Source organism: Rutidosis leptorrhynchoides, unplaced genomic scaffold (genome assembly GCF_046630445.1).
Source record: "Rutidosis leptorrhynchoides isolate AG116_Rl617_1_P2 unplaced genomic scaffold, CSIRO_AGI_Rlap_v1 contig6, whole genome shotgun sequence".
Lineage (NCBI taxonomy): Eukaryota > Viridiplantae > Streptophyta > Magnoliopsida > Asterales > Asteraceae > Rutidosis > Rutidosis leptorrhynchoides.
In genome coordinates this window covers 1,543-145,220 of record NW_027266820.1, presented here as the reverse complement: position 1 = coordinate 145,220, position 143,678 = coordinate 1,543, and the positions used below count along the sequence as shown (strand labels likewise).

The 143,678-nt window shown below is 35.2% G+C and overlaps 12 protein-coding genes and 3 pseudogenes across 12 annotated transcripts; 9 read left to right on the top strand and 6 right to left on the bottom strand.

Annotated features, from left to right (window-relative positions):
• Positions 1–21,335: 21,335 nt before the first annotated feature.
• On the bottom strand, positions 21,336–26,820 carry LOC139884770 (rhomboid-like protein 15). Its single transcript, XM_071868754.1, has 13 exons — positions 26,797–26,820; positions 26,036–26,201; positions 25,508–25,811; positions 25,359–25,391; positions 25,161–25,252; positions 24,971–25,044; positions 24,794–24,888; positions 24,630–24,699; positions 24,363–24,517; positions 23,828–23,912; positions 23,661–23,732; positions 22,004–22,108; positions 21,336–21,518 (listed from the first exon to the last, which is right to left on the bottom strand). Exons 1-13 carry the CDS (start codon positions 26,818–26,820, stop codon positions 21,336–21,338), a joined length of 1,458 nt encoding a protein of 485 aa, XP_071724855.1.
• An 11,320-nt stretch (positions 26,821–38,140) lies between these two features.
• On the top strand, positions 38,141–43,373 carry LOC139884769 (small ribosomal subunit protein uS7-like). Its single transcript, XM_071868752.1, has 7 exons — positions 38,141–38,213; positions 38,814–38,932; positions 40,244–40,321; positions 41,986–42,111; positions 42,595–42,866; positions 43,021–43,224; positions 43,319–43,373. The coding sequence occupies exons 1-7, from the start codon at positions 38,141–38,143 to the stop codon at positions 43,371–43,373; spliced, it is 927 nt and encodes a 308-aa protein (XP_071724853.1).
• Positions 43,374–44,763: 1,390 nt separating this feature from the next.
• LOC139884768 (homogentisate solanesyltransferase, chloroplastic) lies at positions 44,764–48,011 on the top strand. The gene is made up of 10 exons (XM_071868751.1): positions 44,764–44,994; positions 45,745–45,866; positions 45,953–46,099; positions 46,254–46,479; positions 46,624–46,697; positions 46,965–47,057; positions 47,283–47,400; positions 47,580–47,642; positions 47,811–47,843; positions 47,937–48,011. Exons 1-10 carry the CDS (start codon positions 44,764–44,766, stop codon positions 48,009–48,011), a joined length of 1,182 nt encoding a protein of 393 aa, XP_071724852.1.
• Positions 48,012–48,830: 819 nt separating this feature from the next.
• LOC139884767 (uncharacterized) lies at positions 48,831–50,956 on the bottom strand. Its single transcript, XM_071868750.1, has 3 exons — positions 50,027–50,956; positions 48,925–49,791; positions 48,831–48,869 (listed from the first exon to the last, which is right to left on the bottom strand). Exons 1-3 carry the CDS (start codon positions 50,954–50,956, stop codon positions 48,831–48,833), a joined length of 1,836 nt encoding a protein of 611 aa, XP_071724851.1.
• A 1,545-nt stretch (positions 50,957–52,501) lies between these two features.
• Positions 52,502–59,425, top strand: LOC139884771 (uncharacterized). Its single transcript, XM_071868755.1, has 15 exons — positions 52,502–52,690; positions 52,913–53,047; positions 53,170–53,249; positions 53,355–53,438; positions 53,968–54,055; positions 54,202–54,362; positions 54,497–56,450; positions 56,799–57,109; positions 57,379–57,694; positions 57,799–57,954; positions 58,086–58,227; positions 58,358–58,434; positions 58,518–58,657; positions 58,815–58,923; positions 59,225–59,425. The coding sequence occupies exons 1-15, from the start codon at positions 52,502–52,504 to the stop codon at positions 59,423–59,425; spliced, it is 4,143 nt and encodes a 1,380-aa protein (XP_071724856.1).
• Positions 59,426–60,792: 1,367 nt separating this feature from the next.
• LOC139884765 (strigolactone esterase D14-like) lies at positions 60,793–61,889 on the top strand (annotated as a pseudogene).
• A 2,476-nt stretch (positions 61,890–64,365) lies between these two features.
• On the bottom strand, positions 64,366–64,902 carry LOC139884764 (uncharacterized). Its single transcript, XM_071868749.1, has one exon. It carries the CDS (start codon positions 64,900–64,902, stop codon positions 64,366–64,368), a length of 537 nt encoding a protein of 178 aa, XP_071724850.1.
• An 8,737-nt stretch (positions 64,903–73,639) lies between these two features.
• LOC139884763 (serine/arginine-rich SC35-like splicing factor SCL30A) lies at positions 73,640–75,467 on the top strand. Its single transcript, XM_071868748.1, has 5 exons — positions 73,640–73,776; positions 74,257–74,334; positions 74,881–75,045; positions 75,164–75,275; positions 75,357–75,467. The coding sequence occupies exons 1-5, from the start codon at positions 73,640–73,642 to the stop codon at positions 75,465–75,467; spliced, it is 603 nt and encodes a 200-aa protein (XP_071724849.1).
• A 3,608-nt stretch (positions 75,468–79,075) lies between these two features.
• On the bottom strand, positions 79,076–81,318 carry LOC139884758 (syntaxin-81-like). The gene is made up of 7 exons (XM_071868743.1): positions 81,241–81,318; positions 80,733–80,816; positions 80,434–80,538; positions 79,907–80,050; positions 79,560–79,802; positions 79,325–79,456; positions 79,076–79,219 (listed from the first exon to the last, which is right to left on the bottom strand). The coding sequence occupies exons 1-7, from the start codon at positions 81,316–81,318 to the stop codon at positions 79,076–79,078; spliced, it is 930 nt and encodes a 309-aa protein (XP_071724844.1).
• Positions 81,319–84,054: 2,736 nt separating this feature from the next.
• LOC139884762 (histone-lysine N-methyltransferase ATXR4-like) lies at positions 84,055–89,426 on the top strand. Its single transcript, XM_071868747.1, has 11 exons — positions 84,055–84,360; positions 84,756–85,097; positions 85,852–85,968; positions 86,028–86,077; positions 86,977–87,271; positions 87,751–87,806; positions 87,919–88,042; positions 88,583–88,655; positions 88,743–88,922; positions 89,041–89,112; positions 89,308–89,426. Exons 1-11 carry the CDS (start codon positions 84,055–84,057, stop codon positions 89,424–89,426), a joined length of 1,734 nt encoding a protein of 577 aa, XP_071724848.1.
• A 367-nt stretch (positions 89,427–89,793) lies between these two features.
• On the bottom strand, positions 89,794–92,948 carry LOC139884761 (fatty acyl-CoA reductase 2, chloroplastic). Its single transcript, XM_071868746.1, has 9 exons — positions 92,555–92,948; positions 92,175–92,278; positions 91,839–92,038; positions 91,576–91,676; positions 91,283–91,481; positions 90,993–91,154; positions 90,780–90,861; positions 90,274–90,671; positions 89,794–89,971 (listed from the first exon to the last, which is right to left on the bottom strand). Exons 1-9 carry the CDS (start codon positions 92,946–92,948, stop codon positions 89,794–89,796), a joined length of 1,818 nt encoding a protein of 605 aa, XP_071724847.1.
• Positions 92,949–100,130: 7,182 nt separating this feature from the next.
• On the bottom strand, positions 100,131–102,156 carry LOC139884760 (protein kinase PINOID-like). Its single transcript, XM_071868745.1, is given in 3 exon segments — positions 100,131–100,935; positions 101,518–101,861; positions 101,863–102,156. Coding segments are annotated over 3 exon segments (1,443 nt in total).
• A 12,661-nt stretch (positions 102,157–114,817) lies between these two features.
• Positions 114,818–116,651, top strand: LOC139884759 (photosystem I reaction center subunit psaK, chloroplastic-like; annotated as a pseudogene).
• Positions 116,652–118,577: 1,926 nt separating this feature from the next.
• LOC139884757 (DNA damage-binding protein 1a-like) lies at positions 118,578–126,452 on the top strand. Its single transcript, XM_071868742.1, is given in 21 exon segments — positions 118,578–118,681; positions 119,322–119,370; positions 119,714–119,773; positions 119,878–119,969; positions 120,473–120,524; positions 120,637–120,699; positions 121,303–121,352; positions 121,491–121,566; positions 121,823–122,032; positions 122,236–122,342; positions 122,467–122,575; positions 122,709–122,909; positions 123,019–123,234; positions 123,382–123,492; positions 124,119–124,394; positions 124,680–124,953; positions 125,034–125,173; positions 125,175–125,384; positions 125,504–125,788; positions 125,872–126,142; positions 126,145–126,452. Coding segments are annotated over 21 exon segments (3,264 nt in total).
• Positions 126,453–130,916: 4,464 nt separating this feature from the next.
• Positions 130,917–140,005, top strand: LOC139884755 (ABC transporter C family member 2-like; annotated as a pseudogene).
• The last annotated feature ends 3,673 nt before the right edge of the window (positions 140,006–143,678 follow it).

Genomic DNA, 143,678 nt, shown 5'->3' with positions numbered 1-143,678 from the left:
TCTAGCCACCGTCCTCCTTGAAAATAATTGCTCTTTCCTTTTTCTCTTTTAATAAAATAATGGCGAGGGAATTCAATATTTCACCCTTTCTTTCTTTCTTTATTTCGTTCATCATTGATAACATGTAATTATGTTGTCAATTCCTTATCAATTTTATAGTAACTTTGTTCAACCTCGGGTAAATCGGTTGTGTTTTTAGTTAATTTCTTTTTTATTCGTAGATTTTATATTTGGTATGTTTTTTGTATTGTCAATACATGTATTAGAGTACTTTTTGATGTTTTGAAGTGCTTATGGAATAAGCCGAAGAGTCGAAGTCAAAAGGATAGGAGTTTATGCACATGTTCCGATTTCATCGTGATTTTCGAACATCATCTAGTGTGAATCAGCGAATATATTCAGCATAAAAGTTGTATCCTTATGTCTTATATTTCCAACGCATAAAAAATCAGGCCATTTGGATATTGGGAGCTCAAGATATGATGAAATTACGAAAACTAGATGAAGGCTGATGCTCCCGACGCGGACTTTGATGCGGACAACGTCGGAACACTCAAAGTCAGCGTCACTAGACCAGAGAGTTCACGTTGACCATGTGAGACGATGATAAAAAGTCCTAAATTGACTAGGATTTCCATTTTAAAGCTTCAAGACTTGATCCTATATAAGATTAAAAACCCTATTCATTAATGAGACATCCAAGAACACAAGATTACATAGAACGACAAGACGAACGAGGAGAAAGACGAATCAACACCTGGAGATTCAACTTCTTCGACAATCTTCAGTTTATAATCATGTTAAACTCTTATTTCATTATTTATTCTTGCATCAGGTGTAACTAAATCATACGATTCTAGGGCTAGATGAACCTTTAATCAAGTCGATGTTGAATTCTATTTTCGTACTTGGTTAATTGAATGAATTAGTTTCTCTTGTCGAATCATTAATGCTTTGAATTTCTTAGCTACCAATTTAATTGATAGATTATCCAATACAAGATCTTGAAAAAGTGCATTTAGGATTAGAACCTGAATAAAAGATCATATGATAATGAATTCGTTAGGTCGATGACGTTATTTGCCTAGAGGATATGAATACACCGATAGGTCGTATGAACCTAGCTTGATCATTGATTGTTAATGCTTTTATTATGCCTTCTGAGACCATGGGAACATAGGGTTGAAGTATAATAAAAAGGATTAATCGACATAAGAATATGCTTTTAACTAATTGTGAGTATTAGGTAACTATGAAATTCAACAAAACGAGTACGATAATGTTATTGACATTAGTGATGATTAAAGAATTGTTCTAAAGCCCAGGAATCCTCTCAAATTATGAATCGTCCATACCGTGTTTGTTTACTTATTTACTTTTAGTCATTGCGTTGGTTACTTTTCAACCATCATCTATCAACATTGTTGTTTAGACAAATAGAAATAGAATTGATCCAAGTACTTAGTGACACTTTAACCCAACTCCTCGTGGGTACGTCACTCTCTTATCACTTAATTACTTGTGGCGACATGTACACTTGCGTGCGGGCAAAATAAACAAACAAGCTTTCGGCGCTGTTGTCGGGGAGTTGCAGCTAAGTTTTAATCACTAATATTAGGAAAAGTTCTTTTTAGTTGATTCATGCATTTTATTTTTTGTTGCCAACCTGTTTTGCTTTTGTCTTAGTTGATAGATGGCTTATGATTTTAATCATTGGCCTATTGGTAGTTATGATTATTTAATTGGTAAGATCGAATGAGTTGGTGATATGTGATTTCTATGGTGGCAATCATCAAACTCATGAATGTCCAAATAATAGTTAGATTTTATTTTGCACGTAATACTATTGTTGGTTGCGAAGGTTATGAGTCTTATTTTTACAGGGATAATTATGTCGACAATGCTAATTACAATCACGGTTGGGAGAGTCATGAGAACCATTCATATTACAACAATTACTCACCAACCAAATTTGAATCCTTGATAGAGGAAGCAGGTCTACGTGAACGTTTTGCTGAGTTCATGAACACAGTTGACAAGTGCATTAGCACGAATAAAATGTGAACTATCAAGACTGACACTATGCTTCAAGAGGCTGAAGACATGAGACGGAGGATTGATTCCATCAATATATTGATATAAAATGGGATTGTAAGAATTGGAAGTGAAAAACAAGAATCTTTACCAAAAGAAATTATGTGTGAGGAAGATTATTTGAAAAATCTTGCTATGAACGAAGAACCTCAAACACAAGGAGAAGAAAATGAGCTAGAAGAATATCCTTTTTACTTTAATTCTTTTTCTTATTTCTTTGTTGATGATGACTACAGGCCTGAAGTCTCTCAAGAAATTTCTTTGGGAGAAGATGTATTAGACGTTGATAAAAAGGATGCTCGTTTGTTAACACTGGAAATACCTCTAATATCTATCTCAATAGAGGACTTACAACCTCAAGTTGCAGAAGAAGAAGTAGAACTAGAATAATGCATTAAGGAAATAGTTACATATGGTCAAGGGGTTTAAGCACAAACCATAGCTGCACCGGTAATGTATTCTTTTGGTAAGTGGTTCAATTTTTTTGTTTTTTCTGTATGCTCAACATGAAAAGCGGAGTTGGTATTGGAGGTTGACTTGTTTAAAGTAAGAACATGGTCCAATGTGCAATACACGGTGCTGAGAAAGCGTGAAACGTGCAAAATGTTGTGTGTCCCTAAGAAAAAGCGACAAAAAAACCACTGAGGGACGTCAACACCGCCACCACCACCAAGACTTAAGTCCCTTCATTGTAACGTATTCCTTTATTTTTGTCTTTATTTTGTCATTTGTTATTTGCATTAATGTTTTAGTTTTAGTTATTGTGAGTCTCTCGGAAATAGGTTAACAACTCTTTGATGCTACAGCTGTGAATTGAATGTTTAAGCTAGTGTTATGTTATGTTGCAACAATTTGATGAGATACTATTTAAAATGTGTTATTTTGCAGCTAGGATATAGGAATGCTTTTGTTAACTAGTTTGCGTCTGCCACTTTTATTGCTTCGGGATGCCTGAACTTCCATTCTCACAATGTGTGCATGTTAATTGAGACGATGATTTATTTGCTCTTTAAATGTTTTCCCAATGATGCTAGTATTTATAAAATAAATTTCTAAAAAAAAGCATCAATTAATCATTTATTAGGATCAATTGATTGTGTTTGTCAAGTCCAAATCTGGAGTGGCGCTTTAAAAAATTGAGCACATGGAGTTTCATGATTTTCATGACTGCTAAATTATGTGCTCGTTATGATGTACTTGGATTGGTGAGCAGGACGTCCGCTTTGAAAATTGAGCACTTGGAGTTTTATGGTCTCCATGACTGCAAAAATAAGTGCTCGGACAAGTCTTGCTTCCACGATAAACATAGTTCAAAACCGCAAAAAGGTACTGAAGAATTTCCATATACTATAAATCTATTTCCATAAATTTTCTATCCGCCCATCAGTATTTCCTAAAGACTTGCCGTAATAAGACGTGTGTGTTGTATTACACTAGCAGATTTGGGAGAACACAAATACTTTCATCTTGACCATCGTCTCTCCGTAGCATTATTGATGGCAATTGCAGATTAATAAACCATAGCATTCGTACATCCTAGCGTTAAAGTGGTATAGTTTCTCTAGTATGTGTGGAATTGTTGCTCCATAATATGAACAATGTCTATCTTCATTTTACTTATGAAAGTTGATTTCGATTGTGGTTGATTTATGAGCTTGTGTCTACATTTTAGGTAATTTTTGCATGAGTCACTTTTATGACATGGGGTTCTTAATGATTTATCTTTGATAGTTTTTTTCCCACATTGAGGTTTTTATCGATGCCGACCCTTATTTCGTATTTGCATGTTATTTTTTCTTTGTTTTGTGTGCACTATTTGCTCGAGGGCGAGCAAAGTTCGAGGTATTTGATAACATGTAATTATATTGTCAATTCATTATCGATTTTATAGTAACTTTGTTCAACCCCAGGTAAATCGGTTGTATTTTTTGTTAATTTCCCTTTTATTCGTAGATTTTATGTTTGGTACGTTTCTTGTGTTGTCAGTATAGATATTAGGATACTTTTTGATGTTTTGAAGTGTTTATTGAATAAGTCGAAGAGTCGAAGTCAAAAGGATATGAGTTTATGCACACGTTCCGACTTCAAAGTGATTTTCGAACGCCATTGTAACGACCCATTTTTTCGATTTTCTACGTTGAGTTTAATTTTGAAAATTACGTTATATGTTATTACTTTTACGACAAGTAACGTTAGATTCAAATTGAGACTTATAGTTTTGTGTAGCTAATATACATTATTAGATTTTCCTTTCTACACTAAGTAATGCTACAAGAAAGTTATACAAGTCCATTTCAAGTGAGTATCCAAATACATAAATATATACAAGAATACTACTCACTACTACTACATGTACTACTTACTTCCTAATACTACCTACAAATTACACAAGTCTACCTATCACAACTTCCTTTCAAACCGGCAGCCAGCTTGCAATCAACAACAAGCAGCCCTCATTTTTGTTTTCCTGTGCAAGACAACAATCGACACAAGCCTTTCTTCTTTTGAAATTCCCTACACAAAACAAAACAAGTCAAGGTAATTATTTTTTTTCATTTATGATAGCCTACAATAATGGACATGCATTGCATACTCAACCGACAGCTTTCACCACTGTCAAAAATACTAGCCGGCAGCAAGTCTTGCATAGCCTAGCCTTTTTGACAAAAACAGAAACAGGCCAAACCAAGTGCCAAGATTTTCAAAAGCCTACTGAATTTTTCACACACCTACTGCCCATTTTTCTAAGCCTAGCAGTTCTCTATCACGTTATAAACAACACTCACACTCATATTCATTCACGCAACAATCAAGCATCACCAGAATCATCAAACAAATCATCACAGAGCCAATCGGCCAAAAAGCAGAACCATCAGAAAAATAAATTCCCAGAAATAGAAAAACTTACCTAAGGCGAGTTCACCATCGTTCACTGATCACCATTATCAACGCCGACGAGCCAGCAACTGATGGGAAGACACCAGGTTGATGGCGAGTTGTTCCTGAACCAGTGACAGAACAATTGATTCCAGCCAAAACCGAGCCCAATTCGACGTACCCGACCTTATACAAAACCATTCGACACCAAAACAATTCAATTTAGTTAAAAAGCAGTAAGAATTCGAAACTCCCAATTTCAATTCAGGTTAAATTAGAACGTTATTTAAGTCAATTTTTATATAGAAACGTAGTATAGAGATAGTAGAATAACATATATGAACATTAGGCAAAAACCCCAATTTCACCGAAGAACCCTAATTTACTAAAATCAAAATTAAAACTTACCTAGACGGATTTAGAGGAAATTGATTTTATAATTAGGTTCCTTGCGTTGAGATGAGTATTTTTATATATGGTTTGGACGCTGACGTCGCCGGAATCGTCAAGGGCAACGTCGAACAGAGAGAGTCGACGGAGGGAGATTCGGGGAAGAAGAGAGGAAGAAGAAGAAGAAGAAACGGTCCAGTCCTTTTTATAGTAAATCAAATAAAATCGATTTTATGGTTAAAAGACTAAAATGTCCCTCAAAGTTTAATGTATTTACAAACATGTTAACGGGATATCCGTCGGTCATAGAAAAGTCAAAGGTTAAATAGTCATTTTACAGTATAAAATCGGTTCTTTTGGTTTAACTCGATTTGATTCGGTTTGATTTTACCTGATCAGTTCGGTTTGATTTTAATTCTTCCGCACCAGTATTAAAAGTCAATTGTAACCTTCTGTTTTAAAAGTATATACAAAAATACAAACGCGTCATTTTTAAGTTAAAAGATTATTCTGGTCATTTTACAAAAACCGAACCTATTTTATTTTCCAAACCAAATAAAATCATTTATACTGTTCCAAAAATTATGAAATTTTTACAGAAAACTAAAAATATTATTTTCTACAAAATATCCAAAAATTCAGAATTTTTAGAAGTCATATTTAATTTATTTTAATTTCTGATTTAAATAAAGTTTTAAAAAATGATTAAATTATAACTAAGTACTTCCAAAATTATTTAAAGTCATATTTCAACTTAGAAAATTATTTAAAAATATAAAAATACTATTTTCAATCATTGGAAATATTTTGTAAATTTTATAATATTATTTTCATCATATAATGGTTAAATTAAATAATTAAACCAAATAAATGACCTTAAGATAATTATCAAAAATTAAATTAAAATGGAAGAATAACTAATATTAAAAATTAGGGTTACTGCGACGAGTGTGACGCATAGGATTCAATTCAAGTAATTTTCCATTTAGCGTTAGTACTTACGAAATTAATAATCGATAATCGATAGGTCACTAAACGGACGGATCGATTCGAGGAGCAATATAATGTGAGTGTTACTTTCTTTTTCATTATGCAAATATGTTGATGCTTTATGAAATATATATATATATATATACTACTATGCCGTAATCTATGATTATATCGAGGTTTATGAGTTATTTAAAATATACGGCGTAGTTATGTATTATACTTAGAAAACTGAAGAGAACCTTCAAAACCCTTAAAGCAATGTTTTAAATTGCTTCTTAACGACGAGGTTTAAAGCAAGTGTTGCTTTACTATATATATACGCGAACCCAATACAAACGTTTTCTTCACAGAGGATTCGGTCGACTTCGTGGCGACCCAATCCGCCCACAGAGTACTTGGTCCTTGCGACCCCATGGTGACGGTCTGATCAGAGGGTACGACCTTCCTAGTTGGAGCTTGATTATTTACACCCATGGTGATGGGTATCGAGGTTATTGGGAAACTATAGTAGGTCGCTCCTGTTGTAGTTCCTAATGTTTTTTACAGAAAGGGTTTGATGAGTTTCCACAGATGTTTTCAAGAAATTATTAATGACAAGTGTTTTATAATGATTATGAATTCTAAGATTTTCTTAAAAATATTTCAAGAAATGTTTTCAATAAAACCTCACTAAGCATTATAGCTTACGTTTTCAAAAATCTATATTCTTTCTCTTCAGGTTGAGTTGGGAAATTTCTGAAAGATAAGTTAGCGGCATCCAGCGTTGTACGATAGCGAATAAGGTGGGCTCTGCGGCATTAGGACTCTTTCTCAATATTTTATAAGTATTGTGTTATTTTAAATAATTATGTAATTTATTTTTCGCAAAAACTTAATTTGTATAATTATGTTTATGATCGACTTAACGTTATGTTTTAAGTAATGAATAAATGAAGTTAAGCTAAGTTAACGAACGTATAGTAGGCACTGTTTCCGATCGGTTGAGGCGGTCGGAAGCGGGGCCCACAGCCATCCAGTGTGAATCAAAAAATGCATTCAACATAAAAGTTATGCCTTATGCCTTAACCGGACAAAGTGTCACGACCCAAACCCACGTCATGACCGGCGTCGTAATCCACTCAACCTCGGGACTACGACCAGCCTAAAAAATACAAACCACGTCCAAATATAACCAACAACAAGGTTCAACAATTACCAATCGACTTCTGACTTAAACAAAAATCGGCATTATAACATCAAGCCCATAGCCATCCCACAAGCCAAAAATCGTAAGTCATACAACCAAGTTCACTAACATGGAATTTAACTAGATTAGAATTTACATTGATAGTTTACAAGTCCAAACGGCTAATGTACATGGGAGATATACCAAAAAGGAAGATCGTAAGCTCCCGGAGTAAGTCCTCGAGTAGCCAAGGCTAGATTATCGAACCTAGTCCTGCAAAATCTGAAAAGAAATATATATTTTGGGATGAGTGGGGGTCACTCAGTAAGTACCGAATATAATATACTAAACAATATACCCATATTCTAATAAATTATAATCCCAAATAATTTCCAAAACAGTTATAAAAATCGTTTTGAAACCATATGTGTAATCACAAATCGATTTATCAAATAATTAAAAGAATATTGAATACTCCCAAGATATCAATTTCACAAAGTGTAACTCATCAAAATACGATCCGATGATAAGTTAACTAAAACACAATATAAATTCGATTTCAAATCTCAATTGCCTATCATGGGTTAATCTTCATGGCACGTGCTCCCTAGAACATGTCTAGGTATGAGTAATGACACGCCACCACGTCTTTTGGCTTAGGTGCGTAACTTTTGGACTCACCGTGGGCGTGTCATCATTATGAATCAGTCACTCTACCCTCAATGATAGCAAGTGACAGGACCCAAAACTAGATAGTCCTATAATCGGTATACGGCCGTATCCTACACATATGCCAGTCCAATCAAGTCTCGAATTTCTCAAAATAATCATTTTTAAGTCAAATCACAGTTCAAAAATCAATGTGAACTCAAATTTAGTTTCCAACATATCTAGATATTATACATATAGAATATCACAAATCATGGTGAATCAAATCAGATTTCCAAATATATTTCGACAATAACATAGAGAAATAACGCATTTCCTCCAATAACAATTAAATTCAAGTTTTTTAAATCAAATCATATATTATAGTATTACCATTAAGGAAATACTTTAGATAACGGTTTATTAGAAAACCGTTATATTACGCAGTATCTTATATACGGTACTTACTTCTCCATAATGCACTACAACTGAGACCACTCAAGTCTGGTCACTCGCTCGATCTCTGACACCTATAATATTAATATTATAATAGAATTTCGGATAATTAATATCGACTCATAGTTATATATGAAATGTCGTGAATGCATGAAATGCATCCTAATATCGTTCTCAATGCACGGAACTAATATATCAAGATCAACACATACATGTTACTCAAAATTGAATCAACTTAATATGTATAGAATCTTATCACCAAATCTTTTATCCTAATTATTCAAATTATTTTAACAATTTCTCACACAAATCATTACATATACATTTCATAACATATATAAAAAAAAATTTAATATAAATCAAGAATACTTATCAAACTCTATGCATAATTTAAGCTAAGATTAGTTTCTTAGCCTTCGATGCTTTCAATTGATCTCTTAAATTAATTAATTCCCCTCTTCGTCTCTTATTCTGTATCACGTTTTTTCTTTTCTCCACTCACTCAAAAATTTATCTCCCTCTTTATATATATATATATATATATTTTATTAAGACATGATAGACACAGATATATAGAATAGTAGTATGTATACTCTTTTCTCTCCGCTCGATCTGATATGATCCTTCTTTTTTTTTTTTTTTCTCTTTCACTTCCTCACCATTTCTCTCAATTCTCTCTTTATGTTCTCTTAGTGTTTTAATTAACTAATGGCTTTTTTTTATACATGTAAGTACAGCTTCTACCTACTCGGTAGAAGTTTGTAGAAACAATAGTTTCTACTAATTATAAAAACAATCTTATATTTTAATTATTTTGTCAGTTATACTTTCAAATTTCATAAATGTCAATTTAATCCTTATATCTATTTAATTTTTAATATAATGCTATAACAATTCACGTAATGTCACATTATCATTTTAATTTTAATCGTACGTCTTATTATATGATGAATGCATGTATGCATGATAGTATACTAAAATTCTATATCTAACGAATTATTATTTGGGGTGTAACATAAAGGTTGTTGCCCCCGACGCGAAGTTCGACACGGAAACCCCCCCCCCCGGCAACCTGCTGGCTCGATGATGCGAAACTCTCTAGTCGCAGCTATTTGAAACAGAAGAGGAGAGAGCATGATGTATAGTTTGACATGGTTGCTCACATCTGACATCTTTAATGAGGTTTTCTTCTTCCTGGAATGAGTGTGAGAGATTATATATGCCTTGCCATGCCAATATTAATTTAATAATAGTCTTTAGTCTTCCGTTCATAAGCAAATTAATCCATATATGAAGCATGTTTATGATCTCAAAAAAAGTAAAATCTCTCGATGTAACATTGAATTTCTTATGCGTGATGTAGCAAATTGTATTTATGGAAAATGGATGTACTTAAAAACAAGCAAGGATTACAACTAACATGTAGTATAAACTTATCTAGTAGTAGCTCGAAAGGAAAAGGTAGTTGAGCATTAAGCAATATAGGAAAATTTTCGCTCTTAATGTCAACAATGAATCAAAATGAAGTCCCCCAAACATATTTTTATTTTCATCCTACCAAAAAGCAGAATGGGCTCATCTACTAAGATAACATCGTAAATTAAAGCACATCGGAATCTCTATAAGCAAGTATCATTCTTTATTTAACACGGGTAGCTTCTTCCTCGGGACCATCTTGAACGGACATACATTTTTTTTGGCGGCTTCCTCACCAATATGACTTCCTTTTTCTTTTTTGGCTTGCAAACTCCATTTTATTCTATATTTTCAACTTTCTTCTTCTTATTTGGTTGTGTAATTCCAGTCCCAGATACTTTTGCGGTGTTTTTCTTTTTGGGTGTCTTATTAGACCTAATCACTTTTAATCTTTCCTCTCCATCATCAAGTTTATTGATCTCATCATCAACTAAAACTCTTCCCTCTCCTTCTCTCGCTCAAATTATGTATACCTGCACTTACAAGGCAACAAATGAATTATTTCATCTTTTGGTATTTTATTTTCAAACAAAATCATTACAAACCTTTATTCTTGTCGGCTGAAACAATTTAAAGACTAATGCATCACCATAAACTAATTTATGGTTTAGTGCAATTTTTCTCCAGCCACCACTCAGTCCAACTTTTTCGGCTATATAAACAACTTTAAATTCCTTCCCACTTTCATCTTCTAATATCATTTCCGCTTTATCGGTAAGTTTCAGATGATTCTTGCAGAAAATACTGTTATACCATAATTTTCAATTGACATAGTATTGTCGGATACATTGTCCACAATTCAAATACCATCTTATTTTACGAAACCTTATCCCATTCAAATAATTACTCCGTAATTAAATTAATAGGAACTATGTTCTAAATAAATTAAAAGATAAAAGTATCCAGCTATATACTTACCAGCCAGAAGCCTCTATAAACATGAGATTGAGTCATTGACATGATAAAAGATGGTTTTGATGGCGGTAAGGTATTTTGGATTCTCTTTCCCTTTTCTATAGCTTTATCCTTTTGTTCTGAACAAAAGATCCCGCTCACCGACCTTGTAGATATTGAAAAGTAACATAGATTAGTATTATATTATTAAAAATTGAAATGACAATTAATATACTCCTAAAGAATAATTGCAACTTCTCAGAGACGATGTAATTCTCGTAGGCCTTCTCCTCCTCTTCGAAGATAATTCTATTTCAATCTGCAATTTGAAGTATGAACATCGTTATTTTCAACATAAAATATTTATTTAGTCCAATATGTTAAATGTTAAGGACTAATAAAGCAATTTAGTTTAGAATATTCTAATAATTATTGGTGTATGTGACAGCCGGTAACTCTCTAAATAGAAATATATATGTGATGAATTGACTGTGACACTTACATCATAGTGATACGAAACATATTTACATGGACGAGAAGAACGTCTTGACTTCATATTCTCTTTTGGTTCTTGATTTTGAACCTGTCGTAAAATCCACATTCAAAAAGAATCATCTTTAATATTCTCAAAAGGATATGATAAATAAAAACTAACAACAAATAGCAATTACAAAGTCGAAAAATAACTACAACCCATGTTTATATAATAATAATATAATAATTAAGTGTATATATATTACCTTATTAGACTTCTTCACGATTTGATAAACCTCTGAGATTGTGAGATTATTCGCCAATTTTGAGAGTCCAAGTTCCTTCAAAATGAAAAAAAAAAAAGTTTTATTAATTAATTATAAGTTAAACTAAACTAAAATACCTCTAGTTTTTTCTTCAGAATAATATGATTCCGAACTTCTTCGTATAGCTGGGACAAAGTTTTATCTTCCATTATTCCGACTGACTGATTTAAAAAATGGAGAATCAAAGTTTATCCCGTTTACGGACTTTCCGTTATTAGTGTATATATATTACCTTATTAGGCTTCTTCACGGTTTGATAAACCTCTGAGATTGCGAGATTATTCGCCAATTTTGAGAGTCCAAGTTCCTTCAAAATGAAAAAAAAAAGTTTTGTTGTTCAGTCGGAATAGTGGAAGATAAAAGCTTGTCCCGGCTATACAAAGAAGTTCGGAGTCATATTATTCTGAAGAAGAAACTAGAAGTATTTTATTTTAGTTTAACTTATAATTAATTACAATATTTTAGAATAAAACTTTTTTTTTCATTTTGAAGGAACTTGGACTCTCAAAATTGTATACACTTAATTATTATATTATTATTATTATATAAACATGGGTTGTAGTTATTTTTGGGCTTTGTAATTGTTTTTGGTTGTTGCTTTTTATTTATCATATCTTTTTGAGACTATTAAAGATGATTCTTTTTGGAGGTGGCTTTTACGACAGGTTCTTGAACCGAAAGAAAATGTGAAGCCAAGACGTTCTTCTTGTCCACGCAAAGATGTTTCGTATCACAATGATGTAAGTTTCATAGTCAGTTAATCACCTACAGGTTTCTATTTAGAGAGTTATTGGCAGTCACATATGCTAATGATTATTGGAATATTCTAAACTAAATCGCGTTATTGGTCCCTAACATTTAACATATTGGACTAAATAAACATTTTATGTTGAAAATAACCATGTTCATACTTCAATTACAGTTAGACATAGAATTATCTTCGAAGAGGAGGTTAAAGCCTGCGAGAATTACACCGTCTGTGAGAAGTTGCGATTATTCTTTAAGAATTTGTAATAGTACATTAATTGTCATTTCATTTTTTTATGATGTACTACTAATCTACCTTACTTTTCAATATCTACGAAGTTATTGAGAAGAATCTTTTGTTCAGAACAAAAGAATAAAGATATGGAGGAGGCAAAGAGAATCCAAAATAACTTACCGCCATTAAATCCATCTTTCATCAAATCAATGACTCAATTTCTAGTTGGTAAGTATATAGTTGGATAATTTTATCTTTTAATTTACTAAGAACAAAGTTCCTATTAAATTAATTATGGAGTAATATTTGAATCGGATAAGATTTCATAAAATAATATGGTATTTGAATTGTGGATGATGTATCCGACAATACACTTTTATTCGAGGGTCAATTTGATATGATTCAACTTGGTAATCTTAATTAATTAATCAAATATAATACCTACTTTATCAAAAAAAAAGTTTGATTCTATTTGATTGTAATATATATACACTAATTACATATATACTATGTCAATTGAAAACTAGGGCATACCAAGTATTTTCTGCAAGAATCATCTAAAACTTACCGATAAAGCGAAGATGATCTTAGAAGATGAAAGTAGGAAGGAATTTAAAGTTGTTTATATAGTCGAAAAAGCTGGACTGACTGGAGAAAATTTGCATTAAACCATAAATTAGTTGATGGTGATGCATTAGTCTTTATATTATTTAAGCCGACAAATATAAAGGTTTGTAATGATTTTTCTTTGAAATAAAATACCAAAAGATGAAATAATTCATTTGTTGCCTTGTAAGTGCAGGTATACATAATTCGAGCGAGAGAGAGAGAGAGAAGAGTTTTATTTGATGATTAGATCAATAAACTTGATGATGGAGAGGAAAGATTACAAGTGATTAGGTCTAATAAGACACGCAAATGAAAAAAACACCGCAAAAGTATCTGGGGCTGCAATTACACAACCAAATAAGAAGAAGAAAATTGAAAATACATAACAAAATGAAGTTTGCAAGCCAAAAAAGAGAAAGAAGTCTTATTGGTGAGGAAGCCGCAAAAAAAAAAATGTATGTTTGTTCAAGGTGGTCTCGAGGAAGAAGCCACACGTGCTAAATAAAGAATGATACTTGCTTATAAAGATTCTGATGTACTTTAATTTATGGTGTTATCTAGGTAGATGAGGGCATTCTACTTTTTGGTAGGATGAAAATAAAAATATGTATGGTGAAGTGTGCTTTTAGGGTAAAGTCAGCGAAGTTCCTCGGCCTCATGGTCTCTCAAAGAAGAAGTGGAGCCAATCCTGACAAGATAATACAGTAATGGACATGGCAGAGCCGACCTCCATCAAAGAAGTGCAAAGGCTCCTCAGAAGCCACGTGTCCCTGGCGCGGGACATGAATCGACCAAAGGTAATGAGGAAGCCACGTGTCCCTGGCGCGGGACATGAATCGACCAAAGGTAATGACCCTTTCGGTGAGCCTTTGCACTTCTTTGATGGAGGTCGGCTTTGCCATGCCATGTCCATTACTATCTTATTTTGTCAGGATTGGCTTCACATCCTCTTTGAGAGACCATGATTGTCTCTTAGCTTTCAATTTTAAATAATGATGTATATGCTCAGCTTAATTGATTAACCTAAATGTCTCAGCCGCTGTTTTGATAAGATGTTAGTGCCAAGTAGTTCAATGGCTCTCCCGTCTCTCTGGAAGCTTTTTTTGATGCGGATTGGGCTGGAGACAAGGATCACTATCACTAGACTGGTAGGTTTATTGTCTTTCTCGACAAAAATCTGATTTCATGGAGCTCCAAGAAGCAGCGCTCGATCGCGCACTCGACCACTGAAGCCGAGTACAAGGCCGTCGCCAAAGCCACCGCTGAACTGGATCTGCAACCTCCTCGCCAAACTTCAGGTTGTCGTTCCTCACACTAGTAATCTATTGCGACAATATCGGCGCCACCCAGCTCAGCTCGAACCCAGTGTTCCTCTCGAGGATGAAGCATATTGCAATAGACTTCCATTTCATCAGAGAGCACGTTCAATCCAAAGCTTTAAGAGTTGCGCTCGCACACATCGCCGTCGTCGATCAAACGGAGGACACGCTCATCAAGCCATCGTCTCGGCAATCATTCCACCAGATGAAGTTCAAGCTTGGGCTTCGTACCCAAGGCCCATCTTGAGGGGGAGTATTAGAGTAACTTAGGCTTGGCCCATTACCAAACATCATCATATACAAATGTGCAAACACTCAAAGGAAACAAATCCTTCTTCCCGCTAGAATTTATACACATATATCCGTTAGAATGGACACAAGCAATTAGTCTAAGTTAGTACACATACCAATTATATCTAGGATTCAACTCAATTTGTACTATATGTGGAAGTGTATTCTGACCTAATTTGACAGATTAGTGCAGCTGTGCTAACGGTGACAAGTTAACACAGAATAATAAACACATTGCAGTAAGTAAATAACATAAGATATGTTCACGCAGTTCGGTTTCCCTACTCTGCGGGGCCTCGCCCAGTGGTAAACGGCATTCCACTATTCTTGTAACAATAGGACAGTACAATGATTACAATTCGCAAATATATAATCTACTTCCTATTTCACTAAGTGTACTCTTCGTTCTACCTTAACAGTCTAATCAAAACGGACTAGGACTTACACAGATGCCTTACCAAACGGGTAAGGACTTTCTCGCAACCTCTGCACGGATCACGAGCGCCAATGCCTTGTCAAACAGACAAGGACTTCCTTGCAATTCCCTAACGAATTACAAGTGCCACCAAACAATGCACTGCAAATAACAACTCTGAATAGTTTGATAAGTGCTCACGGTAATCACACACACCCTCTCAACAGTTCACAGACACACAAGTCAAACAGATCGTGAACAGTATGGTGTAAAAAGAAAAACGTCTTCTTCTCTAATAAGCTATTCAATCTGACTTGATAGCAAAGACGTGTTCTTGAGGTTGTAGAGTCTTCATCCTTTTGTACTTGCAACCCATAATCTTGGAGAATCAGAGTTCTTCACAGAATAGGAAACACTTCCCTTTTAAAATAGAAATTGTATTCCATGAGAATCCTTGCATCAATATAATTCCTTCCATTAAGGAATTAATTAGGATTCCTTTAGAGAATAGGAAATCCATATTTAAAACAATATCAGAATCCTTTCATCAATATAATTCCTTCCATTAAGAAATTAATTAGGATTTCTTTAAAGAATAGGAAATCCATATTTAAATCAATATCAAAACGGATCCATGATCAAATCAAATCGGATCACTGTAAGGATTCTTCAGTTACTAGTTTCCATAAAACTTGTACTGCAAGATCAAATCAAATCTTCTGTATAAAAACGGTTTTGACGAAAATAGCCAACTCACATTAACTGCCATGACACTGTGTAAACTGTATCTGGTTAACACTGGTTTGCACCACAGGCAGTTTGTCTCAACAATCTCCCACTTTGGCATTTTTGACAAAACCCTCCGTTATAATCTTCAAATCTTCATAAGGCAATGGAGTAACGGAAACAACAAGTCTTCACAACAATGGAACAAATAGAAACTAGTAAAGTGTAAATAATATCGGACTGTGTTAACACACTTAAGGTAACACTCCAAAAAACCCTGTGTGCACAGACGCCAGATAACACAGGTTCGATTTACACATATCTGACTGCTAGATTTTGAACGATTAGCCATATCTCCCCCTTTTTGTCAACAAATTGCCAAGGCACCAATCAGAGAGAACAAACTAGCAGAAATGTTAGATCATCATAAAATAGTCAAGCAAAGTAGTGCAAAGTTATTACAGACCGAGAAAAAGATCCAAAATAGTCTGAAAAATAACAAAAGTTGTCCAGCCTTTAATCAGAAAGCTCCCCCTGAGTTTTAGCGCTGAGCAACCTGAGCCTCCAACTGCAGCCTGTGTTTCCTGAGCCTATACTCTTGCTTCTTCAGAAATTTTATCATCGCTTCGGTCAAGGCTAAGGCTTCCGGGGTCAGGGGCTCTTCTGCTTCAGCTGGAGCAGAATCCACAGCTCTGTCTTCATCCTCACCGTCAGAAATATCCATTATGTGCACGCCATGGGTGAGACGAGCCATCAGCTTGAAGGTCTCTGGCTGTGTGAAGTCCTCATGCTCCTCAATGGTTAAGCCCTGGTTGAGCAGAAGAGCAAAGATGGCTATTGGATAGACGAAATTTTCGTACTTCTTGGATTGCCAGGCAAAGGAGACAATCCGGTCAGGTCAAATCCAACCCTGGTGCCGATCTTGAAGAGCAGAAGTTCAAGCTTATGGCTGACAGTGTTTGTGTGACGGCAAGGCATCCAGTTTGCCACAGCAACCTTGTGGAGAGCAGAGTAGAAAGCTGTAAGCTCAGCTGGCTTTACTGATGATCCACCTCCATGCCAGGTCCTCTTTTGACCCCCGGTCAGCTCAGTGGCGATCAAGTCATAGTCTTCATTACATTTCTCTTCTGGATTCCAGCATTCGAAGACTTCAGCCAACAACTGAGGAGAGATTTGGTAGAATTTACCCCTAACGTAGACCCTCTGGTAGTTCGGAGAGTCGAACTGATCAACATCCCGAGGCATATTGCAGTAAAATTCTCTCACCACCTTCTCCATGTACTGAAAGTTTCTGGTTGTGCTAGCCCACAGATTTTCTTCAATCAACAGCTCCTTTATATGAAACTCCTCTGCCTGGTCAGTTTCAAGAACCTTCTCAGCAATTATTTTCTTCCTAGAGGCGTAGGGCCAGAAATCCCTAACAGCAGTATTTACAAACAGGCCTACAATGGCTGGCTCCGTTGGCTCTGCCTCCTGAACCCTGGAAGTAGAGGCTAGCACGGTTTTGCACGATTTCCGCGCGGACCTCTTTCTCTTCTTTCCTCCTGTATTAACAAGGATCTCAGCAGCAGGTTCTTCTATAGATACTTCAGCCTGACCTTCTTTACTTTGCACAGACTGGGAGACATTAGAAAGCTCCCCCTCAACTGCTGCAGCCTCAGCATCATCAGACTCCCCCTCGGCACGAGCCACCTCCTCGGCCGGAGTCTCCCCCTCACAATGAGGGTTCTCAGCAACATCATCATCAATATTCTCTCGATTCTCTGTGTAAGCAGGATCCTCAGTAATATCAACATCAATATCAGCATGATCCTCTGTGTGAGCAGGATCCTTGGTAACATCAGGCACACATGTGCCTTATTCTTCAGCAGTTTCTTCAGCAACAGGGCTTGAACCCCTTTCATGATCGTCCGACTTCTCAGACCCCAGATTCTCATCAACCTCAGCAATACCAATAATTACAGATCTAACCCTACCAGGAATGGAATGAGAGCTACTTACTGGAAAACGTGGATGAACAATCATCGCTCTTTTTGAGTTTTCCACCACCATTATCTCTTCACTATCGTCATCTGAGTAGTACCTAGAGAGATCTTCAGGTGTTTGCCGTGAGTACAACCCTACGCGGCGGCGACGGCGAGGTCTCAGGAGATGAGATCACAATCGGCCGCGACGAACTCGGCGTGAGTCGCGACGAGCGTCTGGTTCCTCGTTGCTTTCCTCCTCTGGTGCGTGCCATTTTTGCTGATTTTGTGCTTTAGGGTTTGCAAAAGGATTGTGAAGTACTGAGAGTGAACGCTTAGGGTTTTAGGACCGGTGTAGCACAGAAACGGAAAGAGTTTGCAGTTATTACTCTGAATTTGCTTTTGCTTCAACTCTGCAACTTCTTTTTTAATTTTTTAAAATTTCGTGGGAAGATCATCTGCTACACGCCAAAAATCACGGGCCAATCAACAAGGTTTCGTTTCCAATGGGCCGAATAAACATAGCTTTGTGTTGTAGTGGGCTAAATAAACTTGTCCGGCCCAACTCCTTTTCGTTCATCATCCAGCTAAAACACTGGCCCATCATCACCTTTTGTCTCATCTCAGCCCATCTCTTCTGTTTGCTATATCCGGCTGACATTGGGCTTCAGTCCAATTCTTCTTCTTTTTGTAGAGCAAAACAACACTCTACACTTTACACCTCTTTTTGTATTTTTCTTTTTGTATTTTTTTGTTGTTTTTAAATAGAATGACACAGAAATAAAATGATTTTTATAGGGAAGGAAGCACTTATCTCAATTTTTCACGTCGTGGAGCAAAGTCCGAGAGCTCCTCTCAAGAACTCAAAGCGACTTGCATCTAGACTTTTTGTGAAGAACTCTGCCAATTGTTTTTCAGTTGAGACATATTCCAAGGCCACTTTCTTCTCTTCTACAAGCTCTCTAATAAAGTGATGACGAACTTGGATGTGCTTCGTTTTGGAGTGTTGCACAGGATTCTTTGATATGCTTATTGTACTGGTGTTGTCACAGTAGATAGTCAACACACCTTGCTCCAAGCCATATTCTTCCATCATTTGTTTCATCTAAAGTAACTTTGCACAACAGCTGCTGGCTGAAATATGCTTCAACCGTGGATAATGACACTGAATTCTGCTTTTTGCTAAACCAAGACACTAGATTGCTTCCAAGATAGAAACAACCTCATGATGTACTTCTTCGGTCATCTACACAGCCTTCCATATCAGCATCACTATAACCAGCTAACACTCCATTTGTATCTTTAGAATACCAATGCCCCAAACCTGTTGTTCCAGAAATATAGCGCACGATTCTTTTCACAGCTTTAACATGTGACTATTTTGGATTTGCTTGGTATCTTACACACACTCCTACACTGTAGCTCAAATCAGGTCTGCTGGCACATAGATATAGCAGACTTCCAATCATACTTCTATAAAGTGTAGGGTCGGCATCTTCCCCTTCAACGTCTTTGGACAAATGCTCATTTATTCCCATCGGGATTCTCATGGGTTTGAAAGATTCTAACCCGAACTTCTTCACCAGATTTTTTTGAACTCGTATGGAGGGGTACACATTTTGGTTTGTGACAGCAGGTATGGATTCCTGGGAGTTCCTAGAATCTGTGCTAACAGGTGATGCCTCCACACTAAGTGTGTTTTCATTCCTGTTAACATCTTCCGAACCTAATGTCCCTACACTAGGTGTGTTATCATTAGACAGAAATTGACCGATTCCAGGTTCACCATACCAATCAGCTGCCCTTTTTGATGAAACTTTGCACATAAGACTCTTCAATTCTTTCTTCTTCACCCAAATATGTCGTTGGGAGTGATTGACAATATCAACCTTCTTCTTTGGCTGCTTTCTTGGCATTGAAGTAATGAGTCTTCGAATATCATCATGTCGTGCATAACACCTAGGTCTTATATGTCCAGATTTGTTGCAGTAGTGATATATGATTCTGTTTCTACTCCCTCTGTTTTTGTACCCTGAACTGCTTCCTCTTTCAGTTCTTGATGGTTTGTGGCCTACCCCAAAGAGATTATTCTTCGAAGATGTTTTATCCAGAATCTCATCAAGATTTTCTTTTTCTTTATTGAACTTCTCAATGGCACGGTTGGCTTGTTCTAGCTTCTTCTCAGATTTTGACAATTCAGATTTCAATTGATCAATCTCAATTTCGTATTTTTCAATCACCTTGTCGAAATCCTTCCTTTCAGCTGACAGTTGCTTTACTTCGTCAGCAAGTCCGTGATTGATTCTAAGGGATTCAGCCATTTTTTCAACTAGATCTTTGAAGGCAAGATGTATGTCTTCAACTTCACTATTTGAGCTCTCATCAGAACTTGAGTCATCCTCTATTTTACCTGTGCTAATATTTTTTGTGTGCATAGATGTACGGGCAGCAAATGCATTATGAGCAGGAAACTCAATCTCACTTCCACTATCACTGAACTCAGATGGGTCTTCGGATGTCTCTTCATCATTCCATGTGGATATGAAAGATTTCTTCTATTTTTCAAGAGTGTTGGCACACTTGGCAGCAATGTGACCAAAATCTTGACATTCATGGCATTATATCATTTCTTTCTTGAACCTGGTTCTTCTTTCATTGGATTCTCCCTTTTTAAATCTTTGACTACCACCTCCTGACTCATTCTTTGATTGGAAGTTTCGGTTACTCTTCTGGGGATTGGATGAAGAATAATCCTTGAATTTTGCCTTGTTGAACTTCCTATATATCTTTCCCATATTCTCCGTTAATAGTGCCAGCTGCTCAAGGAATGAGTGTTGCTCACCTGTGCTTATAGATATATCTTCCATTCCAGTTTTAAAAGCAACAGATTTCGATTTGGACTTATCTCTTTTCCTCATAGCCAAAGTCATCTCATGGGTTCTGAGCTTTCCCATTAAATCATCAAACCGCAAGTTCTCGAAATCAGTAGATTCACTGATTGCATCCATCTTCTAGCTAAATTTCTCCGGTAGTGAGATCGGCACCTTTCTCACCAGTTTGAATTCCGGAATTACCTCGCCAAGAGCAATGGATTCATTAGCAATGTAACGAAGATTTTTTTCAAAAGCAGCAATAGTTTCATCATCTTTCATGGTTAGAGATTCAAACCTGGTAGAGATGAGATGTAGCTTTAATTGTCTGACTGATTTTGTTCCTTCGTACGTGAGTTGAAGTGCATCTCATGATTCCTTGACAGTCTCAAAATTCTGAATAATCTTGAATAAACTGGGACGTACGGCACATTGAATGATGCAGGTAATTGATTCAGCTGCTGTCCATTGGTCTTCACTCTTGACTGCTTCAACACCATCAACAGTGGCAATAGGACTGTGTAAACTGTATCTGGTTAACACTGGTTTGCACTTTGTCTCAACAGTATGTATATCACAAACATCGACTATGAATAAAATCATTCAATTAAAAAACCTATCAACTGTTTTACTTTTATCATCTATACACATTCCTCGCAAAAAGACCAATTTTTGTAGATGAGGCAAGTCTACATGATCGAAGGATGGCAACAACAACCATCCTTGTAACTTCAATACTCGTATTGTTTTCGCATTGAAGACATTTAAGGATGGCAATCTAGAGCACAGTTCCTTAATTTTCCGGATAATGGTAAAAAGAAAGATCCAACTCCCTAATACTACCCTTAATTGCATTATTAACAAAGTCTTGCACTACATTAGCACACGAATGTAAACTGAGCCTATCTACACTACGATTCTGTTGGATGCACTTTTGCAATCTGTTTCTTATAATACTTATTGATGAAAAGTAAGTCATTTGATCATCATAATGGACATGAAAGTTTGTAATATGAAAACCAAGTTAGGTTCCATACCTTAGACAACACGCAAGTTTTGGCAGCTTCTTTCATATCTAGACGACTCATAATTCTACGAATAAGTTCTTCAGGCATTCTGAGATCAAATCCATCTTCCTCTTCCTAATTTAATTCTGGCATTATTTCGCAATTAACAGACAAATTAAGGAAACGATATTTTCCGTCGCTGTGTGTTTAACGTAAGGAATCATGAGTTGAATGAGATGGTAAGCAAAGTGTAATTGCAATATACCAGGCTTAGAATCCTAAGCGAGCACGAGTTTTAAATCAAACAGGAAATAAATTTTATAAGAATGCGTATATGGTTGACCTTGGTCCTTGGACGGTAAGTAATAATCACCACAATAATTAGGAATATATTATTATACAAATATTTAGGAGGAAATCAGGAAAAAAGAAATATAATGATTTGGTTCGTTCAGAATTCAGATTGATTTGGATCTCAGTTCACAATGGTTATCTTCTTATAGCCGATATATAGGAACAACTTTTGATACGCTTCAATGCTAGATTTTATTGTGAAATCGAAATTTGACACGAAATTTTTTATTGAAAAATTGAAATTTAATATATAAATTTTTTTTTATTTATTATTTAAAAGTTTATTATTAATCAAATCAAATTAAAAAATATCTATTTAAATAAAATTTTAAAACGTATAAATTCATGTATGGCTTATAAAATAAATAGATCTATGTATCAAGTCTATATAAATATTTTGAGTTATTCCTACTACAGATTGTGTTGTCAAATCGAAATTAAACACATAACTTCCTATTGACGAATTAAAATTTAACGAATGGTTTTTTTTTTCCTCTTTATCATTTAAAAAAAAAATTATTTCTAATTATTATAATGGATAAAAATATTTTTTGCGTGCAGTACAGGCAAATGAAGCTCCTCAATCGAATATTAGAGCATCTCTATTGGCGAGACCAACTTTGAAAAAGCAACTTTTGTCACAGGACACACCTAAATAGAAATAGAAAGAGAATAAATTATGATTTTATAAATATTTGGGTTCTATCCCTCCATCACATAATCTCAACATTACATCTGAACTTTAAATATTTAGAAATATACAGTAATTGATTTGGATAAAAACATACTATTAGTGATCAGAGGATTATCTTTGTAAGAGGGATCAGAGCAGCTGTGACAGGAGTTGATGGAAAATCATTGAATCCGAATTGTCAAGTGAAAATGTTCAGGGGTTACTTTCTATGCCATTTCCTATGAAATTCCATGAAAATTAGTATAAAAAAGGGGTATAGACATGGAAGAAAACTTGCTCACTTTCCAAAAGACAATCATGTACAATACTGCTTCACAAACAGAAAACGTAAACTACAAGTACGACGATAGATAGCTTGGTACGTTGTTTACATCATCATGCGTTCATTTAGTTATAACAGAGGTTAGCAATTCTGTCTGAGAAGAATCCATCCTTCCTTCTGTAGTGTAGAACTTGAAGTTGGAAACCAACTCTGACATGTTTCGAAATTTGTCAGTAGGATAAGCTAAACTGCAGATTACCCCTGTTTAAGAGAAGACCAGAAGCTCTCGATCATTGTTTCGTTTATTTAAGAGATCAAGACGGCCTGTCGACCAGAAAACAAGTTTTTGACCGGAAAACAAGTTTTCAGTCACGCACCTGTTGGCTCAAGATTTCAGCGGCCACATTGAGATCCCCATCAGCAGCAGCTATCGCAACTTCTACCTGAGTCTGAGAAAAATTCGATATTAGAAACTTTTTCAAAAGACATTGATACGAGTTTTTGAGAATTCGCAATATAATAAAGCTATAATCTACAGAATTACTTTTTCAAATCCCATTGCTATGAGTTTTTGGATATCCTCATCGGAACCGACTGAGCCCTGTATTACAAAAACAAAGAAGGAAAGCACGTAATTAAGTCAAAAAGAAACTAAGGGGAAAAACTGTATAGTCAATGAATGACAGAGCTAAACCTGGTAGTGCACTGGAATTGGATTATCTACTGGTACCTGCCTGAGGACAACAAATATGAGGGATGAAATCAATTGAAATAGTCAAAATAGGAAATATAACTATGTCTGAAAACATGATTGACCGAATAGGAAATGTTGGCCGAGGTTGATTTTCAAATCAAACATAGAGTTTCATTGATTGACCAACCTTTGCCTGAGACAAATGATGTAAATTTCATGTATTTAAGGGCTCATTCAATTCAGAGAGAATACTCAGTCAAATTGTTTGGACACTAGGTTAAATGAAATGTCAACCAGAAGCGAAAAAAAGATAGAGCCAAGTTGGAAGCGTTGGATTTTCGAATTTGATTAAACTAGATGTCAAGAAATGGCTTGCATTCAGTACCTTCCATGCTCTCCAGTACCAACAAATGTTGTACTTCCAGGATGTGTCGGGCTGCTATTATCCAAAAGCCTAGCCTGTAGGTTCGAATCAGGGTTTCCCAGTGGTGAAGCGGCAAGAGTTCTTCCTCTCCCCGGAAATCTGCCGTCTTCTGTTGGCTGCACTCAGCAACCATATAAATTAATGTTGTGAATTATACGACTGGTGTATCATTGATTCCAAGAGTTATCATAAACAGCATAACTACACTGAGGGGATTCGTTTAAATACCTGAGAAGATGTTTCCCTTTGCGGCATCCATGATGACAAGTTCCTCCAAAGATTTCCAGAAAGTAGGCCGCTCCTTGAAAAAAAAATAAAAAAAAATAAAATTGGTTAGACATCATTCTTTATCTTTTAAAGATGGAGAACGGGTTGTCGGTGATCAGGTTTACCTGGGAGTTGTATTTTGGCCTGAGTAGGTGGGTATATGTCCGGAAGGGTTCCCACCAGAGCACAAAATAAATTTAGGCCTCCTCACGCAAAAGGACTGGAAATGATCATGCAGAAGGTCATGCTTAATAGTTCAAGAATTTCAAGATAGAACCCAATTAGTTCATTTTAATACTTACCAGCCAAGAAGAGCCCTCAATAGCAGAATAAAAGGACGATGCAGGCATTAGGAAGTTGAATAAACCATATGTATCTGTAGATATAAAGTGTGAAACATCATCAAACTTCTCGCATGCAATTGGCATATTTAATATACAAAAGTGGAAGGTAAAGGAAATCCAATTTATTGAAGAAAGTAGAATTACATACATGCAAATCCAGAGAGGATGCCGCATAGGTGTCCAAGTAATGAGACATTTGTCATTATAAGCTGAAACACAACTAATAAAATCCATGCGTACCTAAAAACATATCGAAAATATACACCATCACAAATCTAGTTGCAAGAAAGTACTTTACTACCAACATCTGACCAAACAGATAAACATAAAAATGACATTTCATTACCACTTCGCAGGAACGTTAAAGAGGCCAAATACACTGCAGAATAAAAGAAACGCCATAATCAGTCAAAGCACACGCTGACAGAAGATAAAAAACATGCACATCTTTATATGCCAATACACACACAAAAAAAATAAAAAATAAAATCCTACCTTCTTGATTGGACCCCACTTAGACTTGTCTCTATAACGATCATAGAGAATAAGATTCCTGAGAAGCCGATTGCACATTCATCTATGAGATATGGAAATGGGCGAATTGGATTATAGGCCACGAGAAGTGCAATCATGAGGTGCAATATCGCATTGCTTGTAGCGAATAAAACTGTCATGAACAATAAGCGGATGGATCCCATGATTCTCTCCAGCTCCGAGCCCAAAGGAACCAAAGCCAACATGTTGAACATGACATGTAGTAGTGAACCATGAAAGATAACAGAAGTGTAAATCCTGTAAACTTCAAAAAACACGGAAGAAGGTTATCGGCCAAAGAGTGCAGACAAATTTTGAAGATAAGAGATCAATCTAAGTAATGCCAAGAGAGATAATACAATGCTCTAATTGTCCCATTGGTTGGAACAAGTCTCTAGCAGATGACAGCTGAGCAATATTAAGTTATGTGAATGAAAAAAGACGATGATCAATTTCCACGTAGTTATTATAAATTTTTAGCATATTTACCTTGGAATCGTGATAAAACTGCAGAAGGCAAGAAGCATATTTCATAAAATGAAACATATCCAACTAAGAGGCAAGCCAAGTATATAGTTGCACAAACAATCACAATTGATGAGGTGAGAAATGGAATGCCTTCCCACCATTGCCCCACCCTAGTAGACAAGCTTGCCTGCACACCAGATAATTCCCAATTTTAATTAACGGTAACAAACACAAAAGGTAAAAAACTTTATGGAGCAGCTATTTTATAATATAATCCCTTTGAAACAAAACAGTGATACAAAACTACACAAACTTGAGCAGAAATTACCACTCGGTGATTGAACCTTATCAATTCTAAGGACTCAACGTAATCCAAATGTAGCTAAAGGTTCGTTTTCCAATAAAGGGCTTGATACGAGTACTAAACTTTCATCAAGGGCTGTAATTTGCATCTTTAAGTGATCAAACGTTTAAGCCGATCTGCTTTAGCAATGCTAATAAGTAGAGAGCAACTGAACTTCATACAGAAAACCATGTAAACTAAATCAAAACTTTTCTCATTCACTAGGAGATGTCACAAAACAAACTGTCAACAGTTCTCTACAAAAAAAAAAAAAAAAAAAAAAAAATGCGAATTTCTTAAACCTCGCAGTATAAAACACGAAAACCACTGTGTAGAATCGAGACTGCGCTAAACCCATTTAAGATTATCAAAAAGAACAAATTTTCATTGCCAAGGAAACAACTGAAAAGAAAGTGAAGATCTGGGATTTAAACTTTACCTCCGTGACAATGTTGGGTCGCATGATTTAAGAGTGGATTTTATCTGGATTGGAAGAGTAGTCTCGTCTGACTTAGCTTTGAAATAGGAGGCGTCTCTCTCTAATTATGTTATGTTTCTTCAGTTTATAAGCAACAAAAGAGAAAAGAAAGAAGCACGATTAAATGTTTCCTCCCAGTCCCTAATGTTAAGACACCTGACGTAATTGTCCTTAAAAAGTATTATTCATCTAGTTTCGTCCTTCACGTGACGATTGTTAATAGCTGGCGATATTTGAGGTAATTTTATGTAACGTTTGAGGAAATTAAATTATTTTTTATTCCCGGCTAAAAGTACTAATAATACATTCTATTTATAATTTTAAAAGTTAAAATTTTAGTAGTGGAATACAAAATAAAAATAATTGACGAAGCAACCACCAAGAACACAGCTGAACTTGGGCATGATTGATATCCGATTCTGATCTAGAGTATAGCCTCAAACGGAGATATCCAATTCATCAACCGAGGCATTCGGCTCGTTTATGTAATTCAGCAATTTCTGTTGAACGTCGGCATAGACGATATCCTTTTCTCCCATTAGTTTCACCAATTCTTCAGCTCCCTTTAAGTCGCCTTCTTTTATCAAGTAATCCAGGCATATGGCAAGTGTTTTCTTCTTGGAACCTTCCACCCAGGCCGACAGAGCTTCATTGCTTCTTTCATTGCTTCCACAGCCTTGTTAAAAGTATCTTTATTTAGAAGATACCCTGTGGCCATGTAAAACCATGTTATTTCACTTGGCTTTCCACCTTTCTCTATGACTCGGTTTAGAATTTTTTCTAGCATTCTCCATCAGACCCTTCTTTGAATAAGCTCCAATCAAGCAATTCGGCAACCAGATATCGTAACTTAAAGATGTCCTGGATTCACACTCTTCGAAAATCTTCTCGGCGCCTTCAAAGTCGTTGAGATTCAACAATGAGCTTACCATTTTATTGTAACCTTTCTTGTAAATCGTCTCTTCCTTGTAGAGGTCCCAAATTCTTAAAACTTCGTTTCGATTCCCGCACGCTGCATATTGTGTGAGAAAGTAATCATATGCTGTTCTCCTTGAACTGTTAGGTACCAAAGCTTCAGATTTCTTCAGCATAGCCATGGCCTTGTCCGAAAAGCCTAACTTCGTATAAAAATTCGCAACAGAAGAATATGTAACCCAGTCTGGAGTAACCCGTGTATCGGATTCCATACCGTTGAGAATCTTCTCCACTCTATCGACATCGGAATTTGCGGTATATGCATCCATGCCGATGACGTATGTGAATTTATCAAAGCAAATGTTGTTAGCTTCCATTTCATGCAACAGATTTTCGAGTTTTCGTAGTTTCCAATCTGCTTATAGAGGTTAAGCATAAAATTGTAAGGAAGTGAACTCATAGTCAGACCCAAATCCCTCATTTTCTGGAAGACAGCCTCGGCTTTCTCTAAAGCATTCACATTGTTGTAGCATTTGAGAAGACTAGGATAGATCCTAGGTTTCAACTTTGCCGCGATAGTATCGAAGTAACTCTCAGCTTGTTCTATTCCATGGATTTTTGCTATCAACTCGAGCCGGATAGCCGTGTCCCTGCCGGTTAAGTCGAAGTACCTTTTCTCAGTCATCCACTTGGACATCTGGGGAAAAAAAAAAAAGACACGAGCCTTTCAAAGTACAAACTTCACTTTTATGAAATCAGCCAGTAACACTTTCATTTGCCAATTGATCATACTCTGTCTTGACTTTTTAATTGTAGAAATAAACAAAACATATCGGTTCATCAGCAGGAGTCGAAATAAGATGGATGTTGCTGACATTCTATCGCAAACCGAAGATTCACATTTCCTAAAGACAATTTCAAATAATCCGGATTTGATGAAACACGTTTAAAAATGTACTTTCAGCTATGGACGTTGCCGACACTCTTAACAAATTTCCAGAATAAGATTCCGAACATTTTTTATTAATAAAAACACAAGTCACTGTCATACTAATAATCTCTGTCACAAGCAGCTTCAATATTGCAGATGAAAGTTATATCTCCCGGAACATTTCCACTAAGTACTAACATGACCAGGGGCGGACTTACATATCAACTAGAGGACCAGGGTCCCATGGGAAATTTTTTTTATATTGATATATTCTGTCTGTGTTCAACTTGTGTTACAAAATGAAGTGGTGGCATAGTGGTTAGTGATTTTGCTCTCATCCTTCGATTCCCAGCATGCATTTTTTTTCTATACGAATTTTACACTCTTTCGTTTCAAATTTTTTTGCTTCTCAATATTATTCAAATTAAATCTCATACTACTTGATATATTTTATATTTACTTCTCCACATATCTTTTCATGACATTTCTTATTTTTATTTGTGTTTAATATATAATAGTAATTCTTTACATGGAGAATAAAGTGTATTGTTTTTCTTACATTCAATTCACATGGTTTGCATGTAATAGATGATTGATTATTTGTTAGCTCTTAGATTTATTGGAAGATATTTTGCAATAGTTATAGACTTATGTGCTATTTCAAATAATATTTAGTACTACAATAATAAAATAGGGAAAATAAGTTTTAAATTAATAAATCGATTTGTGGTGAAAATTTAGGAGCGTATGTATGTGTATGGTGAAAATTGAGATCCTACCTATTTCAAAGAAAAAAAAAATCTAAAATTTCATATATAATTTGTATTGCAACTTTTATATACAAACATTAAAGTTTTATGATGATACAATTTTTATTAGATTATGAAACATATGATCTTCGGTTGCAAACCCATTAGTTGATGAGAATAATAATTTCATTACTAATTGTACCTCAATTCTTATATTTTCACAAATTTTTACCTCGATTCTTATACTTTCTCCATTGTAAAGATTTTTTTTCTATTTTTCGGTCCTACCCGATACTCCATCCTGGTCCGCCCCTGAACATTACAACATAAATAGCAATACTGAGACACATAAGAATAGAAACGAAACGAAGTTAAGGTCGAATTAAAACAGATATCCGTTGTAGTACCTCGAGTGCATGTTTGTAGCGTTTGTAAGATTTCAACTCTTTGATCATCAAAAAGAGGTCATCCTTTTCAATAGATTTACCTTCCTCAATCCATTTATCGAGAATCGGAACAATGGAGACCTTCGGATCTCCGACGGGCGAGATCTTACGGTAGAGAGGGTGGTTCTTGCCTGAAAACCTATTCCATGGTTTTGTAGCAGCTAATGTCGAGTAGAGAGGAACACCCAGTTGTTCATTTTGGTGTTGAAGCCGTAGAAACGGAGAATCGAAGTACGCAATTGACATATTTTCATTCTCCCGACTGCAATTGAACAAATGTGCGAATGCAGGGTTTAAGGTTTACGATATGTTAGGGGCTTTGCCGGGTTTGGTTTTTTTTCAGGTCTCTGTGTGACTGTGTCCATGAAAAATAAATCTGTGGATCCCTATATCTAAAATAAAATAAAGGGTCGGAGGTTCTGTATTAAAAAAAAATTGATTTAATTTTGAAGTTAAATTTTATTGAGATATTATTGAATTTTTATTTTTTTGAAATTATTTAAAGAAAGTTGAAATTAAATTGTTCGCGTTGCAATTTTTCATATAAAACGATACATATCATTATTTTTATTGATCATGATAACACATGTCAGTAATATTGATGATATTTTAATAAAAATTAACTAAAAAAGAACACCGTGATTTTTGACTCAACTTTTTTTTAAAACAGTGACCTCCAACCATTTTTTTGTGATTTCATTTTTATACATTTTCCATTATATTTTAGTTTTAGTAATCCTTTTTGACACAAACTTCTGGTAATCATGGTTTGGAATCGAATAAATATAATATTATCAGATAAATAATAATGTCTCAAAATTAAAAAAGATAATTTTATTCCAGTACAGAATTCAGTAATATATATAAGTTCAATCATGTTAATAATTTTTTTTTTCTTTGAGTTTTAAAAATATTTTCTTCTTCTTGAAATCATAAAGGCATCCTCAACATTCGATTCAGCCGCAGGTACGACACTATCGGAGTTCCTAGCAATGCAGCCATATCGAAATTTTGATTATAGCAAGACGCATATGCACAAAACTTATTTTAATTATCAAAATTTTGTTGTATTTTTTGGATTATATATATGGTATATATTGTTTAAAGCCAAACTTTCTTTTTTTTTTTGTTGATAATAAAGCCAAACTTAATTGATCTGAAAATAAGAAGTAAATAATATCCTAAATTTAAGCACTCATAAAGAGTACCATCCTATATAATATATGTACTTATGTAGTACTTGAAGAATATGTACCATCTGATATATGGACTATATCCAGCAAATCTTCACCAGACAGTTATGTTTCTGGCAATACAGTACTAGAAATCAGTAACACAGTATTCAGAATAACTCAACAAAGCCTATCTAATCCTAGTTCTATTTTACAGTAAGAAAGACTTAATACTTGATAACTTCAACTATGAACAATTCCTAACACCATTATCAAACATTAAATTTGTGAGGGAGAAGATGAAAGGAAAAGAAAGCATAAACACAGAGAAACACACAATTTTGAATGAAAAATAGTGCATTTCTGCTTTCCATTAAAAAAATTCGGCTGCTTACAATATTATCTTATATACTATTCTTACATGAAACCCTATTGTTGTTTTGTCCTAACATGCCAACAGCTGGCATTTTTCCATTTGACAGGTGCTCCAACGGCTCGGAAAATAAAAAGAAAACAAAGCATAAAGCATATTGCAGCTTTTCAGTCACAAGCCGACAGAATTTACTTCCAATCTGCCTAGAATAAAAACAATACATTAAATGCTAACTTGTAACTGCACTTCTCTTGATTTGAGCTTGATTTTCCATTGATCTCTTCTTTTGCAGGATTTGAGCATGATTCCTTTGACAATGATCTCTTCAGTTGAGCACACCTCAGTTTCACTAACTATCTTCTTTGCCAAGTTATCGATTTTACTCTGTGAATATCGGTCATTCCTTGATAGCAGCAGTCAAGACAACTCTCATTCAAGAGTTTTCTGATTATTCTCACAAAATAGGACACTTCTAATCGAGCTTTCATCATTGGACTATGACGAGCTCTTGACACAGTTGAATGAAAGAGCCACAGACCGACTGTTTCATTCAACGTTTACCCAAAAAAAACTTACTCAACCTTAACTAAAACTCAGTGCAAGAACGATTTCATCAGCATACTCAAGACAAAGAAATCCCAAATTGATTACGAATTGAAGAACAAAACATAATTAAACATTCGTTATCAGTTCACAGTAGCATTGCAAGTAAAACCCATACCAGTTTATGTATTGCCGAAACACTCTAATTTGCTTCAAAAGACAAGTAAACCCAGCTAACCCTAATCTATCTGAGTTGTAATACTTACCGATTCACTAGCTGATATGGGTATATCAGACGATCGTGAGGGAAACCTCCATGGTTCTATTGTCCGACGAGTCAAAATCGATGCTTAATTTTCCAGTGGATGCTCGTCTTCTCTCTCTGCTCTGCAAGTGTTAACCTTTTGTAGTTCTAATACTTGAACACTGAACCAATCAATTGATTCTATGTATTTTAATTGATTTGGTTCGATTTCACCAATCAAACCTGCCATTAGATCTGTGCAGTTTAATTGATTCGGTTCAACTCCATCAGTCAAACCTTTAATTAAATCTGTGCAGTTTAATTGGTTCGGTTCAGCTCCATCAGTCAAACTTTTAATTAAATCTGTGTACTTTAATTGGTTCGGTCAGCTCCATCAGTCAAACCTGTAATTGAATCTGTGCATTCTAATATGTTCGGTTCAACTTCATTAGTCGAGCCTGAACCGATTTGATCTTCAATTTCTTGAATTGTCACACTGGGATGAGTTTCAGTTTTCAAATCTACTTCTGTCCCAACCGGTTCAATGCCACCATTGATCCCAGCTCCGTCAAACGCATTGATTAAATTAGTTTCTTGAAACAGTTTCAATCTACGATGAGTTTTTACACAAATGTCAACTTCTTTCCCAATTAACTCATCGTGTTGATCAATCACACAATGAATTTCGTCAATTTCGTTTAAGTTAGACCTGGGATGAGTTTTGTTAATCATATTAACAACTTCTTTCCCTGTCAAACCGTCGGTCCAATGAATCAGAAATCGATTTGCACCAATTTCCGATACAGGATTAATGGTTTTTCGAGTTTCAGTACTGGGATGAGTTTTGTCGTTTAAGACATCTTCTTTACCGATCAATTCATGTAGTTGATCTCCTTCAATTACTTGTTGTTTACCAAAAACTTGATTATTCTAAATCGAGACCATGATTTGGTATGCATAGTATTCTTCATTCAGCACCTCACGTTTTTCTTTGTTTCCACTACACTCCCTGAACTTAAGACTGTTTCTAATTTTATCCTCGTCAACTACTAGATTCAAAGCTGAAACTTTCTCCCACCTTTCATCAAGGTCCTTGAGTTTTCCTCTTGGCACTTTTGGGACCTTGATCAGTTCCGTTTCCAGGACACTCTCCAACTTCATCATCATTCTATCTGCCACTGCTTCGACGAATTGGAGCTTTAGATGTGCCTTTCTCTTTCTCAGTTTCTTCTTCCTTTTCACAAATGCCATCAAAATTTCAATGACTTCCATGGTGATAGAGTTTGCAAAACAATTATAGTCTATAGCTCCTCCTTTGTTTTGCAAACTTTGAACTCCTATCATACTCCTTAAAGTTTCAAACCTCCATCTTTGCAGTGGTTTAGTGAAAATATCAGCTAGCTGATAGTTTGTTCTACAGTAAGCCAATCTGACTTCCTTTACAGATACTAAATCTCTCACATAGTTATATTTGACTTCTATGTGCTTACTCCTTGTATGATCAATTGGATTTTCTGTCATGGCAATGGCTTCACTTGAATCACAGTATATTGCAACACATCTGTTCTTCAGTTCTTTAAGATCAACTAGAAGCTTCTTTATCCTCTGTATCCTTCTCGGTTCTTCTCAATGGTCAAAGAGGTCCCTCTTTCATGTCGAGGAGGAGAATTAGCTAGAGAGGGAGACCCACAATCTCATTTATTTATGTATTTTCTTACTGTGCCCAGGGTCTCTCTAAGTTAAATGAAAGGGTATAGACAATGATCAATTCTTTGGCATTCGAGTTTTGCAGGGGGGGCTCCGATCATTTTCCATCTATTCGTAGATGATTCAATTTTCTTTAGCAAGACGGATGACATCCAAATTGCCAATACTTTCAAAAATATCTTTTCACATTATGAAAGATTATCAGGATAACTAGTCAACTTCGACAAATCGAGCATCTTTTCCATCAAAAATACCGCTGCATCGACCAAAGAATCAATCATAACCCTTCTAGTGTTCAAGAGATGTTAAAAGATTGCGCATACCTAAAAGTTCCCCTTATCATATGTAAAGACAATGTGAATGTCTTTAAGACTTAATAGAGAGAATGTGGTGATAATTTGAAAGATGTGGGTTGGATGAGATAAAATTTGAAAAAAAAAAATATTGTGTTATAATATTTTTTATGATTGGATAATAAAATGGGTTTAAGAAGAACAAGAATAGAGGACCCTTGAAGATGGCCTAATACATATTTCATTTGCCCAAAAAAAAATGAAAAATAGAGCATAGTTTTGTTCTAATGGCTGGCTTTAGTTGCCAACTTCTTCTTTATTATAATTTCATCCCAATTTATATATCATCCCTCACATCTTAAGTAGAATAGTTGAAATTTATCCATTTTAGTTCTGATTAAGGAATCCGTTTGGTATGATTTTTTTTGTTAAGTATTTTTTTATTTTATAAAAAAATATTTTATACTAATAAAATAAATTGATATTAAACAAATATAATAAAAATTATTTTTTAATTAAATTTATGTTTGCTAAAATTATTTTACTTTATACAAACTCACTTTTATAATTTAAATAAGTGAATAAATACATATATTATTTTAATACTCACTTTTATAATTTAAATAAGTGAATAAATACATATATTATTTTAATACTCACTTTTATAATTTAAATAAGTGAATAAATACATATATTACTTTAATATACAATAAGTAAGAGTAAAAAAAACTATACCAAACACACCCTAATTCTCAGCGCAGCAATAGAAAGCTTTAAACAATACCGAGTGATTGGAGAGATAATTGAGTTAATCCTATTTCCAAAGTAGAATAGTTGAAATTATCCGTTTAGCTTACATATAATAGAAATAACTATGGCTATCCGGAAAGATTACTTGCATTTCCATTGCAAACAAACCTTTTCGAAATAAACTTCTTATTTGCAAGTAATTTAATTATTGCTAAGGTTAATTCTATATATACATAACATCAAAAACATCTATCGATGGGACGTAAAATATTCTTGTCTACGATGACATGAAAACTTTCGAACACTACAAATATGTTAAAATAAAGTAATTAATATAAAATAGAACTTAAAACTTAACAATCTAAAAATTAATAAGCTGAGATTAAGATAGGTATATGAATGTCAATAAAAATAATATATAGTTTTGAAAATACATTTATGGTTGAATTTTATACATTTACATATTGATCTTTTCTCTACATTTATATGATTGGATGATAAGATCATTCTATTAGAAGTAAAAAAATAGAAAAATCTTCGGAAAGACCTAACTTGAAGTTGTCTGTGAATAATATTCTCTCCATCATTATAGCTATATAAGGATTAAAGTTTCATTCTTCGAATGGAGATTACCTTATATTTACCATCTCGACCATATTTTAATTTAATTAATAAAATTCAGCCTTTACCAGTTTTTTTTAAAAAAAAAGAAAAAACCACTTTTCTACTAAAACACATGAGCTTAGTAAAGTATTGTTTCCCGCTCGTTGAAATCCAGAAGTCTAATTTTCTTCGAAAGGTAGGGGTGTAAAAAAAACTCACCCACCACTATCCAACTATATATCCAATTCAACCCAATTTTAATGGATTTCGTAAAATTGGACTCCAATCCAACTTTTTCCAACTGAACTAAACCCATTCCAAACCCACCATTAATGGGTTGGATATTGGGCTTCCAACTTCTTCCAATTCATATATATTATATAGTCCTCATAGTTTTATTTTTAATATTTTAAGTCCGAAATATATTTTTAATTTTTTTTAAGTCTCTCTTTGAGTTAGATATGTTCTCAAGCTGGCCGGAAACCGGCGACCTCCACGGTGGTCTGACCACAGTTCACGGCGGCGACCGCCTGCAGTGGCGTCGGATTCCGGCGAGTTTCACATGGATGGATTCGTCTCGACGCAAGGATCTCGATTACAAGGTTAGTTTTCTGATATCTCACTCCGTTTAGCCTAAAAATCCGGTCAAAGTCTCGATTTCAATTTTTAAAAAGTTCAGATCCGGTCTTCTCCTTCATATATGTTATACTAGACTCCCTCCTCATCCTTTCTATGTGTTTTTCGCAAAACAGAGAGGTCCGCAACCTACAATGTTTACTAAGTACATGCAACATTCACTAGTAAATTATGAAAACAATGCCAAGGAGAAAGAGAGACTAAATTTTTAGGCTGCATTTGTTAGTCACTATTAGTATTCCTCAATCAAAATCATAGATTTGCAGAGTAAATAAACATGGATAGCAGAGTAATTATAAATAGCTACAAGAGAAGCATAGCATAAACTCAATACGATGGATGACTGATGAAGCATTCCTTTGCCAATGATGTAAAATGGCCAGTATGACAAAGTAACAGTATGTTTTGGTATAAAATTATAAGAGAGGGTACTGCAAACAAGAACACTTACATCATCGGACTCTTCTTTCTCCTCCACTTTTTCCTCTTTCTTCGCCTCAGCTGGAGCAGCTGCTCCACCACCACCGCCGGTAGCAGAAACAGCAGCGGATGATATGATTTTTTTCAGATCACCGGCGGCAGGTGCGGCGTTGCCTCCCAAAACGGCCAACAAATATACACATATTGGCCGATTGCGGCGGAACATGCTGTCTCCGATTGCGTCCCCCTCTACTCCGATCAATCAATTGACGATTCATCCCGATCTGTCTCCAATTGACAATCAATCAAATTTGACCTGATCAATCCTACATAATCCGCTTGTCACGACGGCGTATGGCGGGACCTCATCGTAGCAACGGCGGCAAAAAAAGCCAGAGAAGTAGCCGAAGAAGGTGAGAAGACGGGTGGAAGCTTTCTTACTTTTTTTTTTTTTTCCTTTTCTACTTATTTGATGAATTAAAAATGGGTGGGTTTTTAATGAGGTTGGATTATCCATGTAAAATCACCAACCCAATCCAATATTGATGGGTTAAAATTAAAACCCAACTTTCATTTTCATATTTATAAAAAAATCCAATTTTATGGGTTGGAATGGATTGGGGTTGGAATGGAACTTGGATATTGGTTTTTTCTTACACCCCTATCGAAAGGGAATGTATGTGGCACTAATTAATTCTATTCGAGATATATATACACGTAAACGTTAAGCTTCAAGTCTTCACCAGCCAAGAGAAAAATGCAATGATCTCTTAAATTCAAGTATTCTTTTCCAACACTTCATTAATTCATTCTTTAAATAGCCAACAACTTTCAATTCCATCCTATATATAAATTCCGAAAGAACTGTGAAATTCATTAAAAATATCTCTTCGATCAATATTGTCTAATAATCTAACTAGTTAGGAAGAGATATATATGGAGTACTACTCAACAATGAATAATAATAATAATAATAATGGCAATCAGCATTGTTGTCTATGTGGAAGTTTGCAAGCTTTCATCATAAGATAGACTGGTTTTTATTGTATTGTGGCGTTGCTCCGCCAAATCTACGGTCCTAGTATTGGAAAAGGGAAGGTGGAATTGATTTAAGCTTCTTCTCTTGTGATTCTTACACTTAATTGATGTGAAATTTTACCTTTTTCCTTTTATCTGTTGCTTCGTTTTCTTTGATTTTTCTTTAGTAATTATCTTTTTCAGCTGGTTAGACACTTTAGGGTATATTATTGAATGCAAAACTTAGAAGCTTTTGAAATCGCTTATAAAGCGTTGGGTACTGATTTTCGAAAGACATCATTTTACGCTATAGGTTCAGCACTTATGTTGAATTTATCAAACATAAGAGTAGAGAAACTGAGAGAAAGTTCTTTCTTCAATCACTAAGTTAAGTTTTACAAAGCTAAAGTACTTCTATTTATACAAGTGTTGGAAAATCTAATCTAGATTTGATTGTACATTCAATAGTTATTAACATCTATCATCTATCCAAGTTGTAGAAGAGTATGGTGGAGTATGGTGGCTGGCAGGCGGAATGGCCTGCGGATTTCCAATGGAGTGGAGTGAAAGAAAAGTCTGGTAGAAGCATGATGACGATTTGACCAGGTTGGGCTGAGAAAAATACTTCAGGCCCAAAATAAGAGAAATGGACAGGGAGCCCAAAAGCAAGAGAAATGGCTGAGCTCAAAAGTTCGCTTGCATGAACATATACCAAACATAATGACGGGATTGATTTTAACTTGGTCATCTTCTTCTTCTATTAGACATAACATTTCAACAACTTATGTAATGAGCAATCATATACATATGTTTTCTTGACTTTTTGTTTTAATTCTTTATTTTTTTTTAATGCTTCTCTCATAAGGTGGAAGTAGAACTACTGAACTGGAGCTGACATCATTATCAACACTAACCTTGTGGAGCTGACTCCCAGTGATGCAGTGTTTCAGGAAAGTTATGTAGTTCAAGAGGTTATCAAAGAAATGGCTAATAATCAACCAATTGATCCAAGGAAAAAAAAAAAGTATAAAAAGGTAATGTTTTCTCCGCCTATATTCCAACACATTTTCTATTAAACCAGTTGTCCAAACTTTGCTTGAAATTGATGAAGCGCTTAGATAATTGTAGGGGGTACTGGATAAGTTTGTTTTTTGAACCTGTGAGCTTATGGAATTTCAGAATTAGTGCTCAACGTGGTCGATAAACTCTCAAAGGAAGCGCATTATTCTCTCCGAAGGACTATGAAGAAATATAGTTCTTCTTGTCGGCTAATTTTATGCTGCAACAGTTCTTCAAAGGTTACTGAAGCAATAAATCATTTTATAATTGGCAATATCAATCTCAGATTAGATCACTTACTGGTGACATGTATTTTCCATCTTTGTTTTCTAGAGATTGAGAGAGTTGGAATAAAACATTCTTTTCTTTAATCAAAGAACCTTGGGATGTAGTCGGAGACAAGGTTGCTTTTGTAATTTAAGAGGTCATTTTATCATTGGCAATATCAATCTCAAATTAGATCAGTCTTCCTTTACCATTACCAGTTTATCAATATATATCTATTACGATGTTTGGTGTGCCGTTTTCAAAAACAACTTTATATATTGAATATTGATCACATAGTGAACTTGCACACAGATGGTAATGGTTGCTTTATATGATGGTTTTGTCCTGATTATCATTAAAGAATGGGTTTTGCGTGCATAATCTCTGTTGTTGGGTTCCCTGCTTTGGTTCCTGGTATTCATGTGTCTATTCAATCCACTAAAGCTGCCTCTGTCGGCAAATCCACTAGAAAACATGGATGAGAACGATCGGGGAGCAAGAGAAGCAGAAAGTAAGATGTCGATGTTTATATCATCATCTTCAGTCTTCACCAGTTGAATCTCTGCAACTCAAGACTAAGAAATGCAAAGGATCAAGGACAAGGATGCAACATTATTACTCCAAGTTTAAACTTGGCCGGACTATCTCAGTTTTTCTTTAGGCTTTGAGATGCAACATTGTTATATTTTGCTTTCTCTGTTCTAGCATGTGAGAAATGAGCTATCATATCATATAACTAGAAAGCATCATCTTTTAGTTCGCCCGCAAGAAAATTGCTTATTTCATTAAAGAAATGTGCATACCATTACTTCCAGTGTCCCATTTTTAGTGTATTCAAGATGTACAGCATGCTTATAATTGCAGGTTGGGCAAATTTATTCATCTGGGTTTAGCCATTGGATCCTTAAGTATCCAACTTCATGAGGGAAAAAAAACACACTAGAGGCAAACGTTAATCGTATGGACGTCTACCTCCAAAATCAAAAGATGCAGGTTGTGCAAACTGCAAAGCATTAGCTTTTCAATCTCTTGCTGGCGAGAGAACTATGGCTATCATTGGAACTACCAATACATTCCTGGCATGTCTAATTAGCTGAGTCCCTATTTGATCATTTTCATATTCAAAGTGTACATGGAAAGATTTATATTTCAGTACTCAGTTCATATTCTTAACTATTTCATATCCGAAGAAGTTTCAATCAAACTTATTCTTTTGTTATTATTTGCTCTGTTTTAAATAAAAAATAGATTTGGCTTCTAATTCTTTTTTGTGATGCTTGCAGTTTGGATTTACCGTGAAAAAACGTGCTCGGAAGATAATGCATGTAACTCGTGTATTGAGACCCATTGATGTAATTGGGGTATGCAAAATCTGGATAAAACATGCACTCTTTGAGTTTATTCAATATATTCATGTACACTGAGCAACATGAACCATAGAGAGAAAAATCAATATTAAACTTTTTGTTACAAATTCGAATAATAGTGCTTCTTTCCTACGAGTTCGTTTCAACATCATATACAATCTGCTTTTGCTTCAATTATTCTCCATTATTCTAGATGATATGATAACAACATGACTTTGCATTCCAATCCTTGATTGTCGTTTGAACGTTTTCGCTCGCGCGAGCACACTAATTTAATTATACAAAACAAAACCCATTTCAAGATAAGTTTGTCACATATCAATCACACATTAATTCTAAGAAATTAGATATACTACCCAAAATAAAAAAGAATTTTAACTTCAAATAAAAACACTTAATGGCTAAATGAAAAATTTTAACAAATTAAAATGACCAAATGTACATGACCATAATATAATATTCTATATAAAATCTATTATAATATTAAAATTTAACATTATTTAAAAACTTATACTATTACACCTTATGTTTATCCACACTCTTCTCATTTAAAATCTTAATTAATATGATTTTTTTCTCTATATCATTATTAATCATCAACTATCAACTATATTGCTATAAAAATACTTTATGATCAAAATTTTGATAAAAACATTATTGATACGAATTTGAGTTTCTATTATTCTACGTGATATTATCGTATATGTTTAAAAAAATTATTTGAATTTTCTTTTTATATTAAAAAATAAAGTAAAAAATGTATGTTATTTTCTTATAACAAATTATACTATAATTTATTTGTGTCTTTAATATATATTTTTTTCACCGCCTGAATATATTCAAATCAAATCAAAATTTTTCATTTGAAAGTGATAATCACTGTAATGCAATATATATATAATGTTTACTTTCAAAATATTTGTTTAAATTTATTTTCAAAATATTATTCTATATTTTTGTCATTTTAAAATGTAAACTCACAATAATATATATAATGTATTTTTTTTAAACTTCAGGAAATGAAATAATTTTCATGCATATATGTTTTAGTATTATTCATATTGATGTATAAAAAAAGGTATTATTCATGATTTTTGTCTTTAACCAAGTAGAAATCCCATTCTCTTCATTATATATTTAAAATATTCTAATATTATTTTTTTTAATTTTTTTTATATCTAATATACTCATTATTTTAAAAAATTATATTATGCCGATAAATATTTCAAAAGTTGTATTATATATCTTAATCTCATATGTTATAAAATTTGAAACCATAATATTTTTTAAATTTAAACATAGATAATTAAAGATAAATTTAAAGATATTTATAATAAAAATTTATCTTTTATATGACTCTCCTTTATTTTTGTGGTAGAAAGAGAATTCATCTCTCTTTGGATCAAAGTTTAGTTGTAGTTATGGGCCGACTTTTGGGCTGTGTGCATAACAGTCATAGTTAGACTATCGATAAAACTACGAGTAAAACCCTAATTATTCCTTTACATAGCTTTTCGTTGCTCTCTCTCTCTCACTTGCAGACGCTCGACTCACACAATCCTCTGCGGATTTTTTTAGATCTTCACAGGTTCGAATTTCTACTATCAAATTATACAAAGCTCTCTTAAATTTTATTGTAAATCTCATCGTTTTCACAGTGTGATTGTGTATATTTGCATACAGAAATGGCGGAAGTTGAGACTTTTGAGACTGTGGCGGTAGCCGCCGCTACCAACAACGACGGCGTCAAGCTCTTCAATCGGTGGACCTTCGAGGATGTTCAGGTCTCTCTTTAACCATCCATGTTTGGCTCAGTTAGTTCATTGTAGTGTTGAAATTGTTAGGTTTTGATTCAAGTTTATGTTTAGTTGTTTGTGTTTAGCTTATGTGTGTGTAACATTTACAGTTCATTGATTCAGCGATTGAAATCAGCCTTTTGGTTTTAGGATACGAGTATTATTATTTAGCATACAGTTTGCTTTAGTATTATGTTTTAAGTCATGTAGACCAAGTAGTTTTGTAAAATATGTTTGTTATTGATTGCCAGTGTGATGTATATGCTCAATCCTCGCAAATGTAATAGAAAGTTGATTTTTGGTGTCTAGTAGAGTTGTCTATCTGACATTGCATCAGCTTGTTCCAAACATGTCGAAACATTTATTATAACGATACCTCATTTTATGTATCGGGAGCATTATTCTGGGTGTCTGTATTTTGTTATGGTGGGTGTGTATTTGAACATTTTGGGGTTGTTTTTTGCTTTGTAGGTGACCGATATTTCCCTGCAAGACTACATTGGTATCATGGCAGGGAAGCACGCAACCTATGTGCCCCACACTGCTGGGAGGTACTCTGCGAAACGTTTCAGGAAGGCTCAGTGCCCAATTGTCGAAAGGCTTACGAACTCGCTGATGATGCATGGTCGGAACAATGGAAAGAAGCTGATGGCTGTCAGGATCATTAAGCACGCCATGGAAATCATTCATCTCTTGACCGATCAGAACCCCATTCAAGTTATTGTCGATGCCGTTGTCAACAGGTACATCAACTAGATTATTCTACATAACTCATTACATGTATTATTTATGTGAAAAATGAATGCAGACTCTTTTTAAGGGAAAACAATTTGAAGCTGGTAGTCTTTTGTGTTGTGGAAAATTGTATAACGATCCCTTTTCTTCGTGTTACTGCAGTGGGCCCCGTGAAGATGCTACTCGTATCGGTTCAGCCGGTGTTGTCAGACGTCAGGCTGTTGATATTTCACCTCTCCGTCGTGTGAACCAGGCTATCTATCTCCTCACGACAGGTGCTCGTGAATCTGCTTTTAGGAACATCAAAACTATCGCAGAGTGCCTTGCTGATGAGTTGATCAATGCTGCTAAGGGATCATCAAACAGGTAATTTTCAGAACTACTTATCCCTGTCATCTATAGTTATGTTATTGTTCAGGTTTGCCTATTACTGATTTTTTGTATGGTTGTTGAAATTCAGCTATGCAATTAAAAAGAAAGATGAGATCGAGAGAGTTGCTAAAGCCAATCGTTGATCAAGGATTGCTGGAGACATTCAACATGAATGCAAGATATTTAATTCTTCAATTTTCATGGGAAAATGTTGTATTAGTTTGTGTTTTTTGCTGCTAGATTTTGTTTGTTTAGATCCCTAACGTGGCGTACAAAAGTATTATGTGAACTTAATTTATTTCCGATGGGAGTTTTCATTTCAAATTGACATCAAATATGAGAGTTTTGTCACGAATTGAGCTTATTTACCTTTTTGTCAGCACCAACTGTCCAAGGGATTAAACCAATCGGATCAGCTTGCCGTGTTTATTTCGTTGCTTGATGTATTAATGGTCATTCTAATTCTTTCCGAATGCATTATATTCGAGTTGACATTTACATTCATGAGTGAGCTGGTGCTTTTGAAAGAAAAATGTTGCTGCTACGATGTATGAAGAAATGAATTTATTACTACTTTTTTTTCAAAATAGATGTAAATTTTTTAATACAATTTGTATATAAAAATATGTATTTAGGGATGGAGGGAGTATATTATCCGCGTGAGATTTGTGTTCACCGAAATTAGCTGATCAGCTTTCCAACAAACTGGTAGTGTTGAATCTTGAATGCCGGAAATTTCTTTAATTAGCTACAAACTTAAGAAATATAGATAGATAATTCATACAAGAGATTTGTCTCTTTGCAAAAGCAATCGGTGAAGTACCTGTGGGTTGAAAGTACTTTCCATCAATTCTAGATATGTGATTTCAGACTTCCTTTCATGATGTAATAAGAATGACATCCAATGACAAATGTCTAGTGCTTTAACGATGAACGGTTTTGTACTAGACAATAGTCAACCATCAAGTCAATGCCGCAATTTTTTTATTTTTTTATAAGGGAGGATAAATATAAATAGTATTAATAATAAGAATTAAGTTGATCGAGTTTGATTATACGATAATTTTTGGATGAAAGATTTAGTCTTTTAAATTTGATAAAAATCGAATGGTATTATCGATCAACTTCATTCACAATCACGTTATCAAAATGAATTACATGAAAGAGAAACATAAAATGAAAAAAGAATAACATGCCCCCCATCAAAGCTAGCTACCATGGAATCCTCTTCTTCTTTGATTCCAAATTGGAAATCCTCTTCTTTTTGTCGTTCTCGAGAAAGCATTTATTATTTTGAATTTTGATAGATGCGTAATGGTAACATGGAATGGAATGGGGGAAGGATTCCTTTTAAGTACCTAATGATCTACTCTAAGAAATATAAAGACCCAATTGTACTTTGACCAAAACGTCAAGGGTGATTTATCTATCCAAATTTCAATCCAAATCCGCCATTTTTAACCAACTACAACGAACACAGAACTAGCGATTTTACTTAGACCCACAACCACACATCATTTCTCTCTTAGAATCATGGAGCTTTCAGTCGCTGCTCAGTCGTCTTCTTCTTCGCTCAGAATCTCAGCTATAGCTACACATAACACCAGCTACAGAACTGCTTCCTGTCACCAAAGAATTAGTACCAAACCCACAAATCATTTGCTGCATTTGAATTGCTCGAGAGATTTTCCTTCAGTTCGCTCATATAGGATTGGCAGCTCAAAATTTTTACCTGGAAGTTGCTTCAAGCGAAATCCAATCAGGGTATACTCTATTCAATGTTTCATAGTCATTTATGCTTAAGTTTTTAGTACTACCCATGAATGATGTACATATAATAGCAAATGATTTAGGTTTTGTTATGATTCGATTCGGCTACACGTGTGTGATGGTTTGTGTATAGTAAAAATTCTTTAAATTAATACTCGATAAATTAATAAACTCTCTAAATAATAAATTTGTCCGATCCCGATTTGAGCCAATGTAAAAAATTGAAAAATTCGATAAAATAATAATTTTTCGAGAGATCTTTTTATAATTTTTAGTCCCAAAAAAATCATAAATTAATAATTCATAAAAATTGAAAAAAATATATTACATTTTATTAAAATATGATTCAATAGTTGTTTGTTTTTCTTTAAAGTTTAAGTGTATTTGGAGCCATTGCCACCAAATAAGAACACAGTATAATTATTGAGTCTCAGAGTTCGCTGCAACGTAATTCTAAGAGGCATATACTAATTTGCCTTTTTGTTTGATATGTACAGTATAATTATTTAGTTTATACGGAAATATGAATTATGTTGAATCGGTTAAAAACTCTTTAAATTAATAACTCTTATAGAGTTTTAACTGTATTTGTTAAAAAAATCAAACTTTTTATCTAAATGTAATTCTGCGGGAGTTAAATTCCTGATTGTAGAATGATATGTTGTCGTAGCAAACAATGTAGTACTGTATATGGAATCCATTCGTCTTTCTCAATGGCATTAATTTGAAAGTTGATGCTACCAGGCCTGCAGTCAAGTTGGAGCTGCAGGATCTGAACCAGTTCTAGACAAAATTACAAACTTCAGAGATGCATGTTGGAGATTTCTTAGGCCCCACACTATACGCGGAACAGCTTTAGGTTCTTTGTAAGTAATTACCCCGAGACATGTGAACTGTAACCCCAATCTTTCCTTTCCTTCTGCTCATAGAAGCTCCTTTATTTTGTTGGCAGTGCTTTGGTTTCAAGAGCTCTAATCGAGAATACACACATGATAAAGTGGTCTTTGATTCTTAAAGCATTCTCCGGTCTCTTTGCTCTTATTTGTGGGAATGGTTATATAGTTGGCATCAACCAGATCTATGATATCGGTATTGACAAGTATGCACCAGAAATATGTTCTTTTTTCCCATTTTAAGTCATTTAACCTCCTTTCAAATTTAGAATATCTTTCTCCTACATATTTAAGTCCTGTTCTGATAATGACATGTTTTGATATTTTTCTAATTATAGGAATCAATTCTTTCCATTTCAGGGTCAACAAACCGTATTTACCTATAGCTGCAGGGGATCTCTCTGTTCAAAATGCATGGTTCTTGGTGATATTTTTTGCAGTGGCCGGCCTTTCAATTGTTTCCCTGAACTTCGGTCCTTTCATAACATCTCTATACTCTCTGGGTCTTTTCCTGGGCACCATTTATTCTGTTCCTCCACTTAGAATGAAGAGATTTCCTGTCGCAGCTTTTCTCATTATTGCGACGGTACCGTTTTCTCATCTCACTTATTACCAGCTACTATCCATTTTTTTAGGTTTTAAACTATGGCTCTGGTCAATGAAAATGAAGGAGAATATATGATTGAAAGCATGAGATCAGTAACTAAAATTGATTTTTTAATTGTTATAGGTACGAGGCTTTCTACTTAACTTTGGTGTATATTATGCCACAAGAGCTGCGCTTGGACTTCCTTTTGAATGGAGGTGAGCAATATCGTATTGCACTTAATTTCTTATACTAGTATTATGGAAAGTAGAACCATGTGAAAGGTTATGCATGCATTACTTGAGGTTTCAAAAAGGCAAGCTTCCCACATAATCAACTAGTCGTATTTGGTGAAGGAACATGTGTCAAGATTGCTTATGTTATACTCGAATAAATCATTCAGTAGTCAAGGAGTGCTTGAAATCCCTTCAGGGATCCAACATGGTTATCATTTCACATCTGCGTTTTTATTTTCTAACTTGCAGCTCACCGGTGGCCTTCATCACAAGCTTTGTAACTTTATTTGCTCTTGTGATCGCCATAACAAAAGATCTTCCAGACGTAGAGGGTGATCGCAAGTAAGTCGCGCGACATTCTAACTTTATGGTTTACAACTGAAACTTATGTTGTACTATTTTAAGTTGAAGAGTTGTCGAGTAACATTGTTTTAATTAGTATTTATTTCTATGTCTTCAGTCTTAATTTCTGAATCCTTGATTTACCTAGTCGTTTCATTGGAAACTGTTCATCTTATCTAGACAGTAATTTAAATCTTATTACTATTTTCTGCGATTTTGTTATAGGTATCAAATATCAACATTTGCCACAAAGCTCGGAGTAAGAAACATTGCTTTTCTTGGTTCAGGCCTTTTGTTGGTAAACTATATTGCTGCCGTGCTGGCAGCTATTTACATGCCTCAGGTAAGAAAGAAAAAAAAGTAACTATGACTCACTTTCTGGCACACGCTTGTTTTTTCATGTGTTGCCTTGTTATCCATGTCTGAAAATTGGTGCTCAGGCAAGCATTGGTGTCAGATAATTGATATCTTTCTTTTATTGTCAGAACTTTGAATTTGAATCCTGCCATTGTTATTTGACAGGCTTTTAGGCGTAGCTTAATGATACCATCTCATACAATTCTGGCAGCAGGCTTAATCTTCCAGGTGCTTATCTTATAGTTTATTACCAGCTTTTTGTTTATTCTAAGTCACGACCTGTTGATGGCAATTTGCTTGCACATGAAAATTTACTCGTAAGTGTGCAACTGTTTGCAAACTTTTGTCCTCGCTCCATTTTTGTTTCCTTACTTTTATATTTAAAATTTATTTCAGACATGGTTGTTGGAACAAGCAAATTACACCAAGGTATTGTCTCAACTTATTTTTGATTACATTCAACATTTCCAGGTAATCATTGAATTGTTATTAAAGGCACCTGTGTGTTGTTCTATTTATCAGGATGCAATTGCCAGATATTATCAATTTATATGGAACCTGTTCTACGCAGAGTATATTTTGTTTCCGTTCCTGTAAAGTACATATATAAAGAAATAAATTTGATTTTTTTTTTTGATTTAGTCATGTAGAAAACTGTATGGTGTAACTTTAGACAACCTAAAGAATATAAAGTAAATTTTGTTCATACAAATCTTGCTCTAGAACCCGAGTTTGAAGCTGTAACGAATTTTTCCCTTCTCTTCCTGTTGGGAGATCATATCACTGTGACACTCCAGAAAAGAAAGTACAGTATTATTTGTGTCGGAATCGAAAATTGACTGAAAAATCCTTTTGTTGGCGTATCCCGGTCCTTTGGTCGTATCGAACACAAGACCGAGATATATATTGGACACATAGCTGAAGAAGCTTTTCTGGAGGGGATCTTTCATGATCGACTTCTTTACTGCCATCTCCTATGTCAAGCGTGACTTTGTTTGACAAAAAAGGAAGTCATTTTCTTAAACCCTACCAATAGAAGAAGAAGGGCTGGGAAATTCATAAGCATAAAACAATTTTTCATAACATGCACACACCTCAATAAAGTTTGGGACAATGCTAGACTTCTTGATGTTTGGGAATCAACTTCTACGGACGAAATGATTCCCAGTATGAACTACAACTCAAGTTTTATTGGAAGGTTTTTCCGATAGTCGGAAAGGATATATTGCAACCTGATAGTATGAACTACTAGTGAGAAAGAATTCAAGGAAAACAGTTCATATATTTTAAGTCCTTAAGAATCATTATTACGAAAAATAATAGAATTGCTTTTCAAAAGTTAGTATTGCAAAACCTGATCTGTATGTATCCCACCAGCAAGGCCACAAATAGAACAATGTCACTAAAGCTGAAAATTCAATGATTAACAGTATATGTACCGTTACATTGGCATTCCTGTCATAAGGATAAATAAAAGTTCTTAAAGATAGAAAATCTAATTACTGTATACTTGGCTTTTTGCTTCACTGTGGGGATCAGCTGTTAAGTTTGAAGCCTCTGTCCTGTGTATTTCTTCTTTGTCGTCATCTTTTCCTTCGTCGCTTGAAGACTCTGTTTCTTCCTTTACATGGAGGCGATGCTCCTTTTCATCTTCATCACTAGAACTTTTTGTTTCCTCATTGGCTTTATCATTTTGAGTCTCTGTCGCTTCTCTCTCTTGATTTTCTTCTGTCTTGCTTAAACTAGGTGTCTCGGACAATTCTCTCTCTCTTTCCGATGACCCAAGCTTTGCATCAGCATCCTCGACTTGGTCCTTCTCTGCATCTTTGTTTATAATAAATTCTGATGGGATAAGCTTCGCTCCATGATCATCAACTTGGTCCTTTTCCACCACTTTCTCAGCCTCCTTGTTAGTGGTCCTAATTTCCGACGATGCAACCTTTACTTCAGGACGCTCGGTTTCATCATCCTTGGCCTCTTTCTTGACTAGGTCAGTTTCTTTCCTAGCCTCCTTGGTTTCCAAGCTAATTTCCGATGGCTCTACCGTTGCATCATTATCCTTGACTTGGTTGTTCTCTGCATCTTTTTTAATCTCCTTGTTTTCAGCGCTACTTTCCGATGATGGCTCAAGGTTAGAGTCAAGATCCTTGACTTGCTTGTTCTCTGCATCTTTCTTAATCTCCTTGTTTTCAGCACTACTTTCAGATGATGGCTCAAGGTTAGCATCAAGATCCTTGCCTTGGCCATCCTCTGCGTCTTCCTCGACATCCTTGTTTTTGGTGCTAATTTCCAATGGCCCAAGCTTTGACTCAAGATCCTTGACTGCATTCGTCAGAGATCTGGAATTCCGTGCTTCAGCTAGTCTACCAGGAGATAACTGTTAACAATCAGAACTTTATCAGCAAGTTGAATGAAGCAGACTAGGATCAGCAGTGACTTGCTATGCAAGAAAGTTAAGATACAGGACATATACATACATACACACACATATATATAGCAATAATTTCACTTGCAACAATATGAGATTTAATATTTCGTTACTGACGGAAATTTCTGAGATCCCAAAAGGAAATCAAAAAACTAGTGTAAAACCATGTACGTGCTTTATTTACATCTTCAAGTTGCTGCACCCGGTTCTTCAGATCCTCTAGAGAGACCCCCTTCTGTTTTTTGTGAATTCCCTTAAGAACGTAAATCACGTGAGATCGGAAATCTTCTAACCGGTGTTGTTCGATCTGACAGTAAGGTATACTCGATTCGCACCCAACCGCATAGAACGGACAATTGACGAGTTTCATAGGACATACAGTTATGCAGTGTTTGTCCATCTCCCTCCTCATCAGGCTTTCCGAGCAGTTTTGTTCACATGGAATTATCTTGAAAGGGCAGGCTGAATCGTGCTTCTCCAACTGACTCGCACAAAATATAGCATTGCACCCTTCATTCATGCAATTCAAAGGCCTAAAGCCACACGAAAGAACATGCTCGGCTACTTCTTCTTTACTGTTAAATTTCATGCTGCAGTGGAATTCCTCCTTGAAATCGACATTTTTAAGTAGAAGTCGTGCAATTGCTTCCCTCTTATCCATCAGCCAAAAACCATTCCTTTCCATCTCTTGGACCACGTCGTCTATTTTGTCTTCTCTCTTATCACTCAGCAGCCATCCTGAAACCCGACTGAACAAATTCCTTTTCAAGCTCGCGAAATCGTCGACAAAATCGGAAAGGATGTCGTAAGGATGGTCGGATACTTCTGGCCCGGTTTCGCCTTCTAAAATAACTGATTCGGCAATGAAAGATTCACTTCGCTGTGTAAGATAGTTTACCATTTCTGTTCTGATATCGACGGCTACCGAAGCTGGCGTCTTGAAGATATCGCCACTGGTGTTGTCGACGCAAGCTGTAGCTAGCCCCGGGAGGAACATCTGAGCGATTTTCCGAACTATTTCCTTATCGGAAAGTTCACAATGAAACAAAGGTCCTTTGTCCTTCCCATCTTCAAACTTCTCTACGACTTCTACAGCTTTGGCAGGACTCTCCATTCCTTGATTTGTTGTAGATGTCTAGTCAAATAATTCAACCTACCAAATTTTAACAGAATATATATATATATATATATGAATTCCATCCGTCTCAGGAAAGACTCACGTTTCTGCCATAACCAATTGAATTGAATCAAATAAAGAACGGTTCAAAGCATTTTAGCAAGCACTGAGTGATGTTGTTGGGCAATCAAACACATAATGGCAGAAGAACTAAGAATCCACATATGTGTCCAATGAAAAATGAATCAAAATGAGCACATCTCTTAGAAATGGAGATCGCCAGAATCAAAGATCTTAGAATAATAAACACAATCACATTAAAACCCAGAACTAGTTTATCATAATCATACAATAATTCAATGTCAGAGATGAAAGGAAATTATAAGATTATTTATGTTGTAATGTTACAGAGAAGTCAAAAAGAGGAACGTACCTTACCTTTTATTGAGTTTGATTTATTAGAATTGGGTTTGGATTCATTCGTTTTGACAAAAAACGATGAAGAAGAAGAAGAAAGATGCAGGCTTTTTGCAGGGTGATTTTCTTCTCCTTTGTTTTGTTCCAACGGTCTCTCTCTCGACCATAAAAATGTCTTCTTCTTTCCGAGTTAAATCACTTTTTACAAAATTTTACTATATACTCTTCCTCATTTTACTATACTCGAAATTACTCAAATTAATTAATTATTTTCTTGAAATAACTATTTTTTTCATACCTTTTAAAAAATGCAAAATCAGCTTTTCCTTAGTAGCAAAGCACTAAGTACATAAAGAATGATTGAATCCTGAAAAAAAGAAAAAAAAATTAAAGATTTTTTTGGGGTGTAAATTTGAATTCAACAAGAATTTAATTATTTATTTAAAAGTATAAAAAATTACTAATAAAATAAAATCGCATTATTCAAGTGTCGTTTTGATATAATTTCAAGTATAACGTAATAAAATTTATTTTAGTCTATTTTAAGTGTTGTTTTATAAAATTCATTGATATTTGTATAATAATTTTTAGTCTTACACTTACATTAATTTTATAATTATTTTATTATTTATAAAAAATTAAAAATTTATGTATTTAAAATAATAAATAATGAGATGAAAAATCTATCATTAATGATTTTTTTAAAATTTTAATTACGTGATATTTAAATTGAATGGAAAAAAAAAAATATTGTAAAAAATAAATAAAAAAATTATTGGACAAAACCTTCTTAAAGATATGAAAGAACAAATCTTAAACAAAAATAATGTCGCATCATCGATAGTAAAAAAAACGATAATTAAAGATGTAATTGAAAAATAATTACACGACCATCTAAACTTAAAAAACTGTACAATTCCGCGGTGAATTTCTAAAGAGGCTCTTTGGAAACAAACGCTTCCACATGTAATGTTATGCTTCAAAGTGGGAAAGAAAACACACTCAGTTCTCGATCATTTTACTACTAGAAATCATCCATGTCCAAATTCTTCAACACAATCACACAACTAAATTAAACTTACAAACCCTAATCCTATTGGGAGTTCAATTAACAAACTTTGATCAATGGCGGTTACAGAGGAAGAGTGCTCCACCGCCGCCGCGAAATTGCAATCGCCGTCTTCCTCTTCTTCGTCGGCCTCCGCAGACGGTGTTCACTTCCTCGCTAAGTGCGTCCTCAAGCCTAGCGTTGTCCTTCAACTGGCCTATGGTCACTTCCGCTCCCCTTCTTCACCTGACATCGTTTTCGGCAAGGTTCAATCTTTCTCGACTATACACTTTCCAGGCGATTCAAATTAAATTAAATTAAATTAAATTGCAAGTTAGGATTGTTGTGAATGCTTACTTGTGTTTATTAGTATGGGCTTTCAACTTTGCTGCCCATCTCTTCGTCCTGCTAGAGCAATTTTCTCATCTTGGATTTCGGCTGACATAATTATTAATCTAATGGAAATGCTGGGACACTATTTTTATCAGGAGACGTCTATAGAGCTGGTAATAATTGGCGACGATGGGATTGTACAATCTATTAGCGAGCAGGCAGTGTTTGGAACAATCAAAGATATTGCTGTTATACCTTGGAATGAGAAGCGGCAAGCGCAAAAGTTATCGGTATCCTATTCCAACAACTTGAAATGGACCACTTAGAAAATTAATGCAAAAATAATATAAAATGAAAATGTTTTTATTTTATTAAATGCTATTCATTTGATATCTGGTACTCTCTTTTTCAGATGATTGGAAAAGACATTTTGGCTGTTGTTTCAGATTCTGGAAAGCTCTCATTTCTTACGTTTTGTAACGAAATGCACAGGTTTTTTATTACCCTAAATTTCTCTTCTTTTGATCAACTTGCCTAAATGTCTTTTTTACTCTTGACTTTTCTTATTCTGATTTGGTGTCTATGGGTGGCTGTTAGGTTTTTTCCATTGGCTCATGTCCAACTTTCACCCCCTGGGAACGCGAGGCATCAAGTTGGAAGAATGCTGGCAGTTGATTCGAGGTCTGTTGCTTTTATAATTTGAAAAATCTTGATGCCCAGTATGTTTTTGAGTGAACACATGCAACAAAGCACTCATTTTCTGATTTCAAGAGTTTTATCTTGTACTCTTTTTTTTTCAACCATCCGGTATTAAGTCAAGTGAAAATGATGTTGTTTCTTTCCGGAAAACAGCCAATCACTTGGCCTCTTAAATAAATGTTAGTTAGAAACCCTGGAGTTGGAATAGCAACTACCTACGAATGCATTTTGAGGACCTTGCTTAAGAAAACTGTTAGTTGTTAAATTGTCCAAATATAAGCTCAGGGGCATGAAGTTGATGTAAGGAAATACTGAGGAAATTGAGGGCGTTAATGTGTCGAATTGATTATCTGAAGAATTAACCCGTGCATGTCCAAAAGTTATTATTATAATTCACATTTTCCATTATCTGCCTGTATGATTACCTGGGTACATAATGCTTTTGTATAAATGGTTGCCTGAATTCTGCATATGTTCATTGTTGACAATTTTATATTTTGTGTGTTTACAGTGGCTGTTTCGTTGCTGTTAGTGCATATGAAGAGAAATTGGCTCTATGCTCTCTTTCAATGTCTGATGAAAATGAGATAATCGATAAGGTGATACATCTCTAAATTATCTATATCTGCATTATACAAATAGACTAGGTATGGAATTATAATTTGGCGCTATAACTACGTGACCTAAGCTTGCATTTTTAAGTAATTGCCTTTTCTTTTCTCCAATCTTTCTTGCAACATGCCAGAAAATATGCCATCCCACTGAAAATGAAGGGGAAGCCAGCATTAACCAATGTCTCCAGAAAATTGGTACTAGTGGTGCCATATGGAGCATGTGCTTTATTTCTAATGATTCTAGACAACCAACCAAGAAGCATGATCCTACACTAGCCGTTGTTCATACTAGGTATGGATGTTAGACACGTTTATCTTGCCTCGATTCATTTATTCTTTCTTGTTTAAATCACTGGAAAATGAAATTTATCGTCTATTTTCTAAATATTCTCTTATTAGGGTGCATACTTATTACTTATGTTGTAGGAGGGATGCACAGCAAAATGAGCTATTGTTGCTGAGATGGAACATTGAAGAACATGCTATAAACGTCATTTCGCAATATGTTGAAAATGGCCCATTAGCACATAGTATAGTTGAAGTTCCTCATTCTCCTGGATTTGCCTTTCTCTTTAGGATTGGTGATCTTCTTTTGATGAATCTTACAGATGCCCACAATCCTGTTTGTGTTTATAGAACAAGCTTAACATTTTTAAACTCACCAATAGAGGAACAGAATTTTGTTGAAGATTCATATAAATTGCATGATGTCGATGATGAAGGGCTATCTACTGTTGCTGCATGTGCTTTACTAGAACTAAGGGAGTATGATCCTATGTGTATTGATAGCGACGAACCCTGTGCAAGACCTACCGCTAAATATGCGTGCTGCTGGAGCTGGGAAACTGGTAATGAACAAAATCCAAGGATGATTTTTTGTTTAGACACCGGAGAGTTCATTATGGCTGAAGTGTTGATTGATTCTGATGGCCCCAGAGTCGTTCTTAGTGAATGTGTATACAGAGGCCCACCATGCAAGGAAATTTTATGGGTTGGAGGAGGATTCGTTGCTGCACTTGTAGAGATGGGTGATGGAATGGTTTTGAAAGTTGAAGATGGAAGTCTGTTGATCACCAGTTCCATCCAAAACATTGCTCCCATATTGGATGTTTCTATTTTGGATCACCATGATGAGAAATGCGATCAGATGTTTGCTTGTTGTGGGTTTGCACCAGAGGGATCTCTAAGGGTAATACGCAGTGGTATTAATGTAGAAAAGCTGCTGAAAACTCCCCCAATTTATCAAGGTGTGACTGGTACTTGGACAATTAAAATGAGAGTAAATGATTCTTATCATTCATTCCTCGTGCTATCATTTGTTGAAGAAACTAGGGTTTTGGCTGTTGGGGTCAGCTTTACAGATGTGACTGATTCAGTTGGTTTCCAGCCAGATGTCTGCACCTTGGCATGTGGCCTTGTAGGAGATGGCTTACTTGTTCAGATCCACCTAAAGGGAGTTAGGCTTTGTTTACCTACAGTAACTGCCCATTCCGAAGGTGTTCCTTTGTCCCACCCTGTTTACACATCTTGGTTCCCAGATGACGTAAGTATAAGTTTGGGGGCAGTTCAGCATGATTTGATCATTGTTTCTACTTCCAATCCATGTTTTTTGTCTGTTCTTGGGGTCAGATTCCTAGCTTCATATCAGTATGAAATCTATGAAATGCACCGTTTGACATTGCAACATGAACTATCTTGCATTTCCATATCTCAAAAGGATTTTGGGAAAAGAACAAGATCTACCAATTTACCTAGTCATGGTTGTGCCCCTCTCCTCCCCAGTGGAATTGGTGTTGGTTATACATTTGTTATCGGGACTCATAAACCTTCAGTTGAAGTTTTGTCTTTTGTACATGAGCAAGGTGTAAGAGTTCTTGCCACTGGTGTTATTTCATTGACAAACACCATGGGGACTGCCATCAGTGGTTGCATTCCTCAAGATGTGAGGCTTATATTAGTTGATCAACTTTACGTTCTTTTGGGACTGAGGAACGGGATGTTGCTTCGTTTTGAGTGGCCTTCTGACTCTCCAGGGTCTATATCAGATGTTCCGTTTTCTGATTCCGTTAGGTCCTCCTGGGATAAAGCAGCACCTGCTAATTCTTTCAGCTCAGGAATGCTAATGGATGACCAACCTGCTGATCTTCAGTTGATTGCCACCCGTCGCATTGGTATCACACCTGTATTCTTAGTTCCCTTGAGTGATTCACTTGATGCTGACATAATTGCCCTTAGTGATCGGCCATGGTTGTTGCACACTGCAAGGCACAGTCTCTCTTATACTTCCATCTCATTTCAACCTTCAACACATGCCACTCCTGTATCTTCTGTTGAGTGCCCTAAAGGGATTTTATTTGTGGCAGACAGTAGTCTACATTTGGTAAGTTCTTTGTCTTGTTATGGTTGTTGTTTGCTCTCTCTTTCTTTAGCACTTCAAGAAAGACAGTTGAGCTCCATGTTATATAAGATTAATTGGAGGAAGTTGATTTAATGATGCCTTTAATATGAAGCTTGGTTGTCTAGGTCCAAATATGCATCACTGTACTGGTTTCATTTTCAATTTTTTTTTTTTCTTTATGTTTTGTATGAGATACATTTTAATCGGCACTCTTTTGAGACATTTTCATATGTCATCTAGTGGTTTCTAAAAAATGAATGCAAAATTTAATCGGATATTGTAGTGCTTCAATTAGATAATTAATTCATGTTCAATTCCTTCATCCTCTAGGTGGAGATGGTGCATACTAAAAGGCTTAATGTGCAGAAGTTTCATCTTGGAGGCACCCCACGGCAGATTTTATATCATAGTGAAAGCAAACTATTAGTTGTCTTGAGGACTGAGCTGATCAACAACAGATGTTCCTCAGACATTTGCTGTGTAGATCCCCTTACCGGAACAGTTGTGTCATCTTACAAACTTATTGGTGGAGAGATAGGAAAGTGTATGGAGTTGTTGAAGGTAGGCAATGAAGAACTAGTGGTGGTTGGAACCAGTCTATCTTCTGGACCTGGTATTATGCCCAGTGGTGAAGCGGAAAAGTGTGTTATCTGTCTCAGATATTTTTGTTTCGTAATTCATATCGCTTTGGTTGTTTAATTTTCTTTTGATTGTGAAATTGTTCTGTCATTGATGCAGTCGTAATGGCTTTAATATATGGTAGCTCTTCTGAATCCTGACTGTTTACAGTTGAATTGGTTCGAACTGCTTGAGTTAAAGTGCAATATGTGTCTTACTTAATATTTGTGGTTCTGTGTATTGTTGTGCCAGTTCTACGGTAAATCATTCTAACTTGAGATTTCTGTGACAGTACAAAAGGCCGTCTACTTGTACTCTGCCTTGACCATGTGCAAAATTCAGACAGCGGCTCGATGACGTTTTGCTCTAAGGCTGGGTCATCATGTCAGCGAACTTCGCCACTTCGTGACATTGGCAGTTATGCCATGGAACATATGTCGAGCAGTAGCCTCTGTAGCTCCCCAGATGACAATAGCTGTGATGGAGTGAGACTTGACGAAACTGAAACTTGGGTATTGCGGGTGGCATCTTTTACCACATGGCCAGGAATGGTACTTGCTATCTGTCCTTATCTTGGACGCTACTTCCTGGCATCTGCTGGTAACGCTGTAAGCTGCAAATTTCATACTACTGATTGTTATTGTACCTACACCTTACCTTCTTGGTTGATTGCAATCTCTCGGCTTTTCATTGCATCTTGTTATTTTTCCAGTTTTATGTCTGTGGTTTCCCGATTGAAAATTCCCTAAAGGTCAAAAGGTTTGCTGTTGGGAGGACACGTTTTATGATAACCTCGTTGACGACTAATTTTACAAGAATTTCCGTGGGTGATTGTCGTGATGGCATTCTTTTTTATGCCTACCATGAGGTAAACAGCTTTCTTCTAATTGTATTCTCTAGAATCGAGCAGTTTGGTTGTTTTTATTTTGGTTTCTATTCTCAAGGTCCTTTCTCGATGTATGAGAGCGAAATTTAAGCTCGTTTTCCTATTTATGCCAGGATGCCCGAAAATTGGAGCAGGTTTACTGTGATCCTTCCCAGAGACTAGTTGCTGATTGTCTTCTTATGGATGTTAATACTGCTGTTGTTTCAGACCGTAAGGGAGGGATTGCTGTTCTGTCATGCACTGACTGTTGTGAAGGTGTGTTGGGCACCCTAAAATAAGACAAGGGTGTTATTACTTTGTGAGTTATCATTATTTCCTGTTGTGTACCACCAAGACATCTCTTACTTATGCATATGTGATGTCCACTGCTTCCTATGTGTTCCAGAAAATGCCAGTCCAGAAAGCAACCTAACATTAAATTGTGGGTATTATATGGGTGAAATAGCCATGAGCATCAAGAAGGTAATTGTAATATTCATTTTTGCAGTAGGATTTCTTGTTTCTGTATTTTGTTCATTGTTCACATTGCCGATGATTTGCCACAGGGGTCATTCATATACAAGTTTCCAGCCGATGATGTGTTAAGGGGTTATGAAGGCTTTCATGGAAATTTTGACTCCTCTCATAGCACTATTGTTGCTAGTACTCTCTTAGGCAGCATAATCACATTTATCCCAATATTAAGGTAAATTGGTCATTGATCGTGCATTTTATCACTGCTATTTAGTATTGCCGATATGTATGCTTTTCTCTTAAGAAATTCATTTCTAGATTTACAATCTGAGATTTTGTTGATGTTTATGTTATAAAGTCTATTTTTAACAGTTATTTCATGTCCTTAGGGAAGAATATGAACTCTTGGAAGCTGTTCAAGCTAGGCTTGTTCTTCATCCCTTAACTGCTCCTATTTTAGGAAATGATCATAATGAGTTCCGAAGCCGTGAACTTCCAGTAAGAATTTATTCTTTTGCGCCTTTTCCTTGTACAGAGTTATGGGAATTGCTATGCTTAATTACAACGACACATACGAATTTGTCAACTGTGTAAAATTGCACCAAGTTATTAATAGGCTTTGGATTGGTCATGCAGAATGATAATTTTCCCTTTTAAAACATTTTTTTTTTTTTTTTGTGTTGGATATTCATGACTCTTCAAAATCTTTGTAGATGTGGGGGTGTGAATATAAGGATAAACCTCCCAGAAATTAAAATTCACTCATATGTGCTAAAACTCTTTTCACATTTACTTGCAGATTGGAGTACGTAAGATACTCGATGGTGACATGCTGGCTCAGTTTTTGGAGCTTACTAGTTTGCAACAAGATGCGGTATTGTCATTGCCACTTAGCACCTCCACGGAGACACTGAAATTAGGCTCAAAATTTTCCTCATCACCCATTCCGTTGAATCGTGTTGTCCAACTCCTTGAGAGGGTTCATTATGCTTTAAATTAATTATCAAGGAAATGATATATAGTTAATCTTCCAAGGTGGTCGTCTTCACTTGCCCGTATTTTTCCTTGAGCAAAGTGTGTTTACACTACCCAAGCCAATAGTCATCCTGGCCTAGGTGCCGTTCAGAAATGGAAGATGGCTAGTGCAAATGGAAATTTCAAAGTAAAAGGTAAACCTTTTTGCGACATAATAATAAACTGGCCTTTGTATAGTAATAATAGTATGTTGTTTGCTCTTTTTTATTTATTACTAGTAGACAGTAGTATACAAAAAAGTAGATTGTATTGCAAATTGAAACCGAGAGTGTAACAATCTTTGCAACTTGGAGAATTTTTGTTGCGTTATTCTTGCAAGTTGCTGGGGCCTAAAGAAGCTAGAACAAGGACTCTGGTAAAGGTAACTAGTTAGATTCTAATGAAGATTCTGTTTGGGACCAATTGGTGTACTTATCTGATGTAGAGTGGACGAATGAATGATATATTATTGTCAATCACACATCAGCAGGTTCGGGTTTTGATGGATACCATTTCATTACATCCCACTTCATTGCCATCCCTGTTGCTCTGCTGGTGTCGAGACAATGGAGCAAGGCATTTTTGTGCCAACTCGGATTTGTTGTAACATTTTTAATAGAAGTTGTTGCTTGTTCTCCTTTTTTTATGGTACTAATTATCTCCTAGTGTTTGATATTGAAAGATGAAAATACGACATTAGCAAACTTTAGTATGGACAAGTAGTACGTCCGTCCCTAATTATTTGTCGTTTTTCTCATGCAAATAAGGAATGATTTCCCTTAGTTCTGTTTGTTTAATATTGCAGTCCTCCGAAAGGCATTTCTCAACATCCAAGTATAGTACTACCTCCATCCCTAATTATTCGTCGTTTTCCTATGCAATTAGATTTCTCTTAGTTTTGTTTGTTTAATATTGCAGTCCTCCGAAAGGCATTTTTCAACATCCAAGTAGCCAAGTTGCATAGAGGAAAACATGTAGTAGGACAAAATCTAGTGCATCATAATATATATGCAATCCACATCTTATCAATTTAATTTAACAATGTCTGGAATGGATTATCTTTTTTCAGCACTAGAAACAAAATGCCCCTTTTTTGAATAAGAAAAGTTTACATGATCTTCCTATATATATTGATGAAAAGTACAAAATGAACAAGCTAAAAGGCAAAATGTAGCTTTTTAAAATTAATTAGTTCGTAACTAAAATTTTAAATGTTCATAAATGGTACTCTATAATGTGAAAGAAGAGAATTGTAAAATATCACATATATATAGAAACCATAGAAATCTAACAAAACTCAATTCAATTCACAATTCTATAACACAAGTTAGACACTCCTCTCTAGAGAAAAAAATGAATTCTCAAGTACTATATGGTCATGGAAGTAATTATATTCTTGAAGATCTAAATGTAAATTTGTATGCTCAAGTACTATATGGTCATGGAAGTAATTATATTCTTGAAGATCTAAATGTAAATTTGTATGGAAATGGAAGTCAAACTTTAGTTCTGTCTCATGGGTATGGCACTGACCAGAGTGTATGGCACTTGATTGTGCCCTACCTTGCCTTGTACTTCAAGGTTGTGGTTTTCGATTTTGTTTTCTCTCCAAATGTGGATCCTAAATTGTATCATCAAAACAAGTACTCAGATTATAATGGGTATGCTGATGATTTGGTGAGTGTTCTTGAAAAGCTTGAGCTTAAAAATGTTGTTTTTATGGGCCATTCAATGTCTGCCATGATTGGATGTATAGCTTCTGCTAAGAGACCACAACTTTTTCAACATCTCATCTTGCTTAGTGGCTCACCAAGGTTAGTCTCTCTCTCTCAAGAACCAAGTCGACCACATTCGATTTCGAAAAAATATATAGAATGTGAACTCGACCATCTATTTGATCAACCGCCGGTCGGTTTGCTTCAATTTTGACAAGTTGTTTAAATAATAATAAAAAAATTTACTTTCAATTATTTAATGAATTGCTTTTAATTTTTTAGGTACCTCAATGCAAAAGGGTATCATGGAGGATTTGAGAAGCCACAGATAAATACCATATTCAAACAAATGACTGAAAACTATTCAATTTGGGTTAAAAATTTTGCTCCAATTGTTGTTGGTGTGAGCAACACAAAAGCAATAAAAGAGTTCCAATCAAGCTTGAATAGAATGAACCCTAAAGTTGTGTGAGTGTAGCCAAAACTGTTTTCTTGAGTGACTATAGACATAATCTGTCACAATTTCATGTGCCTTGCCCCATAATTCAGTCAAGTAAAGACGCAACTGTTCCGGAAGAGATTGCATTCTACATGGACAAGAGAATTGGTGGCCCTACTAAAGTCTATCTACTCAAATCTCTAGGTCATTTTCCTCAACTCACAGCTTACCATTCTCTTTTGAAGATTTTGAAGAAAGCTCTTCACAACAAAAGTACATGGGATAATAAACTGTAGATTTATAGATGATTTATGAGATTTGTTACTTTGCTTCATAAGTAATTAGTTATCACTTGTAATATATACTCCATATATCAAGTCTCTCTGGATATACTTCAAATTTTATAGATATTGGCTGGCAGCAACCAAACTAATACACCCGAATTCCTCAAATAACACTAATATTTGGGATCAGTGTGATCATATAAGCCTGAATTTGTGCACGGTACCCGAACTATATATTTTCTTAGAGTATCGCTCGGACGTTGGCCGGATTCTTCAATAATAATTTTAATATTTTTTAAATAAATGATCTTAATTCCATGAATTCATCCGAAATAATGAGTTTGACCTCACTCATTAGTATAATGATAATAGTAAAATTTAGACAACAACTTTCTCATTCATATGAGCATCGATGAGATTAATGACATCATCATGATTCGTGTCTGATACAAAATGAAACTAAATAAACAATCATTGAAATTGTGAATGAGTCTCGGAAAAAAATGTTGAGATCGCGATGACTCGAGTATACTATCAAAATATATTTTTATTAATATTGTCAAATAATTTTAGACAATATAAGACACCAACTTAATTACACACTCACTTAGCACTCCTCACCCACTTTTAGTTTACGTCACTCACACACTCACTTACACCTACTCACAAATTTTTTATTCTTTCTTTTTTTTTTTTCTCTCTTTTCTTTTCCATGTCCTACACCACATGACCATACACATATTTATACTACTCCTAAGTCGGTGGATATCACCGACATCACCATCCCACTCTAGATAATTCTACACTACTCCCTACTTCTAGACTTCTCTTTATTATTATTATATATATCCACCGCCATCACCATTCTACACTAGTCTAGATTTCTAGACTTTTCTATATATATATATATTAATTAATTAATTGATGCTGATTATTTAACACTCCCCCTCAGCATCAATTCTCATGTCAAACTTTTCTTCCGATTCTTGATCATATTCGACGAAATTCGTATCCGTTGGCATTTGTCCAATGCCCATCGTGTCATCCAACTTTTCTGTACTATCATCTTCAATAACCTCACTATGTGTGTCATCTTGTACCTTGAGAGCATTCTCCTCTTCTAATTATTGTCGTTTTGATCCTTCATCGAACACCACGTCACGAGACACGTAACGTCTTCCGGTCGTAAGATCGCAACATCTCCATCCTTTTTTCTTAGTATCGTATCCAATGAAGATGCATTTTATTTTTGCCTTCACATCTTTCACATAACACGTGCTTCTGAATACCTTGAAGTGTTTAACTGAAGGCTTCCTTTTCCACAACTTCTCGAATGGTGAAATGAATTTCATTGTCTTCTTTGGTAGCCTATTGAAAGTATATGTTGCAGTCTTCATAGCTTCATCCCAATATTTTTCTGGCACATTCTTTACTTGAAGCATACTTCTGGAAGTCTCTACCAGATGACGATTAACCCTCTCAGCTACCTTGTCTTGCTGTGGACTGTATCCAAAATTCAGCTGCCTTCGTATCTTGTTATCTCGTAGATAATCGCAAAACTTTTTGGATACAAACGCTCCCCCATCACTCGTACGTAGGCATTTCGTCTTGACACCTAGCTTGCGCTCTACTTCATTTCTAAACTGCTTAAACTTTCCCAACACTTCTGATTTATCTTTCATAAAATATATCCAGACGTACCTGGAGAAGTCGTCAATAAAGCTGATCATATACTTAGCTCCTCTAGCAGATGGTTGCCTCACTGGTCCAAGTATTGCCGAGTGCACAAGCTCCAATAGTCTCCTTGTTTTACTCTTCGGCTCCTTATATGGTATCTCATGTGCCTTTCCTTATTGACATATAGCACACACCGCATCTTCTCGAACATCTAGCTGAGGGAGACCTTTTATCTTTGACTTCTTTGTAATCATTCTGAAGTCATGGTAGTTTATATGCCCAAGTCTCTCGTGCCATAGGTTTGTCGTCTCATCGTTTCGCGTCTTCTTGACGTCTGCTTCAGCTGTCATAGTATAAGTCGAACCCATTTTTCTCTCTTCATAATGGATCCTTTTCGACATACCTTAGCACCGTTTCTTCTTTGATATGAGATGGGAACACCATTCCTCTTATATGGATCTAGATTCTTCTTTTCACCTCCATCTTCTATAGCTAGGGAGGTTATTAGATCACACTCATCTTCACTACTCATATTTTGTTGGGATATTCTCGACATTGCAGCATTTCCTTCTGCACCTTTACGTTTTGACCAACAATCTCTTGCATAATGGCCTCTTTTCCCACAGTTGAAACATTCAATTGTCCTCCGTTGAAGTCCCTTCGATAGCTTCCAATTTCGACCTTTTTTCTCGTGAAGCTCCCCCTACTTTATATTTGTCGCCTTCACTTTCAGGACCTCCTCTATTGGTTTCAGCAACATTTCGCATTTGTCTTATAATCTCTCCTTCTATTGAAGAGAGCTTCCTCCTCTTCAGCCTCGCGGGTCACTCCAGCCATTTGCTTGGCCCAATGTCTCTTGATTGGCTAGCAAACTCTCCAAGATCTCCAAGGATGGGGGTGTTGGCCATCCTTGAACAGCCGTGATAAACCCTCTATATTTCGGCCTTAGTCCATGAATGATTTTTCTTCTCATTCTCTCTTCACTAATTTTAGATGCCGGTTCTAATTCAGAGATTTCCCGGCATAACGATTTAATCTTAGTGAAGTAATCATTTATGGACATATCATTTTGCATAGAGGACATTAACTCATTTTCTAATAACTGGAGCCGCACGTCATTTTTCCTTGAAAATTTAGAGGCCAATATATCCCAAGCTTCTTTAGGTGTGGTGGCGTACCTGATATGCTCCAACATATCCTCCTCAATAGTGGTCTTTATCGCGAACATCGCCTTCCCAGCTTTGATCTTCCATTTCTTCAAAGCTGCAGCATCTTGCTCCGTCGGTGGTGTCGACTCGTTCCCATCCACGATCTCCCACAGATCATGTCCTTGCAAATAGGACTCCATGCACGTACTCCACGTACTATAATTATGGATTATTTAGCTTCTTCGTGCTGCCTGCACTACTGAACTCCATCGTCGTAAATTGATTTTCGATCGACGGACAAAACCTCCAGTTATAAGGGTCACCTCAATTGATAGTTGAACTATCAATAATAATTTCGACAGCGCCTCCGCTAAATAATCGACTTGGCTCTGAGCGTCTGTCAGTTCCTTCGGCTTAGCTTCATCTCCTTCAACTGGATCCCATAGATCCTTCGAGTTGAGGTGATCCTCCATCATTGTCTTCCACAATGAATAATTTGTTGCCGTCAATTTGACCATCGTTCCGGAATAGTTTTCCGCCATGATCTCCTCCACGATCTTCACTTCACAGACTCGGTTCTGATACCAGTTTGTTAGGAAAAAAACGCCTTCCCCCGAACTATAGAGCATACACACTTAACCAACCGATCACCAAGTTACGTTGAGTCTTGCAGCGGAATTATAGTAAAGATCGGAGCGAACCGACAACAATATGTAAGCCCGAAATAATAATGCAAGCAATAATTAAAATAAAGAAGACACGAGATTTAACGTGGTTCACCCTCGAATTAGGGCTACGTCCACGGACAGAGCCAGGCCAGAAAAATCACTAGTAGAAAAATGTTTACAACCTATTTTTTTACTATCTACTCTCTCACTGGAGTATCGTAATTAGCTGTCTAATTACGGAACATATTTTCTGCCTTACTCACTCTTTTCTCTCAAGAGTGTATTACAAAGAGACTCTCTCTCTTTGTTTGCCCTCTACCTCACCTCTCTCGTAGATTTCTCTCGTTGTGGTGTCTCAAATGAGTGAAATCCTTGCCTATTTATAGGCACTTCCACCGCCTCATTCCACCGCCTCATTAAATTTCCAGACTTCTTCACCAACTTCTTTTCTTTCTTTTGTCAAAAGTTTCATGCCACCGACATAATTAATTAAATGCACAACTTCTTTTTATTTTCTTTACTTTCAAAAGTCAAAGCTGGGGCTGCACCTTATCAATCTCCCCCTGCAGCCCTAAGCGAAGGAGATATGTTCGGACGGAATTCAATGAGGCAATGTCATGCCGATCCAATCGGCACATGATTGGTGCTTCTCCCGGGTCACTACTTTCGTAGTCATATCAGCTGCGTTCCTGTCTGTATGAATCTTCTTCAAACAAAACAACTTGTCTTCAATTGCTTGTCTGATCCAATGATATCTCACGTCGATATGCTTTGTTCGCGCATGATACATAGTGTTCTTGCTTAAGTCTAGTGCACTTTGACTATCACAATAAACTATGTATTCCGGTTGAGACATACCCAATTCTTGAAGAAACTTTTTTATCCAGAGCATCTCCTTGCCAGCTTCCGTGACTGCTATGTATTCAGCTTCAGTGGTAGATAGCGCCACACACTTTTGTAACTTAGACTGCCAAGAGATAGCTCTCCCTGCAAATGTAAACACGTAGCCTGAGGTAGACTTTCTACTATCAGTGTCTCCTGCCATATCTGCATCAGTGTATCCTTCAATAATAATTTTAATATTTTTTAAATAAATGATCTTAATTCCATGAATTCATCCGAAATAATGAGTTTGACCTCACTCATTAGTATAATGATAATAGTAAAATTTAGACAACAACTTTCTCATTCATATGAGCATCGATGAGATTAATGACATCATCATGATTCGTGTCTGATACAAAATGAAACTAAATAAACAATCATTGAAATTGTGAATGAGTCTCGGAAAAAAAAGTTGTGAATGAGTAAGTATAATATACATCGAAGTTTTGACACAATAAAAAGATAAATACTTACCGAATCGTGTTGTATTGAAATAACTATGGAATGAACAACAACATGCAAAGAATCTGGATAATGCTTCATATTTATGAAAACGAATGGTCTATTTTAATTATTGCAATCTGCTTATAATAAACTTTAATTGAGTAGAAATATAAATCATCTTAGATAAATCTTCCTTTTTTTTTCTTTTCTTACTCATGAAGGAATAAATCTTCATTTATAAACCAAATGAATTTTTTGTTATTTTTCATAAAAAAAAAAAGTGAGATTTGTGATATTAGGGAGAAACGGTCAATTAAATTATTAGTCATAAAATTTGATTTTCGGCCAAGAATGATACTCAGTATTTGTGTCTACGGAATTAATTAATTACACTAATAATAATTTTTTACAACTTCAAAAAATTTTTTGTTACATCTTCAAAAATAATACTCCGTAGTTTGTTATGAATTATAAAAATGGAAAAAAAAAAAAAAGGCGGTTGGCTTGGCTGTTAAAAACACCTGGATTGGGCCCACATCACTTAACTGTTATTAGTGAGTTATTACTGACAGTGACAGACCGTTAATGAAGTCACTAACTAGTTAAGTAGTAATAGAATGTTTGTTTGTTAGGAGCATCTGCGCTCCAAAAATCCAAATATAGAGTTAAATTTATGCCACGTAGATTGATAGATTAAAAAGGTAAAATTTGTATTTGTTTATTTTATTTTATAAATTTATCTTTTAAATTTAATTTGAATTAAATATTTATAAATTAAAATTATAAAAAATTTGATTACTTTATAAATTATATGTTCCACATATTTAATGATAAACATTAAAATATAGCATCTAAATTATGGAGAAAAGAGCTCTAAAAAAATTTTAAAAAAATATATTTAGATTTTTAATGTCATATCATACAATATGATTTAAAATCAAATTTAACTTTTATATTTGAATTTAACTATGGAGATAAATCATTCCGCACGAACTCATTAAATGCACAAAAGAACTGATCATTAATGGCAAAATCTCTCTATCAATTTAAATTTTTCTTTCCTTTCTCACCAAGGATAAATAAATCTTCATTAGCCGTTAGTTCGTCTATATATAAGTATACAAATCCTGAGTACTGTTAGATTAACCCTAGCTGCTTCTTTAATTTTTTCCTTTCTTCTAATTCATTAATCATGGCTGCTACTAATTCGAGCAAGAGCAAGAGTGCAGCTACTTCTTTCAACAAACGAATTTTCACTTTGAAGAAGAAATCAAAGGAATTAGGTATCTTGTGTGACGTCCCCGTCACCTTGGTTTGTTATGGTCCTTCGGGAGACCTTCATATTTGGCCTGAAAAACAAGACCGATTGCCGAGACGCCATAATGAAGTTCAAACACCGTACCACCGGCCGGGAAAAAGAGACTCGATCTTTCCGACTTGTTGAAAACCAAGAAGAAGAATAAAGTCATCTCTGCTTATAATAATGCTAATGATAAATTGATCGAGAGTTTGGAGAAGAGATTGCGATGTCGGGTGATGACAAAGAAAAGCTTATGAGTCTTGACTGTTTCTTGATGAACAAGTTACTGGCTATTGAAGAGAGGAAGAGAGTTATTCAAACGAAACCCTTGATCAAGAAAAGAAAGTTTGATTCAATCGATCAAGTTGTTTAAAGAGAAAAATTTATTGACATGTACTCATCATCGGCAAGTCGTTTCAACTCCGACAATCGAGAAGCCTGATGTTTCTGTTTCTAACACAAGGGACGGTATTGTTTTGTCTGATTCTTGCAACGCCGCCGCTGAGAAAAGTTTTTTTCCTGATCAGAATTTCGATCCAGCGGAATATAGTTATTTGTTTGAAGATTTTGAGCCGTTCAATGCTGTTTTCGGTTCGATTTTGTCAGATTCCGAAAAGAGCATTTTGTTTAAGAATAATGATGCGAGGAATTTCAGTTATTTGTCGGAAGATTCTAATGCTGACGTGGTTGGAATGCATATGCAAGCTGATTTCGGTTCGATTCATAGTCATGGGTTCGATGATATTCTCATGGGTTCATCTTCATCTCTGCCAATATGGCTTTGATATTCGATAAACTAGAGTTTGATGTTTGAATTGATCACAGTTTAGAAATCGAATCGATCACAGTTTAGATTTTTATTATCACGGGCTTGTATTAAAATAGTCTACTTTGAATTACTATATATCGATTTTGACTTGATATAATCTACTTTGAATTAATGAGATATATATGCGTAGTACTCCTTGAATTCGTTTTCCGTTTGCTTAAATTTTTACTTCAAATAAAAATGTATGCAAAAGTAACTTTACGTGAATCATGGGGACAAAATTTCTCACCTTTTCAGGGCTACACAAGTACTACTTCTATTAAATATTTCAGCTTACAACTCTTTTCTCATGTCTTTGTCCGAACACAAATTTTTGGAGCTTCAATTCCGTCCTCAAGCATCACCGGCACCAATCACCACCGGAGGCTGCCTGACCTTAAATTATCCGACCCTTAAGCAAGGTTAATTACTCTCATTGTATTCGTGAGCTTTCTTCATCACATATTCCATCCGTTCGTCATCCCCATGAGCCCTCTCATACTCCAAGTACTTCTTGAATAAGAACTGTAATTTTTATAAATCGCATGAAATCAGGTCTAACTAAAAAAGGGGTAAGAAAGGAAACGCATAGTGCAAGGAACGTGGTGCTCTACTTACTATCATTTTCTTATGTGGGAGGCTCAAGCTAATTGCCCTCTCGAAGAGAAACCGAATGATGTCGCCATCTCCGAGTCGGATTTCCTGTAAAAGTTTCAGATATGAGAGAAGGCAAGTTGTGAAAATATCAACAAATATTAATATACGCATTTAGTTTGATCGTTGGCAATGAATCAGTTCTTTTATTGTTTATGACTTGTCTCTTTTTCAAGTGTTTTGTCTTTACCAAGAGACTGAATCATGAAATTAGGAAGAAAATGATCGAGGAGAGTAAAACAGGAAGGGTGCCTTTGTTATATGGACGGGACAAGGTGGGACAAAGACACGATAGGGGGATATAATAGTCACGGTCCTCAAAAATATCAAAATATAACAATTATATTGTATTCGCCAATATTTATAGTTAAAACTTATAAAAATAATGACTATTTTTTTAAAAAAAAATTAAAAAATAATTACTATTTTTTCTTATCCCGTCTCGTCGCATCTGGTCACAAGTAACTAACGTGCCTTACGAGCACATATATATTAATTATCCAGAATATCAGTAACACTTCTAATTAGAAAATGAACTTACTTGATCAAGATAAACACTCCACAAGTCGGCTCTCTTTGGATACTCTCGCAACATTAATTCAAACATACTCCTCGCTCTGTCGGGATTTCCACACTTGAACTCGAGAAGTGCTGTCTTTGTGGTAAACTTCATGTGTTCATGACGAGGAATACTCAGCAAAGCACGCTTAATAACAGGCTGAATATCCTGTTCTTGCTTCAAGAGAAATCGTACATTCTCTAACCAAACCTACATTATTCGTGCAAAAGATTAAGTCTACAACACTCAACTAATGATTAACTGAAGATAGAAATTAAAATTACACATATTTATTACCTTGCATGACTTCTTAAATTTCTTGACCATTTTCTTCAAAAGGTCATCTGCCAGTTCATGTTGCTCATCCCTTTCATAAATCCCAAAAAGAGCCAGATGGACCTTTTCTGGATCACAGTACTGCAATGCTCTCTGAAATTTTTTCGCAACAGCCTCCTGTAGGTATGAAATTAAGTTAACAAACTTGGAAACTTAAAATAACAGGAAACGACAGCATAACAAACGATGCTATCAATTTACCAGTGTTGGAATTCCATGTTTATTTTCCAAGTTAAAATTAAGCTTTCCAGATATTCAGCTTCTCGTTTTCTTCCGTGAAAGTTAATGGTTCTCAGGGCCTTCAAATACGAATCAGCAATTTGAGATAAATTAGAATATCATAATGCAATGTAATTTAGAGATGCTAACAATTTTATGAGTTACTGCTGCTTCAAAGATTCTTAATTGGCATTTTTAAAATTTTCCAACTGCCCTTCTATTAACAATTCGATACTTCTTTTTCCACTTCTCACTTGGAATGATTAAGGAATTTATTTAGCACCAAAGATGCAAAAAAAAATATTGTATAAATAGACGTGACAAGGAGAGTTAAATATCCTTTACCTAAAAATGGATTCCAAAAACATCCTCACCAGCAGTCCAGCACTTTGATATTTACTAACGAACAACAATCACTTGCCTCTCAGCAATAGAACGTGCCTTCTCCGCATCAGCCATATTATCCATGAATTCCATATATTTTATCCATGCAAAACTGCTATTCGGAGAAGTAAGAACAAGTTTCTCATATTCATCAGGAGTTCTTGGAGCACCATTCTCCAGAAGTCTTTCCTCGGCAGCTCTGTTTTTCTTGCTCCCTGTATACATAAAATTATAAATCAATATTCTCATCTAGACCAAAAAAACATGTAAACACATAAATGGTTCTTGGATGAACCTTTGCTTCTTTGCGTTTCTCTTCTCATTCTTCTTGTTCTCTTTATAGGCTGCATTATCAGCATGTTCGTCAATCTGACTACCAACTACGTCATCATCAAGACTGACCTCAAGGCTGGAGCAGAGGCTCAGGATTCAACTTCAGCAAGAACCAAATCAACTCCATTTTCTATACCAACGGCAATGTTTTCCAAACCCAGAGAGCCATCGTCTGCAGAAGCATTTTCCTTCGGACTCCTCTTGTGAAAGCATATCATAGTGACTTTCAAGATACGATTTTTTCATTCCAAGAGAAATTTGACGTCTTTCCTCATCCACCTAGAAAGATAGTACACAGAAGTCAAAGACCATTTTGTTGTTCCATAAAGTACATGGTAAAAACTGCCTAGGATAAAAGAAATGATAAATTCTGTCTGCAATTACACTGCCTAGGAATATGTTTCCCAGGAATATTAATAGTAACAAATAGCAAGTACTCCTATACGAAAAAAATATATATATACATATATCCAAATAAGCCGGAAGTAAAGAAAACCTTTAGGGCGATCCTGTTGCAAAACTTAGGTGCTTAGCCACCAAAAAGTGAATCCAAATCATCAGCTGCTATGTCACTTTTCCTTTTAGTCTTCTTTGTCCTTTTACCCTTCTCAGGTGCATGGTCCTTTCTCGAATACTCTGCATCAACTTCGGCCTTGATTGCTCCCCGTTCTCTTCGGCTCAATGAACTACCTCCACCTGACAACATAGCCAAAAAAAAAAAAAAATCAATGCCCAGTTTGCCACACTCATACAACAAAGCTAAAAACTCAATCCCATTTTTATGTAGCACATTTTAATTCTTCTGTGGACATGGTTACGGTTTCCATTCGATTACTTGAAGAAAAATCTACTAAAGCTACAAAAAGAAAAAAAATTAAAAGAAAATTCAATCTCAAACTGTACTGTAGTAAGCTATATACATATGTAAGTTTCACCATTTCACTGAACTTAAGCTCAGTACAAGACATGAAACTCGTATTCATCATTTTCTTACCTCTAGGATAATCAGGGACGTCATCTTCTTTGTCGTTTTAAATGGTTTCTACGAATCCTTATTGAGCTTTGGCGCGTCGACTTTTGATTTCCGGTTCTGGGTCTTTGCAGTCATAGCTTCTTGTGTACAAAATCGCTAACAAAATAATCGAGTTTTGTGTAAGAGTGTCGATTTTATTGCAGAATGAAATAACTAGAAAGAGGGTTTTAGCTATAGAGGGGACAACAACCCGACCGGAAATTTTTATGGGACAGGAAGTTAGCGGTCGGGTTCAAAAATTACATAGTATCAGGACTTCTACCCGTGGATAACGGGTTATGGATCGACCCACTAACAATAAGAAAAACGGGGTAATCAGGTCTTAGCGGGTCCAAAAATTACATATCAGGATTTCTACCCGTGGATAACGGGTTGTGGATCGACCCACTAAAAATAAGAAAAACGGGTTCTAGCGGGTTAACGAGCCGGATCATTCAAAAAAATCGAGTAATCAAGTCCTTTTGATGACAGATCGGAATTGCATTAAACAAGCCTATAGCTCGGAACTGTATTAAACAAGCCTACAACTCCAAATCGTATTAACAACTCGGAATTAATTTTAACAAGCCTGCAACTCGGAATAGACTTAAACAAGCTATAACTCTGAATCGTATTAACAAGCCTACAACTCAGGAATTAATTTAAACAAGCCTATAACTCGAATAGACTTAAACAAGCCTACAAAAGAGTTTGATCTATGGCGCTACGAGTTCACGACGAGTCAAACAACAATAACATTTTTAACGCAACCGAGTCCATATGATCAACTTTGAGCCCAGATTTAACAATTGGTTTCACAAAAGCCCAAATTGTATTTGGAGCTCAGAGCCTATATAAACCAGAATTAGTTGACAATCGAGAACATTCCAGTTCTATCAAAGACATCATCATCAACAACCCAACGAACACGGTGGTAATCTCTCTCTTTCTGGTTCTGATTTGGTACGTTGATCGCTTTCATGATTCGTTAATTTATTTTTTTCCGGTAAATATTTCGATCATCTTAACGTTACAGTTTGGAATCATTTTCTATGGATTTCTGTGTGAGATGATTTTTTTTTTTTTTAATGGAATTTGAAAACAGTGAAAGGGGTATGAATTTGTGGTATCTGATCATGGGATTTGAAAAGAACTGTGAAATGGGTGTTTCTGTATTTTTGATGAATTTCTTTTTCGAAGAATTCTTTTGTTTTTTAATGGAATTCGAAGAACAGTGAAAATGGTGTTTGTATAATATGAAATTAGGGGTGGTAGCTGATGATGGTTTATAAATTTTCTTTTTTGGTTGCAGACTGTTATTCAATATCAGCGATAATGAGGGGAAGAAGTTACAGCTACAGTCCTTCACCATCTAGGGATTACCACCGGAGAAGACGAAGTCCTAGCCCTAGAGGCCGTGCAAGAGATCTTCCAACTAGTCTGCTTGTTCGCAATCTTCGTCGCGATTGCAGGTTTGTTCCTTTCATCAGTACTTAAATGATGCAGAGGTTGTTTCCTTTTTACAATGGATCGGACCCTCATAAAGGATATAGAGCCTTTAAAAGTGGATACCAGTCTATAAAGTTTTCAAGTGACTTATTAAACATGCTGAAATGGTTCACAATTTTGTTTTAGGAATAGATTGAGTTAATATGTGACGGAAAACATTTCTGTGAGTGGTTTATTTATTTCAGATATATGCCGGTTAAGCATTGTTGTTTGATGGGCTACTCGTAATAATATTTTATGCTTTCCTCTTCAGTTGTATAATAATGGCGTTGATGTAAAAGGGTTAATTCCAGCCTTAATGTGGCATGGGTGATGTCTGCACCTTTTAGTTTTAGACTTTTGGTGAGAGTAGTGGCCAAATGTTTGTGCTGGTCTCAATTCTTTTATGAACTGTTTACAGCTAAAACAATGTTGCCTTACACTGAGTTTCTATTGTTTTTCAGGCCAGAAGATCTGCGGCGACCATTTGGCCAGTTTGGTCAGCTCAAGGACATTTACTTGCCGAGAGATTATTATACTGGGTATGTGTATTTCTTTCTTGATATTAATCAATTACCTAGTAAATCGGTGCATTAATGTGAGTGGAGCACTTTTTTTTTTCTTTGAAAATAATGAGTAAAACACTTAACAGACCCTTGGTGCCCTCCCTTTATCTCACTATAATACTTGGAAATGGTAGTAGTCTTTGTTACGAGCTATTGGTTTATATATGTGTTTGGTTGTTTTTATATTGAAAGTGAAGATATCAATAAGAGTAATAAGAGAATGAAGACAACAATCAAGTAAGTAAGGGTACTGTCAAGGTGATCTTAGGGTCCCTCAAGATTGAAAGAAGTGGGGTTTGATTTCATGGTGAAGAATGGTGAAGCTATGAAGAGTATTCACTGAAATTAAACTATGGCTTCTTCAAGGTTAGCTACTGTGTGAATACCTTTACTTGAAGTACATGATGGTTGGTTTGTCCTTACTTCAAGGATCTGTGATTTTCGAGATGGTTATGCCGCTGGGAACTTAATGATTATTAGTATGTGTTAAGAGTCCTGACACGTTTTTCTTGTTTGTTGTAGGGAGCCTCGTGGTTTCGGATTTGTTCAGTTTGTAGATCCTGCTGATGCAGCAGATGCAAAATATCACATGGATGGGTATGTTCTTCTTGGTCGAGAGCTGACTGTTGTGTTTGCTGAAGAAAACAGAAAGAAGCCCTCAGAAATGAGACAGAGAGACCGCATAAGGTAAATATGGATTCTGGATTTCTTCTTTGACCTATTTTCTTGAATGACTCTCTCACATAACTCAGGCTTTTTTATTTTGTCAGGAGTCGATCTAGAACTTGTCACCTCCTTATTCCAGGTCACCTCGTTACCGTCGACGAAGCTATTCTGGATCACTGTCTCCATCACCGCGGCGCTATTCACGCGGTTATTCTCATGATCGATACTATTCACCTTCCCCTAGACGCAGGTGCACAATTAATTGCTTTCGACATTTCTGTTTCTGTTTCTTTGTATGTGCTCTATTGTTTTGTTGATGAATATATTTATGTGTTTGTTCCAGGTCTGCTTCTCCCAGAGATGGCAAGTACAGAGATCGATCTTATTCGAGATCTCCTTATCGTTCTAGGAGCAGGAGCCTCAGTAGGAGCAGGAGTGGTTGATTATTCAAGGTAGAAAGAAAAAAGAAGAAGAAGAAAGAGGGGTGACGCTATTGCATGAACTTTTTGGCTAATGACATGAAATATAAAGTAAATGGACTATTATACCCTATGTTAAACATTCTAATTTGACCTTACTTTGTTACGTTATGTGGACTATTTTTAATTTTCTTTCTAAAGCTAAAACGCACCACTCATCATCTGTTCTCTACTTCTTCAACTTTCCATCTCTTGCCATAAGGATTGGGAAGCTCATAGTAAGTAAAAATGAAAGTTTTATAAAATAAAGGCAGCACAAAATTGTTGTATTGCGAAACCAGGTATGAGATATGGTGTGACTGTTTGGACAACCTTGAAGTCCAGGATAGACAGCCTGGTTAATTTTGTCTTCATACATGCATTACCTATAGATGGATGGAAGCTTATTCTTTTGCATTGTATGTAATGGAAACAAAGCGCGGAAAAGGTAGCAATAGACGAGTTATAATAACCAAGTAGCAGAATAGCAAAAATGGGATAAGATAAAACAAAAAATTTGGTGTAAATTTAGAAAAACACAAACTCACTTCTTTCCCTTGTTTGTTAGTAATGTACTACTCCCTTTCAGCAGATTTTGCGCTTCTTCTAATTGGATCATCATCGTTCTTGTCAACATTTTTTTTCCATTATTGAAATTTGAAGCTTCCTCACCTTTTAACTAAATCAAATGAATTTAGTTCTCCCGGTCCCACTTAATGCCATAATAATAATTAATTTATTCAGGCAGCCATTTACGTTTTGTTTCTTTTGGTCAGTTTTCATTACTTCTACATGTAAAAATTCTTGCTCGATTAGACAATAGTGATCAATGAAATGGATGTTGGCTGGTATATCTAAAAAAAATAAAAATGTCATAACTAACTAGATCGGCACAAGCTAAATTTCAACATTTTTTTTTCTATATAAAACTTATAAATACTCTCCATTAAACTAATGCAAAAGGAGATGGTCTAAAATATTAATCACAGCACAAAACATGGAAGAAAGTAAAGAAGAGAGATTTTAGCGGATGGAATCCTGGTTCTTTTGCATGTAAAGTGAAAAATCGGTTGAGTCATGTTTTTGGAGTTGAATTAGGACCATGGGATTTTATAAAAAAACATTCCAAACATCAACATGTATCAGAGTCATGTTCTATTCTCGATGTATGGAGTCATGTTCCATTCTCGATGTGTGGAGGTGTATTGAGTCTCACATCGTGAATGATTCGCTCCAATCAATCACTTCTAGTCTTATAAGTTCATGTGCAATTCACACTCTTTGAGTTAGTTTTTGGAGTTGAATTATATCCATGAGACTTTATCAAAATTATTTTAAATATTAACAAGATCCCATTTTTTTATTTCGCTAAGGCCTCAAAAATTATTGGGTCGGCCATGACTAGAGTTTCTAGAGTCGGTATGTTAGAATCTTGGACAATAATATTTCTCGCAGTCTAATGTTGTTAAGTGTGTTGATGACATTCTAGTTTGACTTGTAACATGTTGGTTGGTACGTGGTTCAAATTATAATTGTTCTTCAGTTCTTATCCGAGAGTGAGGTTATCTTCATTTACTAGTTGTATGACTAATTTTGTTACCTGTAGTGATATTTGCATGGTAAAGTTGAAGAGCATGCTGCTCATGATTGTACATTTGAGCCTGCTCGAGTTGGCAATTATATGCTATCTGGCCGAATTGAAATTTCATTAAACCTAGTGTCTATTTAATTTAATTAATTTTCAAAAAGATAGTTTGGAAGATTGATCATCTGTCTCAATGCAAATTCACTTTTGTTTCATAATAATACCTATCACTTTTTACCAAAATGTTTCATAAAAAGGTGACGTGCACGTTAAATATGGAATTGCTAGCATGGCTGGCTGGTCGACCATGTGTTTGAGTGGTGGGGAAGAGATTGATTAGTTAGTCGAATGAGCTTTGAGTTGGAGAAATGCTCATAAACATGTACTATTTCCGTCTCAAAATAGATACAAATTTTTATAAGCAAATATTATATGCGACCATGTGTTTTATTGGACTCGATTCGTTTCATATTTGGAAGGACACCACCTTGGAGTTGGGGTATCGTCGCTTTTTAATCATGGCATCCATTCCTTCCTTATGGAGACCACTTTACACTTGGAATTAATTAATTATGGGCTCCATATGGTCCTAACTCCGATCAACATGACAAAAACGAGACCGTACATGTGACGGATTGGAATTACCTCGTCTGTTTTCCACTCTTGTCGTTTTTGTCATCCACCATAGTAGAGGGAGGATTTGTTTTATAATTATTCTTTCTTGTTAGAACCCTAGAATAACATGGTTGATTATGATGGCATCAAATCTGCAAACTCTTATACTCCAAACATGACCATCGGTGATAGTGTAGGTGTAAATTCATGTTTTCTTTAAAATGGATTTCAAAAGCTTCAGAAGCATTTCATTATCTTATACCCTCCGTTTCACAAAATTTAGGTTTTTGGTTAAAATGACAATGTGTAATTAATTAAATATGAGGGTTTATCAAACTTTTTTAAGCTATACATGATATTTCGTTCAATCTTGAAAAGTTTAAGAAATATTTTTTTTATAAAAATATCATCAACACATCTGATTAATCACAAAATATCATTTAATTAAAAGATCAAGTATCGTAAAACTGAGGTAATCATTATAATCTAAATGATAATCAATCATATTGAACGACCGAATACATTGATAGCTTTCATACGTCACATATGTTATGTGAAGGATCAAGAGAGATTTCCGATTGAGACTTTGATGTTTATTGTCAATAAGCTACGTACATCCATTATTAACAGTGACGAACTTAAAAAATAGAGATGAACGTGATCGAGTCGGATTTCGCTAACTATGGAGAGAACGGCATTGGAGCTAACGACACATTTACTACCTACGGATTTAACGGTAACGTGCCTTTAAATAAGTTCAAGAGTGATGGTGCGAATGGCAATGACAAGTTTATTAGCTATAGTGACCAAAGCAATGTTGGTAGCAATGTTTTCGAATCATATGGTAAGAAATCGAATGGAGAGGAGTTGAGTTTTGAGAATTACGGAGGAGGAGTTAAAGGGGCCGGAAATAATTTCACGTCGTACAGTCAGGGAATGGATAATCAGAATATCGGGTTTATGACTTACAGTCTATGGGACGATTTCGAAAAGTATCAAAATAAGCACAACGTTAGTTTCGCTAAATATTCTCATGATCACTCTTCTTCCGGACATGTTACGAATAAATGGATCGAGCCGGGCAAGTTCTTCAGTTTCGCCTCTGTAAATTATTCTGAAAGCACAAAGAGTTAACTTAAAAACACATTCTCAACTCGTATATCTTCTATGACGCTGATAGGAAAAGTTGAAAAGATCGAATCGAAATACCATAAACTTGCATGATTCAGCAAGAAACAAAAAACTTCCATCTATATATAAAAAATTAACATCAATTTACAAAGCTCTCTCCAAGAACTCTTGCTCACCCATACTGTTTCAAAAAAATATACATTTTCTTATCCTCTGACTCAAATGGAGGCGAATATAACTTTGAGTGATTTGACAATTCCTACTAATTATACCAGTGGAGAAAAAGGACAGAAAAAGTAAGTACTATGAAAAAAAGTACGAGAAAAGTCCTGCTACTGCTGTTCCGCTGGATTGCTTGAGAGAGCTCCTTGTTACCAAGTTCTACATTCTTTGTTGCTTCGACAGCCTGGATAAAATAAATGGCATAGAAGAGTTAAGACAAAGACTAACGCCTAATATTCCTTCAGTCAATCAAAGAAAATGCAGATGAAAGGATTCTAATGAACATAACCTGCTCATAGAGATGCTCTATCTGTTGTGCTTGTTGCAAAACATGTGTTGACATCAAGTGATTCAATGCTGACATTTCAACCATTTTAGTTTCTGTCTGTTGAACAGCATCTAGAAGATTAGTCAACTCTACCTGTAGAGTAACAATGCCTTATTACGTTTAGGAGGACTTTTAAAAAATGGATTTTGAAAACCAGATGAAAAGAAATCTCATAACAAGAAAATATCCAAACTACTTGAAGTGTGCGAGTTTCTTCATCCAACAGCTGCTGCTGGACAGTGAGAGGTTCATGTCGTAGCTCACTATGTTCTCCCAGCTCTGATTTGTACAAATCTGAGGATTGAGTAGAATTTAAAGTTGAAACCCTTTTAGGTTTTCTCCTTGGGACAGCTTTATTAATTGCATCCTGGAAGCGTACAGCTCTAAGTTGATCAAATTGTGCTGTGACTGTATGTAACCTCTCACTTAAGATTAGAACCTGCGGGGCAACCTCTCAGTTAGCTTGATAAACATGTAATCATACCGATAAATGAAATGCGAATAGACAATTAGATCACATAAAGAGGAGATAAAACCCCATACCACGCCATGTTTGTGTGCTATGGTATCAGCATTGGATTTATCAGCTACAATGCCGAGCCATCCCTTTGAGGTCGCTTCTTCATCATTTATGCTATTCTTGAGAATGTCAATTTGTTCTTTGCAGGTTTTAATGAACGTCGTAACCTGAAAAAGGTTGTATTCGCAGGAAAAGTTCCTCACTAACAATTCCTTTTTAAAAATGAGGTAAAACAATCTTAAAATTTACTGACAAACTACCAACACGCTACTTTCAGAATAAAAAATTTGAGGTCAAGCCAGCTAGTATTAAAAATATATCTACAATCAAAAGGAACTCATGAGAGTTATACGGCACTATTCAATTATCTGAAAAAAATGCCTTCATATAAACTTAAATGGGATCTATTGTAAATACAAGTTATATTATGATAATTTATGTAATCCAAATACTATGTGATCTCAAAAGTTAATGCAATAAACAAGGAACATCCATGATTTTGCAATGACTCAAGTTAAGTTATGAAAAGGGAGAAACATTCGCAACTCACTTCGTGTTCAATGCTATCCTTCTCTTGCTCTGTTGTGCGATGAAGATCAACGTAATCCTTTCGGTGCTTCAACATAAATTGTTCCAAAGCTCCAATGCTTTCAAGCTAGAAATTGTGGGATTATTAGCTAATAATATAATGTTGTTTTGTCAAATGAATATGTTTCCCCTTCTTCTTTCGAAAAGCAACCATGACAGGTGACATGCCCATCGGACATTGGTTAGGACATTGTTACATATTGAGTCAAATGAAATACGGAGTAGTTAATAAAAAACTTAAAAGAGTATTGAACGAGTTACCGTTCTAAGAGCAGCTTTGGTAAATGATGATCTTTGTCGAGGTTTCTGAATTATGAATGATGCCATAATAGCTGCCAATTTGGACTAGCAAAAGAAGTACATCACACCAAAAAAATAAAAAAAATTAGAACTTCAGAAAACAAAAGGTAAACTATGACAATATCAACTTTTTTTTTCTTCTTCTTGGGTTCAGACAGTGATTCCCACAGCTGCAACTCGATTCTAAGAGTACAAATTAGAAAATAAAGCAAAAGAGTTCACTTGCAATACACAAACTTATATAACGTTAACACCAAATCTTATATTTAAACTTTGGCCTATGCAAACATCAGATGTTGAGTTACATGCTTTTCTTCCCATACAATATGAATTTACTATGTGAAATACCTGAGCCCATGGAGCTTAACAGAAAAAAAATTCAACTCCTTCAGTAACGAATCCCATTATGCCAGAATAACAACCTAAATTGAAATTATGAAATGAGATCATATGAGTAACAAAAATATACCTCACTGTAGCCCTCCGAAAGAGCAGCCTTCCGCACAGCATCTTTAAAATCCTCAGTTCTGTCCCTGATTTTACCCATTAAACGGCTAGCACCTAAGAGAAAATAAAGCAACAGCTCAAAAGACAGCATATGATTGATTCAAACTGCAGATCATACCAAGGAAATGTTTTGGTTGAACAATCCCCATAATATAATTGATGAAAAGCTCAAAAAGAATCCGAGAATGTAACTGAGAATTATATACCAGTCAGCTAAACAAAAGAAGCTAAACAAAGATTTAACACATATCACATTTTGAAGTTAAAACTACATGAGATACATAATGTCCTTAACCAAACAACAACTCAAGGCTTTGCCAATTATCAAGATAACAGGCTGCTGACAGCCATGTCGGATTTTCTAACGGGACAAAGCTTGGAGATCACAGAATCTGTGATTACCCCTTGATTTTTCTTTCTTTGTTCTCTAAAAATTGGAAAGGAGTTTTTTCCTACAACTTAAGAGGGTCGCATTTTCGTAACCGGCCATTCAAGCATGATTTAGAGAAATTTAATATTTTTTTCTATCTCAGCAACGCTCTTGGTATTTCAAATGGTATTATAAGAAAAGGAAACCAATTTAAAAGAGGCCTAGCAGCAGAAGTGATTCCAATTTTATCAAAGTAAACATTCAAGGTTGCAATCACCAATTCTGAAGAAGTACAGGAACAAGAAGTGCACCCTACTCTTGGCATAAGAAAACATGACTTGACATTTCTATAAGCCATTTCATTCTAGCTCTTGGCATTTCAAATGTTAAGAATGTGGCAGGCTGGCAGCCCAAAACACCAGTACATTCTTTTTCTCAAGTTCAAGAGGACTTGCAAAGGGACAAAACTGAAATGACGATGCTTTCACCAAATGTAAGTACCAAAGTATACAAAGTTTAGATTTTTAGAAACCTAAACGCTTTCTTGACTTCAATTCATCAATGAAGTCAGAAATGTTCGAAACTAACTTGTTAACAAGCCTACAACACGGAACTATTCAACTAGCCTACAAATCAGAAAGATCCTCAATCAAGTCAAAAACAAAGATTTAACACCTAAAAAATCTCATCATCAGATGGACCAAACCAAGTCAAAAACAAGTATTTAACACATAAAAAATCCCATCAGTTTATAAGTTTGAAGACTATATCAGCATTCTTTAAACTTATTTCCCCAAAATGAAGGAAATCACAGCAGAAGTTTTGAAGCTACTCCACACTAGTACCAGCAACCGAATCATCAATGGTGTTCACCGAATCAAATCCAACACAGAATACACTTGAAAACATAGAATTCAACTTCTATTCAATTCATTTCTAAAACCCCCAATTGTGAAACCCATAATTTCAATTTCGAAACCTAATTTCAATTTCAAGGATTGAACCACTAACCTCGGAAAGAAGGATCGAAATGAGCGAAGGTGAGATGGATCGGAGATGGAGTCCGGAGACGTGATCGAGATTCGCGCGACAGAGATTCGGAGAGGAGAAGGAGACTACGAGACGAAAGCGAGAGAGGCACTGTAGCGGGGAAAATGAGAAGTTAAAGAGATTTTCTTTTATTTCTAGTGGAGTAATACATGTAAATTAGGTAAACATGAAGGATATATTCGTCTCGAAAATTATTTAACGGTAGCAGCGCGCGTCTTTGAAAAAGTGGACTTTTAAATCCTACTTTTCAATGGTACAAAATCATTTTATTAAATTTTATTGATTTAAATATACCAATAAGTTTATAGTAAAGATTTTTTTCCTTTTGAAAAATTATAGATTTGATTTGAAAAATTATGAATTTGATTTTTGAAAAGTAGACCGCGTCCATTTCTAAAAAATCAAACCCATTACTTTCCTTAATGTTTAAACGATAGGCCAAGCAGTGATTGTTGTTAGATTTGTATTAAATATATAATATATTTACTATTCCAAATGAAACGAAGCCGGTGAGAAAAAGGAAATAATATCGCCGCCCGCCCCACATATATAATTTCAATTGCAAGTAGAAAAACGTTTCCCTCGTTAAGATTTGTACCAAACTTAACTACCACCTGAAAGAGCACCATAGCAAATACAGTAGATGCTTATTGCTGACACGTCACCAGCTTTGCCTCCCTTGTAAAATCCTTCTTCTCAATTGAGTTGTTTCTAACCCAACTACACATTATTTCAGTATTTGGCCGGCATTACACGCGCCTGATCAGCTATACAAGATAGCACACTTTTTCTTTTTTATTATAACTATAATAATTTTTTTTTTGTGCTATACTATAATAATTTAACGTCCAAAAAAAAATATAATAATAATCTTATTGCATAAAGTATCAGTTCACAATAAGTTTAGAATCTCAATTATTTTATACTCGTGTGACATGTATGTATGCCTATTGCCTTAGTCAAAATTCATAATACTTTATGAACAAAAGGAATAAAATTTATCGATAGGAAACAGGCATATATAGCAATAGTTTTACTGTTTTATCAACACATGACACACAAATGAACAAAAAAAACTTACTATTTTAATTAGATGCACGAAAATATTATTATGGGTGGAGTAAAAAGTAAAAACACTCCAAGGTAAGTATACCTTTTCAAAAGGAAAACGGGAGTTGAAATACACGCACAAAAGATGCGTGTGCAAAACGTTAGTAACTAACCAAGGACACTGACACTCCCTTAAAAGTAGTCTCTCTCTGTTTTTAGTTCAACTTTCTCTATTCAATTCGCTTCCTTTACTCTGAATCACAGAGAGAGAGAGAGAGAGAGAGAGAGAGAGAGAGAGTAATGATGATGGTAAGTAGTAGAAGCTGTAGGCTCGCCCCATTGTCGGAGGAACCCATAAACGAAGATGATCAAGATATCAGCGGCGGCGCCGCCCACAAAGGCGGAGGAGGCGGCGGCAATGGAGGAAGTAGTAACAAATTTTACTATTCGAGCTGGAAGAACTGGCTGAGGACACATTTCTCAATATTCAACAAGAAATCAGACCTTAAGACACTTTTAAGTGTTCTTGCTTGTCCTCTGTTTCCTGTCTCTCATGTTTCTGTCCTCCCTCCTCATGACAATAATAATAAACCATCCTCCATTACTGATCAGGTTTTTTTTTCCTCTCTCTCTCTCTCTAAAAAACCTAGTTCTCAAATGTCGATTACTTAATCTTAAGAATTGTCTTAAGAAAATTTGATTCAGGAGGGGACAATTTCAGTTCGATTCGATTCAATAGGAGTAATTTTTGTATATATTGGATTGGATTCATGTTTAGATCTTTTGGTGTTTGAAACTTGAAAGTGTTAAGAAAAATGATTTTTCATTTAACTGGTGGTTCCAGTTTCTTTTTTGTTTTTAAGTTTGCTTTGCTTTAAGATTAATCATCATTCAACAATGTTGCTTATGATCCTTTACAGCCTAAAAGCTTAATCAAAGTATCAATCCTATAGTTATTAATTTATTATGTTCATTAATTTTAATTTTTTTTTTTTCTGGCTTAATAGGTATCTTCCTCAGCTCAGTACATTGTTCAGCATTTCATGGCTGCAACCGGCTGCCGGAAACTAGTAGGAAGAGTGAAGAACATATATGCAACGGGGAAGGTGACAATGTCCACTATGGACGAGCTTAGCAGCTCCTCGGCGGGCTCTGGTGGTACTGGATTGTCACATAGAGGATGCTTTGTGATGTGGCAGATGGAACCTAACAAGTGGCTAATTGAACTAGTTCTCGGTGGTCACAAGGTTGTTGCTGGCAGTGATGGCAATGTGGCTTGGCGGCATACGCCATGGATCGGCTCACATGCAGCCAAAGGTGGCGTTAGACCTCTACGAAGAACCCTTCAGGTAAGTTTAGGAATGTAAATGTTGACATCCTTATGTGGAAATTGTATACAAGATGGAATGCCACGTAAAGACTACATTTTTACGTTTTGATTCACGACTTTGACAACCTTGCCGCGTAGATTTCATTTAAAACTTGTTTTGATGTGCCAAATACATTATGAAATGTTTCTGGTCTTAATTCTTTGATCCATTTAGCCCTTTGTATTCTTAAAGAAAAATATCATCTGTTTCGGGTCAGAATTAGTCGACAAAGATAAGTGAACAAATTTGGCTGTGCATTACTCAATTGTGCTTGACTACTACTGAAATTATTGGTAGTACTAGTACGTCGCCTCAGTCTAGATACTATTTAATTAGTATACAGAATTGACAATTAAACCTTAATATTCAGAATTTATTGATAAACTATGTAGCAGTTAGAACTGCCTAGTCATATCCCTGTGTTAGTAATTTTTTATTTCAGATCCAATCTCTGTCAGTTAAATTAGTTATCCATACACTTTATTCTAATTGGAATTTGTTATTTTCGTGCCTCTAATCCTTGACGTAGTAGTTACTCCAGTTTTAAACCCGATTTAATGTAAACTTCAAAATGACACCGATCAATGAAAAAAATAATAGTTTCTGAATATGATGCTGAGTTAGCTTTGCATATCTTTACACAATTACATGTAGACGTATAATTACCCTAGCCGGTTTCAAAATGTACGTCGCTTTTTTCTAAATTTTGTCAAATTTGATTATTTTCGTACAGGGACTAGATCCTGTGGCTATATCAGCAATATTCTCTGGAGCTCAGTACATGGGGGAGAAGCAGATCGCAGGCGTTGACTGCTTCGTGCTAAAACTCTCGGCTAGTCAACCCGACATGGCAAGTCGAAGCGACAGTACAGCGGAAATGATCAAACATGTCGTGTTTGGTTACTTCAGTCAAAGAAGTGGTCTCCTAGTCCATTTAGAAGACTCCTATTTAACTCGCATCCAATGCCTCGGAAGCTTCCCTACATATTGGGAGACGACAATGTCTACCAAAATCGGAGACTATCGGATGGTTGAAGATGGGATAATGATCGCCCACTCCGGAAATACGAGCGTGATCATCACGCGTTTCGGAGATAATTTGAAGTCGAATTACGTCTCCATCACTCGGATGGATGAACTTTGGACGATCGATGACGTGGCTTTCGACGTTCCTGGTTTATCCCTCGATTGCTTCATTCCTCCTAACGAAGTCGCGCAGAGAGGTTTTCCCGATGAGATCAATCTTGATTGGAGATCCCCGCCATTGTTAGTCGACCGATGAAATTGATTGATATGTTGTCTCTTGATCAATTGAACTTCTATAGTTATTGATATGGAATCAAATCATTTATTCAACTTTTTTGCGTATAGATAACGTAGGCGTGAAGTTTCGAGCTGGATTAATTGTAATGCTCGATATAATATGAATGTTTCGTATGATATAGACAAGACTAATGGAAGTTATTATCAGTCCATTAACTCTACATATATGCTTGTTATCATATTTGAGTTCAAAATTATGCTTAATTACCATAAAAAAAAATTATGCTCAACTATTCATGCAAATAACCTCTAAGAGTCGATCGAAATGATTAGATCGAACCGACTTGATTTGTTTTCGATCGGTTAACAGTTAAAAAATGATCGGATTCAATGATAAAGACTCAGGAAATCGATCAAATTAAATCGATTCAGCTAGTTAAAGCAGTAAACAAAACGAACTAATTTCAACCGATTTGGTTAAACCAGTCTCCTCTCTCACAAAACTTTCCCGCTCGGCGCTCGTCGCAATGTCACTGATAGCTTTTGCTCGCAACAATGGCAGTTTCAAAATCCTAAACTCCCATAAGAATCGTGTCCTCTTCGCATTCACATTCTCCACAGAACCAAACAATCAACAACAGCCGACCTCCAAACCACCTCCGATTCGCGTCGCTCTCACCGAATCAGCTGGTCGAGCCGTGTTTTCCACCCGGAGGATCGGCGTAGGAGAGCTTATTCATACAGCTAAACCTTTTTTGGCTCATCCTTCACTCTCTTCTATTGAGAATGTCTGTTACTTTTGCCTGAAGAAGAAGCAAAATGGAGCGACTGATTGTTTTGGTGGTCGAGACGTTTCTTTTTGCAGTGAAGAATGCCAAGACAACTCTAAGGTTTAGTGTTCTTAAATTTCTATTCCTGCTGCGTTTGGTAATTGGAAGTTGGTTTTCTCGAATTCGTATTTAATGTTGGCCATGTGTTCGATATTTTGTTTCTTTGACGATCAAGTGGCTGTGTTTTTGGCTTTATGAACAAAGAGCGTTGAAGAGGTAATAAAATATGACTTATGGACTGATATATAGCTCAAATCAAGATTAAAATTGAATTGAGAAGAGTATATGTTTAGCCGCCAGTGCAAGTAGTTTGGATTTGGAATCAAGAATCTGTTTTCGTTGTTTGGGTGGTGGAACTTAATTGAGTAATGTCATTGTATATACATAAAATTAAAGGAAAGGCTTCCCATGTTCGTTGCAGCTCTCGAGTTCTTATTATAATAGGTGCTACTGTCTGATCCCAATTGTCCCATGTTGACTACTAGGGGAGGTATGGTTAGGACTCATGACCAATATAAGGTCAATTTGAATCATTGTAGGACTTTTATGGCATTGAGAGCAGAGCAAATTGGTCAACCTTCAATGACTACTGCCGGTATGAGATCTTCACTGACTTCACATCTTCTCACTCTGAAAACTTCCAGTTTTCAATCCATATTGTACGATTATGTTAAGATTCCTAACTTCGTAACGTCTGTTTTCAAAAGGTCCCGGGGAGTGAAATACCCTCTGCTTGTAAAGCGGTTGGCTTGTATGGTTGCATCAGGAGGCACTCGTGCTGATAGTCTTGACATCCTTCAACCTGCTGGTTTATCTCATCAGATGATTTTAGATGTGTGAACTTTTTCCATACTTTTTTGGTCAGTTGTCTTATGGAAGTTCCGTAATGAGAAGTTTAACTTTGTCATATCATAAAATTTTGGTATCTAATAGGAGCTTGAGAATCTATCATTCTTGATCCATCAATTTCAAGTTGAGAACTATCTAATGTGTATTGTGTAGCTTGCATATGCTAACAATGTCCTTCTACTACACCTAATGAAAGCATGTGGAATTTGTAAATAGTTGTTTGCTAATCCCTTTTTGCTTTTCTCATTTTGAAAGTTTATGATTCAGTGTTTGCACAACTGATAACATGTAAAATACCGTTGGTAGTTTTTTTAAAACAGTTTTGCTGCAAATCTACTTCTTAGATATTCCATCTGTAAGACCTTTTTATGAACATAAGATAAAATAGTCACTAGAGTGAACTTAACAAACATATTAATTGTATCTTGTAACCAAAAAGGGTAAATAATGATATCCAGTGGTGATAACAGACTCGTCTGCTACTCTATTTTCAGCCTAATAATAGCATATGCAAACAAATTTCATATGGAAGAGGGATTTGAATTGCTGAGCCAGGGCTTCTCCAAGGCGAATATCACAAGTGAACATAGAACGTGTATCCTCCAAGACTGTTGATATTTATAATTCAATTTCCTTGGTCCTGGATTATTTATAATTGAATAGTGATCTTTAACATCACAAGTCCTAACCAAGGAATGGTACACGGGTGTCTTAGCTCGGATACGGATCAATGCATTTCGAGTTGAATTCATCGTTGGGTCCTATGAAGATCTTCTGGCATCGGCTGTAGCCTCCATAGAGGCCGAAGCTGGAGTGGGAAATGCTGTTTATATAGTTCCATCTTTCTACAATCATGATTGTAGTTTGCTTCCTCTGTTTCGTTTTTTTCTGTCACCCTCTTTTGCAAACTCATGTTTTCAACACATTTAACACCTTTTTTTTTTTGTTAAATTGGTGATAGTATTGATCTTCCACTGCAGATCCAAATACACACATTATATGGATAAACAGTGCAGAGGCAAGATTGAAGGCCCTTCGGGATGTCGAGGAAGGTTTGTGACTTTGTGTCCTTATCTGAGGCTGAGCTGTTCTCTCCTCTGTGTATTCTCAAATTGCGTCTGTTAAGGCCTTGGCCAACTGCTCACAAACCAAACATAGTTAAAATCTGTTTTTGGCTGGCTTTGGTAATTGTTGTATTCAGGGTCTTAACTTCAAAAATGGACTGAATTTTTTTTCCATGTTTATAGGTGAAGAGCTTCGTATATGTTATATTGATGGAAGTATGCGTCATGATGCTCGGCGAGCTCTTCTATATCAAGGATTTGGATTCCAGTGCAATTGTCAGCCGTGCTTGTCTGGTGATTAAGCAAAAATTATGTCATTTCTCTTCACTCTGTTATGAACCTTGCTTATTTTATTCAATTTCCCGTTGGCAGTAATATCCTTACAGAACTAGCGACACTGTTTTGCACTTTCTGTTGTTCAAAATTCTTATATTTATAATTGACTGCTCTAAAGATAAAACAAATATGCATCACACTTGAATTTAGTTGCTTAATTATTTATGTCAAACACAAACTAACCTATTAATTATTATAATTAAAATACAGAAAATTGGAAAGGAGACGAGTCTTTTCCTTTTCCAGAAGTGGAAAGGAAAGATGTAGCGGTGATTCTCCTATTTCAAGTATAATAGAACGCATGAGCTATAGCATAATTAATAGGATAACTGTTCAGCTTAATTTCCCGCTACACATTTTTCTCCCTTTCATGACATGTGTCCTTAGGCCTGGAATGTGTACTTTGGTGATGTACTGGTTCCAATTAATGCTTCTTACATCGAAATCGAACTGCCTTTTCTCTTCCTCTGACATTGTGTCCATCAATCTCTGGGTATTGCTGTTATCAAATCTGCATGTAGACAAAATATGGAGTAGTTGATGGAACAAGGGATCAATGTAATGGGTTATTCCCAGCATATTATGGATCACTATGTTTTTTTGGCGGTCTTATTAATTTCCTAGCACTTGAGAGTTTAATTTTTCCGAAACAATAGCTGATTACTTTAATTTCCCAGCACTTGAAAGTTTAATTCCCCGAATCAAATTTAAGACATCTTAAAGTACAGAAGGATCCCAAATTCCCCAGTTTGGCCCCCATTGAGTGGATTCTTAAGTAGGATTTAAGAAGATGAAGCAAAAGAAAATCCGTACCTTCCACCATAGAAAGTGTAGGGTTCATAGATACTAGCCAAGTATTTAGCTTGCTCCACTGATTTTCTACATATAGTTTCGAGTTTCTGTGACAACTTCTCATTAGAAGTGGACAAAGCAGCAAGCCTACTTCTTTGAATGGCATCTCTCCAGAGGTGAGAAGAGAAGTCTTCCATGGAGCTGAAAAGCTTCATCAATGGAACACTAATAGGCCTTCCCTTGGAGTCCACCCAAGGAGATGAGTTGTAGTGCTCGTAGAGATGCCTAGCCAAGTCTTCGAAAACTAGTGGGTTCACCAGTGATGAAGCAATTTGATAGACATTCATTTCCGGTTTTGCTGCCATTCCATGCTTGGCTATTGCTGCTAAGGTCGCATTCACAACCATATCAGCTGGGACCTGCAATAAGTAGTGTCACAGAGTAGCAATTATTCATGGTCTTGAAAGAAAATGAACATTTAAAATAGAGTTGAGTGGAAAAGTTCATATAACTGTCCAGATCAATACCACGTCAAGTACACAACTAGGATCAACCAAAAAACCTGTGAGCTGGCCTTTGCCGTAATACAGAACTATTGGATCCATCATCCTAATAGAAGACAGAGGGTTGAGAGATTAGTGCTAGACCGAAGAATCTTGTATGTGCGATTGCCTGTTAACATTTTTTCAGAACATGACTAATGTGTAGAGTATCTGTCTTATTGATTGAAATTAGTTTACCTGTTTCCTTCCATCCATCCAGGGAAGGGATCTTTTAAAGTGCTCTCAATTACACTTGGTCGGATTATGACAACAGGTATGTCTCCTCTCAAGTTATCAACCATCATCTCTCCCATGGCCTTTGTGAACACGTACGTGTCTTGCCATCCATATTTGTTTGCCCTGGAATTACACAAATTGGTCATCCTATTAATTCTTTTCTTTTCATAATTCTTAGAAGCTGACATTAATGAAGTCTTTGAGTTGTCATTTGATGCTTATTAAAGATACGAGAAACCCTACTCATTTACCTTTGTATACCTAACTCTTTCATTTTTTGAACAACACAATTTTCGTCAAAGGCTTCTTTGGAACTCAAAGCCAACTCCATTTCTTTTTGTACATCCAACATTGGTAGATAATTCTCTGCCACATTTTCACTTGCTATGGTATCTCCTATCGAAAATGGATTTTCCATTATTCTTCCTTGTCTCTGCCCATTGACATAAGCTGCAAATACATTAAACAAAACATGTGATACTGTTCTGAAAATAGGTTACTTGTAGTTGTACTCGGATTATCTTCTTCTTTTTTTTTTAACTACCTGTTGAAACTTGCAAGAAAACCTTGAGTTTCTTAAACTTTTTCGCAAAACCCATGAGGTGGCAAGGTCCTCTAGTGTTTATATCAATGGCTACATCATATCTGCATATAAGAATTAATTCATTTAGTTGTTAGATATATTCAGTAGCGTTGAAATATGAAATCATCCATATATGACTATATATAAATACTAGGACAGAACTCTAAGACAGAATATTATGTCGAAATTATTTTAGATAGACAGTATAAGAAATTGGTCATAACCTTTCATCAAAGCTTGTAGTAGCTGCTGAATTAACAATAACATCTACTTCTTTGGCAATGATATTAGCCAAGTCTTCTTCAATCCCAAGATTAGGGTCACAAACATTTCCTACCACAGGGACCAATTTGCTCAACACAAAAGTTTGGTAGGATTTTCCGTACGTTTGCCGGAGACACTTGAAGAGCTCTGTGCTGATGATCTGATTTCAGACGACAAATAAAACATATAATTAAAAATGGCACTCTGAAGTTTGGCAGAGATAAACATTATAAGTGGTTGTAATTCTCCCATAATGAAAATTGAGTTAGAAAAATAAGCCTATCCAATGAACATACTTCGTTTTTCAGCCTCTCCATTGCAGCTTCTTTGTTCTTTGCCTTGACTAAGATAAATATCTTCCCCACCTCAGGTACAGTCCTTAAGATCTTCTCAATAAGAACTGTACATTTTTTTTATTTTTTTATAAAAAAAAAACTGATTAAAAAAAAGTATTACTCATCGAAGAAAAATAAAACTTAGAGCTACTAAAAAATTAATTGTCCACTTAATTAACAATCATAAGTATAAAACTCATTATCCTTCTTATACCCTATATTAATCAGCAGTAGCAGGTCGTACCAAGCCATCCGCTCGATTATGCATATTGCATGCATGCTTGGCTAAATTTCAATTAGCTAGATCTATTATGCATAATGCATTCATTTATAATATATACCTTTGGCTAAAAATCCAGTGCCTCCGGTCAAGAAAAAGCATTTTCCCTTTAGATATTTGACAATGCCAATGCCATCCTCATGTAGCCCTACAAAAGAAGGCGTAGTGGTTGATGTTGATCCTCCTCCATAGGGCACCAAATCCTTCACTGCGATTTCCATTTGTGATGAGGACGACAAAACCAAGCTCCCAGCTGCTGCCTGATCGGTTGCACTTACAACCGCTGTAGTCGACGACATGCCGCTGTTATTACTGCCACAACCAGACCTTACTATGTCATTGCCTCCACTACTTTGGCAATGCACAAAGTTAACATTAAATCTTCTCGTCACCTCTCGCTTATAGGAGACTACCCTTAGATGTGGGGACTGATTAAAGAAAATTAAGGTCTCCATCACTGCAAAAGAAAAGAAAGAAAAAGAGAAGGTTGAGGAGTTAGAGAGAGAAAAGAATGAAAGTATGATCACAAAGTGATCATGATTTTTTTTGGTTGGCTTAAAACTTATCTAATTAGCAACCTATATATATCTTACGCTAAACAAAAAGTGATCAGAAAAAGATAGTAAACTAACCAATTTTGTTTTTAAAAAAATTAAGTTTTGTGTTTGGTTTAAAATGAAAGGTCAAAGAAGAATTTGTGATGGAATTTAAGGGAAAAGGAGATGAGGGTTAGGTATATTTTATAGGATAAATTGGTTGAATATGTAATTTAAAAAGTGTATCATTAAAGAGGCTCTCTTTTTGCCACCCTAAAGACTCTTCACTCTTTTTCTTCTTCACTTGTAATTCGATGAGGGTAAGTACAAATTTTTGAGTGGAGAAAATTATTCTCTATGGATATATTAGTTTTTTAAACAGAACTTTTTTGTGTAGGAAGAAAGCTTGTGAGAGAGAAAGGATTGGAGAGGTGTGATTGTTGACTGATGTAATGTAAGAGTGTTTGCTTGAGTTTAGGCTCATCAAGATGGGATGTTGAGTTTAGGTTCATCTAAGACAAAACTTAGTTAAAGTTCTTTAATTAGATATATGTTAAATGAGTTCCTTGAATAAAGAGAGGGTATTTTACTTTAGATAATTAAAGTTTGAATAAACATGTGCGGAATTGGATGCAAGTAGATAAAAGAAAAGATTACCTCAATAATAATAATAATAAGAAAAGCGGTTTCCGAAATTCTCCTTGACTCAGGATGTACCCCGATGTTGGGGTACGAGCCTCTATTCACATTTTCACTAGAATAAATTTTGCTATTATTAACGGAGTAGGCGTCCAGATAGTATCTCGGTTGTCCACTAACTTCATGTATGAAATGGCTTTACATTATCGTGTTGTTATACAAACTACTGTACGTACAAAGAATGGCTCGTATGTATGAATCATGAAGTGACTTAACATTATCGATTCGATGTTACTTGTATTTTTATTTTCCTATGCTAGGTAGGAATACTTACGACGGCGACACATACATCTTGAGGCCTCAGTCTTGTTTTCTAAATGATTCATCACTTTCTTTCTTTATATGCACGTATACTGTTCGATGAAAGTACTCTGAGATAATACTAATTATTTTGGCTATGCCCGAGGTTGCCCGTTTTCATTGCCCGTTTGTTGGTCTTTGCGGGTGTGTAGATGGTGGAGGGAACGGTCTTACGAAGTCCTCCATGCTCATCCACCTTCAAAATCGGCATTGTAGTGAAGAGGGTAAAGTTATTACTAGACAAGCTCTTTCTTCAAGTTTGTCTATTTTTTCTGAGGCTGAAATTACGTTTAAGCGTATGGGTATTTGGTTATGTGGGGTCTGTTTCAGAACACATACACTTCGCTCTAAGTGTCGGCATGGTAGTGGGTCTGATTTTGTGGAACCCCCTGATTGTGGTGATGGCGTTGTTAGATTTATTCTTTATGATTTTTCAAGACCTTCGCCTCCGTCAGTTGATTTGGATGTTGCTGTTGTGCCTGATGACGGTTGTGTTTTAAATGTTGCCTTGCTTGATCGTTTGTTGTGTAAGGGGTTGCGCACGGTGAAATCTATCCCTCCTAGATGTCGTTTGGGATTTTCTCGGATTCTACGGGCTGCCTTAGATGATGTTTCTAACTCACCAGGTGACATCTCATGTTGGGTAAACTTACTTGCTCTTCCACTTTGTACTCTTAAAGTCTTCACTCCTAGGAGTAATCTTGAGAGTAGGTCAGCTATGAGACGTAAAAGGCAGGAGGAGTATATTACTAGCGCCATCTATTGTTGGGGTGTGCCAGGAGGTAATTTGCAGCTTTTGCGGGAGATTTTAGCTGAGGATTCACTGACTTTTTCAGTTGATGAGGACATGAGTGTGACTGAGCTTAATGTCAGACAGTGTAGGAAGAAGATTGGTGATGGTCACTATTCTGTCGCGGTTAGAATTCTTTCGTCTTCTGGTGTTGCCCCATACTCTAGTACCACCCTAGAGGCCTTGCGTGACAAGCATCCTATAGCTCCGTCTCCTATTTTACCGGCTTTGTCTGCAAATCCTCTTTCCCTCAGTGCTCCGTCGTCTGTTGTTTTGGATATGATCAGGGGTTTCCCACATGGGACATCGTGCGAGAGAGATGGTTTACGTGCTCAGCATTTGATGGATTGTTTGGGTGGTGCGGCTGTTGCTATTTCGGATGAGTTGATCTCTTCTATCACTCGGGTCGTGAATCTGTTCTTGGAAGGCAGTTGCCCACATGTACTTGGCGAATACATTGCTAGTGCCCCTCTCACTCCACTTCTTAAGCCAGGTGGCGGGATTCGTCCGATTGCTGTAGGTACTATCTGGAGACGCCTCGTGTCTAAGGTTGGAGCTTTTCTTGTTGGCCCTTCTTTGCGTAGTTATTTTGATGGTCTTCAGTTTGGGGTTGGCGTGTCTGGAGGAGGGGAGGCTATTTTGCATGCCTTGAATCGTCTAGTGGAGGACCGTGGTTCCGATGTGGGTCTTTCCATGTTGTTAGTTGATTTTCGAAATGCTTTCAATATGGTAGACCGTGGGACCATGCTACGAGAGGTACGGTTGCAGTGTCCTGCTCTTTCTCGATGGGTTGAGTTCTGTTACTCTTCTCCCGCCCGTTTGTATTATGGAGAGCACAGCCTCTGGTCGTGTCAGGGCGTCCAGCAGGGGGACCCATTAGGTCCTTTACTCTTTGCTCTTGTTTTGCACCCATTGGTATGCCGTATTAGGGACTCTTTTGATTTGTGCTTGCATGCTTGGTATTTGGATGACGGGACTATTGTGGGGGATACGTTGGTAGTGGGAGATGTATTGAAGATGATCATGGAATTTGGGCCACAATTGGGATTGGTTCTTAATATTGATAAGACCGAGTTGTTTTGGCCTGTGGAGGATCCAAGAAGTAGGCAACATGGTGTTTTTCCACCAGCTATTGCTAGGCCTTTAGATGGTGTTAAGGTTCTTGGGGGGCCTGTCAGTACGTGTCAGAGTTTTTGTAGTGAGCTTGTGTTGAGAAGAGTCAATCGGACCATCGAGCTTATGGACTCTGTCGCTACGATTAGAGATCCTCAGTCTGAGTTGTTGCTTCTACGGGCTTGTTCTGGCATTTCTAAGCTTTACTTTGCCTTACGTACTTCCCCTCCTAGCGCCTTTGTCTCGGCACAGACTTCCTTTGATTCTGCACTTCGCTCTAGTTTGGAGCGTATTGTTACAACATCTGGGCCTGGGTTTGGTGAGTGGCAATGGCGACTTGCTACATTTCCTTTCCATTTCGGAGGACTGGGTGTGTATGCCGTTGCGGATGTACTGTATTATGCCTTTATAGCATCCCGTGCACAGACCTGTGATCTACAGACCCAACTTCTCCGTCCGGCCGGGATCACTTCACCTAGTTCTACCTTCGTTGCTGCTTTGGATGTGTTCAATGAGATTACCGGTTCTGCTATGCCATGTGACCCTAGTGAGATCGCTGCCCCGAAACTTATGAAGAAATTGGCAGATATATATTTCACAAAGGTTGCTGCTTCTTCAGAATCAGTTTTCTCATTGACTCCTCGTCAGTTAGCTTTATGGAAGTCTCAGCAGGAGCCCTACACCTCTGACTGGCTCCGTGCGGTCCCTATTGCTGGGTTAGGGCAGACTATGAATGGTCGTACCTACAGGTGTGTATTGAGTTATCGATTAGGTGTGCCATTGTTCCGGGTGTCCTTACCTTGCCCTGCCTGTTCCAGGGTTTTTGAAGGTGACTCCTTTGGCGATCATGCAGTGTCATGCGCTGGTTCTGTTGGCATCAAACATCGACATAACCTCGTTCGTGACACTCTTTTGGACATTTGCTTTCGCGCGGGTATTTCTGCGGGAAAGGAGGTGGATATCGGTTTGGTTGATGGTCATGACAGACCCCTACGCCCTGGGGACATCCTGCTCTATTCTTGGGATAGGGGGCTCGACGTATGTGTTGATTTGACTGGGTCTTCTCCTTTGACCCAGTCCGGAATGGCTGACTTTGTCCCTGGACGTGTGGTGGAGGAAGCTGCTCGGCGCAAGTGTGTCAAGTACAAGAATTCGTGTACAGCGAAGGGTTATGGTTTTTTACCCTTCTCTTTCTCATCTTTAGGTGAATTGGAGGCGGGTGCTGTTACATTGCTCAAGCGGTTTCGGGAATTCTCCTTGACTCAGGATGTTGGGGCACGAGCCTCTATTCACATTTTCACTAGGATAGGTTTTGCTATTGCTAAGGGAGTGGGCGCCCAGATAGTATCTCGGTTGCCCACTAACTTCATGTAATTATTGTTAATAATAATAATAATAATAATAATAATAATAATAATAATAATAATAATAATAATAATAATAATAATAATAATAATAGACATTTGATAACTTTATGTTGACGAATTCACATCGATCGGATTGTTGAATTTATATTTAAGGCACTCCAGTTGTTTAACTTGGCATCAAGGTGTGATTGAATTCCACGTCATAAATATTTATCCTAACCCATAACCGGTCAAATCTTAAAATAAAGTAATACAGTATACAAAAATATTACTAACAAAATATTGATCATAATGAATAATTATACTCTATGTATAAGTATAGTATACAAGTACCATATATACGCATAACTTTTCTTTATTTTTTCTTCAATATTGTTCATGATAAGATCATATAAGTTAATTAGACCGTCGGAAGATGCTATGAAATTTTATTTTTTTATTTTTGATGTTAGGAAGATGCTATGAATATAATTTTGGTACGTAATGTTTTAATTTGTGGCAGACAATTCTCTAATGTACCTTACGCAATCTAAAATAATAGTCCTTGAAATTTCATATCAAATCTTATAAATGTTTGCTTCTTTCCATGCAAACATGTATAGACATGCCGGTGCACTATATACTATATATAGTTTTGTCATTTTTTATATATTATTCCGTTACTGTTTCAGATTTGATGTTTTGATTTATTTGGGTGTTGATTATACTTTCAAAAAACCAATATATAGGAGATTTAAAAAAAAAACACGATGTATGAAATGAATTGAGAGGTGCATAGCTAAGTTAGCTGATTAAATCCAATATATACATATTGAAGCTCTTCATGCTTCATTACAGTAGTGGCGCAATAGTATTATAGACTTATAGTTCTTGAGAATGATCTTCAAAAAAAATAGTACTTAAGAAGAAGTACCTAATTCCGTAGTTATAAATTCCAAAATAATACAATCGTATAGATGTAACTATACCAAACAAATACTACAATCATACTGTAAATTAATGTAGTAAACAGAAACCTAGCTCACTATAGTCTATAGTACTATTAGTATTAAAAAATAAAATGAAATGATCTCCATTTTGCTCCCATTTACTGTATGATTCAACTATGTTATGCACATGCATGGTCTATACATAAAAAATAAAAAGGAAGACGGAGAGATTTGGAACCCTAGTACTAGCTCGACTTTACTTCATTTTTCTTATAAAAAATTAGAGTAGTAGTAGCTCCCTTTTTTCCTTTTCCAATTGTTTCATGAGTAATAATTGGATCGTGTTTACTTTAGTAAAAAATGAAATGATTTTTCAATCATTGAAATAATGAATGTTTTTCTAGAAGTACCAAAAGTAAAACAATCTGAATAAATGCGAAAAACAGACTTATTACTATTTCAGATAATAAAATTTAAAATAAATTACTATTTCAGATGATAAAAAATTATTTTATTTAAAATAAGTTTCTCTGCTTTTGTAGTATTTTTTTTAGATTCAAACAAATCCTTTCGGAAATAAAAGATTTCTTTTAAACATGAGTAATAATTTAAATGTTTTTCTGTTGCCAAATAAGGTCGTATATATAATACTGATACGTGTTTTTTCTTTCTACTATACATCAAATCCATTGATTGCTTAATTTGAAGAGCATCCTAAAAATGGAGTGAACGACCAAAGTACTTTTACCAGGAAGAAATACTATGAATAAACAGATTTAGCACATTCTATGCGTATTGGACTTGACAAACCTAAACATATATCTCAGAAAACGAAGCTTAATTTGATTCTCACAAGACACTGCTCGCATCATACGTCAATCTTGCCGGCACTCTTTCCTTCTCAAGTCTCCCCTCAAACTCATTTTTTTCCGTTTCCTTTTCATATAAGTGAATTATTTTTTACTTCTTTCAAATTGTTCACCAAAGTGAAATTTGATTTTTTAACCAAATTTCTTTATATTCATCAATTTTGAACTATAAAGACATCTATAGAGGATTGGGTCGCGCGAGATTAAAGTCGGATAACCATTCGGACGACAAGTCTTGGTTATTCGAGTTTATCCTTATCATTTCATAAATAGCCCCCATTCTCAGTTAAATTTTAGAGTTTATCTCAATTACTTTGACTAAAATTAAGTAAATTTAAATATAGGCCATTTTTTTTTACAAATTAAAAAGAACTCCCTCGTGTTTCATTGTAGAGGACATTACAAAGCTTTTCTATCATCACAAAGCTTTTCGATCACCATTTCATTCTTTTGACTCTTATTACCTTCAAAAAATTAAAATTTCTTTCGACTAGTTTCACTAGAAAGAGAAAAACATTTTATACAAAATGGATCAGTTGACAAGGTGATCATGCCTCTCATTTTTTTCCACACGCCGATTTTCATAAACATACGCACCAATTTTCATACACTCCATATGAAAATTGATGAGTATTTAGTTTTACCATTTTTTCAGAGTAGAAATAAATCATGATTTGAGCTGTTGAAATTCGAACAACAAATTATCGAAAATCGAAATGTATAACTTCAAAAAATAAAAAAAAACGAAATGTAAGTACTGTAATTAGGACGCTATGACCTAGCATCATATAATTAGGAAACATTAAAAGACAGCTCGAATATTCATAACTGTCATCACCGCCCAGTTATAAAATTATATATAAAGCCACTTAAATTGTTTAGGTGGCAAAAATCCCGCCGTTGATTCTATTACCGTTCGATAATTATCTATTCTGCTAAAATAATAAAAGAAAAAAAAATGAGATCTCGCCGCGTATAACATGTATGATTTTTCCAATTTATATACATCCACGTGCTTTAACTAAAACACTAAATTAGAAATAATCAAACGCTCCTGATTGGCTACTTCTCTTCTTCTGTTGACTTTTTTGACAATACGGCATCGTTTTTACCCTCCTAAGTCCAGGAATCTCCGGCGGTGTTACCGACCGGACGAGGGCAAAGTTAAGGCCCTTGAAAAACGGGTGGGTCTTAACATCCGCGGATCCACGCTTCGACCCGAGTCGATTATTCGGGTCTTTATTCAACAACCCGGAGATCAAGTCACGCGCGTGTACTTCAAGCATACTCGAAGGCGATGGAGTTGGGAAAGTTAAGGGCTTTTTCACTATGTTACGCAGCGTAGCCTCGTTCGATGGAGCCGCAAACGGAGTCCGTCCATATATCATCTCGTACACGAAAATCCCAAACGCCCACCAATCAACGGCGTTACCGTGCGACAACCCAGAGGCTACTTCTGGAGTGACGTACTCGTGGGTCCCAACAAACGACTGGGAACGTGCTGTGACCGGTTCAGCAACGAAGAGCCGGTTCGTTGATGATGCGTTGTTGGTTAAGGTTTGGATTTTCTTTGACCTGAAGAGCCGGTTGTTGCCTAGGCAAGAGAAAGGAGTTGTCTTGTTGGATGGACGACGCGTGTAGCGTGGAGATGCTCTGTCAGGAGACAATGATGGCGATTCGACGGCTACGATCGCGTCAGAGCATAGTGATAGGTCAAAGTCAGAGAGCATGATGTGTCCGTCTGATCTAACTAACACGTTCTCCGGTTTTAGGTCTCTGTAGATTATTCCCAACATGTGTAGGTACTCTAACGCTACTAAAACCTCTGCTGCGTAAAACCTGTAAATTTCCAACGAGTTTTAGAATGAGTTGACTCGGTCGAGTTCAGTAAAAAATAATAATTTAAAAATTAAATGAAAAGGTCAAAAGGGATATGCTTGATCTAGAAAATTAACTGCAACAAGAAAGGGATTATGACATGATTCTATAATGCTAATAGTGGTAAAAAAATATTCAAAAATGGGAATTTGCGGCTAAAGTCAGAAATAATAAGAGAATGTAAATATTTTTTCAGCCATTCTTATCTAAATCCTATTTATTCAGCAGTTAATCATATCAATAATAAATTGTTATTAACAATGAATTTTTCTAAAACTACATACGAAAATTAATAATAAAAAATCATTTTCCTAAATAGAAAAGCAGACAAGATAAAAACATATCAGTCATGCTTAGCCACTAACAAACAAATAAGGCACGGAACTGAAGTCCACCAGACATGCCAAAAATAATTCAAGAAACAAAAACTGAACCAAGATATTTAATTAAAAAAAATTAAAGTCTATAATTAATTAATTATTTGTCATTATTCAACTAGATTTATCATGTAATTAATTAAAAAGAAATAATAAATTTAATTACCTAGCAGAGTTTAAGGAGAATCTCTTATGAACTTGTTTATGCCTGAGAGAATGCAAGTCGCCACCGGAACAAAACTCCATTACAATACAAGAGAAGTTTGAAGCTTCGAACTGAGCATACATGGTCGGTAAAAATGGATGATCCAACATTTTCAATATCTTCTTCTCCATTTCAGCTCGATGTGTTTTCTTCTTCACTTTTAAAGCTTCTTTATCAACCACCTTCATCGCGTATAAAGCGTCGTCGTTTATTCCACCACGAGCACTACACCCTCCGACGTCGTTTACTTCCGCCGCGAGCCGACAGAGATAGACGGTGCCGATGTCGCCGGCGCCGATTTTTTTTGAGTAGACGGAAGTCTCGGAAGGTCAGAGGCGCTGTTGAAGGGGATTGGTGCCGACGGCGGATGGCGGCGTAGGCTGAGTCTGAAGAGGATCTGTGTGGCTTTATGGCGAGGTGGTGGTGATCATATTCCGGTGGGGAGGTTCCGGTGGTGGTGGTTAGGTCGAAAGAAAGGCGGCTGAAACTACCGTTGCTGACTGTACTACTTCTCATTGAGCTTAAACTTTGACTGGAATTAACTGTCGTCGACTCTAAACTTAGCTCGCTATCGGAAACACGATTACTCTCTAATAACATTATATAATTTCCTCTGGAAAAAAGAAATTGTTAAGAGAGAAATGTTTAGGTCAAGAAAGAAGAAAGGCTTGGTAGATATATGGTTATATAATCTGGCAATATTTGAATTGAGAGCATTGAAAAGCAGCTGATCAGAGTTTTTGCAGAGAAGAAAAAGAGGGCTTTGAAGAGATTTGCAGGCTTTTCTTTTTCACAGGGGACCTGAAAAATAGGGTTTCTGAGAGCTACGAGAGTATTTATTTAAAGATCAGATGACCGTACGTAAAAGCCAAAACGGAGTCGTTTATAGAGAGAATGAGAGAATTTGGTTTTCTCTCTAATTAGAGAGAGATTGATATATGAGGACTAGCTAGACAAGGTAGTTGAAAGGTATTTATGCTTGGTGTGATTGTATATTTTACTTGACCATGGTTGGAGTTTTAACCATGGTTAAGGAAATTTTACTCTAAAATAACTATTATTATATTTATATATGTATTTTTTTTTTTTTTTACAGAAGGATCGATCGAGGAAGTTCTCCATTGGAAGTTTAAGTAGAGATCAAATCCATATTGTATGGATGTTATGTTGTGATAGAGATATTATTGTGGAGTAACATAATAGACCTTCGAGTAAATTTCATATCTCATTTGGTAATATTTTTTATACCGTACAATATTACTCTTTCTGTACTCGGTCTTAAATATTAAATTATATATTAATTATTATTTTTAAATCAAAATATATGATATTTTTTCATTATAAATTTATTTAAATTAATTTGTATTTAATATTTTTCACTAAATACATGTCAATTTAAATAAACTAAAAATTAAAAAATATCAAATATTTTGATAAAAAAAGAAGTGACATAAAAATTTACTTCAACATCTTGTTTTATAAAGGATTTTTTTTCCCTTAAAAAATTCATGTAAGTGGAGATTACACAAAAATATAAAAGGTAAACTTATAGTAATTGATTGATATATGTGATGGTGTATTATATTATGTATATAGAAGTTTCTTCACAAATTTATAAAATATCACATGAATAACAAGATATGATACATGACCTTTAAGATTCAAAGTCTCTATCTAAAAAATGGAAACATTTATGATTCATTTCATAGTGTATATGATTCATAATGAAGTGGCATCATTTAAAGGAAAAAATAGTTTTATCCAACTTAAAGATGTCATACAGTAGAAATTCACATTCACGAAAATAACATCTCTTAAACGATTTACATAAATTTCACCCTTGAATGAAATTATTTTATGGAGTATGAACAAACTTGAATTCCTGACAAATATGAACGGAATTTAAATTGACGTAATGTTTTCGTTTCAACAATCCTCGAATGTAGGAAAATAAAATTACAAAGACCAATAATTAAGTTAGGTTACACGTAAATACATGTACTTATGTTGACTTTAACAGTAGTACTTAATTATAGTAAATGTGGTTAATGTAAAAAAACCAGTTACTTTGAGATGATGGATCGGAGAGCAATTGGCCTAGAGGCTCGTGTGGGTTTTCTTTTTCTTTCACAGACGTCTGTGATTTTGGTCGTCTTTGCTTTTACACTGCCCTAGACTTTTTTTCCATCTTTTTTACTGTATTGACATTAGCTAACAGTGACGTCGAATTCACAGGCACGTGCGGTATTGCTCGTGTGCCCTCTTGTCACGTGGCATCCTTTTGCTTCCCGATAGTTTCGTGTAAGCTTTTCTTTAGTAAAAAATTTGTCCCCTCTATCGGACCTAATTTCTCTTCAAAATTACAGTAGCGTAACTCGTCATAAAAAAACGTCAAGAGTGTGTTCGTTATGTTGGAGCGTATTAATGAAAAAAAAACAAAATTATTTAAAGCATGTTTGAAATATGATCACATAATTTTTTTTTTTTGATCGCATATATTATTCATATAATATCCCAAACAAAGAAAGAAATATATTATTCCCACTAGTATTTCATAATATTTGTCTAAAATTTAAAAATATTTAATAATATTTGTCTATTTAATTAAAAATAATAATATGTTTCCGTCCAGAATTAATCGTCACACTTTTCAATTTTAACTGTTTATATTTAATTGTCACATTATATATTTTTTATTTATGTCTTTTCTCTCAACGTCAAATATATTTTTCTAACAATATTTAAAATTTTAAAATAGTTATTGAAAGGATATTTTAAGTCTTTTTTGCATAATCATTAAATATGTTAGTCCCACAAAATTTTAATCTGTGATAATTAATTTCGGACGAGGGAATTCAAAATATTATAAGTCATCATTAATTATATAAGTATAGCGTAAATTAAAGTATGGCTCTTTTCTTTTAATTTGATAAACGTTTAAGATATATGCATGCAGAAGCAAAAAAAATAATGGCTCTTAATAGTAGTACTAATTAAAAACCAATATAGGTTTATCAAAAAAAAAAACAATATAGGTCTCATTTTTATTTTTATTTTGACAAACAATATAGGTCTCATTGAGTACATACTTGATCATGGCTTAATAATTGCTATATGAACTGTTTTGAATTTCCGTATATCTAATTACTTGACCGATTTCGATCGACTTAAATGTATAATTAAATATTCGTGCAAATTAAGAGAAACCCTAGCTAGCTAGCGTTGTTGATGCTGCTTAAGGTATTCAATATTGCAATAAATGCATCTCCTTTAACCTAAGTACAATATTGAGTTATTACAAGTTTGGGGAGAAGAGCATGAAGTTATTAAATTTAACTTCAAAAAGTAAGTTTAATAACTTTCTCATTGAACATAAAAAATAAAAAAATAAAAATCTCATTTGAATTCGATAACTAAAATATCATTAAAATTGTTATCAAATGAGATTTTTATTTTTTATGTAGTTGTGCAATATAAGAACATAATTAGTAATTACACAACTATATATATATGATTATAATGTTGTGATGTCCAAATAATGAGAAATTAGATATAGAGTAGTACAAAATATATCTAACTTGTACTATAGCATAAGAAATTATGGCTGTTTTTTGTACGCAATGTACAACATTGGTTACTCTAATAATAATGGAAGCTGTACTAGTGTGTAAGACTATATACTATAACTAAAAAGTATTGTGATCGAAAATGGAGGGGAAATTAAGAGTAGACGTAGCTTAAGTCTTTAGCAGAAGATTTTTGATCGTATATAGTATAGTAGCTGTAACCTCTGAGACCATGTTAAATAAATGTTATGGGCTCCATTTATATTTATGTATAGTACAATAAATTTAAATTGATGGTGGAAACTCGAAATATCCGAGACAGTTACAGGAAATCCTGGCCCTTATCTATCAAAATTCTATACTACTGATCATAACCAACAATAATTTTGATTCAATTAACCTACCCTAAGTTGTCCTCGTCGGTAAATAATTAAAACCTTATATCGACAAAAGAATATTTATGAATAATAAAAGGTCTTTATCATGAAATACATCACATTATATAACATAAATATTTATAAGCGCTTAAGGTAGCATTTGACACAAAGGTGGACGAATTAGCACAAAAATTGAATACTCCCGTTAGATATAAATTTTTTAATATAAATTATATATAAAAATTTATATCTATTTTGAGATGAAGGTAGTATGATATAAATATATTTAGTGTTTGATTTATATTGATTTGGATTTGATATTTATTCTATTTTGGTTTTGTTAATTAAAGATGTTGGACATGATAATGTGCTAGAATGTTAACTACTTAGAAAAATGAGGCGTGATTTTCAAACCGACTAATCCATTTTTGTCTAATGATTCGTATGAGTTCACAATTTAATAATTTAGTGTAGAAAAACAGTGAGGGGTAAAACACAATTATATTTGAAAATTTGGGGAAATAAAATTACAATTTTCAGGGGTTATTTAGGGACTAAAATAAAAATATACAGGGCTCACAATTCATTTTATAAACTTCAAGGATCAGTGTGTAAACTTTAAGATCGACAAAAGAATATTATGATTATTGTTATGAATGTCTTTATCATAAAACATACTCCTACTATTACAAAAGATATGCATGATGCTTTCTTTTCTTGCTTTATCTTCTCGTTGTATTACTATTATTCATGTGAATCAACCTCGTACATTTTATTTATGATTAGTCGATCATTATTAAGCAATGCTGGATTATTTCAAATTACTGTACAGTGATCAGTTGTACTTACGTAAACATCAATAATTTGTTTGTGGTTTCCTATAGTAAGAACAACGTGAAATAATTTTGTTTATAGTGAAAATGATCGAAGAACTAGACAATTGTATTAATTAAACGGCCTAACCTTATGAGCATTTGCACATGTATTTGTCAATACATTTGAAGAAAGATTAATATTATTGCAATAACCGACGAAACTTTGTAATTAGACATTTCAACGAATTTTTATGTACCTTCTGTTTCTTTGTACCATAATTTGACATATCAATGGGGTCGTCCTTAGTGGAAAAGATTTTAGTTTTCCATCAAATATTAGATATGACTAATGACTAATGAGAAATTGAGAATGAAAATAAATATTATCTACGATAATCCTACGTACATTATGTCTAATATTGACCCAAACATAGTTAATCCCATAATATATTCTTAAATGTATATATTTAAAAAAGTATATAATTTGATGTCGTGTTTAGGGTTTAGTTTAACTTGTCGATTTTGTTTATATTTATTAGTTTTAATCATCTGTGTACTGTGTTTTGGAATCATAAGTTAACCACTACTAAACTAGGCCATAAAGGTGGGGAACAATTCAAATATTGGATGTTCACAAGCTTGTCTTCTGTCTTTTCCAAACCTTAATACATGGAAATTAGGTCAGAACATTATTATGTCAGGAAGACTAAAACTAAAATGACAATGAAGACATGGAATTTTTTTTCTTTCTTTTTTGATGTTAGACGTGGAAAAATTGATACACTTATAATCATTATGTTAATTGAGCGGAACCATAATAGCAATTTATTATTACTACACAGAAAAATTAATGATGATTAGATTCATTTTTAAGAGTTAATTTAAGCTTTGTATAATTTATCTTTTTTATTGAGTTATCATGTGATGATCATGAGCTAATTAAATGAGCCGGGTTTGAACTTAAATTTTGATATAAATGGTTGCGTCCATAGGGTTCAGTAAGTGAAATCTTCCATTTATCTATGCGCATACGATGGCGCCATACAAAATATACTCATTTATCTATATATCATCATTAAATGGATTTATTACATTAATCATTATATTAATTTACTATTTCAAGCATTATTCTTTGTTTTAATATCGATCTTCCATCCTCTTTAGATTTTGAAATATATATTCAGCATCGACCAAAACAAAAATTCAGAGTCTGATGACAATTTAAACGCCTATATACAAGCTGTGATGATCTGGTAAGACTCGGCTCAAGATCGAAGATCAAGAGATCGAGCGTCGTCGGAGAAATACCTATGTATGCGGCTCAAGATCGAAGATCAAGAGATTGAGCGTCGTCGGAAAAATACCTATGTATGCGAATAGGGTGTTGTGCATGAGCTTAGAGCTTGTAAAGTGATAGAATTGTAGGAATATATTGTTTAGAGTGTCTTTATATACTTTGCGGTTTGCCCAGTATGACCTAGTTGCTCTCAGATATTTCTAATTGAATCATATTTTCTATTCCGTGTGACACAATTCGGGACGAACCCTGATCGAGCCTTGTCGGGCTTCCTTCGGTCGTTCATGATTGTCCGACCAGAGGCGCGCGATCTGGCTGTTGTCCTAAAGCCAATTTCTCTATCACTAATTAACACATAATCAAAATATTATAAGCTGACCTAAATATAAGGCAAAGGTTTGTTTAGTCTATAGGCACCGAAACAATAATATAAGCAGACAGATTCGATTGACATTTAATTTTCCACATGGCATATATAACAAGGCTTGAATGATTATTTAATTCAAATCGTAAGCAGAGAGCAGACTAAAATGAAAAATTGAAAACCCTAATGGGTCCGATTGAAAGCAACAACTCTTCTAAAAAAGCGATACTACTAAGTGTCCTCCTAGCACAAATTTCTTTATTCTTTTCAAAATTTATCTGATGATAAGAATATATGTTGTTGATATCATAATTATAATGAGAGAGAGGGAATTGAAGAGGGTCCATGCATGGTATTAGTTTTTTTCACAGAAATGGATGCCTTGTAAAAGGCAAACAAAAAGTGCAGACAAGTGGGAATATTATTGTTTTTCTTCATTTTAATGCCAACTTGTTCAACCTATCATCAAAAAACTTGTTCAACCTTATTTTATTTCTATCAGTTCATTATTTCCTCAAGAAACAATTCATATGAATTTTTATTTTTTATTTTTTTTATAAAGGAAGGGATGAATATTATTATTAAAAAAGTGATCTAGTTAAATAATGTTCGCATTTGATAATTTTCGGTTGAAATTCTTAATCCTCCAAACTAAATAAAAACCATTGAAATTATCAAACATTTCCTCACAATACAATTAGGGGGCGAATTAGAACGAAAGTCTGAACAAATCACAGCAATAACAACTACTATATCAGGTACATACACCCGATTTACAGAAAAATAAAGTTGAAGACTAACATGCTAACAAACAAGGACTAACATCAAACCAGAAGAAAAGCTCAAAAATTGTTACCAGAAGAAGAGCTCGGAAACATTGTTGTCAGCATCTTGACCAGGTGTTACGCAGCTAACCAAAATCAAAGCAATTGCAATTACACAAAATATACGCCATCCCTGACCAGATATCGTTGAAACCAAACCAGAAGAGCTCGGAAACATTGCTGTCAACATCTTGACCAGGTGTCACGCAGCAAACCAAGATCAAAACAATTGCAGATACACAAAATATACGTATATTTTTTGTGTATATATACATGTGGGATATTAACATAGACATTATTAATTATTAGCCGGTACGGTATCTGAACTTTGCAAAAAAGTTCATCGTCATACATAAACTTTCATTTTGTACGTTTTTTCTCACCCGAAATCTACTTTTTCTTTCACACGTGACGTCCTAACTAACTGTCGTCAAAATCTGACTTGTCACATAAAGTTCCGTTAAATCTATAAGTAACAGCGCGGATTTGTATTGTCAAGTGAAAATAAATTACTTTTATTTTCCACCTTTTTTATCTAATAATTGAAAAAAAAATTACAAAATTGGGACCCATCATCTCTTAAATTCACAAATACCGTGTTTATTTGTAAATTGTCCAACTAATTACTCCAAGGCGAGAAATTAAATTAAAACATATATATCGCCGCTTTCTATGCTAATTGAACGGTGGAAAAATTTATACACCTTTCGTTGGAACTTGATAAACAAAACTTAATTAATTGACAACATAGTCTGTTGAATAAAGGGTGTGTAAACTATACCATATGTATATTACTTTATAACTAACCATATTATTATTAATTTAATTAAATCTATATATGTTCATTGGAGATCGCAAAAAATAGAACAAGAGAAGGGGAAAAAATTGATTTAATATTTGTTACACCATCATTTTCTTATCTAGACCATATGAATTAGGTCATTTGATACACCATCACTATAAAGTTTCTTTCACTTTAGAAGCTGCAAACTTTCGTAAACGTCAGGAATCGATCTTTCATTTCATAGTATAACTATTCCAGATAAAAAAATTGGCTGTTAACTTCAAAAAATGTGGGCTGTGAATCAGGACCCTTTTTTTTTTTTTTTTTTTTATCTGAATCAATGATTTTGAAGTCTAGGATTTATGTAATATGATTCTAAATAGTTTTACAGGTGATCAAGATTGTCTGACGCCGATGGTTTTCCGCATCGTCAAAATTGAAAATCAAAATATTTAGTTATTTCATGTCTCCCGATTGATAGTATCCTCATAATCGATAATAGTGACACCAATCTCTCATTCTAACTCTCAGTCCACGAAACGGTTACGAACTGATCACATATTTTTTTTCCATTCACGGGTTAAAAAGACGATGCGCTGAACCATCACGTCATCCCAACGATAAAAATCGAAATATTTTAGTTATCGTAAGATAAAACATCAAATTACCAGATGCTTAATTTTAAGCGAACACGTCAAGATTTAATCTTATAATTTATAAATTAAATATTACTTTCAGTGAATAGATTAATGAACTAATTAATCTGAAGGGAGAGTTGGTGCGAAAACACTATTCCAATATTCTCGGTGTTTGATAGGCCGACAATCAGACAAAATGTCACCTTTTTCATATATTTTTTCCTACTAAACTAGTGAAATAATCAACGACTTTCACTTAATTATTAATTAAATAGATATGATTATCATAATATAAAATGATATGATATGGTAACTTCTATTAATTGACTAATGTTGAGTTAATTATACTTTATCGATGCATGGAATTCGAATCTCTGTACAACACTAACATAATAATAGTTGAACCAAGAATTACCCAAACGGTAAGGAATCCAAGACATAATTAAATAGATAAACAATTCTGGCCATGGAAATTTAGATGCGGGGAGTCTTTTTTTTTTTAAATGTAAATTAATCAAAAAATTAATCATTGATTATATTAAAAAAAAATGCTTCCTCTTTACTGCATTTCTCTTAATGACATTTATTTTCTTTCCATAATTGTTGCTAGGCTTGATCTTTGAGCTAAAAGCAATTCAACATGATACAAACAATCGATGATAAACTGACATTATTTAGATGTCAAAATCTAGGGTTAGAGTTTAAATATAGCCACAATGTTCATGGAAAATTATCAATCATGCACATTATATTTCAAATCTTTGAATAGTATCGGAGTTGGGTTTTACTCTCGATGTGTGGGGGCGTGTTGAGCCCCACATCGAGAAGGATTCACTCAATCAATCATTGTGGTGATGTAGAAGGAAAGGAGGTGGTGGTGGTGTTAGAGGACCTAGTGGCGGTAGTGCGAAAGTAGATGGGGATGGAGACAATACCGAAGGAAGGGAATGATATGGTGGCAATGCATCTGATGGAGCTCCGACCGGTGAAGGGACGCTACGTGTACGACGATCCTCATGCCCATTTGACAAAAGTCTTCTATCCACATATGAAGTACATGATAGTCGCACGTGTCAGCGGGATCTACGCGCGACCGTCTCGATGGATCATCATGGGATCGAAGTTGTGGCACATGGAGGCGAGGCCGTCATGTTGGCTCCGAGAACCAACCTTGCCCACCTCTCACATAATGCCGCCTAGCGTGGATAGAATAAAAAAAAATATTGATCCATTATTTGATTTATCATCTTCATTTCATCATTTAATTTCACTTTTATATTACAATTACATTAATAAGAAAGTTTCAATCCGTAGAATATTTTTTTGGTGAAATTATATTGTTTGATACTTATTTTTTAAAAATGATGAAGTTTTATTGATTATGGTGATCGAATTAAAAAAAGAAGAGAAATGGATTGTATGCAATTGCGTGTCTCCATAGTGGCACGCTAAACTACTCATTATAATTAGTAGTTATATTAGTAATAGTAGGTATTGATTCAAGTAAAAAACTTAATTAGAGGTCTCTCATTCGGATCTTGAGAATGTAAAATTATTAATTGAAGTCTGTATAACTATTGATGTTAACTTTATATACTACTTGGACTCTATATTAAATCTCAATTAGAAATCTCAACTAGATTTCCGTTTGATAAATCTAGATTAGAATCTTTCGAGGCAAGTTATGAATACGATCGAAGGGAGATACGTAGTATCTTAATTTATTTAATTTCCGACATAATGTATCTTAATCTCACTGAATTAATTTGAGAGGCAAGACACTCCACGACAAGCTAAATTATCCTCTTCGAATGGAGTAATAGATAGCATCTCGAGTCGTTATTAATTAACATGATCAAAATTGATTAAACCTCATATATAGATCCTGTCTTTGCAAAGACGTCAAAACAAAACTTTTTTTTTTTCATATTAGAAATATTTAGTCAAGGAGGCTCAAGTGTAATAGCAAATAAAATACATTTTGTGCCTAAATAAATAAATAAATCCTTCGATCTCTGTTTTGCTATTGAGGTGCATTGATCTGATGCTTTGCCAGATTCTGTCTCATGCAAAATTAAATATTAATGATGATCAGAGCTATAGCTAGTAGTGATCACATAATTAACATAATTTGTCTTAATCACATGGTTATGTATCAGATATGTTGCAATTTGTCTAAATCACCAGTGTCATTATCTCTGATCACATACTTAATTGTTTATACAGTGCTGCATTATAGATTTTATACGTATTGAACAAATTGTGATGAAATCTATATATTATTTTTATTTTCTCTAGAGATTATGGATCTAGAAGCAATTAATTAAATGCAAAAGATGTAATACCTATATACATTAATTCGATCATGTGTTGATACTTAAGAGGACTCAGACTCACAACTTATAATATACTCTTTCCATCTCTCAATAAATGTTTTTTGAGGTATTGATAAAACGAAATACAATAAATTTTGACCTAAATGATATATGAGAGTCATCTTTTTTAAAATAAAATAAAAAATCTACAAAATATGTATTGAGAGACGGAGAGAGTACCTCCACCATAATCACAATTTGTAGATGATTTTTTATGATTTTAAGTTCGCTCAGTGAATATATACAGAATACAATTTAAAGTATATATATATGTATATATTTCAATAAAAATAGAAAATAATCAATGATTAGTTGAACAAGAAATGCTCTATATATCTGGAATCACAACTACAAAATGCAATAACAATTAATTAATGGAGACTAATTAAGAGTATGACTCATGAACTAATGTTGTAGTACTAGTAGTGTGCATGCATGGTGGTGACGAAAATGATAAGAAAGGAACAATCAAGCACAACATTCAAGTCGAAAACGACGACGTATCAGTCAGAGGGAACAATGAAAATTGCGCTTTGAACCAATCGTTGGTGGTCCAACTGCTCACTTTTGTCTGCTTACATCACATCGTCAATAAACCAATATCATCAAACTTTAAATGCATATATTAATTTCACTTCGATTGATTACAAAGAATTATTTTTCTAACGATATACAGCGTATATAGTATGGTAGAATTGATGAATGATATGATATATATCAAACGATCTTCATTGAAAGGTTGAGTGTAACACTAATAAAGTTTTGCTGAGAGTAAAAACTTATAAGTTAATGTTTGCCAAAAGTCTATTTCGTTCTGAACTGAAACGAGTGATGAGTGGAGAGTAAGCGAGTTCCGTAGGTGGTCTTGGTCAAAAATCTAAGAATGCCATAGAAGAGATGCCGACGACGTTCAATTTGAACGTCTATTATCTAGGACTAACCCGGCAAGTATCGCCTCGAGATCATTGGATTGAGGGCACATCGTCGTATATATAGCTACGTTTGAGTGAGGTTTCGTGTTTGTAGAACAATATAATGTCCAATACATATGAGCGGGCACATTTATGAAGGGTTTATGTAGCCATGATATACCCGAAATAACCCATTTACCCTCGAAAAAGGTGATTCGAACGAGTCTCAATCGAGGTCTCATTTGGCTTCCTTCTAGTCGGGCTCTCTTGGCTTGACCGACTAGAGGTCGATCAGGCTTCATTCCGATCGGTCAGCCAAGCCGATCGAGAGATACGTCAGTCCTGAAACATATTTCCATATCGGTCTCCATCCAATTGTTACTTTACATATGTGACATGTCTAACATTACTGAACAGAAAGAAATTAATAAAAGCGTAAGACGGTAAGAGTTTAATTAAACCTAGAATAGTGATATCTCTTGGATAGTTAGGCGCAAGTCGCGAAAAATCTTTGCAAACAAGATTCGACATGCCTATTTAAACCCACCGTCCACAAATAGATATTTGAATATGACAAACATAAAACACTATTCCATCATTCTATGGTACTGGTGATGTATGAGGTTATAATCGAAAACATTTCCGAGAAATTGACAATATGAGCTGCGTGAGGGCCAGCCTTTTCATTTCCAAGGAATCAAGTTTTCTTGAGAGAAATACTTCAAATACATGTCGTTTTGACTTTATAGATTCGTTCAAAATTAAATGTATATAGACAATAATAATGACTAGATATATTGACTTTTGAATATATCTAAAAATGTATGACTACGTCAATTTGAAGACGGAGGTGGTATATAACTTCAAAAAGTTATGCTTATTGTTTTGTGGGTCGGCCTGAGATACATGACTCATGGAACTTGATGGGCTGGCTTATACTTTTGTTTGTCTCAACATCTAAAAAGTTTGGTAAAATATAGGCTATTGGGTTTAGTATGGGCTTTAAACAATCTTATTTCTTCATTTTCTTTCTGTATGTAATTGTAATCTATCAAGCAAATAAGTAATAACAAGCTCAACTCAAAAATGAAATAAATCAAATAAGGGACAGCCAAAACCTTATCCAATATAAACAATCCAATTATATAAAGCCAAGTCAGCTTCAAAGTATCCAGGTGTATCCAATTCCAGCATTCTAAAGCCACATAATTCTTACGTGGAATCTTCTTTTTATTTAATTATCTATCATATGTATCTGAAGATCAATTTTATTGCAAATCAGAGAGATTGAGATTGAATTGTTCTCAGGAATGGCAACAGTTGCAATGACTAGTCTCCCACAGTTCACTGGTCTAAGACCCCAAATCTCTATGGCTCCGGTGAAAGGCCTGGTTAGTTCTCTTATAAAATAATTTTTCAAGTATTTTGACTGTTTTTAGTTTGAAAATTAACATGCTTAAAATGTAATTATTTGGAATAAATCACTAATTAAAGTTGTTATGATTCAGGCAGCAGTACAACCAATGAGGCGTAAAGGAAATGGCGCCTTGGGGTGCTCGTTGTGGTGACTTCATTGGTTCCTCAACAAATCTGGTAATTACTACCGCCGTCTTTAAATATACGTCGTTTTTACTTTTTTAGATACTTTTATAATTGAATGTATGTAATCATTTGTATTCTCTAAACATATTAAATTTTGAATGAATCTAAAAAGTATAAACGACATCCATTTGAAGTCGAAAGAAGTACTTGACAACTCAGTTTATTCAATCTCTTGATGCTTATATTATTATTATTATTATTATTATTATTATTTTAAAATATATTTGTAAGTGTATTCCGACCGAATTGACAGATTATCGCAGTAGTGTTAACGGTAGCAAGTTAACACAGAATGATAAAAGCAGTAATGAAAGTAAATAACACACGATATGATAACGCAGTTCGGAACACCCAACGTGGATGAACCTATTCTGCGGGGCCTCGCCCAGTGATAAACGACATTCCACTATTCTTGCAACGATAGTACAGTACACGGATTACAATTCGCAAATCTATAATATACTTCCTAACTCACTAAGTTGATTCTTCGTCTATCCTAACACCAACAGCCTTATCAATCGGACAAGGACTTTCTTGTAACCTCCAAACAGATTACAAGCGCTACAAGGTTTTTGCACTCTAACATATAACTCTGAATATAGTTTTGAATTAGTGTTCGATTAACAGTACTCACCCTCGAAACGTTCACGGACACATAAGGTAATTCAATCGTGAACAAAGGTGTAGATAAGAACGTCGTCTTCTCCAAAAGCAAGTTGGCAGAATTGACAGCATAAGACGTCTTAAAGGGTTTTTAGGTCTTTTATACTTGAAACCCTTCAATCTTGGAGAAAAAGACTTCTTCACAGATTAGGAAAACCAATCCCTTTTTGAATAGGAATCGTATCCTAAGAGAAACCTTAACTTCCTTTATTCTCGGAATTAATTAGGACCTCCTTTATACAACAGGAAATCCATAATCAAATCAAATAAGACCGGTTAATAGTAAGAGATTCTCAATTACTAGTTTTTCCAAATAAGACTTGTACCGCAAGAAAGAATCAAATCTTCGATATAATGGTTTTGACGAAAATAGCGAACTCACATAAACTGACGTGAATCTTGATATTGTTAACACTCACGATAGTTTGACTTAACAATATTCTCTATAATTTTGGACTAAATTTGAGTAGTTTCGTGTGGCAAATTTTATTGAATATTACTATAACCTAAAGTAGTATGATCAGATTTTTTCCTTTTTTTTCTTTTGAGGCAATAGTATGATCAGATTTATTAGTGTGAAGAAAAACATTAAATAAGTGTTACATTATCTTAAATTAATCGATATAGTAATAACATATTTTTATGATTCCAGATAATGGTGACTACCACAAGTTGATGCTATTTGCCGAAAGATTCGGATTAGCTCCGTCGGCAAATCGGAAGGCGACAGCAGGATTGAAGCTCGAAGTGAGGGAATCAGGCTTGCAAACCGGCGACCCAGCTGGCTTCACCTTGGCTGATACCTTAGCCTGCGGTGTTGTTGGTCATATTTTTGGGGTTGGAATTGTCCTCGGCCTTAATAATATTGGTGCCCTATAAAAAAACAAAGATAATAAAACATTTTGTTAATTTACTTTTGTTTAGTGTGCCTAGCTAATGTGTTAATATCTTCATCTGCATCTGTATGTGCCATTAGATTTTTGTGCTGTATGAAGTTTCGCAAGTCTTCACTGTTTCCTACTTCTCGTTGGAAGGGATAATTGATTTATAAGGATTTGTGTTGAACAAAAATACGTCCGGAAGGATCTGTGTCCGAAATTTACGTCCATAAGGGTTTGTGTTGTTATTAAACACGTTCGTAGGAGTTTGTGTTCGTTTTATACCATTTTCGCTGACACGACGCTTATATGGCGAAAGAAAAACGAACACATCTGATTAAATTCGACATATAAACTATCCACGTCATGTAAGTGAGCCGAAATTTTTTATATGAATCGAACCGAAAAATTTTAAACAATCCAAATCGATATCTCCATCTGTAGATCTTTCAGACTATTACTGCTACCGCCGGCACCGATAAATTACAAAGGAAAGTCGGAGAGCTTGACACAAAATTTCCAAAGCACGCTACCGATACTTCATCGTCGCAGATTATGACCCTTGATCTCTACTCTCTGTCGTCAGTCCGCTTCTTAGCCGCTCTCGATTGATCGATTGACATGAAGCTCAAAATCTTAGAATTCGAACAAAAGACTATTCCATTATTCTGTTAAACGAGGTTCGTTTGTCAAAATCAAATTTTCGTTTGACATTATGGCTCAAAAATTTTACATGGCGTTGAAATGTTTGATTTTATCGAGTCTGACTTTAGCTCTGTTTTTTAGTGGGTCTCTACTCTCTCGGATTCATGCGGTGGCGAGGACACTTTAAGATTTTTTTTTTCTCGGAAAAAAAACCATGTAATCTTGATCTATTATACTACTCCATATATCCCTCTAGTGTTTCATATAAATAAGATCCCGTCGATCTGGTTCTCGTATTCTTGAGTTAAACCACATTTTTTTTTTAAAATATAATCATATGAATTATTGAGCTATGAAATGAAGAATCAAATCCAAAGTAAATAATGTGCCATAGATTGTATCGAAACTTTTGTCTTCTCTTTATTTCATTAATTAATTTTTATTAATGTCCTTTTGATCCCTGACTGAAACTGTGAAAATGCAATCCTTAATTTTCAAAAACTCTAACAGATCGAATATGAGTGAGGCAGATGGAATTGAAAATAATCCGTAGAGATGAATGATGATAACCGTCACATCTTTATCACTAAACATCTCTTTTATTCCCTTTTTGAATGAACAAATTTTCTTTGGAGTTTAGCCATCGCATAACTGAATATGGCGTACGAAGGTGAGAGGTTTAGGAGGTGAGTGACAATGTGATTATTTTGAACTAATGGGGTTGGTTCAATTGATAATTTTCAAAATCGGTTCGTATTTATTTTGGTTCAATTTCATGATGTGAAGGATCATATGGCATATTAATCACACGTCTCCAATATTCTTTTCACCATGTAAGCACCATGTCAGCGAAAAACGGTATAAAACGAACACAGGCCCTACGTATTTTTATTTTTATTAAAATACTACTCGACTAAACTCAATACTTTAATTTTCAATTGACCCGGGTAAAAAGAAAATTTAAACTGAATCGGGATCCATCTCGTCAGTAAATAACGGAAGACCTAAATAGATCACACTACTATTTTCGGGGTCTAATTGAAAAACACCCTAGGTTGAATTAAATAACGGAGGGTCTAAATAGACTACACTACTATTTTATGGGTCTAATTGAAACTATCTTTCACGTTTAGTGTGCTAAATGTAATTTCCCTTTTTTCTACCCTACACTTACAGTGACGCTGTGTGTTCGTGTTAAAAGGCTCCGAATAGCTTCCAAACGAACCAGAAGCTCAGAGAGAGAAGCTTAGAGAGAGAAAAAGAAGCTAGAGAGAGAGAGAAGATGAGCGTATGGAACTACGTCGTGACGGCTCACAAGCCGACGAGCGTGACGCACTCTTGTGTCGGCAACTTCACCAGTCCTCACGAGCTCAATCTTATCATTGCGTATGTATCGCCTTCTTTCCTTACATAGTAATTTTGGGATTTTTTGAAATAGATTTAAATGAGCTGTTTGCATGTTTTAGGGATTGATTTTTCAATCGTGTATATAGTAATTCTACCATGAAATTTACCTCAGTGACCTCGAACGATGTGATGGAAATGGTTAAATTAACACTGTTTACGGGCTACTTCCTCATTTTTCCTTAGATTATTAGTTAATTAGTTTGTTTTGGTTACTTGATTTAACTTCCTTGTGTTTTGGCTCAACATTACGCTCTTGGGTTGGAAGTCATGTTACATATCCCGATTTGAGTGCCCCAAGTAGCTTTGAATGGTTTTTACTTTTGCATATTTTGGATGTTGATATACTGATACTCTAGGTGCAACCTTTTATTTATATATATATATGTTCGAGACCCCATTTGGGGTTTATCTTGTTGTTGTTGTATCGGGTTCAGTAAGTAAATATTAAACAGGTTGCTTAATATTTTGGTGGAGCTTCATCAGTCCATTGTTATAAATTTGGCATAAAAATAAAATCAAGGGCATATTTAACTTTTGTCTGCTTTGTTCAGTTAGCAAACTCTGTCCTGAAGCTTAATTACAAATCGTCATCTTCATTAAACTGTATTTTTTCTTTCAGGAAATGTACACGCATTGAAATACATTTGCTCACTCCTCAGGGACTTCAGGTGCAAGCTCCTTTAATATAATGCCACTTTCAGTGTATCTTTTCCCCCTTTTTTTCTTCGTGAAAACATATAATACTTAATTTCTCAGTATACATTGAGAAAACAGACTTTGATGTGATGATGTCTTAGGTTTATCAAAGTAAAGCTATAAAATTATATATTTCCCTCAGAATGAAAATTGAAGGTGTCTGTGATTGCTTTCAAATTTATGAGAACTCACAAAGAAAAAAAAAAATTTATCACAGAGAGCTGTTATTTAATCTTTTTTGTTTTGTTTCGTCTTTCTCAGCTGGTTTCTCAAGTATAGATGGCATGACTTAAAAATTGAATTTTTCCTTTGCAGCCTATCTTGGATGTCCCAATATATGGGAGAATTGCAACGCTTGAGCTTTTTCGCCCCCATGTGAGTTGTGTTTTATTTTGCTTCTTCTATTTATTGGCTTTTCTTATGTGTCTTCTATTTCATTCGTCCATTCATTTTGGTTGCTCTGATGTTCATTATAACAGGGCGAACCACAAGATTTACTTTTTATTGCTACTGAAAGATACAAATTTTGTGTTCTGCAATGGGACAGTGAGACATCTGAACTAATTACAAGGTATAAATGTGGAAGAGACAACTTGAGCTCTTCACTTCTACTTTTCATTTACTTTGTTAACAGTAATCTGCAGTAACTGAATTATAATATTGGCCCTGCTTAGAAATTATGTGTAGTTGCAGATTCATTCATATTGACGAATATTCCATATCTTCACTTGACCTTTTATACGCCCACTGTTAGTGAAATGGCCTGTTAGGTTTACTTACTTCATTCATGTAGATCATGTCGAATTAATTATTTCAAGTTCATCGATATATAAGTTGGAGACGGTATGAATTTAAATCATGTAAATTTTCCTTCAGATTATTGAGGTTGGTGAAAATATCGATGTTTCTTAATTTACACGACTTGCATCATATATTTGGAGTTGGGATTTAATCTTCCTTTGTTTTATCAGAATTCAAAACTTAAATTCCTGCTTTTATTGTTGTGGAACTTCCTGAGAATTGGTGGAAACAAGTACATTTTTGTTGTCTTGATGAGTTTCTACTTCGTCTTAGGGCAATGGGAGATGTCTCGGATCGCATTGGTCGCCCTACTGATAATGGGCAGGTAATTATGCTTGTCATTTCTCATTTGTTGGTCAGATGTTTGTGTGGTTCCATACATATGTTTCAGCTTCCTTTGTTTGAATTATGTAATTTTGATGTTTTCTTGTGTGCAGATTGGCATTATCGATCCTGATTGTAGATTGATTGGGCTTCATCTCTATGATGGGCTTTTTAAGGTTTGTACTAATGCCGACTTACCTCTTGTTGTTTATGTAAAATGTAAATGTCTAGTTACTAAGGCGCATTTTGATAATAATTTCATGGAAATGTCTAGTTTCATAGTGTCTATAGTTGGTAGATATGTATGGTGGTGATAGTAGTGATGGTTGACTTCACAGGTCGATGGTTGTTATTAATTGATTTGATGGTGGTCTTTGAGATCAGTTGCAGTCTTGAGTTTCTTGTTTGTGGTTATTTGATGCCTGATGGCAGTTTCTGGTGACGCTGGGTTAAGAATGATGAATGATTGCTGGTTATTTAGTGGCTGTTGCAAACTTTGTAAGTTAGTAAGTGGAAGGTGATACGACAACTGTTTTCCAAAAGAGCTCGAGTTTTATTAAAAGTTAATGATTCATATTGAACTTATGCCAGCATTTCACTTGTCCAACTCTGATTTCCGTAATAATTCTCACTGGACCAAACTTGAACAAAAGCCATTGTATAGTAATTTACATTTCTTGTGCAACTAACATGATATTGTTAGTTTCTGAAGATATACACAATATATATATATATATATATATAGAAATGAGACTGACATCATTTATGTTGTTTCTTAGGTTATTCCTTTTGATAATAGAGGACAACTCAAAGAAGCGTTCAACATAAGGTATGTTCCACGATTGGTGTCTCATTACCAGAGAAAGTGTTTGACAATGCAATAATAGTCCTGTCCATGTTATATAGTTGTTTTTGCTAGAATTTGAAGTTTATAGACTAATCATGTTTCATGACAATCTCTTCCCAGGCTGGAGGAACTTCAAGTTTTGGATATCAAGTTTCTGTATGGTTGCTCAAAACCCACCATTGTTGTTCTTTACCAGGTACAACTTTTTTTTTTGGTCGACATTCTTCCATTTGCTCGTGGAGTGTCGATATCAGCGAATTCATTTAAGAAAAGATGCCAAAACCCTGAGATGCAACTTTTGGCTCTTTGCATTGTGTTTGCTCTCTTTTCTGTATTAGCAGCTAGCTACTTGTATGTAGTATTTGCTGGTTAATGAGCAGAGTATCTAATAAAGTTCACAAGTTACTTTGATAAGTTTAGCTGACCATGTTTTTCTTCTCTGATTATCTCAGGATAATAAAGATGCTCGCCATGTCAAGACATATGAGGTTGCCTTGAAGGACAAAGATTTTATGGAGGGACCATGGTCCCAAAACAATCTTGACAATGGGGCTGAACTGTTAATTCCTGTTCCACCGCCTCTTTGTGGTGTTCTTATCATAGGGGAAGAGACAATTGTTTATTGCAGTGCTAATTCATTTAAAGTGATTCAAATCAGACCTGTAAGTAAAAGTTTTATAGAGTTTTGCTTCAAATAAAAATTGCATTTTGTTGTGTTGCTGCGTCTGTAATTCATACAAAAAGACGTTGCTTCTGCTGCTGCTGGTTTTGTTAAATCAATTCATCTTACATTCTAGAAAGTCTATGTTGCTTGTGAAAGTATCTTGACATTCTTTTCCTTCTTTTGGTCGATATGTATTTCTAGTCCATCACAAGAGCGTATGGGAAAGTCGATGCAGATGGTTCAAGATATTTACTCGGTGATCATGCTGGATTTCTTCATCTACTTGTAATAACACATGAAAAAGAGAAGTAAGATCATTTGGCATAAAAAGTTTTAGCTACAACTTGCAATTTAGGAACGGAATTTCTTAACATGTGGATGTTTATTAATATATGGATCTTTCTCAAGGTTTTGTCCTTCTTACTCTTGCAGGGTCACTGGCCTTAAAATTGAGCCCTTAGGGGAAACTTCTATTGCCTCAAGTATATCGTATCTCGATAATGCGGTTGTCTTTATAGGTTCAAGTTATGGAGATTCACAGGTTTGTTAATCTTACTTATTGATAGTTAATATTTATGATCTTGTGAAATTTTCAATGGCCTGCTGTGTTCTTTGTTTTTTTGGGTGATAATTCTCATGTAACAAATTGCGTTCTATGTTGGTAACAAATACAGCTTGTCAAGCTGAACTTACAACCGGATGCCAAAGGTTCATATGTAGAGGTTTTGGAAAGGTATGTCAATTTGGGGCCGATTGTTGACTTTTGCGTTGTTGACCTGGAGAGGCAAGGCCAAGGTCAGGTTGTTACTTGCTCCGGAGCTTATAAGGATGGTTCTCTTCGCATTGTTCGAAATGGAATAGGAATCAATGAACAAGTATGATTCAGTTTCAAAGTTGTTTTCGTTTCTTCGCCTTTTATCTTCTTGGTTAATTTTTTTGTCATTCCCTATCTCAATGGTGACATACTTTTGTCATTTTTGGAAGGCATCTGTGGAACTTCAAGGTATTAAAGGGATGTGGTCATTGAGATCTTCAACTGATGATCCTTTTGACACCTTCCTAGTCGTTAGTTTTATCAGTGAAACACGAATTTTGGCTATGAATATAGAAGACGAGTTGGAAGAAACTGAGATAGAGGGTTTCAGCTCTGAAGTGCAAACTTTGTTCTGCCATGATGCTATGTGCAATCAGCTTGTTCAAGTACATTTTCATATCATTCTTCTCTATCTATTATTATTTAGATTTATTGTTCATAACTTCTACTATTGGTGCCCTTGTTGTCCTATGAAACCTGATTGTGAAAATTTTCGTGGCATAAATCATTTATCTATGTGGTGCTGCTGGCAGGTCACTTCGAGCTCAGTTAGACTAGTGAGTTCTACAACTAGAGAGCTACGAGATGAATGGAAAGCTCCTTCAGAGTATTCAATTAATGTGGCTACTGCCAATGCCACTCAGGTTTGCTTCCTAATTTCTCCTGTTTCCCCCATTTTAATGATGAAAATCATGCAATGAGTACTGTTTTTAGTTTCTGGAAATTAAATTCTTTGTATGGGATCCACATTGTACTTCATGCCTTTTTGGACTGTCTTAACTTATTGGAAGCTAAGGAAGCTAAAGGAAAAATATATTCCTTTCTGAGACAAATGACAAATAAGATCAAAAGGTACCAATGAAAGTTCAATGAATTAGTACCCATGAGCAATGGCTATCTAAAGTTAATCTATCACGAATAATATGATATGATAAGAAAGTTCTAAGGACGGAAAAAGTTACAAGGCTTTTTACTGATTAGCTCACATTAATTATCTTGCAATATGCCTGAATACCCGTCTAAATAGAGCAGATCAAGTAGCCAGTTCTCAATCTAGGTTGGTTGTTGAATAAATGTAAATGTACAACAAGATGATTGGACAGATCTCAATCTAGCGAGGCAAGTCTATTTTGTTTGGTAATAAAGATTATGCCAGCTGCCAGCTCAACAGGGATGAGCCCTGTATACTTGTACTAGCATTTGATAGAGTTTTTTATGTTGATATGTCGCATCATTCATTGGTTTCACTTAGTGCGCTCTTGCTTGACAGGTTTTGTTGGCAGCTAGTGGTGGCAATTTAGTTTATTTAGAAATTGGTGATGGGAAATTGCATCAAGTAAAGCATGCCCAGTTGGAATATGACATCTCATGCCTTGATATCAACCCAATTGGCGAAAATCCAAACGGCAGCCAGCTAGCTGTTGTTGGAATGTGGACAGATATAAGTGTTAGGATTTTTTCCCTTCCGGACCTGAATCTAGTCACTAAGGAGCAGTTGGGAGGAGAGATTATTCCTCGCTCTGTTCTTCTATGTACTTTCGAAGGGGTATGTATGCTTTTCGTAGGACTCTCCTTCACTGCTTTGAATATTTGTATTTTCTTGGCTTTTGTAGAAATTTCTTATGTGGTCATTATAGAATGAGGCACAGAGTGACAGAACTGAATGAATGATACCACATTCATGATTCACTCACCATCTGGCCCATCACTTCTGTTCTCGTTTTCAGTTGAAAGTTTCCCAATTTGTAAAACATTAATGTTTGACACGACGTTCGCTGTTGAAGTTATTGCTTATTGTATTGACTAGCCCTTTTCCTTGTCATCTTTTCAGATATCTTACTTATTGTGTGCCCTTGGAGATGGTCATCTTTTGAACTTCCAATTGAACATGGAGAATGGTACACTAACCGACAGGAAAAAAGTTTCTCTCGGTACCCAGCCAATAACACTGCGAACTTTCTCATCCAAGAATGCAACACATGTGTTTGCTGCATCAGACAGGCCAACTGTTATTTATAGCAGCAACAAGAAACTACTGTACAGCAATGTTAACTTAAAGGAAGTCAGTTATATGTGCCCCTTCAATTCTGCTGCTTTTCCAGACAGGTGAGCGCCAAAATTGTTCTTTGAATTATATCTTTTAGAACGAACCTGTTTGAATGAATCGATTTGTTCCTGTAAACAGGTCTTGCAATTGCCAAGGAGGGTGAACTAACTATTGGCACCATCGATGATATCCAGAAGCTTCATATTCGGACAATCCCTCTTGGTGAACATCCACGGCGCATCTGTCATCAGGAACAGTCTCGTACTTTTGCCATCTGTAGTGGTGAAAAGCCAGGCCAGTGCTGAAGAAACTGAAATGCACTTTGTCAGATTGTTGGATGACCAGACCTTCGACATCGTATCGACTTATCCTTTGGACACATATGAATACGGTTGCTCCATTCTTAGCTGCTCCTTCTCCGATGACAGCAATGTTTACTACTGTCTCGGGACAGCATATGTTATTCCAGAAGAGAGTGAGCCAACCAAGGTAGAAACAAAATCTTTATTGTTTGTAATTCTATATTTTATTGTGAGCTAGAAGATTGATGACTACTGTATTCTTCAGCGTTCTAATTTTTTTTTTTTTTTTTGCTTTGGCAATTGAAGGGTCGGATATTGATTTTCGTTGTTGAAGATGGTAAGTTACAGCTTATTGCTGAGAAGGAAACCAAAGGGGCTGTTTATTCCTTGAATGCATTCAATGGAAAACTACTGGCTGGTATAAATCAGAAAATCCAGCTGTACAAGTGGATGCTCCGTGATGATGGTACTCGAGAATTGCAGTCTGAGTGTGGACATCATGGTCACATACTTGCTCTCTATGTGCAGACTCGTGGAGACTTCATCGTTGTCGGTGATCTTATGAAATCAATTTCCCTGCTAATCTACAAGGTATGCGATTTGACATATATATGATGAGAGCACATTTTTTATTGATCTTCCATAACTGAATAAATTTTCTTATTTTTTTTCAGCACGAGGAAGGTGCTATTGAGGAACGAGCTCGTGACTACAATGCAAACTGGATGTCAGCCGTTGAGATTCTCGACGACGACATTTACATCGGTGCTGAAAACTTCTATAATCTTTTCACGGTGCGTAAGAATAGTGAAGGTGCCACCGACGAAGAACGAGGCCGTCTTGAAGTTGTTGGCGAATACCATGTCGGAGAATTCATAAATCGGTTCCGACATGGTTCTCTAGTCATGCGACTCCCGGATTCCGAGGTGGGTCAGATTCCAACCGTCATTTTGGAACCGTTAACGGAGTTATCGGAGTTATCGCATCACTTCCCCACGAACAATACATTTTCTTGGAGAAGCTTCAAACAAGCTTAAGAAAGGTTATAAAGGGAGTGGGAGGTTTGAGCCATGAACAATGGAGGTCCTTCAACAACGAGAAGAAAACGGTGGAAGCCAAGAATTTTCTCGATGGAGATTTGATCGAGGCTTTCCTCGATCTCAGCCGTAGTAAGATGGAAGAGATTTCCAAGGTGATGAACGTTTCAGTCGAGGATTTGTGCAAAAGAGTCGAAGAACTCACACGATTGCACTGAACTGCTTCATTAGGAATATCATGTGATGAGTGTTTCTGGATGCTGGAATTCCTGTTCTGTATAAATACTAGGTATATCATGTGTTATGATGTTTTATTTTTTTTCATGTACGATTGTAGTTTGTGTTCGGGACCATTGTTCTACGTACATGCAAGTTAATTTTGTTTTTGATGATAATTTATTTATTAAATTGCTTGCTTCTTGTAGTTGTTTCTTATGAACTATGCATGTTCTTAAGTGATTTCTTTCCAAACAAAATCCAAAGGAACCAATCAGTTGGAGAGCATCCTTATTAAAATACAACAATCCACAGCCTCAGGAAAAGTTCTACTATTAAAGGTAGATAAGATGATAACGAAGCTAAGAGAGAAAGGGAAAGGACCACCAAAGTGTAATTAATTAAGACACTTCCGAAAGAATTCATTAGAAAGATGTCAGTCAGTCGGATTCTATCGAGCGATTGAGGAACTGGACAAAAGTATCACATTCCTGGCTTGGTAGAGTTTGAGACAAAAAATAAATAAAAAATAAAAAGTACAAAAAGTAATTATTATCAATATAATTATTAAATGTTAGTATTTTCTGTTAATACATATTTTTTTATTTTTTTTCATATATTAAAAAATAAATATATTTAGATAATATTAATAAATGTATATATATTTTTTGAATGTATCTAGATAATTAAAAAATATGTATTAGCAGACGGAATGAGTATTTATTAGGTATAATATGTTTTTTAAGGTGTAGGCTTAAAATTTACTTTACTTAAAAAGTTGTATTAATTTTAAAATACCACATTAATTAATTATCATTTGTAGCAAAGTTCAAATTTTATTGTTCATTATATTGCTTATTTTGCATTTTCTTTTTAGTTCTAGTTCTAAAGTCTTTGTCGCCTTAATCTAGATTAGGAGAATGTTTCTTTAACTTTTAAGAAATCCCTCTCGGGATTTATTGCTACGACGATCGAACGGCTAAACTAAATACACATATTCTCATTGAACTTTTCTTTTTGAATATATCACATTGAACCTTAATGTAAAATTGAATGAAGCTGGTTTGGTTAGCAGGTTAGGTGGAACGAGTTTGATCAAGGTGGAGAAAACATGTGGCAGGGCCCACATCAAAATAAATTTTTAACATTTCTTTGGGTATGGGTGGAATTTAGAAGGAAATGGGTGTTTGCAGCAGAAACCTGCCTGGCATTATTCAATTCGAGGGATAAGTTGCTAGTTGATCATTGAAGAAATAAAATATATTTCCGTACTTAATAAATTGTCATTTTTTATATATTTTATTAAAAAGATGATATTATCAATTAGGATGGAAGGAATATGTTTTTCTGTTTTTAATAAGATGTCAATAGTTTAGCCAAATTTACTTTAGATTTTCATCTTTTAATTTTTCCGTTGGGATTGCTTTATCAACGAATGCCAATTACTCTCAGAGAAAATGCCAACGAAAGGGAAAAAGCTAGTTTTTGCTACAATTAAAGCGATGCTTTTTAGTATTATTTCCGTCTCTAATTATGCCATTTTTACTATGAAAATTATATAATAAAAACGACAATTAATTTAGGGACGGAAGAGTAATACATACGATCCTTACGTGACATTCGAATATAGGATTACAATCCGTTGTTTGAAATACTGTTGTACAAGACTTAAAAAAAAAAATTGTTTGACGAGTCACTTGATATTGTTATAAGGTCATCTCCATCCAAGGGCACATTTGGATTTCAAGGATTGAAGGATGGAGGAATGTTTTGCTGAAAAGGAGTTATTCATTTGTCAATTTTGCCAATGCAGCTGATTTTAGAGGAGATGAACGATGTTGCTCCAAATATGTTCACCATTCATTATATTTTTTTCAATCCTTAAACTTTTATAAAACCAACTAAAACTAACATGTTGTTTAAAATATTATTTAACATTGAAGAATTGGATTATCTTATTGATTAATTTAAAATAATTAAGTTTAAGATATATGTGTATGAATAGAAATAATGAAAAATTTCAAAAATTATTATGGTTATTGAACTTTCTATATTCATATAATAATTACTATCTCCATTTTATGATAGTTGATGTTTTTGGTTACAATAATATGGTATAAAATTATAATGCTCGGTATAAAGTGATTTATTATAGAAAAAAAAGAGGGCAATTTGAGAGATGGGTGTAATTATCTAGGAAAATTTGTTCCACTCCTCCGTATAAATTGGACCTGTACGTCAAAGAAATTTAATAAGAAATCAGCTCTTTACACAAATAGGAACTATATATATCGGGGAAATTTAATACTGAGAAATCAGCTCTTACACAATTCATGAATAATACCAATTCCTAGCAATCTAACCAAACAGTCTAAACAACGTTGGCTTGATGGGCACTTCAACGTTGGCTTGATGGGCACTTCAACGTTGGCTTTATGGGCACTTCAACGTTGTCAAATATGCACAACTAAATAATCTTTATTAATAATTCTTTTAAAAAAATACTATACTCTATTAGATTATTAATTAATATTCATTCATAATAAAAATATTACAGTTCAAATATAGTCTTGTGATTTGTGAAGAAGATGTTTGTTTGTTTTTTGGTAATGAAGAAGATGTTTGTTTGAATATAATACTATATTCCCATTCGTATTAATTAATACTAATCACCAAAATAATAATATATTTAGAATGTAAATAATATATTGGTGAATTGTATTTGCATTCATTGTGTGTCTCGAACAAGTTTCGTCTTGTTCCAACATCTAAAAAAATGATAAAAAATACGTATTTTGAGGATATAAAGAAGCATGTGTGGTGTACACTATTTTTATATACATCGTGTCTATAATATGATTGTATATTATTGTATAAGTTGTAATGTACAACTATGTTATCCACAAGATATATAAAAAAAGGTGTACATTATGACAAAACATGCTCTTAATGCATAACGAACATAAAAGAGTGTGTGTTTTGGTAGTTAATTCATTTTTATTTGACATATTTTGGAATTTTAATAGTATTAATAAATATAATGATTATCAATATTAATTTTTTTTAAAATTCACTAACTATTTTAAATATTATAATAATACAAATTTTCTTTCTAATAAGAAAATAGAAATAGAAAAAAAAATTAAATGTAACTAATGTAACATTAAAATGTGAACCGCTGCTCCTTCCGACTGTTAATATATGTTTTTTAATTTTTCTAAATAGGTTAAGAAGGAAATATTTATTTAGCTGTTAATATATATGTTTTAATTTTTCTAAATATATTAAAAATAAAAATATTTATTTATTAATATTGGGTAAATATTTTTTTTATGAATATATAAAAAATAAAAAAAACACGTATTAATGAATAGTAACGGGGAGTCATATGAGTATGTTACTATGTACTTTAAAATGTACACTCCCGTTTTCCGAAACACTTTGAAAAGTGATTTCCATCGATTCCCAATTTTGGGGTTTATTTTAATTTTAATTTTGCTGTTGACTTTTCTCCAGAAATAAACACTCTCTTTCTTGATTTCATCGTCACCTGTGACGAATTTTTTTCTTTTTCTTTTCAAATAACAACAGCCAACCAATTACCAACGTAGCTACTCCTCTCTTCTCTTCCCTCCCCCATAAAGATTTCTCTATATTTAATTAATTTAATAATAATAAATTCTCCCTATTAATATATGTCCAACTAAATCAGAATCTAACCCCTCTCTCTTTTAGCAGTCATTGCGCCAGTGAAAAAAAAAAGGTGATTGTTTTTCTCAAAATGTTTATTGGTACTTGTTTTCATTGGACTTGTGTTCTGTTAAAATAGTGTTTTGGGTGAATTTTATGTTTTAATTCGTTTTCTTCTAATGGATATGAGAAGCTTTTAATGGACCTTTTCTCTTGAGGCAACGCAACGACGTATGTAAATGTCTTTTTAGTGTTTTTTTTGTCGTAAAAAGCAAAGAAGAATTGTCATTTTGACTTCCATGTTCATTGGATATATCTCTGTTTTGGTCACTAGGAAACAAATTGCTTTAGGGTAAGTGAACATGTTTCTTATGTCGAGATTTACTGCAAACTCTTCTTTTGGGGAAGAAAGATTGAGTTTTTTCATACTCTTTTGTTTTCCTCAATTTTGTTCCGTGGATTAAATTTGCAATTTATAGGAGAATGTGTTTTCAGCTTCTGTTAGTTCTGTCACGTTCATTAATTGATTAAACTGTTCTTTCTGAGAGAGTAGCTACATGCAGAAGGATACAATTCAAAAGATAGGTGATTTAATCGTGTGTTCTAAATTTTTGTCAAATGAACTAGAAAACGACTTGTCCTTTTTGCTCTGTTCAATCTTGTCCTCCATTTAGATTGAATTGATTCTCTTTGATGCAGGCATAAGCAAATCGGTGCAGCTGTGATGTATACCATTTAAGTGAAGATTAGTAGCAGAGAATATATAAAAGTATAAAATGGCTTTCTCACCATTAGCTTGGTATTGCCGGCCAAAGGACAATGGAGTGTGGGCAAGAGCAATTGAGAATGCATTTGGTGCCTATACTCCTTGTGCAACCGACTCTCTGGTTATTGTCATTTCTCATTTGGTTCTAATGGGACTATGCTTCTACCGAATGTGGCTAACGAAAAAGAATTATAAGATCCAACGATTCGTTTTGAAGTCGAAATTGTACAACTTTGTGCTGGGCTTGTTGGCTGCTTATTGCACGGCTGAGCCATTGTTCAGATTGATCATGGGTATTTCTTCATTGAATCCGGATCAACAGACTAGTCTTGCTCCATATGAGGTAGTTTTCTGCCATTTTTAATTACTTAGTTTTCCCCCCCTTTCCAAGTATCTGACTGCCATTTCTGATGGCAGATGGTTTCCCTAACTATTGAAGCTCTAGCTTGGTGCTCAATGTTGGTCTTGATTTTCCTGGAAAGTAAAGTCTATATCCGCGAATTCCGATGGTTTGTCCGATTTGGAATAATTTACATCTTAGTCGCAGATATCGTGATGCTGAATCTCACATTATCTCTGAAAGAGCTTTACACAGGTATGTTTATATTTTAGTTCATTCAAGCTGGAGATTTTATGGATTCATTCTGATTTAGTGTAATGTTAGTCTTAGCCATTAAATAACAGCATGTTTGTTGAACTATAAAGGTAAAACATCTGATGGTTTTCTTTATTTCTGCAGATCTGTGTTGTTTCTGTACTTCAGTGAGGTTTTCGCTCAGGTTTGTTATCATGTTCTTCTGTCACCACCAAAACAGTTTTTTTTTTTTTTTAAGTCTATTTCTCTGTTCTATGTTTATGCATTGGCTTGGGTAAATTCTATAAAGTTTTAACAAAAGTTGCTGTTGTTCTATCTGTTCAAGCATTGTTGAATTGCCGAATTCGAAATAATAAGCATGAACTTATTATAAATTGGTTGGCATTTAATCACATCAAGTATTGTGTTTTGGTTCAGGCTTTGTTTGGCATTCTATTATTTGTGTATGTGCCTAACCTGGATCCTTATCCTGGTTACACCGTGGTGCAAAGTGATTCCGTTGACGATGCTGATTACGAAGAACTTCCTGGAGGAGAGCAAGTATGTCCTGAGAGGCACGCCAACCTGATTTCCAGTAAGTATATTAAAGAGTCTACCTTACTGGAGTTATATAGCTCTTACAAACTCTTAACTAGAGTTGCAAGCATTAGTAATATAGAATTAATTGAACTCAAATGCATCTAATTGGCTTTGAAGAATGTGGAAGGCGTTTGTGAATGATTAACTAACTTTTTTTTTGTTCTGTTTCTAGAAATCACTTTCTCATGGATGAATAACATCATGAAGCTAGGCTACAAACGACCTATCACAGAGAAGGATGTATGGAAGTTAGATACATGGGACCGCACTGAAACACTGAATGAAAGGTGTTTTTTCATATCATTATATTGATTTACAGTAGTTTTAACATTAGCAGAGTTGTCTGATTTTGTTGTTTCTGTCCGAGTTATGCAGCTTCCAGAAATGCTGGCTGAGAATTACGGAAGCCTAAACCATGGCTTTTGCGGGCATTAAATAGCAGTCTTGGTGGAAGGTAGGTAGTGAGACTTTCATTTGTATTTGTTCTCATCTTGCTTCACTAGTCTTTCCTTTTGATTTTATGGGTTTAACTACTAGGATGGTTTAGATGCGTTTTGTTATGTACTTTTTGAGGTTAAAAACAGGGACATCACATGGCATTACCCTGCTGGTTTTAATAACTTTTAATTTATACTGTTAAAATCTCTGTGGACTGTATTTTCCAAACAACGATATTCAATGAATATTTCCTCTATTTTTCTTGTACAGGTTTTGGTGGGGAGGCTTCTGGAAGGTAATAGCTTACCCCTAGGCATTGCACTTGAATTTAATTGGGCCGTCATAATGTGAAGTTATCATTTGTTTATCTCTCGTTTTACAATTATCAGTAATTTAAATGAGATTTATTGATTTGAATTGATTTTCTTATCACTGTGTGTAGAAATAAGGGAATGTGGGAGCCTTGGCATTTTATGTAGTCCCTATAATACTTTGATCCTATGTGAATAACTTGATTCTAGACGAATGATAAGACTGAAGCACTTCTTTACTTTAGAAGATGAATTTAATCTTATGTTCGAATACTGCAATTGAATTAAAATTTCACTCTTTGCATGATAACAAGTTTTAAAAGCTTTTGCACCCGTGCTCAAATTGACCTCAAGTTTGATTATCATTGACATAAGCAGGACACTTAAATTGCAAAAAAGGGTTTATCTAATCCCTCAACATTTATTCTTTACCTTTTTTACCTATGTGTAGATTGGCAATGACGCTTCTCAATTTGTTGGGCCACTTTTACTGAATGCACTCTTAAAGGTATTCTGTTTTCTCATCATTTCTCTTGAATATACTCAGCCCTCATCATTGAGATGTGTATCATGGAAGTCTGGTTTGAAATTACTATGAGTTCTGGGTAGTCTCCTAATCTTTTGCATCTATTTCCAAACAGTCTATGCAACAAGGTGATCCAGGTTGGATTGGCTACATTTATGCCTTCTCAATTTTCGTTGGAGTGGTATGAACACAAGTCTTTATCTTTATTATACTATTCTCAAAGATGAAACTAGAAAACATTGTTCGATTGACCAGAACATTAGTTTTTTTTTTTTGATGAATGACCAGAACATTGTTGTATTATGTTTGTAAATTATTTTAATTAGCCCCATATATTTGGCCAGGTTGTTGGGGTTCTATTTGAAGCTCAGTATTTCCAAAATGTCATGCGTGTTGGCTTCCGGTTGAGATCTACTCTGGTAATTTCTTTTTCCCTTTCTTGATCCTGACAATATTTTGTGCCTGCATTTGGTACTTGAATAGTTAATGAGACTTTCTGTTAGTTTTTACGTCATGCATTGAAAATGCTGATTGTTATGGCGTATCTTTTTGTTTGTCTTTTGTAGATTGCGGCTGTGTTTCGCAAATCTTTGAAGCTTACCCATGAGAGTCGCACGAAATTCGCAACTGGAAAAATTACAAACTTGATGACAACTGATGCTGAAGCACTACAGGCAAGCACAACTTGATGGATTTCCTTTTTTCTTTCTTATCAGATATTTAATTTTCTCGATGATAATCCATTGTGATGTAAAATTTTCTGCAAGAAAAGAGAAATGGGTTCAACAGATACTTTTTCATGAGTCTGTATGTTAAAATATATGTATCAGCTCATTTAGCTGAGTGCATGTGTAATTAGGTTGATCCGTATCTAATTTCTTTTGTTTATATCTTTTGACAGCAAATATGCCAATCTCTTCACACTTTGTGGTCAGCTCCATTACGTATCGTTATAGCCATGGTTCTTCTTTATCAGCAGTTGGGCGTTGCGGCACTTCTTGGTGCACTAATTCTTGCACTTCTGTTTCCCGTTCAGGTGCCTGAGTTTGCTCTTATACCCTTCTCGTTGACTGTCTTTGATGAATTCTTATTTTTGTTGGCTGCTGTAAGCTAAATCATCTGAAGAAATTTTAATCTAAATGAAATAATTTATTTATTTATTTACTATCTATTTCACTATAAAATGAAAGTATACATTTCTGTGTATATTTGGGATAGTCCAAGTTAATCATCTTTTTGTTTCTATGGTTTATCTTAATAACCTTTTATATCCTATTGATCTTTGTCTTTGCTGTTGATTTACTGTTGAAACAGACTTTGGTTATAAGCAGAATGCAAAAGCTGTCTAAGGAGGGACTGCAACGTACAGATAAGAGGATTGGTCTGATGAATGAGGTGCTGGCTGCTATGGACACTGTGAAGTATGATCGACATTGACAATAATCCTGTAACTTATTTAGATAGTATGCACGTTTTGGGCATTTGATGACCATTTTGATTATGATTCCTGAAATTCAGATGCTATGCATGGGAGAATAGTTTCCAGTCCAAAGTCCAAAATGTTCGGAATGATGAATTGTTATGGTTCAGGAAAGCATCTTTGCTTGGAGCGGTATGGTCTCTAGCATCATGTCTCTAGCATCATGTGTATTTTCATATTTTATGGCCTATCGATGATATTGTCTTGTGGAATGTCAACATTTTTCTGTTTCAACTAAAGAGCTATCAATTGTCTTTACTTTATACGAGAATAGCTTGACTATAACTGTTTAGGTGCACAATAGTTCTTTTTTAAACTATATACTTAGCAATGTAGCGGCTTTATCATTTTCTTTTCTTTGTTCTTTTTGGCAGTTAAATGGTTTCATACTAAACAGCATTCCTGTAGTGGTGATCGTTATATCTTTTGGCATGTTCACATTGCTTGGTGGGGATCTGACACCTGCAAGAGCATTCACATCTCTTTCTCTCTTCGCCGTGCTTCGGTTTCCTCTATTCTTGCTTCCTAATATAATTACTCAGGTTTGTTCTTCTTCTTCTTCTGTTCTTTTATCTTTAACTCTTAAACGTGTTTTTCTTATTTTCCCTGGCTTCTCATGCTTCTGTTAGGCAGTAAATGCAAACGTATCCTTGAAACGATTGGAGGAGCTACTGTCAGCCGAAGAGAGAGTTCTTTTACCCAACCCTCCCTCTGATCCTGAGCTACCAGCCATCTCAATTAAAAATGGATACTTTTCTTGGGATTCAAAGGTATCTTTTTTTTTTTATATAATTATTATTAAAATATAAATAGCTCATTGCTTTTGGTTGCCTGCACTTGTTTGTACATTATGATATGATTGAACTAGAATAAATGATTCTCAAATTCAGGCCGAGACACCAACTTTGTCAAATATCAATTTGGATGTACCTGTTGGTAGCCTAGTTGCAATAGTTGGTAGTACTGGAGAAGGGAAGACATCACTTATATCTGCTATGCTTGGCGAGCTTCCTGCAAGCTCAGATTCAAGTGTTGTCGTTAGAGGAACAGTCGCTTACGTTCCACAAGTCTCATGGATTTTCAATGCCACTGTAAGAATTACACTCTGCTTATTCCTACTATTTTACCTATAATCCTTTGGTTCTGACAAGAAAGATAATAATGTAACATGGTTAAACTGGTCTTGAGGGGTTTCTCATATTTTCTTCATGTCAGGTACGTGATAACATATTGTTTGGTGCTCCCCTTGAATCAAATAGATATGAAAAAGGCAATAGATGTGACGTCTCTGCGACATGACCTTGAATTACTGCATGTAAGTTTTTCCACATTTTTTTTAACGATCTATCCACGAAGAAGTCAATGTGAGGTAACTAATTGTTGATTATTCTTATCTCTTTAGGGTGGTGATCTTACGGAGATTGGTGAAAGAGGTGTTAATATTAGTGGTGGACAAAAACAAAGAGTCTCTATGGCTAGAGCTGTTTACTCAAATTCAGATGTGTTTATCTTTGACGATCCCTTAAGTGCATTGGATGCACATGTTGCTCGGCAGGTATTTATCCAAAATAAGTTATTTTAAACCATTTACATTTTTTCTTGGACATGGCAGTAATGTGTTGTTTTAAAATGTCTTCAGGTTTTTGACAAATGCATCAAGGGAGAATTGCGCGGGAAAACAAGAGTACTTGTTACCAACCAGTTGCATTTTCTGTCTCAAGTGGATAGAGTTATCCTTGTTCATGAAGGTATGGTAAAAGAGGAAGGAACATTTGAGGAACTTTCTAATAATGGCACGCTCTTCCAAAAGCTTATGGAAAATGCTGGTAAAATGGAGGAATATGAAGACGAAACTGAAGAAGCTGAAAGTGCAGAACAAAAGACTTCGTCAAAACCTTTTCCAAATGGTCTGCTGCGAATGACGTGTCTAAGAATGAAAAAGATACAAATAAACGAAAAGATGGAAAATCTGTTCTTATTAAGCAGGAAAGAAAGGGAAACAGGAGTTGTTAGTGTGAAAGTTTTGTCAAGGTAACTATACTTACTAAGAACCGCATCAAATATTGTTATTCTGGTCAAAATTTTCAGTTTAACAAATATAAGTGCTTGTCCTAACCAGGTACAAGAATGCATTAGGAGGTCTGTGGGTGGTGATGATACTTTTTACGTGTTATGTCTCAACGGAAGTCTTAAGAGTTTCAAGTAGCACATGGTTGAGTTCCTGGACAGATCAAGGCTCGCCAAAGACACATGGCCCTGGTTATTACAATCTCGTCTATGCTCTCTTTCTCTTGGTCAGGTATGAGAATTTGCATTTTTTATTTATTCATTCATTCTTTGGCTTTTTCACTATTTCCAGGAAACATAACTATCTTCTTGATATAAACTATTATACTTTATTTTTTTTTTCTTTAAATCTCATCATTATCACATCTTTTTTGGTTTGCAGGTGTTGGTAACATTGACAAATTCATACTGGTTAGTTCTGTCCAGTCTTTATGCAGCCAAAAGGTTGCATGACGGTATGCTTAAATCCATATTAAGAGCTCCAATGGTATTCTTCCACACCAACCCACTTGGAAGAATCATTAATAGGTTTGCAAAGGATCTTGGTGACATCGATCGGAATGTTGCTCCATTTGTCAACTTGTTTCTTGGTCAAGTGTCACAGCTTCTATCTACCTTTATCCTTATTGGGATTGTAAGCACCATGTCATTGTGGGCCATATTGCCTCTGCTGCTTGTGTTTTATGCAGCCTATCTTTATTACCAGGTAATTGAACATAGTATTTTGTTTTTATGCCAACAGCTCTTCTAAAATTTGTAAATTTTCTCATTATCTGACATGATTTATTCTTTTTTGTTGATATAGAGCACAGCCCGTGAAGTGAAGCGTCTGGATTCAATAACGAGGTCACCAGTCTATGCACAATTTGGGGAAGCTTTGAATGGATTGTCGACAATTCGTGCATACAAAGCTTATGATCGGATGGCTAGTATAAATGGGAAATCCATGGATAACAATATCAGATACACTCTAGTCAACATGAGTGGAAACCGATGGCTCGCGATCCGTCTTGAGACGGTGGGGGGTCTCATGATTTGGTTAACGGCGACGTTTGCCGTCATGCAAAATGGAAGAGCTGAGAATCAGAAGGCATTTGCATCTACAATGGGTTTACTGCTTAGCTATTCTCTAAACATTACGAGTTTGTTGACTGGTGTGTTGAGACTCGCAAGTTTGGCTGAGAATAGTTTGAATGCAGTCGAGAGAGTTGGAACGTATATCGATTTGCCTTCGGAGGCCCCACTAGTAATCGACGACAATCGTCCCCCTCCTGGCTGGCCATCAGCAGGATCTATCAAGTTTGAGGATGTTGTTCTTCGTTATAGGCCTGAACTTCCTCCCGTTCTTCATGGAATCTCTTTCACAATCTCGCCAAGTGATAAGGTTGGAATTGTTGGAAGGACCGGTGCTGGAAAATCGAGCATGCTCAATGCTCTGTTCCGAATTGTAGAATTGGAAAGAGGAAGGATCTTAATTGACAATTGTGATATTGGAAAGTTTGGACTGATGGATTTACGTAAAGTCTTGGGTATTATTCCACAGTCGCCAGTTCTTTTTTCAGGATCTGTGAGGTTCAATCTCGATCCTTTTAATGAGCATAATGACGCTGATCTTTGGGAGGCTTTGGAAAGGGCTCATTTGAAGGATGTCATCAGGAGGAATGCTTTAGGCCTTGATGCTGAGGTACTGTGTACTCAAATATTTGTTTTAGAAAAAAAAAATAGAGAATTGATTTCTCCTAAGGCTTATTATTGGACTGTAAATGACAAATCCTTTGTGTGTTTCCCAAGGTTTCGGAGGCTGGGGAAAATTTCAGTGTCGGACAGAGGCAATTGTTAAGTCTTTCCCGAGCACTGTTGAGAAGATCAAAGATTCTTGTCCTTGATGAAGCTACAGCAGCTGTTGATGTAAGAACAGATGCTCTAATTCAAAAAACCATTAGAGAAGAATTCAAGTCATGTACAATGCTTATCATTGCTCATCGGCTCAATACCATCATTGATTGTGACCGAATCATTCTTCTTGATTCTGGCAAGGTATGCTTTCAATTTCAAACCTTCTATGGCTAAAATAAATTGTCTTTCTTGTGTAAAAAGTTATAATATTGACTATTGAAGGATAAATTTCAAAAACATCTTGGATGGTTATCATAATAGGTTATGCACCCTGATGCTTCAAAGTACCAAAGATCCCTCTGATTTTTATCTTCATCACCCTTAAATATTTGTAATACGTTTTGTAGGTTCTTGAATATGATACCCCTGAACGACTACTGTCCAATACGGAAAGCTCATTTTCTAAGACGGTTCAGAGCACAGGGAGTGCTAATGCTCAGTATTTGCGTGGTTTAGTATTTGGTGGTGAAAAAGAGAATAAGTTGGACAGAAAAGAAGAGAACAGACAGTTGGATGGACACAGGAGATGGTTGGCTTCTTCACGTTGGGCTGCGGCCGCGCAATTCGCCCTTGCTGTGAGCCTTACGTCTTCGCACAACGACCTTACCCAGTTGGAAATTGAAGATGAAGACAGTATCCTCAAGAAAACAAAGGATGCTGTCAAAACTTTGCAGAGCGTATTGGAAGGAAAACATAACAAGGAAATTGAAGAGTCGTTAGATCAACATCCGATGTCCAGAGATGGATGGTGGTCTGCTCTATACAGAATGGTTGAAGGTAAAATGAATGGCTCTTCTTGTCACTTTATTCGCAAATACTCCTCATCATGCATATCAATGGCTGATTGAACCGGTTTGATTCAATTTGATCCATTTCAATCGGTTTGTAGAATATATATTTATTTGAAGGCAATTCAGTTCCATTTCTGACCCTTCAAAATCAAAATAGACCGTTCAACCTGACCAACTCGGTTCGATTTGATCATGACAGTTTCGTTCGGCTCATGTGATTTTGTTCAGTCCTGGAAGCATCAATGTTTATGAATGTTTTGGTTTCACCTTATTTTAATGTCTAATCTACTTTTTCCTTTTCCATTGTTTATTCAGGTCTGGCCGTGATGAGCAGGCTGGCTCGGAACAGACTTAATGAGTCGGGAGAATTTGTTTTAGAAGAAAGATCAATTGACTGGGATCATGTCCAGATCTAGATGCATCATTACTTTTTTTCTTTTGAGCAACCATCATTACTATTTCAGTCTACTGGGAATCTGTATGAAGCATAAGATAAGATAGTGACGATCAAAAGATGTTTTTGTAAGGTTAGCTTTCATTTTTACGTCCTAGAAATTAAGGCTCCAAGCGGCCAGATTTGTTAATAATTGTCTCAATCATGATATAATCTTTGTTCATTTTCTATTTCTATCTTGATGTGCAGGTATGAAACATTTATCCTCTCATAATTTGAACTTTAAAAAAGCCGATTTGGCTCGGTTAATTTTAGAATGTTTATTCTCGATTGTGTTTATTTCGATTGTGTATTTTCTTTCACGTGTTTTCCGCAACTACACGATATGTCTTATCGCTAAGTTAACTATAATGAGACAATATGAATCTATGTATGTACACCATTCATTAAAATAATACTGCAGGAGAGCTTTGACTTCCTGGGCAAGGTATTGCCCTGTTTGCAGGAGATGTGGAAAATGTGATAAAAACAGGTCAGATTATGGATTTTATTGTCAATACGCCGACAAGAATGGATAACATCAGATACGATGGGCAAGGACATTACTGGATTGGGCAATCGATTTGGGCAGTGAAAGTAATTATCTCACAGATGCTGAACCAGGCCAGAAAATCATCCTTATCGATAATTTATAAGATAAAGAACTTAACTCGACACCAAACAAACAACGATTTCCAAAAACGAAATTGTAGAGACAACAAGCACTCTGACAAAATATGATCCTTCCGATTCCAAACCACCGTAAATTCAAATCTACAAAGAATTCTCAAAAGTCAATCCCGATCAAGTTCACTGTTAACCATTCAACTGTTTTACAAAAGTCAGTCACTAAGAAATAAGCAGGGAAATGAACTACATCAAAATTGCAATTTATTGCAGCAACAAATGTCAGTTTCAATGAGATCTTCGATTTCCAGCAACCAGCATAGATCAGCCATTAACATCATTAGTTTCACATATCACCAAAAACAATTCCGGTCAGGTCTGAAGTGTGTTCGGTCAGGTTGGGGTTGGCGGCGGTGGCCGATTCTATGATGGAGATGTTTTTATTATATTTGAGAGAGAAAAGGGAGTTGCAGAGGGAAATACAGAATTTTCTTAATTATTTTTCTTTTTATTAATGGTTAATTATCCAACTCACTTGCCACATAATAGATGATTTTACACATGTCAAAATTTCATTTAAATACTTAAAAATGAAGAGTTAGGTAGTACTCACACAAAAATTTCTGCTTAGAGTTATTGTTCTTGAATTGCACGTTCAATGGAATTCTCATTACATTTATTTATACAGTTGAAGGTGAGAAACAAATTACAAAAGTTAGGCAAGAATCACAAATTATTAAGCAAATAATTACGGAGTACTATTTTGTCACTCTTTTCATGATTTTTTTACAGGTACTCTTTTCATGATTTTTTTGAGGGCACTCTTTTCACGATTAGATAAATCTTAAATTATTATTTACATATGAAAGTAGGATTTCCCTAATTATAGTTTTAACCTAAACTTATCTTATTGTTAGTTCTGATGTAAACTCATCGTGAGAAGAATTGATTTTACTACACAAATTTGAGAAAGAAGCAAATCGGGCAAAAACTGGATCTTGACAGCAAGCGAACACGAACTTGTAACGAGTGTAGCGGGAGGAATACTTGTTAGAATTGGGTAAAATTGGTAGTCAAAATCAAGATCTTGATGTTTTATTTCTAATGGAACCGGAATCCCAATTTTCTGATGAGTATTTTGGGCGATATCGGCTTCGGAAAATAAGTGTGCAAATTGTAGCGGAAAAAAATGGAAAGTGAAAAGAAAATGATGTGTGTTTTTCGGCAAAACACAAACCCACAAGTTTGAGTTTGGCAAACAACAGCCAACAAGAATAAGATTCAGCTTACAATATTTGCAATTCAAATCCTAAAACTTTCCTAACATGAAAACCCAGATATAAGCACATGAAGGAAGGGTGGATATTCTCACCTCTTCTAATTCCTTCGTACTTTACAAGATTTTCATACAATGAAATAAAGGATCTGCACAAAACTTAAATGTCTCTGAAATGTAAATAAAAGGCCTCTAATCAACCATTTATTCAGGTCTCTGTAAAAAGTAATCAGGGGTCTGTTTGTCAATTTCGTATTGTACACGATTAGGTAAATTAATGGCTATTACAGGTTTCGTTCTTCATTTAGCAGTACATGAATTGGCTATTACACAAGCGAGTAAAGCCTAGGAAAATTTTCCCATCAGGATTATAGTACACGGAATTCCAACCCCTACGCTGTATCGATAATCAAGTTACGACATCTTCTGCTGGAGTTCCGTACAGGACTCCCATATCTTTTCCCCATTCTGTATTTTCTTCTTAGCTACAACTTGCAAGGACTTTGCAGGTTTCTTCTACAACGGCGGCGGCGGTTTCCATTTTATTATTCCGGTCAACCTTGGAACCTTCCTTTGTGAAAATTCTCCCACAAAAAGCATCTCTCTGATGAAAGCAACCGGTGCCTATATACAAACATCCCCCATTCCCATCATGTCCTGGAAATTCTGTCTGCAAGCAAACAAAAACTTAACTTTAATATAATAAATAATTTCAAGACTTTATTATGCTACTAAAGTTCATGATTTTCATATAAGAAAGTTTATTTTATTATGTGGACCTCGAAGCAGACTCTATATGAATTTCCATAGAGATCGTTTTTCCCAAAATTCTCGAAGGCTTGTGGGAATTGAACATAGGCAATGTCGCGGCCCTGGTTATGGTCCATGAAGAAGCAGATAGCAACTCTAATAGACACTGAGTTGTTTGAATACATGTCACAGTCTAAATTTAGAATCACAGGAGCATTGCTTATCCTTGACGACACCCTTAGCAGAGCATTCATGGCCCCGGCTTTGAAATTACGAGGGTAATTGGGTCTTTTCTCTCGGGAAAGGTATACTAGAGTTGGCAAAGGTTGTCCCTCAACATCCAAGGCCGTCTCTTCTCTTCCATCAATCAGTATCTACAGTAAAATGACAGCAATTTTAAAACTCAATATGTTCATTCTTTCAAGAATGAACGTAAATTTAAGGCTTCGTTTATTGTGCATTTGGAACATGCATTTCCTTGCTCCAAACAAGGGCGGCTCAACCAATTTTGGGCCCCTACGCGAAAGTAAACATTGGGTCGTTATCGATAATTTTGATAAACGTGGCAAAAATCGTGGCAGTAGCCAACAAAACCGTGACATAAAGGGCAATAGGGGATTATACACCGCGGAATCAACATATGACAATCAACATGTTTGTTTTTAGTTGTTCCGTTCAGGTCACAATACAACTAAAATGGAATTGGGAATCAGCCATGATGGTTAATCAATGACGGCGTATAGTGGAAGATATCGGCTCATGCGAATAATTGGAGGTCTTTAAACCTTCACTATTAAACATAAAAATAGCCTCCATACAATCTTTTGTCTTTGTATTGTTAACTTGTTGTATATGTTTTTGGCAATATTAACTCAAGATCAGGGGATGCGATTTCATTGTGATGTTAGAGATTACACATAGCATATACCATCACAGACCTTCAGCTCTTCTAATAGAGTGTCCACATCATGATCGGAACCATATTCCATTTTTACGGTGTCCT

What these genes read in the sequence shown, in the direction of transcription:
- LOC139884768 (XM_071868751.1), top strand. Translation starts at nt 44,764, where the DNA reads ATGGAGCTTTCAGTCGCTGCTCAGTCGTCTTCTTCTTCGCTCAGAATC. An exon ending in TCAAGCGAAATCCAATCAGG is followed by an intron (nt 44,995 to 45,744) that starts GTATACTCTATT and finishes TGATGCTACCAG; the next exon opens with GCCTGCAGTCAAGTTGGAGC. An exon ending in TATGATATCGGTATTGACAA is followed by an intron (nt 46,100 to 46,253) that starts GTATGCACCAGA and finishes TTTCCATTTCAG; the next exon opens with GGTCAACAAACCGTATTTAC.
- LOC139884762 (XM_071868747.1), top strand. Translation starts at nt 84,055, where the DNA reads ATGGTAAGTAGTAGAAGCTGTAGGCTCGCCCCATTGTCGGAGGAACCC. An exon ending in CTCTACGAAGAACCCTTCAG is followed by an intron (nt 85,098 to 85,851) that starts GTAAGTTTAGGA and finishes ATTTTCGTACAG; the next exon opens with GGACTAGATCCTGTGGCTAT. An exon ending in CGGCTAGTCAACCCGACATG is followed by an intron (nt 85,969 to 86,027) that starts GCAAGTCGAAGC and finishes TGGTTACTTCAG; the next exon opens with TCAAAGAAGTGGTCTCCTAG.
- LOC139884758 (XM_071868743.1), bottom strand. Translation starts at nt 81,318, where the DNA reads ATGGGTAAAATCAGGGACAGAACTGAGGATTTTAAAGATGCTGTGCGG. An exon ending in TTTCGGAGGGCTACAGTGAG is followed by an intron (nt 80,817 to 81,240) that starts GTATATTTTTGT and finishes TTCTTTTGCTAG; the next exon opens with TCCAAATTGGCAGCTATTAT. An exon ending in CCAAAGCTGCTCTTAGAACG is followed by an intron (nt 80,539 to 80,732) that starts GTAACTCGTTCA and finishes CACAATTTCTAG; the next exon opens with CTTGAAAGCATTGGAGCTTT.
- LOC139884767 (XM_071868750.1), bottom strand. Translation starts at nt 50,956, where the DNA reads ATGGAGAGTCCTGCCAAAGCTGTAGAAGTCGTAGAGAAGTTTGAAGAT. An exon ending in GGGTGCAGCAACTTGAAGAT is followed by an intron (nt 49,792 to 50,026) that starts GTAAATAAAGCA and finishes GATTGTTAACAG; the next exon opens with TTATCTCCTGGTAGACTAGC. An exon ending in ACAGTGAAGCAAAAAGCCAA is followed by an intron (nt 48,870 to 48,924) that starts GTATACAGTAAT and finishes TCCTTATGACAG; the next exon opens with GAATGCCAATGTAACGGTAC.
- LOC139884769 (XM_071868752.1), top strand. Translation starts at nt 38,141, where the DNA reads ATGGTGGAGTATGGTGGCTGGCAGGCGGAATGGCCTGCGGATTTCCAA. An exon ending in GCTGCAACAGTTCTTCAAAG is followed by an intron (nt 38,933 to 40,243) that starts GTTACTGAAGCA and finishes TGATGCTTGCAG; the next exon opens with TTTGGATTTACCGTGAAAAA. An exon ending in GACCCATTGATGTAATTGGG is followed by an intron (nt 40,322 to 41,985) that starts GTATGCAAAATC and finishes TCGTTTTCACAG; the next exon opens with TGTGATTGTGTATATTTGCA.
- LOC139884764 (XM_071868749.1), bottom strand. Translation starts at nt 64,902, where the DNA reads ATGGAGTCCTATTTGCAAGGACATGATCTGTGGGAGATCGTGGATGGG.
- LOC139884771 (XM_071868755.1), top strand. Translation starts at nt 52,502, where the DNA reads ATGGCGGTTACAGAGGAAGAGTGCTCCACCGCCGCCGCGAAATTGCAA. An exon ending in GGCAAGCGCAAAAGTTATCG is followed by an intron (nt 53,048 to 53,169) that starts GTATCCTATTCC and finishes TCTCTTTTTCAG; the next exon opens with ATGATTGGAAAAGACATTTT. An exon ending in TCCGAAGCCGTGAACTTCCA is followed by an intron (nt 58,924 to 59,224) that starts GTAAGAATTTAT and finishes ATTTACTTGCAG; the next exon opens with ATTGGAGTACGTAAGATACT.
- LOC139884763 (XM_071868748.1), top strand. Translation starts at nt 73,640, where the DNA reads ATGAGGGGAAGAAGTTACAGCTACAGTCCTTCACCATCTAGGGATTAC. An exon ending in AATCTTCGTCGCGATTGCAG is followed by an intron (nt 73,777 to 74,256) that starts GTTTGTTCCTTT and finishes ATTGTTTTTCAG; the next exon opens with GCCAGAAGATCTGCGGCGAC. An exon ending in AGACAGAGAGACCGCATAAG is followed by an intron (nt 75,046 to 75,163) that starts GTAAATATGGAT and finishes TCCTTATTCCAG; the next exon opens with GTCACCTCGTTACCGTCGAC.
- LOC139884770 (XM_071868754.1), bottom strand. Translation starts at nt 26,820, where the DNA reads ATGCGACCCAACATTGTCACGGAG. An exon ending in GGCCAAAATACAACTCCCAG is followed by an intron (nt 24,700 to 24,793) that starts GTAAACCTGATC and finishes TTTTTCAAGGAG; the next exon opens with CGGCCTACTTTCTGGAAATC. An exon ending in AAAGGGAAACATCTTCTCAG is followed by an intron (nt 24,518 to 24,629) that starts GTATTTAAACGA and finishes TGCTGAGTGCAG; the next exon opens with CCAACAGAAGACGGCAGATT.
- LOC139884761 (XM_071868746.1), bottom strand. Translation starts at nt 92,948, where the DNA reads ATGGAGACCTTAATTTTCTTTAATCAGTCCCCACATCTAAGGGTAGTC. An exon ending in ACTACAAGCTTTGATGAAAG is followed by an intron (nt 91,677 to 91,838) that starts GTTATGACCAAT and finishes TCTTATATGCAG; the next exon opens with ATATGATGTAGCCATTGATA. An exon ending in CTAGTTGTGTACTTGACGTG is followed by an intron (nt 90,672 to 90,779) that starts GTATTGATCTGG and finishes TACTTATTGCAG; the next exon opens with GTCCCAGCTGATATGGTTGT.